Consider the following 142116-nt stretch of genomic DNA (forward strand, 5'->3'; position numbering starts at 1 on the left):
CAAAGACGGTGAAGTACTGACGAATGAAGACGTCGCCCAGGATCCAGAGCTCTCCGGAGGCGGTGGGGATGTCCATGCCCTGGAAGCCGCTGGTGCAGCCCTGCTGGCTCTGGAGAAAAGGAGAATCAAACCGGAAATGGGATGGAGACTCAGCAGTGACAGGCACCGGGGACTAAGCATCAAGGGCCGTGGTCAGCTGCAAGGCACGTGCAAGGAGGAGCTTCCTGGCTCGTGTCCGGGGACTTGGCTCTTCTTGGCCTGGCGTCTGCCTGCATAAGCTGTTCACTGCACTATTGGTTTCCAGGGATTACGAGACATTATCCAGCATTTCTGGCAGATGCACAAACCCTGACATCAGCATCGGAGCTAAGGGGTTTAGGGAGGACTCAGCTGCTGGGAAGGATTTTGGAAGCCCTGATGTCACAGCCTCTTGTCATTATTCTGATCCCATTCAGTGACAAACCAGGTCAGCTGTGAGCCCTTTTCAGGCACCGAGGCACCGGGCCACAGCCGTAGGGGCACAGTAGAATCACCTGGGGAGCTTTGCAAAGGCCCCATTGCTCCGGCCTCACGCTCACCCTTAATCAGCATCACGGGGGAGCAGCCCGGACATCAGTCCTTCCTGTCGAATAACATCGACCCACTGGGCGAAACTAGTTCCCCACCCGGCATTTCAGAGAAGACAAAGCATTTTCCTGGGCTTCATTGGACTGAAGACTTGTTACTTCATAGAGATAGTAGGTGCGTAGCAGCCCTCACTCTCTGCGAGTTATGATTCCCCTTTGCTCAACCCCGTAGCTTTGATGTGGTCGATCTCCCCTAAGCACACTGAGCAGCCACAGGCTAGTAATTAAGACGAGGGCTTGGACTAGAAATCCTCTTTTCATCCTCTTTGTTTTTTTTTGCCTCATTTTTTCTCCTAGGGGCGGGGGCTGCATCCAAATTCTCATTCATGCATTTATTTGTAATGTAGCCTTTCTCTCCGGAGGCTGTCCAGAGCAGATGTCAGCCGCAGCTTGTGGAAGTGGGCTTTCCCTTGGGTGAAGCGGGAGGGTGTGGTCACATTCTAGGCAAGCCCACCTAGGTGGAAGGCCCAGAGCCCCCTTACCTGTAGGACGTAGGCACTGGGGGGCAGAGGGTACTGGACGCCATTGATGGTGAACACGATGTTGGGCAGGTTGTTAATGGCGGAGCAGCTGACCACCATCTGGAAAGAGGAAGGGTCAGAAGGGCTGCATTCCTTCTGCATGGCAGACCCAGCACCTGGGTCTAGGACAGGGCCGTCAGCCCTGGGCTCACCTCGCCATTCTCGTTCTGTCTGGCTCCAATGTAGCTCTGGATTCTGGCAATGGCATTGGTGGGGCCAGACAGCAGAGAGGTGCCGGTGTCCACAATGGCCTGGCAGCTCCCACTGCAAGCGATGGCCTGTCCATTCATGGTGATGCTGAGAGCGAGATGAAACGAAGGGTCTCTTTAGCCCCCAGGGAGTACATCTCCCCAAGGAGGAACCGCGTGACCCCAGAGGGGCCCTCCTCTCCATCCATTGGCCAATACATCAAATTTCAGCTTCTCTCATTCACATACTCATTCCTTCATGCATTCATTTACTCCATAAATATTCACTGAGTGCCTACTCTGTACGAGGCATGGGAGATACAAGGCCCAACAAGACCAGCCACGCCGTAGCTGGAAAGATACGTTACAGTCGAGAAAGAGCAGGATGAGCAGGGCACATGGCAGGGGGACAGAGCCACGATCCGGGGGGGGGGGGGAACACCCAGGGGAGGCTTCTCCGGGAAGCAGACAACCACAGGTTGCCAAGGAGGTGAAGAGCTGGAGGAGGACATACAGGAAGATGGGATGCAGGTGGGGAGTGACGGAGACAAGGGGAGCGAGTGTGGGAGTTGGAGGAACGGATGAAGGTTTAGCACGGCTGGAGCAGACATAGCGACCGGCGCATGCTGGTCTGCCCAGGGCTGTCCTGGTTTTAGTTCAAAATTCTCACGTCCCAGGAAACTGCTCACTCCTGGGTAAACCCGGCTGCTTGGTCACCATAGCAGGCCAGCGAGGGGAAGAACAGCTGCGGAATGAGGCTGCATGGGGGATGGGCAAGCCCTGATGGGGAAGGTGGGAAGGAATGGCCTGAAACAACTTCTCAGCCATTTTGCCCTATCCCTAGACTAAAAGTGACATTTTTCCTAGAATGATAGGAGTGTGTGCCAGTTCACAGGTCCCCTAAATGCTAAGATATGTGGACAGCCGGGTCCTCCAGCTCTCCCCGGGGATGCTGGTAGATTGTCCTGCTTCGGTGACCAGATGGAAAGTGGCTGTCTTATCCTTGCAGAGGGTCTGGGGGTCTCAGACAGCTCTTATCCTCCAGTGAGGTGCCTTGCCCGGGTTCTCTCTGGCTTGGCCAACTTCCCCCTTCTCCTCCTGGGGCACATTTCCCTGAGCTGGCTGTTGCAGGGGGATTCTGGAAAACTAAGTTGACTATGAGTCTGTAAAGAAATGGGATCTGGGACTCATGCCAGGATGTTGCCCATCCACAGTGACCTCACCTATCCACGGTGATCTGCCAGTAAGTCTCAGAAGAAAGAGGCACCCAGTTCAGGTTTCCAGTGTAGTAAGAAGAATCGATGCCACCAAACATCACCACGCTGCCACCCTGGTCATTGCTATGGAAAGTGGGGCGAAAAGACAGGAATTCATTCCTTCATTCCTTCACGCATTCAGCGGAACGTAAGTATGTGCATTCTAAGAGCTGCCTTTTTCATTGTTTTGCCATGGAACGTTGGCCTCTGTTTTAAGGATTCACTTTGATTAGGCTCTTGCCAGTGCCAGGAGCTATGCCAAGTGTGTGACAGACAAGGTTTTTTTTAATCTTTACACCAAGGCCCATGCCATGGTCACTATGATTATTATTATTTCCACTTTACAGAGAAGAAACGAAGGCACAGAGAGGTGAGGCAACTTGCCCAAGGTCACACAGTCAAAGAGTGGCAAAACCCAGACAGAATCCGTGTCCTTCTACTTCCAAAGTGTGTAGTTTCCACCGCGTACTCTTGTTGCCGTGGGGACCTCAAGTGAAGTGAATACATGACAGTGTTTGCTCTTAAGGACTTGACTGTGTAGTTCTTGTTCATAGCCTGGGGCAGTTTTGCCCCCAGGGGACCTATGCCAATGGCTGGAGACGTTTTTTTGATTGTCACGTTGGGTGGGGGTAGGGGTGTCACTGGCATCGATTGGGTAGAGGCCAGGGAGGCTGTTAAACACCCTACGATGCACAGGATGGCCCCCAACAAAAAGGGATTATCTGGTCCAAAATGTTAACAGTGCCGATATCGAGAAATTCTGATCTAGTCTGAGAGATAAGAACCCTACACCAAATACCTAAGTACCTGTAAAGGTAGGTTATGTTTAATAGCTGACTTGAGTATTAAGTGGGCCATGAGGAGACAGGAGAAAGGGGCCTTCCTGTTGTAAATTGCAGGGGGCCTTGTTAACTGGAATATTGATTGTCTGAATCTCTGTAGACGTGGGTTACATAGGGAAGCACATGTAGATGATGGTAGGAATTCATCACCAAAGAACTGGCCACAGGTAAACCCCACCCTGCCTTTGCGGTAAACACCTGACAGTACCTGTGACACAATGAGATGACAGGGGAGGAGTTAACAGACGAAGAGAAACATCACACTGACAAATCCGTCAAAAAAGAAGGACGCGACTGTCTCGGGAAAGCTGATGACCCTCAGAGAGTCTTGCATAAACTTCTACTCAGCTAAAACGAATACTTGGCTTATTCTTTATTCATTCTATGAATGAACTCAGAGTCACAATGGGGACTTAGATTTTAACTAATAAAAGAAACTTTTCCCCATCATTTAAAAGTTTCACTGTTCAAGATATAAGTACGTCCCCGTCAACTCTTTTTCTTTTCTCATTTTTCGCTATGGAATTTTGGCTCCTATTTTAAGTGGATTCACTTTAAATGGTGGTCTTTTGGGGACATCCCCCCAGTGATGAGGGGACTAGTGCTGGAGAGCGAACGGTTAATGACAGCCGAGTTGTGTAAGTCAAGGTAACAAAGACCCAGGCTGCTCAAAATAAGATGAATGAAGACCGCTCTTGTCAGAGAGGAATTTAGTGCCGTTCTCTCCAAAGATACACCTCTCACGCCTTAGACACTGACCTTTCAAATCCCTTGCTTGCTGAGCCCCTCTCAACCCCCCCCCTGGACAGCACCCTGCTGGGCCAGGCGACTGTGACTGCCCCCCCCCCCCACTTACGAGCTCAAGTAGACAGAGAAGAGATCTTGGGAAACCAGACCCTGGTTCCAGATGTTGTCAAAGACAGGTGTGGCCCCCGAGGAGGAAATGCTGGGGTAGGCCAGACCCAGGATGCCATCGAAGGGCGCGTAGTACAGGAAGGAGCCGGGCTCTGTCTTGCTTAGGCCAAAGATCTGGTTGGTGTCCTTGATGCCTCCAACCTGGGTAGGGGGACCAAGTTGTTCAAGCTCAGCTTGTGTGGACAGAGCCCTGCAGGGCGCCAGCCTATGGTCCCGGAGCATTCTGGTTCATTTTGTGTAGGACTCGGCTTCTAGGGACTCAGGAGGGGGAAGGGATTGTCCCCAGGAATGCTTGTTATTCTGCTGGAGGTAACCATCACGGCGGACCTCCAGATGGCCACAGTCTGCAGCTTGGTGTGAGAATTTGCTGCAGAACAGATGGTCACCGTGTGTTTGTGTATCTGACGATGGGATGGAAAGCAGACCCCAGGCAAATCAGAGCCCTTGACCCCTGCTGTGCCCTGGACGGGGCAGCTGGTGCAACTTTTGTGACTGGGTAGGGGAAGCTGCAGAGGGGCTGCAGGGAAGGAAGAGGAGGAGGTGCTAAGAGAACTGAACCTTTTCTTACCTTCTCCACCCTGACCCCCACATAACACTCAGCTTGGGTGGCAGTGAGGTTGGCTTGTGGCTCCAGGCACCACCCCCTTACTCACTACTGCCATACCCAGAAATGTCTGTGACATCTGTGCTATTTCCCCCTTCCCATCTCCCAGTTGGCTTACTCTTATGATCACTGAGACCCGTATTGCTTGAACGAGCTGCTTCTGGGGGAGCTGGTTCTGGGTGGCACCCAAGGTCCCAGGAAGCTGGCCCGAGGGCTGGGCGGGATGAAATGGCCAGCCAACAAGTGTTTACCTGGACTGTGTCGTACCCGAGGATGCCTGTCATGCTGCCGGTGCCATAGGCAACCGAGAGCTTCTGGTTGGTGCCCTGGTAGGTGGAGGACTGCTGAGGGTTAAAGCGGTTGTGGTTGGCTGTGAGGACAAGAAGTGACATCGTCAACCTCCAAAAGCTGAGTGAGAATCTTGGGCTGTGGATGTCTTCCTGGGTGGGTGCCTGGGTCCAGGGGTGCGGGTGGGGCTTTGGAGGAGAAGGGTAACATTTACCCTAGACTTTGGAACCCTAGCATTCCCCGGTTTCATTCCGGTCTGGTTGGATCAAGCTGGGAGCATCTCACTGATGGAAGGTCCCCAACCGACCCCACAGTCCCCCTGAAGATGCCCCAGGAAAACACTGAAAGGTGCAGGCCCATGGCTACCCATGGTGAAGGGCACCATCACACTTCTTTCTGCCATTGGAATGAACTTCTTGAGGGCAGGGACTATGTGTGATTCACCCCTTCATTCCCCAGGGCACATAGTAGGCTTGGCACATAGTAGGTGCTCAGTGAATGCCTGTGGAATGAATTCTTGAATGGCTCCAGTGGACTTGCAATTGGACCGCTCTGAAGTGCCTGAGTGTTCAGGGCTCCCAGGTTAGTTGGTGCTGGGGGCCCGGGTACTCACAGCAGGCAGGACTGGAGCAGTAGACCGAGGGCACCCACAGGTTGGAAGAGCCTGTGTCAAAGATGACGGTGAACTCCTGAGGGGGGGTTCCGATGCCGATGGTGCCGAAGTACTCCAACTGCCGGGTGGGGACAGCAAGGTTCACGGACTGGGGACTCTCCCCCACCCCCCCATGGCCTCTCCAGGGACTGTCTCTGGGTGGGCGCCTCAGCCCGCTTCCTGCCTTTCTCTTCACTGTTCTTGTCTTTCTCTCCCTGTCTTATGCATCTGTCCTTCAAGACCCAGCCTGAACGCCCCCTCCTTGAAGTCTTCCCAGATTTCTCCCATTTCCCTCTGATTGTTCTCTGCTAAGCACCATTAATACCTAATGATAATCGTGTCTTGTTCGTTTTAGTTTTGCCATCCTAGAGAATGCATGTTCTTAGAGGACAGGGTGGAAACTTAAAGCACTCAGCAGAGGAAACTTTAAATGCTGGTTCATTGAATTGTCGATCAGGAGATAAACAAGTCTCCAAAAGATGGAAACCCCTAGAGATATCTTCTTGATAAATCTAGGTGTGTATAGCAGGTTTCAAGAAAGGGCATTGTCAGGATTTTTATTCTTAGTACCAGCACTTTCTCCCTTGCCAGCTGTTCCAGCTACGTTCGTCTTGCTATTCTTTGATGATGACAAGCTCATTCCCTTCCCAGGGCCTTTTCACTTGCTATTTCTTTTGCTTGGAAAATGTTTATTCTAGATCTTTCCTTGGCTCACTCCTTATCATCAGTCATTCAGAGCTCTAGTCAAATGTCACCTCCTCCAAGAGGCCCTCTCTGATCACATTATCTATATCTGCCCCCTACCCCATTGCTCTTCTTTCCCTTACTCTAATTAATTTTTCTCTGTTAATTTCTCTGAAATTATCTTACATATTTATTTGTCTCTTACTTGTCTTCTCCAGAATAAGCTCCAGGAACTTTGCTTATTCACTATTGTTTCCTCAGCTCCTTGCATAGCCCACAGCACATAGTAGGTGCTTCATAAATAGTTAAGTGAATAAATGGGCTAACTTTCCCAAGCTGTTACTAGGGGACAGACTCTGTGTTAAGTACTTCAAAAAACAGTATTGCACTAATTACTCGTAACAATCTTCTGATCGTAGATATTAGTGGTTCTGTTTCACAGAGGAGGAAACTCAGCATAAATGACTTGCCAAGGTCACACGGCTGGGAAGCATTAAAGCCTAGATTTGCACCAGGTCTGGTAGGTTTCATAGGCTGAGCTCTTAACGACAGGCAACACTGCTTTGTTTCCTTGGCCCTGTGACGTTCACCCAGGGGACAGAGTATTTACTGAAGGGCAAAGCATTGTCCTTGTGTCCCAAATAAAATAGTCAGAGTGATCTCCCGTAACTCCAATCTGATCATGTGAACCACCCTTAAGCTGATTCAGTAGCAGACAGGATACAGGTCCTTATCAGAGAATCTGTCTGGCTCCTCCCATTGACCCCTCAAGCCTCACTTGGCACCCACCTGCCTCCCTCACTCTGTCTCTGCTCTTCACACAGACTGGCTACCTTTCCTCAAATGTACGCTGCTCCCTGCTGCCACAGGATCTGGCACAAGCCCTCCTGTTCTCTGGGACTCTCTCCTGTCCTCTCGGAACACTGGCTCTTCCTTCACTGCCCCCGGGAGATGTCCCTGCCTGCCACATTGGCATAGTATGTCACCTTCACTGTAGCCCCCGCCCAGTTGTGCTTCTCATGGTTTGTGAGGTTCATGGATTATTGTCTGTCTCTCCCTACGAGACAGTGAGCTCCATGAGGGCAGGGGCTGTGCCCGGTTTTGTTCACTGCTACTTCCCCCAACACCCAGCGCAGAGCCTGACACATTACGGGGTGCTCCATACACAGAAACACTGGAGGAAAGGATGAACCAATGAGAGCAACAGTCTGACTATGAGTTTTCCTGCCCTCCTTGTGTCTCCGAGATCCAAGGAGCAGACCCATGGGTTACTGCCTGGGGGCTCAGAGTCCTGGCCCATCTTCTAAGACCCCCGGGACTCCCTTTCTCCTTCCGGCCAAGTCCTCGGAGCTGCCCCTGCCGCCTGCCCATGCACTCACATCCATGTAGTTCTCAAGGGGCTGGGTGGCCATCATGGAGGCGGCCTCCTTGATGTACTTGCTGGCTGGGTTAATGCTGTGTGTCTTCAGGTAGTCCTTCAGAAGGCCATGCTCGATCAGGTTCTGCCTCAAGGACTTCTTTCTGATGAGGGGGATCCTGGGGCGAGCATTTGCAAACAGGTGGTTTGGAGGAGGAAGAGTAATTAGGCAAGGAATCTGCTGATGGGGTGCTGTGGCAGCCCTGGAAGGAAAAGGAGGCTGGCCCAAGAGAGGACGGAGGAAGGCAGTCAAGAGGGAAGATGCTCCCATTTTGGGCACAATAATACAAAGAGGTTAAGTGGTTGTCCAAAGTCGCCTGGCCCCGGGACGGAGCTGGGAAGCAAACCCAGCTGCCCTTGAGGGCCTCGGCTATTCACCACGTCTACAGCGCTGGCTCCCTAAAAGGGCACAGAGAGAAATAAGGAAGGAGACTTGAGATGGTCAAGAAAGAGAGAGGGGGCGGCCGGATGGCTCAGTTGGTTAGAGTGCAAGCTCTCAACAAGGTTGCTGGTTCAATTCCCACATGGGATGGTGGGCTGCGCCCCCTGCAACTAAAGATTGAAAACGGCGACTGGACTTGGAGCGGAGCTGCGCCCTCCACAACTAGATTGAAGGACAATGACTTGGAGCTGATGGGCCCTGGAGAAACACACTGTTCCCCAATATTCCCCAATAAAAAGAAAAAGAAAAAGAAAAAAGAGAGAGGAGAAGTATGACGGAAGAAGAAGAATACGGAGGAAAGGCAGGCAATGTGACAGGCAGCAAAGGGAAGGAGCCCCTTGGGAGCTGCTTCCCGCGCTGCCTGTCCCCCAGACTCACTTGTAGATGTAACACTCAGAGAGTGCCACCAAGCTGAGCAGCAGCAGCCACTTCATGGTTCTTCCTGGGTCCCAAGTCTCCAGAGAAGGGAAGTTGGGTGGAAAGCGTACAGCAGCAGGCTGTTTCTGCTCTTATATACAGCCCAGGTGCTCCGGAGTCTATCTTATCAGCCTTCAAATGTCACCCATTTTCCTAACCCAAACAGGAACTTTCCTGATAAGATTGTCCCGGCTCCTGAACCATGTTCTGAGAAGTTTCCAGGTTGAGTAGCTTTCCATTGTAACCCTGTCCCACGATTGGGATGGACCTGCAGAGAGTGGGTGAAGGAGTGGAGGTTTATTTCTTAAATACTGAAATTCATTAAAACTTGACAAGCTGACGATTTTGACAAAGTTGGGCTAAAGTACACTTCATATGGAACAGATGTCAAAGGAGCTCAGTGTACCCTGATCTGTCCTGGTGGGACAGATGGCTGGGGTTCTTGAAGTGCAGCTCCCCACTTTGTGATGGGCCATGTTCCTGTTGTTGCAACTCCCAACCATATTCATAGGTCGATGGTTTGGGACTCAAGACACATTTCCCCATAGTAATGTCATTATATGGGGTTGTTGAGTATCTAACTAGCCTGTACGCTTTATTAGGCTCTGGTCACTCATGACAATTGGGTCGAGTCATCGGAAAGTGGTGCGTGCAGCACAGAGGAAGAGGAGGGAGGGAAGCAAGCGGAAGAATGCTGCCTTCCTTGAAACACATCGGGGTTGTCTTTGGCATCTGTGCCCCTCACTTCTGCCCCTCTTCTCTTCCTATTGTTTCTCTCCTAGCTTCTCAGGTTGCTCGAAGCCTCCATCTTTGAGATCCCACTGGGTCTGACTCTCCCACGTTCTCCATGCCTAAAACTCGGCTGAATCAGCTGCAGTGGAGCAAAGCAATCTTGGAAAATTCATACTAGTGTGTGAATGACTTAGAAAGTTCTCTTCTTAAAAGAGGATTCTTCCCAACCCAATGGATTCTCTACTTTGTGGGGTTTATTTGGTAGACAAAGTGGAATGAAGATTTTGATTCAGGGATTGTGAGGGAGGGGAATATCTGGGAGGAAGGTCACCAGTAGGCGGTGAGCCTTATCTGCAGGTCTTGTTCTGAAATCAGACTGCCTGGGCCATCCCTGGGTTTTCCAGCATCAGGAGACATGGATTCTGAAGAACAGTCCAAATTTCCCCCAATGCCTCTGGGTGAGTATGGAAGGGTGAGCAGTGCCGATCAAGCTCAGGGCCAGCGGTGGTTAGTACAAAGCACATTTGTATTTCAAAAACCACCTGTTAAGACACCTTCATGTCCCAACTGTGGATCCTTGACCCATTTTTTCCACTTTCTCATCTTTTGGTGCCTGCTTCCTCTCCTCTGTCTTTTCCTCCCCCTCAAGCCTTTCTCCTTTCATCTCCACTCTCACCTTTGGGCTGATCTCAGCATTTATCTGGCGGAACTGATGGTCCTGAGGTGCCTGCCTAAGTCCTGGGTGCACCAGACGAAGGTGCCACTGGGTGAAGGCGACACTAGGGAGGAAGAAAGGAGAGAGGAAGGGAGGGAGGGAAGGAGGGGGGAGGGGCATGTGCTGGGAGCTGGGGGGGGCTCATCAGGGTCTTCAAAGGAAATTGGTGTCTTGTGCTGGGCAGAGGGTACATGGGTACTCACCATTATTCTTTATACTTTATGTATATGTTTTACATATATAAAACTGTTCATACTAATTGTTTTTTATAAAAGAAAAAGAAAGAAGGACCGAGTCTTTCATGCACACTTTCAACTTGGAAATGAAGGGAACTGTGGTTGGGTGGTAGGAGGGTGAGTCGGGAGCTCTCAGGGTTGAGATGTGGGGAATGAACCGTGAAGAACATTGTGTGTGTTGTGTTTATCTTTCAGCTTCCCCAACAAATTATATGATGCATGGACGTGTTCACTACTTTTTAATGAATCCCATGTAATCATGGCCATTCAGGTAACTTTCACAGAGTGACATGGTTCGTGTTTCTCTTCCTTAGTGGTGACAGGACACAGGGGAGCTCAGGAATACTGACCTCTTACTCTTATCTCAGTGTGGTAAGCAATGCTATCATCCACATCTTATAGAAGAGGAAACTGAGGCACAGAGAAGTTGTGCCACTTGCCTGAGGTGACATAGGAGAAGTGACTGAGCAAGGATGAGAATCCAGGTCTCTCTGATCTAGTCCTGTGCCTGCTCCCTTGCTCCAATGACTGGGTTTCCTGCGGGCCACGGAAGAATCTTAGGAAGAGCCCTGGCTCCAGGGTCTGAATCCCAGCCCAGCCTCTGAATCGCTGTAAGACCTGGGGCTGGTGATCCAGTCTTTCTGAGACTCAGTTTCCTCATCTGTGAAATGGGTCTAATGGCACCACCCATTCCACAGGACAGTTGTGAGGATTAAATATTGAGTGTGAAGCAGCAGCACACTTAGAGCGGCTGAAATGGAAATAACTGTCAACACCCAGCACTGAGGAGGAGGCTGAGGAGTGGGATTTACCCACGTTGCAGGTGGGGATGCAAGTTGGTACAGCGGCTTGGGAAAGCAGTTTAGCCGTTCCTTAGAAAGTCAATGGGCACTTGACCCAGCAATCCCCCTCCTGGGTATTTACTCAAAAGAAATGAAAAACACATGTCCCCACAAAGTCCTGTGCACAATGTTTGCAACAGCTTTTTTCATAATTGCCAAAAACTGGAAACAACTCTAATATCCATCAGGTGGTCCCTGGATAACAAGAGTGATTTGTAGCCTCACGATGGAAGAGCACTAGGCAATGAACAATTGACCTATTGGCTGACTCTCCCAAGCGTTGTGCTGAGCGAAAGAGGCCAGACTCAAAGGGCTACATTTGTAAGATTCTAATTATGTGACATTCTGGAAAAGGCAAAATAACGGGGACAGAAAGCCGGACAAGGGCTGGGGGAGGAGATTAACTACAAAGGGGTATGGGGGATCTCTGGCGTGATGGAAACATTCTCTCTTTAGATCGTACACCTGAAAAGGCAAATTTCATTTTATGACAATTGACGTGAAACACCTGACTTTACAACAGGTGACGTGCTCGGCCAGTGACAGCCCCACAGTGGGAAGTGAAGGGAACACTGGGTACTAAGCTGTGCCTGGGGACACACCTTAGAGGGGACACATTGGATTCACTTCAGATAAGCTGTCGTAATACCACTAAAGGACATGAAAAAGACGAGGACAACCCACTCATCACCGCTGCTTCCGTTTTGGTCCTTTGGAACCATGAGTAGACCTGTCCACGGTCTGGTTTTCTCTGCCACATTGAAGGGTCAGAGTGGTAAAGTTGGCAGTGTGCTGTGAAGCTCCCAGAAGCTGAGTGTGAACATTTCTGAGACCACTCCCTACCACCCACACTGGGTGCTGGGCCCTCCACAACTAGATGGAAACAACTACTTGACTTGGAGCTGATGGGTCCTGGAAAAACACACTAGAGAGAGAGAGAGAGAGAGAGAGAGAGAGAGAGAGAGAGAGAGAGAGAGAGAGAGCAGGTGAGGAGACTTCTTTCCTTCCCACTTGGATGGGTCTTGGAATCACACTGAAGGGAAGCTCTTAAATTTGTAAAGATAATTAAATCTTCCCGTATTAGAGATTTTAACACCCTGGGGGAGGCTGACATGCTTCGTGGCACCAATTCCGGGCTTATGGCAGCCTCTGTGATGGCCTCCAATTATCCTTGTCTCCTGGTATTCATGCCCCTTGCAATCCTCTCTCCTTTAGCATGTAACTTGCCGCTAGCCAGTAGGTTATGGCAAAGCAGATGGGATGTCACTTTTGTGATTACATTATATGAGGTGGTCACGTTTGTCGTGCTAGCTGACTTTTTGTACAGACTCTCTTGCTTGCTGGCTCTGATGAAGCAACTGCCCCGTGGAGAGGCCTCCGTGACAAGGAACAGAGGGTAACTCCAGCCAACAGCCAGCAAGGAACTGCGGCCCCCAGTCTGACAACCCGCAAAGAACTGAGTTCTGCCACGTGAGCTTGGAAGTGGACCCTTCTCCAGCGGGGTCTCAGATGACATCACGTGCCTGGGTGACACCTTGACCACAGCCTGTGAGAGGCCGTGAAGCACAGGACCCAGCCAGATTGAGCCTGGATTCCTGAGCCACAGGAACTGTGAGATAATAAATGGGAGCTGCGGTAAGTTGCTACATTTGTGTTAATTTATCACCAGCAATAGAAAATGAGTATAGAAACCTCATAGAAAACTCCACAAAGATCCACCTGGCTGCCTCCATTTGGGGGCCTTCTGCTCAGGCAATGTCAGCGATTCGAGAAGGAGGGGGTCGACACCGTGACCTGCTTCCCGGCAAACCACCATTGATACGCAAGGCTTACATTTCCGGGGCTTTCATGCTTTTCGGAGTGCTTGGAGATACGTGAGTTTTAAAACAATTATGATTATTCCTGCGTATCCCTACTGACACAATGCAGAGGATTTCAGGATCAGCTCAGGTTCACACAACTAAGTAGTGAAATGGGCAAAACTTGCATTTGGGTCCCAGAAAGCTCTGGTCCTGGGAGGCTCTTGTTTCAGGCCAGGCTCTGCGCCCACACGTCCACCTGGTTTCTGTCCATTGGTTAGAGCGTAAGGTGGACACTCTGTGATGGCAGCAGCCTTCATGCCAGGGACACTCAGGGAAGCCATTCTACTCAGTCCCCAGAGGAACTCTTGGGAGGGAGAGTGGAATCCTAGGACGGCATGTTCTCCACGAGGGCAATCGTCAGGCAGGGCGGATGGGTGGCTGCCAGCAGGGGAGCCGCAGAATCTGATCGGGCCAGACCAGCCTGGCAGAAAGATTAGACAACGTTTACTTTGCCATTAGCCCTGCCTGGCACTCGGCTTTGAGGGCACCGGGAACTGCACCCCTCGCCAAGGGCACAGGTGTTCAGAAATGTTCTGTGAACATATCAAATGAAGCAATGGCATGAAATCTAAAGAACCCGATCGTGGCAAGACCGAATGAAGCATTTACGCATGATAAGTATTATCAAGCCGTCTGTCTGATAGGCCTCGGGACGGCGGGTCCCCTGGGGACGCTGCTTCCTTAGGAGCTTTCCATCAAGGTCTCACAATAGGCGAGCAGTCTTCCAACAACACCGAGAACACGTTTCCACTCCCCAGTGCCAGACCAGCAGAGTTTCTCTAGAGATGGGCACAGGTTTTTAAAAGGAAATTTATTGTAACATTTTTATTTTGGGCTGAAGTGTACCAATAATGCATGTTCACTGTAGATTATTTGCAGGTAAATAAAAATTTAAAAAGACTCACCTCCACTGCCCAGAACAATCCACTATTCATGTTGCGTGTGAATATATCTATTTACCTACAAAATTGGGGCCATACAGTACAGCACACACTGTTTTGCAACCGGCTTTGAAAAGGAAAATTAAGTGTTCATGTGTTTTCCAAGTGATTTCTTATGAGTCTACTTCATGAGAAAACTTTCCTTGAAATATAATATGAACACAGGAAGATGCATGTCGAAGGGAACAGCTTGATGAATTTTCACAAACCAAACATACCCGTGTAACCACTATCAGATCAAGAAACAACATTACAAGTACCCCAAAAGCTGCCTCAGGCTTCCTTCCAATTATGAATCCACACCCCAGACCAAGCGTAATCACTGCTCGGACTTCAAGCCGCAAAGATTCATTTGGCTTGTTTCTGCCCTTTAGATAAACGGCACCGCGTAATAAGCATGCTTCTGTGTCTAGCTGTTTTGTTCAAAATTTACGTTTGTGGGATACATGCCAGCATTGTGTGTAGTTGTGAATCGGTTATTTTCATTGCTGTGTATCATCCCATTGTGTAAGGAGACACTTTATTGCCCTCTTCTCTGGTCAATGGCATTTGGGGGGGCCCCTGGGGTGGGGTTCTTAGGATCAGTGCTGCTATGACTATTCTAGTCCGTGCCCTTTGCTGAACATGTGTATACATTTCTGAGGAGTGGAATTGCCGGGTCATAGGGCAGACACACAGTTGGTGTCAGTAGAAACGGCTGAGCACTTTTCCAGAGTGGTGGTGTCACCGTGTGCTCCCCCTGCAGCGTATGCCAGTGGTTCCACATCCTCGTCACACTCAGTCTGTCCGTCATTTCAATTTCAGCCGTCCTAGTGGGTGTGAGGAGGTATTCTCTGGCAGTTTTAATTTGCATTTCCTGATGAATAAGAACATCGAGCACTTTATCATGTGCATGGTGGCCATTTGTATGTCTTTTTGGAGGACGTGCCTGCTCAAACTTTTGCTCACTAAAAATATTAGGTTGTTTGTATTTTGTTACAATTTGGAGGAGTTTGCATTGGTCATTTAAATTTTTTAGGAGCAAAAACCATCTTTGCACGCATGCAATGCCGTTATAGAAAAGAACAGTGGAGTTGCTCAGGCAGCCAAGGGGATAAAGACCCACCAGCCCCACAAGGCATTTCTATGGAACCCCTGGGAATCAAAGGAACACGGTTTGAAAACCCCCTGAAATAGATGCTCTTCAAACCCTTCTTTCCTGTGTGTCTAATCTACATTGCAGTTTTGCGGTTTTGGGGCACAGAGGTCAAAGGTCTGACCTCCTCTCTCCAAGAAAATTTCCCCCCTCTAGCTGTCCCCAGCCAAATGAATGATAATAACTGCTTGCCAGTGTCCACCACGTACAGGGGCCATGCCAGGGATCTATGTGCTCCTTCCTCGTGAGATAGATACAGGACTATATGGCACCATTTTACAGGTGTATAGCTGGTAAACTGAGGCTCAGAGAGGTTCCTCAGCTTGTTTAGAGTGCAGAGCAGCGAGAGGCAGAGCGGGTGTCCTTCACTCCTCTGTCCTACGCCTCTGCTCAGAGGCTCATGGTGCTCACTGTGCCTGTTTTATGGGGCCCGAGGGATTCTTGGCAGAAATGGGGGTGAAATATCTCTTGAATGGAGACATGTGAGAGGCTTCCGGGGGCTGGCCTGGTTGGGGTTACTTGTGTGTTTTATGATAATATGTTAAATTGTATATTTATACTTTAAGCATATTTTTACATGTTTGTTATGCTTCACAACTGAAAAAAGAGAAGATAGTCCCTTCATTCTGGCTCTGGCTCCTGCTTCTTCACGAAGGCAAGTGAATTTCTGATTGGGCCTGGCTTCCAGACCTCCAAGGGCTGGCAAATGGCACATGGGTGAGAGGACGCTTGTCCCAGCACAGTCCATCTCCCTGGGGCAGGTGGGACCAAACCCCTTCTATCCAGACAAGTCACCAGAACAAGGAGGCAGATCAGAGCCAATGACAATAAGGCACAGAGGCCTGTGAGCAAGATAATGGCTCACATGTACAAGGCAGGTGTGTTATGTGAATTAAATCTCATTTCAACAATGCTGTGAGGTAGTTACTCCTCTTATTCATGTTTCACTGACGGGGTGCGGAGGGGTTCAGGAACTTGTTCAGGGTTACACCACTGGCAGGGGGCAGAGCTGGGGTTCCTGAGTCCCACAAGTGTGGACCCTGAGTCCACACTTGTCAGCGTTTACTGCCTTTTAGAATGTGGTGAAAGCTCAGGGCGCCCTTCCCAGGAAGATGCACATAGACACGTACCCCATCTCAGAGCTCCCCAAGTCCTTCCCTGGGGCCCAGAGAGGGGAAGAGGTTCTGCTCAAGAAAAGGAAGGTGTTGACTGTGGATAAGGTGACCTATGAGTAGTGAGCTCTGCTCCACGGCAGGTATGTAAGCAGAAGCTGGGATGCCATCTGGCAGCTGGTGCAGAATAGACATTCCATACAGATTAAGTGAATGAATAAATGAATGAATGAATGAGTTGCCCCAAGGGACAGGGGGAGCCCACTTGGCTTGGAGCATGGGGAGGAAGAACCATGTCGGACCCTGATAGCCCCAGCTCTGTGGGCCCTTGAGCAGGGAGGGCACTGGGTGCTGTGGGCCAAGCTCTTGAGGACAGTAGGAAGCAGGGATCAGGGAGGTGCTCGCGGGGAGTCCCTGGAAGGCAGAGCATGGCCCAGAGCCCCAACCCCAGGCCCCGGCCTCCCACGACCAGGCTGGTCAACCCTAAAAGGGTTCTCTGACTCCTGCTTTGGATAAAAGGCAAGAGAAGGGTTTGGGGGCGGCAGAAATTCAGAACAGGGCAGAGCAGGGGTTAACTGGAAGCAGACGAGGAAATGTCTGAAACCTGGGAGTGGCTGGCAGAGAACAGAGATATTAACCAGGGTATGAAAAATTCCCAGGAACTGGAGCGTAACCAAGGAATTGGCCCACAGTCCCACAGCAGGGACAAAGGGATTCTCAGAAGGCCCCCTCTGCCCCTCACAGCCTTGGTGGCAGCTCCCCTGAGCTGGGCCTGCCTTGGGGCCGCAGCATGAACCTACTGGAGCTGGTGGCCTGGGGTGAACCCCACTTGTGGACTAATGGAGGTCAAGGTCCCCCTGATAATGGGTCCTGCCCCAGTGGGTCCCAGCTCCTTTGTCCTCCATATCTCTAATGCCACATTACTCCCTGGGCCTGACCCTCTCTGCCTTTTCTGATCCAATCTGATCCAATCTAGGTCCTGTTCCTTCTGGCGGTGCCCTGGGTCCTGGCTTCTGACCTGCGACTTTATCATGTTTGGTTACAGCTGAGGGAGCTGGGATGTGTCTGGAAGGTATTTAAAACCCTGTCTTGGGGCCTCCTGCTCCAGATGGACAAAGCCATTTGAAAGCAGCTGCAGCACCCAGCCTTCCCTCTGCCCAAAGGAGCTGCAACAGCGCGGCTTCCGGGTCTTCCGCCTTGGCGTGGGGTGTGGGGGGGCAAGCCCGCAAATCCACATGAAAGGCTTTGCCCCCTTATGCCCTCTCCCTGCATTACACCACTCACCATGGCTGGGTTCCTGAGCACCCAGACTGGAGCAGGATATGGAAGGAGACCAAATACTTTGGGTCATTTAGAAAAGAGAGCTCAGGGTGGCCGGATGGCTTAGTTGGTTGGAGTGAGGGCTCTTGGCAACCGGGTCACCGGTTCGGTTCCCACGTGGGATAGTGGCCTGCGCCCCCTGTAGCTAGGATTGGGGATGGCAACGACTTGGAGCTGAGCTGCGCCGTCCACCGCTGGATTGGGGGGCAGCGACTTGGAGCTGGTGGGCCCTGGAGGGATGCGCTGTTCCCCAATATTGCCCCCCCCAAATAAATAAAACAAACAACAAATTGTCCCTATCTTAAGAAAAAAAGAAAAAGAAAGAAAAGACAGCTCACTTCCAGGGAACATCTGGGAGGCTGTCACGGAGGAAGAGGTATTTGAGCTGCCTTAATAATATTTAAATTGGAAGTTGAAATCAGCCTCGGAGTGTGATTTCCCCCTTCCCAGGGGGAATCACATTTTTACAGGGCTCAGAACCTGGCACAGAGTAGATGTTGAGCGAGTGGTTGAGCGCTGACCCTAGGGGTGAGTTTTTGATGCTAGGATAGGTAGAAGAGGCTTCTGAGCCTGACTGGGAGCTCTGAAATCACACTGCTGGTGAGGCAACACCAGCCATGCCCCCTGTCCTTCTCAGCAGGAGGCTGCCTGAGTTACGGGGGAGTAGAGCCCTGGGCCTGCCCCATCTGCCCCATCCACGGCCCCCATGCTGGCTCAGGGAAGGCTATAGGTAGCCCTCAGCTAGTGGATCGTACAGGTGGGATGGAAGGAGGGACAGAGGTCCCCCATTTCAATGCCGAGGGCTGTGACTTGGCTGACTGCTTGCTTCCTGTCCCCCAGCCACCCGGGACCGTTTGAATTCTCCCAGCGGGCCATGCCCTCCCTTGCCTCTGGGCTTTGGCTGTTCCCTCTGAATGAGCTTGTCTCTCATCACCTGGTGTATGAGTCAGAGTCCTTGCAAGAAACAAATGCAGAGGTTTGATTGAAGAGGCCCAGTGAAGGGGCTATGTGCAGAGAGTCACAGGAGTAAAGGACCTAAAGAGGGATATTGAGGCACAGGAGCCAGCAGCAGTGGGAAGTGGAGGGGACAGCACTGCCTGACCTGGCAAGAGCCAGGCTGAAGGCAGAGGGAGCCAGGAGCTGGGAGCAGGGTGAGCACGGGAGAGAGTGCCCCGTGCCCTCCCCGCCTTCGAATCCTCCCCACCTTCTGATCTCTGCTAGGGTTTCGTAGTTCACCCCAACTTGAGGGCAGAGGTCTGCGGTCAGCCTCCTGGGCTCCAAGCAGGCAGATCCTGAGAAAAGAATCTGGAGGAATGTGGAAGGCCGAGGAAGAAGGGAGCCCCCCTGGTAGGGCCCGTCTACCTTCACATCTCAGCACCATCCCCTCCTCTGCAGTCCAAGCAGATGAAGCATGACTGCCCGTGATGGGCTGTGAGCCCTGGACAGGGACAGAGTCTTACTCATTCTTTCAGTGCAGCGCCTATCCTGGCATGGCCCAGAGTACAGAGAACTCAGTCCGTAAAATTAGCGAGAAGAATTGGTAAACAGGAATCAGGCCTGGGTTCAACTCCTGCCTCCATATCAGTGACCTCGAATGACCTTTCTGTGAGCCTCAGTGTCCTCATTTATAAGACAGGGCATTAATACCTAACCTGTTGGGTCACTGATGGAATAAAATAGGTCCATAGTAGGCCATTGAAAAATGTAGGGCCTTTCTCTCCTCACTTTTGTTGTGGGAAGCAAAGAAAGGTGATCTTGTTTATTGTCAAAGCCCAATTGCAACATTATGAGAAATGAAATCATGCATAAATTCCCCTTCCTAGTATAGTTTCATTTTTGCATATTCCCTTACATATTTTTGTGGTCATGAAATGTTTAAAAACGTTTTAAACTTTTTATTTTGAAAGCATTTCAAATCTACAGAAAAATTGTAATAGTACAATAAGCTCCTATATGACATCGCCCAGATTCACCCGTTTGTAACATTTTACCATATTTACTATGTTTCCGTGTGCCTGCACACACTTACTAGTTTGGTTGAATAATTGGGGTCAGCTGCAGACACCATGACCCTTCACTCCTAAATCTTTAGTGTGTGTCTCCAAAGAACAAAGACATTCGCTTATATAACCACAGTACAATGAACATATTCAGGAAATTTAACATTGATACAATATTATTATCTACACAAAATATTCACATTTCACCAGTTATCGTAACACTGTCCCTTTTAGTGATTTTTTTTTCCGTCCAGGATCATGCATTATTTTTGGTCCTTTCAGTCTTGGATAGCCTCTCAGTCTGGCTTTGTTTGTCATGACATTGACCTTGGAAGAGTACAGGCCAGTTTTGCAGAATGTCTCTTGGTGGGTTTGTTTGATGTTTTCTTACGTTCAGATGCAGGTAATGTGTTATTTAGCAAGACTATCTTAGGAGCGATGCTGTGTCCTCCGTGCATCATATCAGGAGGCACATGGTGTTGATTTGTCCCATGACTGGTGACCTCAACTTTGATTCCTTGGTTGAAGTGGTGTCTGCTGCTGAGATTCTCCATTGCAGTCCTTGTGTTGTAATTATTAAGGTAGTCTGCAGGGAGATACTTTGAGACTGTGTAAATAACCTGTTTCCCATCAAATCTTCACCCCAAATTTAAGTATCCTTTGAAGATTCATGCCTGAATTAATTATTAAAATGATGGCTGCAGAGTGGTAATTTCCTAACCCTATCATTTTTTTCTTTTACATTTTTTACTTGGTGTTCTATGGTAAGGAAGAACTTTTCTTTTGTCCTATGTATTCATGTATCTGTTGGTATTTATTGGTCAGTATAGACTCATAGATTCTTGTTTTATTCAATGAGTTATAATCCCTTATCATCATTATTTCCATGTTTAAATTGTCCTGGACTTGGCCCCTTTAAGCTGACTCCTGTATTCTTTTGACATCTCCCAACATTCTTTGTGTTTATTGGTGTAATGGGCTGAATTATGTCCCCCGCCCCATTCATATGTTGAAGTCCTAACCCCCAGTACCTCTGAAGGTGACTATATTTGGAGATAGGGTCCTTAAAGAGATGGTTGAGATTAAATGAATAGGATGGGCCCTCATCCAATCTGACTGAGGTTCTTATAAGAAAAGGAGATTAAGATATAGATACACACAGAGGAAACACCATGTGAAGACACCGGAAGAAGACAGTCATCTACAAGCCCAGGAGAGAGACCTCAGAAGAAATGCCCTGCAGACACCTGGATCTCAGGCTTCCAGCCTCCCGAACTGTGAGGAATAAATTTCTGTTGTTTAGGCCGCCCCATCTGTGGCTCAGGTACGGTGGCCTGAGCACACTGATACCGTTGGCAATGGCCACATTTCTTGCTTTTGCAGAATTGTAGTCAGTGTGAAGCTACGACATGCTGTTTTCTTAACATTGATTTCACAAGACATTCATCCCCCAAACCTTTGCTGAGAATGTATTATGTTTCAGGCCCTAATTTAGACAGTGGAAATCCATTAAGGAACAAGACAGATCCCCACACTTGTACACTTCAGGGCAGGAGACAGGTAATCCCAGGATAAAGGACTAAATTCTATAGTGTGTGAAATGGTGATGCTGGAAGTGAAAGCAAGGCAGGGGACAGTTTGTGTCAGCGAGGGTTGACATTTTAGATAGAGGGACCAGAGAAGGCCCTCCGGAGGAGGAGTGATTAGAGTATCGATCTGAAGGAGGTAAGGGAGGAAGTGTGTATGCGTTTGGCCTTATGTCAGATGTCAGGCAGTCAGGATGACGGCTACCGGATGGTCCAGGAGATGGGTGCCGGGGGGCCAATGACAGCCAGTGATGGTGTCAGGTGATCGGGCTCCATGAGCCTTACACGGGTATTTGGAGGGTTATCTGGAGGGCTGGTATATGTCCAGAAGTATAGCCAGGCATTGACACAGGACTGCAACATCCAAAAAACTTTTATGTTTCCAGACTAGTTAGAATAAGAATGGAATATTTCCTCATGCCTCAGCCTTCATAATGTTAATAATTTTAGCAGCTTGGTTAAAGTGACTCCATTTTGTATATTCCCTATCTTCACTCTATGCTCAGCAGACATCATCCACATTTATCACTTTGAGAGCCAGGAGCAGATTCCTTACTGGTGATAATGCCCCTGCTGTTAGAAACTAGGGTTGTCTCCAACTTTTGCTAGTATAAATAGATTCCCTGGGAAAATATTTATAGCTAATATAATCATTTATAGATAAATGACTATTTGTCAAAGTGGAATTAGCAGGTCTAAAGGTGGGAGAGTAGATGTGACAGTGCTTTCATGTTGTCAAATAGCCCTAGCCCTTCAAGTACATGAAACCAATGGGCAACTCCACCATGGTAAGGCCTTGTGGCGTGTGCATGTAATACCCACCTTGGCCACTAGGTGTCAGACCTTTGCCGTCTATTCCCAGATGGATTTTTCTAGAGGACTCGATTTGCTCCAGCATGCAACCCCAGCCAAAGGTCCTCTTTCTGCAGGAAGCCTCTGTCTTTTATAGAATAATGCTTAGCTTTCCCTTGATCTTAAAAGCCATCACCGAAAAAAGTAAGAAAAATAAAATGAGTGTGGGGACAGAACCAGCAGAGCAGTTTCCAGGCTCTCGGCCTCTCGTGGAAAGGTGCTGGCTCAGGTAGTAGATGGCCATCATCTGTAACTAGTTGGCCATCGGCTGTAACCAGTGAGCCATTGGCCACTGATATAACTGCCGTGGCTGAGCAAGCAAGGGTGGATTGCAGGTAGCAAGTGAGGTTGGTTGGCAGAGAAGGGAACGGCAGGTTGCGGATTGTGTGGCTCTTGCTTCCTGTGTCTCCAACCCAGCCTCCAGTGAGAATATAATGGTATGACTCCCCTATCTATGGCTCCGTGGGTGTTCCTTTTTGGCCTCACCATATCCTGCATTCTTGTGCAGGGAGTGGGACCATAGACCCTCCATGACACCCTGCATGACAATGAGAGGAAAAATTGCCCATAGTGCTGCCTCCTGGGTATAACCACCATTATATACTTTTGGTCTTTTTCTGTTGTATGTGTAAAGTAGTAATAGCTCATACTACTCTGTGACAGATACTGTCCCAAAGGTTTCCTATAGATGAATTCATTTTCTCTTCACTACAGACCAAGAAGATAGGTACAATTCTTTCCTGTTATCATTTTAGTTATATATTTGTACAGCCTGATTGAGATATATTTCACATATCATAAATTTTACCATTTAAGGTGTACAGTTTAGTATTTTTTTAGCATACAGCCATCCCATAACTTAATTTTAGAACATTTTTGATATCCCCAAAAGAAATGCCAAACACATTAGCCATCAGTCCCCATTTCCAGCCCTGCCCTTTCCCCCATCTGGAAGGGATTATGTATCCTTTTTGATGATTAATTAATTAATTATATTGTTGTAAGAATATTTAACGTGAGATCTACCCTCTTAACAGAATTTTAAGTGCACAATACAGTATTGGTAACTAAGCACAATGTTGTTTAACAGATCTCTGTAACTTACTCATCTTGCATGACTGAAACTTTATACCCGTCGAATAGTGACACTCCAATCCTCCATTCCCCCTCTTCCCTGACAACCACCACTCTATTCTCTGCTTCTATGAATATGATTACTTTTAATACCTCAGATGCGTGGAGTCACACAGTACTCGTCTTTCTGTGACTGGCTTATTTCACTTACCATGCTGTTCTCGAGGTTCATTCACGTTGTTGCAAATGGTAGGATTTTCATCTCCTTTTTTTAAATGACTGAATAATATTCCATTGTGCATATAGACCACAAATTCTTTTTCTTCTGTCGATGGACATTTAGATTGTTTCCACATCTTGGCTGTTGTGAATAATGCGGTAGTGAGCATGACAGTACAGATATCTCTTCGAGATCCTAATTTTAATTTTTTTGTATAAATACCCAGAAGTGGGATGGCTGGGTCATGTAATAATTCTATTTTTAACGTTTTGAGGACCTCCATACTGTTTTCCACAGGGAGCTGCACCGTTTTACATTCCAGCTAACAGTGTATGGGCTTCCATATTCTCGCCAACACTTGCTACCTTTTTTTTTTTTGATAGTGACCATCCTAACAGGTGTGAGGTGATAGCTTATTGTCGTTTTAATTTGCTTTTCCCTGATGAAGGAGAAACTATTTTTATCTCAAAACTACAGAACAGAAAACTGACGTCCAGAGATGAACTTACCCAAGATCCCATGACCGGTATGTGTGTAGGAGCGAGCTGGGATTTGAACCCAGACGGAAAAGCTCCAGAACGTGCATGCCTGGCTAGTATGTGGCCCTGTCTTCCAGGTACTTAGAAATCCTGTAATCATGCTGTTTTGTATTCTGTTCTTTTCTCTTAATGTCACATTAGAATGATTTCTCATAACATTAAATATTATTTTAAAATAGGATTTTAGGCAGGATGGTCTAGCTATGCTGTGGACACTCTGTGTTCAGTGGGTACTGGGCCGTCCCAGGTTTTCCCTTTTGTAAGATACTCTATGGATTACATCCCTGCTTGTTCATGTTTGCGGACGTTTCTGATCATTGCCTTAGCATAAATCTTAGATGCAAAATTGCTGAGACAAAGGCCATACATATTTAAGGACAGGCCATCTCCAAAAAGATTGTATCAATTTACACTCTTACAAGAAGTGCTCAAAGCTATCTTTTCCCTTTTCTTCATATTCCCTCTCAACAAAGGCTATAAATCTCTTTGGTCTGCAATTGGTAAAGGATAAAAGTGGAGGGTGGGGGAGATTTTTTCTTTGACGATTGGAATTTAGCCTCATGTTGGTGGAACAGGCTACAAATATAGAGCCTCAGGAATAGTTTGGCTCATTAATAGACACAGCTTCAGTCCCGGCCATGGGCTTGTTTATGGGAGTAAAGTCTAACCTTTTACAGTTGATATAATAACAGTCAGCCATGCTGGCACTATGGATGTCTCCTGCCATAGATGCAGCAGTGTGCTCTAGTGGGAACACTTACTAATTCCTCCATTTATTTCTCCCACATGTACATTCAGTGCTGGAGCCGGAAGATGGGAGGAGACTTCCCTCATCTGTACGTGGTGGCAATGTTACCTGCCTTGCAGGGGGTCACAGGGAAGACAGTGAGATGGCATAGGTAATCAACTGGAGCTATTAATATTGCTCTTATTGTAATAGTAAGTGGGGTAAGTCTAGTTTCTGACCAAAAGAGATGCGGCTTATGGTTTCATGAAGACCTACTTGGAAAATGAGTTTTACAAACAGTTTACTTGAGTCTCCCTTAAGCCCAGTTCATGATATGTACTGTTTATTGAAAAACGATACCGATTCTGATCTCACCCTTTCCTTGCCCTTTATCAGCTCTGCTTCCAGCCGTCATTGCCTTCCCTTATGCTGATCACAATCCTATGCCACCCCAAAGGGATTGAGTACACATAACCATGGACATACAGCGGATTTGCACACAGATGGTGACTGCAGGGTTTGGGGGTGTGCTGGCAAGATCAAGGTCAATGTCACTGTCCCAACACCTTTGGAAACCTTTTTCCCTGGCTTTCTGAAGAGAAAGCCCATTATTCATTTGGCCTCCTATCCAATGTTGCTGTTATTGCCTCCATCTAGCACCCATTGTTATTGTTATAATTTATCTCTTTATATTTCTTCATAACTCAATGGTAGGTTCCTAATCCAGCCCTCTACCTCATGGGTCCATCACAGTGCCCGGCACATAGTAGGGGCTCAGTAAATACGTGTCGAGTGAAAATGTGATGAAGGAAGGAAGATGTCACTTTTGCTGATGTTTGTCTCACCTGAGTAAAGGGTAGCGCTATGCATTGAGATGGGGCACTGTTTTCCACCTTTATTCTTTCTTACTCTTTCTTCTGTCTGGGACCCCTCCCTCTGCCTTCTGACCCCTGCGGCTACCATCCTTGGCCTCTGCTTGCGTCTCCAGGTGGGAAGAAGTGATGCCCCCACTTCAAACTTGCCAAACCATGGCAGCTCAAACCAAATGGTTTTGGAGCTATCCCCCGGAGGAAACTTAGGATGGTGTTCTCTGGAAGGCTGAAGGCTTTGTGCACCCGGGGTCCCCCTTTATATGAGAGTCTACCTCCCCAAGGCAGGTAGAGGCCAAGGGAAGGGCCGTGCTGGGAGTCCGAGGAGTAGGAATGGTCCAGGCATCCACATGGGCCCATCATCGGGGGAGCAGGACTGGACAGGACGTTGCACGTATGGGTGGCAAAGAACTGATGACGGGGTCTTTGCCTGCCTTGTGTGTGTGTGGGGGAGACAGAGTGGAACCACCCCCGTTTGAAGGACCTCACCCAGAGCCCCCTGGAGCAGAAGGTCACTGCCAAACATCCTTTGAGACGGGAAGAATACCATCTGTCTTTATTATCCCTTACCATTCCTCTGAACGAGAGGGTGGTGGAGTCTGTGGAGTAGTCACAAACCCTTCTGTTGTCTAGAACATTCCTCTGCCACTTCTTCTGGAGACCGTTTCTCCCCAGCTCCAGCCAGTGGTTCTGGAGGAAATTGTCTATCACCATTCACAGCACAGGCAGGCCATGTGACCAAGCAGAGCCAATCATAGTAGCCCATGTTCCCGCCACAATGATTGGTCTAGGGCTGGACACATGACCTGGGGTGGACCAATCAGAGCCCTCCCTGGTACTGCGCTCTTTTCTGGGCTTCTCTCCTTCGCAGTCAGATACCTTAAGGATGTGAGAATCGGAGGCAGGCACGCGGCAGCAAAGTCCTTCACCCTGTACAGAAGCCTGACCGAAGAAAGCTGTTAAGTGAAGAGGATCAAGGATGAGAGGAGGAAAAGAGGGGGAGAGAGAGAGAGTGAGCTGATGGCTTTTGATTTCTTGGGTCCAATCACTGAGCTCTTTGCACCTGCTCCGGTGCCTGCATCCTGGACCCCAGTATCCTTCTAATACGTTTCCCTTTCTGATGAAGCCAGCTGGAGTCGGGCTCCTCTCATTTGTGGTCCAGACTAGATTTTAGAGTCCTGCCTGATTCTGATGTACCTCTCAGATCCAAAGAGAGGCACCCATTCATAGTAGCACCCTTGAAAATGAGATTCTTTATGTTCTACTGAAAATAGGGCTTTGCAGAGGACCGGACATAGTTCAAGCCAGCACACCTGGATGGGGACACCCTGCATGTATGTGTGCATGTGTTTGGGGTGGGTCTGGCTGCTTCCCGGAGCAGTGCTGGCACTTACACGGACGCCACAGGAGCCAGGCCAATCCTGTCATTGGCCCCATCGAAAAAGGTGAAATACAGCCTGAGGAAGACATCACGCAGCACCCAGAGATCCAGGTTGCTGTAGCAGATGTCAGAGTCAACCTGGAGGAGATGGAAACACACACCAGTCAGCCTGAGCCCTCACCTCCCACCCCCTTTAATATTCAGAGCCGGCAGCTTCTCAGGTCCTATGAGCCAACTGGCTCTTTCTGCAGTGGCAGAAATGGGGCGCCCACCCAGGAACTGAAACTGCCTGTAGTTCCCCTCACACTCTGCTGTGTCTTTCCTTGGGACCCATGCTCAGGCTGTTCCCTCTGCAGAGAGCGCCTGTCCTTCTCCCCTTCAGCCCCACTCATTCTTGAAGACTGAGCTCAGCCCCCTCTGAAGTCTTCTTGGACCCACGCCCGCCCTCCTTGGCCACTCCTGGCTGGGTGGGGTGTTTCCCTGGAGCTCCCTGTGTGTTTAGCCCTCGTCACGCCCAGGTGCCCCTTTGCATAGCTCTCTGGGGTGCCATTTGCATGAGCCTAGTGTAGACCTGCCTTGACCCAGCAGGCCTTCTCTGTGCCTCCAGGAGGCTGGGGGCTTACAATTATTTAAATCCCTGTCTTCCTCCAAGCCTTCTTGGAACCCATTCAAGCCTCCTCTGAACTCCCACAGGGAACTGACGTTTATTAAGCCCCAACTATGTGCCAGGTGCTGTGTGGTCACCTGTGTCCCTTATTCATGTCAGCATCTAACCAGCCCCACAAAGGGAAGGGCTGGTATCCCATCTCACAGAGGGGAAATCGGGCTTAGCCAAGGCAAGTTGTGACCGAGGAGTGGGGTGACTATATGATTTATCATCCAAACCACTTTCAAGATGGGAGGGGAAACACTGTTAATAACTGTGGTAGGACAACACCCTGGCACTGTCCCCAGCCAACCCCACCTCTCCCTAATTCCTTTGGCCTAGTCCCACGATTGCTTCAGCTGACTTCCCATGGTCATCTGAGTGCCCTGGTTGCACTGAAGCTCTTTGAGGTCAGAGGCGCTTAGTGTCCTCCTCCCCTTGTACCTAGCACCGTGCCAGCACAGGGTGGCTGCTCCGAGGATGATGGATGCCCCAGACTGCCCTTTGCTACCAAGACCCTTGTTTTGTGGGAGGTGCCAGCCCAGCCGGGGGGTGCTCCGCAGCGTCTGCAATGGCTCAGCTTGGCCTCCAGGGGGCCTCTTCCAGCCACAGCCCGGTGTGACCTGCGAGTCCCAGATTTGAGAACCAGCCTCCAGGGTTGGCCCCTCACCTCCTGGATGTAGGCTCTGGCTGGCACTGGGTACTCGGAGCCATTGATGGTGAAGACGATGTCAGGCAGGGTGTTGATGGTGTTATAGTCGATGATGTGCTGTTGGAGAAAGAGGGAGAGAGAAGTTTGGCCCAGCTGATCCTTCCGTGTGTGGAGAGCCCCAGAGGGACCCTGTGGCATGACCCTTCACCTCGCTAATGTTAGTGTCCTCTGCGTTGATCTTCACGATGTTGAGGATAGGGTCTTTTGGGACAATGAGTAATGTGGTCCCAGTATCGACAACAACCTGGCAGCCGCCATCACAAGTAATAACTTTCCTGTTCACAGAGATACTGTGAGATGGGAAGCAGGCACCAGGATCACCCTGCAGCCTCCACCCACCATTGCCCCTCCCTGGCTGTCTCTAGAACAGTCCTTCAGCTCATGCCCTCCTCTGTTTCCCTTTTTTCTGGTCACACTGACCTTTGACTTCCCTTCAGTTCTTGAATACACCAAGCTCTTTCATGCCTCAGGGCCTTTGCATGAACTAGAACCACCCCATGCGTTTTTCTGGCTAATTTCTCTTATGCTCCAGGTTCCAGCTGAATTGTCACTTTTTCAGGGAAGTCTTCCTAGGCTGGCTCAGGCTCCTCTCTTAATCACTCTCGGAATGCCCTTCCTCATTTCTAGCATGTATCAGAGCGGTAATTCATTATTTGTGTGACTCGATCTTTCATGTATGTTTGCCCCATAGCATGGTGGGTACCGCCTTCTCACGCAGCATGAGCCTCTCTTCCCAGAGTTCAGCCCCCAAGCCTGTCCTCTCTCACCCTGCTCCATGACGTAGGCCCGATCCAGCTTCTCAGCTCAGGACCCTGGTCAGGAGGCCTGGGGTGATTATGAACCCAGGTCGGTGTGTGTGTCAGTGTGTGGCTACGTGTGACTGTGGCTACGTGTGCATTTGCCTGTGCATGTCTATGTGTGTCTGTGTGTGTCTGTGTGTTCATGTCTGCTTGTGTGTGTCCGTCCGAGTCTGTGTGTGTCTGTATGTGCATCTGCATACACGTGCATGCGTGGGGACATCCTTGGGGTGGTCCTCAGAGGGAGGGGCTTCCCTGTCCATGGATACCTGCCAGCAGTCAGGTTTGGTCACGGCACCCACTTCAGGTCTCCCTCGTAGTAGGAGGAGTCCACCCCGACAAACATCACCACGCTGCCCTCCTCGTTGCTGAGCGGGGAGGTAGAGGGAGGTCTCACTGTGAGGGGAGAATACGGGTGGCTTTTCCCAAGCTCCGCACCGTGCCAGGAACTACGGGCTGCGTTTGTCAGTGATCACTTATCCACCCATCACCCAGCCCACCTACTCCCTCACCCAGTGGAGTAGCACTACTATGATTTCCATTTTCCAGATGGGAAAGTTGAGGCACAGAAGGGTTGAGCACTTGCCCAAGGTCGGTCACTCATTGCCTATGGCTCATGAGTGGCAAAGCTGAGGTTTGATCTTGGCTCCGACCAGCCCCCTCTTCTGAAGACAGCCAGGTCCCCTCCAGCGACCAGAGTGCTCAGAGACGCTGCTGGGAGAGGCCTTGCCGCTGGAGACCGGCCTCCCCCTCATCTAGTCTGTCATTTTTCAGAAAAGCTGAGGCCGGTGGGAAACCATGGGCTGTGGTACAAGTTCATGAGTGGCTGGCTTCACAGGCCTGCGACATGTGCCATCCACAGGGCCCACGCTCATCAGCTCCCCGCACCTTTGCTGTCCGTCTTGAAATTCCTAACATGTTTTGAACAAGAGGCCCCACATTTTCATTTTGTGCTGACTCCTGCAAATTATGTAGCTGATCCTGGGCTCACGGTAAAATGTTGGTGAGGGAGAAAACCTCCCTGCCCACCCTTCTTCCTGCTGCAGCAAACCTATCAGCAGATCCTGTTGCCTGTTCCTCCTATACAGTACATATATCCTGACTTCCTCTGCTCTCTTCCTCTTCCCTCCACTTCCCTGAACCAAGCTGCCACCTTCTCTTTCCTCCAGAGGCTGCAGAGCCTCTTCTCTGGGCCTCCTGCCTCCCCTTCTGTCCATTATTCTCCAGCACTCACACAGGGTGAGCTTTCAAACATGTAGATCGGAGCATGTGTTTTCCCTGCCTAAGCCCTCTACTCCCACCTAGAACACAACCCTGGGGTGGCCTCGCCCTGCCTCTCCTGCCCCAGAAGTTCTTCCCCTCCTCTCTCCCGGCCTCCCTCCCAGTGCTCCAGCCACACTGGCCCCTGGCTGGTCCTCTGATGCACCTTGGGACCTTTGCACTTGCTTCGTGCATCTCTCCCCTCACCCCTGCCCCCCCATCAGAACTCTGCCTCTCTCCCATCACAAGGTCTCAGTTCAGAGAGACCTTGGCCACTGCGCATCTAAAACCACATCCCATCACTGTCCACTATCACTGTTTTATTGCTTTCCCAGAATCGGTTACTATCTAGAGCTATCCTTTCCCTTTGTTTATTTACTTATTTCTTGTCTGCCTTTTCTCCCTCTTGTCTGTCTCCTTTGTGTGCACAGAGCTGGACCCAGCACACAGTAGGTGTTCAATAAATATTTGTTGACTGAGTCATGTTCTTTGATTCGGTACAAGTATCCCAGAGGCTTAGGGAGGCTAAATAATTTGCTTCAGTTCATGCTATAAAGCTGGGAACTCAGGTCCCCACAGAGCCCACAGCCTCATCCATACTCTCTGCCTCTTACTCAAATCTGTGAGGACAACCTCTACCTTTGGTGGGAAAACAATCTGTCAACAGGGTCCTCCTCTAGTCTGTGCTTCTCTCCACCACCACCCTCCCCACAGACCCTCAAGCAGCAGGGGTTTCAGCTTTTCCTGCTACCGAGCCCAGTGGCTGGAGACCTGCTGATGGCTTGACCACCCACTGTGGAGGATAGTTCCGTGGGCGGAGATTGAGTCCTCCCACTACCAGTACCTGACTGGGCAATTTTGTGCAAAGCTCTTCTCTGAGCCTCGATTCCCCCATCTATCAAAGGAAGGAACTGAACTACAGGGGTCGGCAAACTTTTTAAAAGGCTAGATGGTCATTATTTTAGGTTCTGTAGGCTGCGTGATCTGTGTTGCAACTTCACGATGCTGCCGTTGTAGAGCAAAAGCAGCCATAGACAGGATGTAACCGAATGAGCAGGGCTGCATTCCAATAAAACTTTATTTATAAACACAGGTGGTCGGGAGGCCAGATGGCTCAGCTGGTTAGAGCGCGAGCGCTCAACAAGGTTGCTGGTTCAATTCCCACATGGGATGGTGGGCTATGCCCCCTGCAACTAAGATCGAAAATAGTGACTGGACTTGGAGCTGAGCTGCGCCCTCCACAACTGAATTGAAGGACAACGACTTGGAGCTGATGGGCCCTGGAGAAACACACTGTTCTCCTACATTCCCCCAATAAAATTTAGAAAACAAAACAAAACAAACAAAACAAACAAACAAACTGTATGACGAAGGGTCACGGGGAAGTTCGTAATAGACAAATGAGGTTGGCAACGTCAGGACCCACAGATCAATCTCGGTGTCCATGCAAGTAGGGCAACTAGAAATTATGCGCTTCTTGAAATGATGTAATAAGAAATATATGGAACTACCTACAAAGTATACCAATACAAATTTTGAACTTGAGTCAAGATCTAACCACCAGTTTTCAGGAAATATGTAGATAAAGGAACCAGAAAGCAATCACCCAAACCCAATACTTGAGACATTCTGTAGGACAAAAGAACATATCTGCTTCCACTTTTTGAACAAATAAATGGCATAAAAAAGGAAGAGACTGTTATTTATTAAAAGTCTTAAGAAACAGCAACCAAATGCAACATATGTGTACATTCTCTAGATCCTGATTCTTGATTTGATTAAATAAACTGTTGAAAAGACATTTTTTTTCTTGAGAATCAGAGAAATTTGAACATGGACTGGATATTAAGTAATATTAAAGTTGTTAATTTTGTTTGGAATAAAATAGCATTGTGGTTGTATATATTTTGTGAAATGGTAATCTCTGCCTTAAAATGCTCCAGCAAAAATGAATAAATTATACAAGAATTTTAAATGAGGGTCTAGAGAAAACAAAGATTTTCGTAGTTACTGTGGATTTAATTGTGTCCACCTTCAAATTCATACGCTGAAGCCCTAAATCTCTGGTGTTTGGAGATGAGACCTTTGGGACGTAATCAGGTTTAGATGAGGTCATGAGGGTGCCTGCTCCCATCTCCACCAGCACTGCAATGTGAAGACACAGTGAGAAGACAGCTGTCTGTAAGCCAAGAAGAGGGTCCCCAAGAACCGAATTGGCTGGCACCGTGATCTTGGACTGCTAGCCTCCAGTCTATTGCAACTGGGCTGGCTGAGATAGTAATGTAATTCTTGATGCTGAATGATGGAATAAAACATTCATGATACTATTCTTTTTTTATTCTTGTTATGTTTGAATTTTTCTTTCTTTTTTTTTTTTGTAATAAGAAGTTTTAAACACTTCCATTTTGAAGTCAGCAGCGCTGCCCGGAGGGTCCCAAAAAAAGCAGGCCTGGGCAGGCCCCCACGGGCTGAGTCACAGGAGCCTAACCTGCTCATTATTCCAGCTCCTTTCTTTGCGAACTGCCACTCCCTCACCCCCACTCCCACCCCCAGGTCTGCTTTGTCCAGTTTGATAATTCAAGGAGCCACATCAGGGCCTGGAGGTGGAAGGAATGAGGAAATTTTTAGGAAAACAAACTGGGAACCCCCACGCTGGCTTCCTCTTGGGTGCCATCTGCAGGGTAAGAGAGAGGGCCTGGGTAGGAAGCGAGCCAAGGAGTGAGGCCATGGGATATTTTGAAGAGAAGGGAGGAGGAATTCACAACTGAGTGACAGAGAAGTGCAGCTTGTGCAGGACCCAGGAGGTACTGGGATAGGAAAGAAGGCCTGGGAAAGGAAGGGTACCTACCAGGGCACTGGTCTCACTTCAGTCTTCTGATACGCTGTACTGGAGGTCACAACCCTCCTGCCGGAATTCCTGCTCCGGATACGGGGGTGATAGAGTGATACTCGCTGCTAGTGAGCCACAGGAAAGAGGGATGGCCACATCCAGTGGCCTTTTTTTAAAAAAACAAAAAAACACACTTATTTATTTTAAGTGTGTTTTTCCAGGACCCATCAGCTCGAAGTCAAGTAGTTGTTTCAATCTAGTTGTGGAGGGCGCAGCTCACAGTGGCCCATGTGGGGATCGAACCGGCAACCTTGTTGTTAAGAGCACCGCGCTCTAACCAACTGAGCTAACCGGCTGCCCCCTCCAGTGGCCTTTTGTTGACTCTCTAGCTGTTGGCATCATTTAAAGCTGGACAACAAAAGGGCTGATCATTCAAAGCATTTAAAATAATGTCTCATTCATCGTACCTTCCTGGTATGTCTTTTACCCAGAGTTCCTTTATTTGTATTCATTCCTTTGGGAAAGATGATCCCCCCGCCTAGCGTGGGTTTCTGTTGAAGAATTCACAAACCCCCTGTCAGTAACCTCTGCCTTATAACTACTTGATCTCAGCCCACCAAATCCACACGGCAGAATGTTCCACTGGGCAGAGCCCAAAAGCCCTCCAGCTCATACATCGCAGTTACGTGGCACCTGGTCTGCCACACCCCATTCTGAGTCCAGGTCAGACATAGCCAGGCAATCAGAGAACCCCTGACCACTGGATGTGGCCTCAGCCACTTTTTCCACTAGTCATCATTGGTACTCAGTCTGGTACGACTACCGTGTTTCTCCGAAAATAAGACCTATCCCAAAAATAAGCCCCAATTAAGATTGCCAGCCAGATTGGCACATTTAAGATATTATGACAATGTTCCAGAAGAAGATGGCATAACCGTATTTGAATAAATGTAGATTGTTGTACACAAAAAAGTAAGACATCCCCTGAAAATGCACCCTAATGAGTGTTTTGGAGCAAAAATTAATATAAGATCCAGTCTTATTTTCGGGGAAACATGGTACTATTCCCAAACAATTCTAATCTCCTCATCCTAGAGATGAGGAAACTGAGGGCTGGGGTGTGTAACTAACCAAAAGGTTGCAAGGTAAGTTAGCAAAGTTCTGAACTCAGCTCTGGTTCTCAGGCTGGGAGAACTCTGAGAAGGAAAAGGTCAGAGAAGCCTCAGCCGAATCCACTGCTGCTCAGCTTCTGTGGGCAACTAACTCTCAGAGGTCTGCAGGTGGCAGAGCTGAAGTGCTTTCCCTTCCTCCTCAAGTCTGTATTGCCAGGCTTGCGGTCTCATAGCAGCAGGAAAGCAATATTGGGAGCTGGTTTTCCCAGGTGCCAGGCACAGTGGGGCAGCCACAGCTGGAGTGCTACCAGGAGGCAGGTGGCAGTCATACAGAGAGCAGCTGACTCGTGCCCAGCTTGGCAGTGCATGGCTCCCCCTCACCATTCATACAACACCAACCCTCCCAGGATTGCGTGGCACTGGCCTGCATTTAGAGCAATGAGCATTTTCTGCTCAGCCTTTGGCAGCTGAGAGCCAGTGTCTTACTTGTTCTTTGGGGAATGCTGGGTTGAGTCAGGAGACTCGGACAAGTGTGGATTCAAGGAACTTGTTGCCTCTTTGATGCTCATGAATGACCTTGAAGTTTCGAAGACAGTGGTCGGGGATGAAACCGCTCATGCTCTATGGGGAATTGGACTTGTGGTCTGGATGGAGAAAAAGGGCAGTCCAGGGCAGACGCATGGGGAAAGGCTGGCCATTACCTGGGTCCCAACTAATGGCAAGTTGAGTTCCAGCCACCAGGCCTCAGGGTCAGGTGCTGGTGGTGATACCCTGTGGCCACCTTTTGAGAAGGAATGGAGGAACCAGCTTCTGCCAAGGGAGTGACCACTTCTGGGGGTCCCATGATCACACAGGGAAGATTAGATAGGAGTGTTTACTTTTCTCTTGGCCCTATCGATGTATTGGAGGTTTCACCCAGGAGGACAAGCAAACAGAGAGGGTCAGTATTTAGTGGTGACCCATTGTGCCGGGCTGCCGAGAGCCAGGTATCCACACAGCCCCTGGGCCAGAGCAAACTTGGCTCTATTGACAGCTCTGGTCTTCATGCCTCAGGTTGCACACAACCCCAGAGGTTGCTATTCTGGGGAGGGGGGTGACGGCTCATTGCAGGTAACTCACTAGTCAAGTGTGTGATGAGGTCACGATGGGTGACTTGTGGCCTAGATGTTTCCTCATGGACAGTGGTGTGTCCAAGTGTGGAAGGAAGACTGGAGGTGGAACAGTAGCAATTTACTGAGCTTGGTTACCTTGGGCCTTTGCAATTGGTATTCCCCGTCTGGAATGTTCTTCTCCCAGCTCTTTGCACGGCTGGCTCCGTCTCCACATTCAGCTGTCAACTCCACTGCTCCCTCCTCAGTGAGGTCTTTCTTGACCTCTCCAGTCTCCCAGGCACAGAGCCTGATTCATTTGAGGAGCCTCATACACATTGAATGCATTTCCCCACGTGCTTTTCATGGGAGCCCTATGGACTTGAGAGTCTTCCCAATTTACAGGTGAGGAAACTGAGGCTGGGAGGTATTAAGAAACTCCCTTGAGGACCTATGGCTAGTGAGTGGTAGAATCAAGATTTGAACGCAGGTCTGTCTGACTGCAAATTTCATGCTCTGTCCGGGGCTGCTTTGTGGAAAGTGACTGTCCTTTCATTGTGACATCCAGCTGCTCCTAGGGGTTGAGGAGATTTGTTTGACTTCCTGGGGCCTTATCACAGTCAATGAGGCTGGAAGAGGGAGGAGCTACAATGAGACTTGAAAGGCTTAATGCTCCCGGGACCCGAGCTAGAGAGGATCCTGGCCTGTGTTGGCTGAGCACTCCATCGACAGTCACAGCACTTCCCGCATCTTGCTCTGGGTGTGGGTGTGGGGATTTAAATGCTTTGGGCACCACTGGGGTGGAATGCATTCCTGCTCCAGCTGCTGGCACCTCCCCGGTTCACCAGAAATGGCTTCCCCCCTATAATTAGGGGGGAATTACCATTCCATATTTCAACCAATTACCGGTGAGTGAAAGGCATGTTGAATATAAACTCAAGCTAACCTATCAATAATATTTTCTAATCTCCCCCCAGTTAATATATGTACAGGATAAAAAATTATACAGCACAAATGGGCTTAGGACAAAAAGTTAAGGTCATCTGCCTTGGTCCTCCCTACCCCACAGAAGCAGTTTCAATCCAGCTTGCTGACAGCTGCTGTTAACGCGAGACACGCTGACATTATGTCCAATGTGAAATGTTTGCAAAACCAGCCATGGCATCCCTCAAATGAGTCACTGGGGTCTCAGAAGGATCAGCAGCTGGGATTGCCTTCTTCACTGAGCTCTACTGCGCTCCAGGGGGTGACCACTGATTGGTGAAGGGTTATCACCTGACCCAAGGATCATTAATCCATAGGCTACCTGATAACCTATGAGGTGGAAAGAAAGGGAAAGCTCTGTCCAATAGGCGCAATGGTGATTATCTTAGCCAATCAGATACATTCTCTCTAGTATTTGAAATAGATACATTGTGACTCTCTGCCGAAAGGAAAGGGTGACAACACAAAAGAGGATGGAGGCCACTGCCCATCCTTCCAAAGAAAAATACTGATGACAGCCCTGGGCTTTATGTTTACGTGATCCAATAAGTCCCATTTTGCGGAAGCTGATTTGCCTTGGGTTTCTGTCACTAGCAACGATGGTCTTAATTCCGCACCTAAGAAGGTTTTGAATTGGAGGTGGCATGATTTCCTTGGTCTAAGAAACTCTCCCCCTGGGGTACCTATTTTTACAAAGCTGCTATTACGGACATTGCTAAGAGGCAAAACGGGGGATGAGATGCCCCCCTAGGCCTGGGCGTCCAACAGCAGCGCCTGGGGAAGACCGCGTCAGCATCAGGGCCCTGCTCCACCAGTCCTCAGCCTCATGGTGCTGGACAAGTGACGACACATAAGGACGTCTGTAATTTCTAAAGCACTACCCACCCAGAATGGACTAAACGTGTAATACAGGGCCTTGGGAAACAGGGTACTTTCGGGGAAACTACTCAGAGTTGTTTTCTGGAGCCTTCCAGTCAGTCCCAGACCGATGGACACTGCTCTTTGCCAGGGGGCAGGTTGGTCTGCTGTCACTCCATTCGTGGGGCCAAACGGTGTCACGGAAGAGAGCATTTGGTTGGCGTGGGGATGCCGCAGTCTGAGCTCGGCGCATCTACGTGTTGGGATTCCATTCGTTTCCTCTCGGGCTCCTTCTTTGGCGGCTTTGAGGAACCGCCCCTTAGCCGAGCCCGGCCTCATCACAGCAGCCCCCTCGCCCACCCAGGAAGCCGGGGGCGCCTTGCGCAGGCGCACTCGCCCAAGGCCGCCAGGTCTGGCCGCAAGGGCGGTGTCCCTCCTGGGGGCGGGGCCGGAGGCCCGCGGGGGCGGGGCCGGGAGTCCGCCGCGCGGGCGGGGTCTTTTGGGCCTGCGGGTGGAGAGGGCCGGTGTCGTAACTCAGAGGCCCACAGGGCGCCCCACGTGGTAGCGGGACGAGTAGCGTGAGCCGCGTTTCCAGACCCGGACGTTAGAAGGGGTGTCACATCCGGCAGGCGGGGGCGGGCCTCCCGGCCCCCGGAAGTGTCAGCGTGGGCTGTGGTTTAACCCGCGGCGGCTGTGGCGGCGGCGGCGGTGGCGGCCCCGGCAGGTGAGCGGGGCCCGGGGAGGGGCGAGGACGAGGATGGGGGTGGCGCTGCCATGGCCGCCGGCGCGCCCCCTCCTGCTTGCCTCGCTCTGGTGGACGCCGGTGATTGGGCGCGAGGGGCGCGTGACTGCCGCCGGGGGCCGGCGCCCCTGCCCTTCGCCGTGGGAGGGAGGGAGGGAGGAGGGGAGGGCGCGAGTGAGGGGAGGGCGCGAGGCGCTGCGGGGCCACCTCCGCAGGTCGCGCCTCCAGGCCCGCCCCACCCCTCCCCGCCACCCTTCCTTCTCCAGCTCATGTTGGAGCAGTTGGCTGCTCACAACTCGAGTGACGTTAGAGCCACTCTGCCCATTGTACAGGTGGGGAAACAGGCCTGAGAGTGGGGGCTCGCTTGCCAGAGGACACAAGGGGGGCGGTTGGCAGAGTGGGGTCGGGGGAACTGGTGTTTGGCTCCCCCGGTCTGTGCCCTTTCCCCAGGGCAGTGAGAGGACGAGGCGGTCAGCCTGGGCTCTGTTCGTATCCGTCTTCTGGACCCAGACCTGGACCGCCCAGCATCACTGACCTTCCCTATCCCTAGACCTGCTGGGTACGAAGGGCATTGGGTGTGTGCGCACGTGTGTGTGTGTGTGTGTGTGTGGGGGGGCGAGGCTAAAATATAGTGCTTGTCCCCTCACCTAAGTTCTAGCTGGGCTAAATCAAATTAACAGAGACAGATTAACAGGAGAAAGTCAAATTTTAATATGTGCACGTGGAGAATTCACGTAAGCCACGAAAACGCCAAAGACAGTGAGGTAACGTTTGAGATACACTGGGGGTGCCAAAAAATATATATACGCATGACTTGACTATATCTTTTGTTATCGGTATATATTATTACAATTTTAATACATTTTTTTCCTTTCTTAAAATGTGATACATTTTTTTTGGCACCCTCTGTATATCTCCAGAGGTGAGAAAAAAATGTGAATGCTGCTGCCGAGTGCCAGCCAACAGAAGAACAGGGATCTTCAATACTGGGGGCAGTGCCTCGAACCTTAGTAACAGTGTGTGACAAGTTTCATCTTGTTCCGGTGTAGTTAGTTGGGTGTGAGCTACGGTTGAGAGAAGGTGTGTTTTCAAGTGTGCCGTAAATCATGGCTCATGAACAACACATGAACGTGAAATGGGCGAACAGTTTTTACCTTCATCATGACAACATTCCCTGTCACACATCGCTTCTGGTACGGCAATTTCTGTCAAATAAAACACATTACGGTGTGTCCTCATCCCCCTTATTCACTGGATCTGGCACCGTGTGACTTCTGGCTCTTGCCCAAAGTCAAAATGACCTTGAAAAGTAAACGTTTTGAATCGTTTCATGACATCAAGGCAGCCATGACGGGAACTAAAGACACTCACGAAAGAGGACTTCCATTACTGCTTTAGAAAGTGGCAAGGACGATGGGATACGTATGTTTGAAACCAGGGGAGTATTTTGAGGGGGATTAATGGCAATGTGTCTTCTGTAATAAATTTTTTAGTTTAAACATTCACCGTAGTTTGTGATCACATCTCGTGTATGTATATATGATATATATGTGAGGTATAATTGGATATAATAGATATGGTATGAGGTAAAATTGGATATATGTATCATATATATAATAATAGTCATATATTATTTTGGACAAAGCAGAAGTTGGGGAATGGGATCTTAGATTTTAAAAGTGAGAACGGGCAATTTGCAGGTAAGTGAGGAATAATAGAACTCACTTGGCAGGTAAATTTTTTCTAGGCAACCCAGAAAACAATTTGGGGGAGGGATTTAGTCAACAAGCTCATGCTTGGAGTCTTCCTGTCTGATGCTAAGGTGATTATGTTAAGTTTCCTGTCCTAAGGCAGGTTTCTCCATCTGAATCTCTTAGGCAGAAAGGGGGGAAGGTCAGAGGGTCATTCTGAGTCTTTTGTTTCTTAACCAGTTTAAAATTGATATCCCAAAAGGCAAAACTTTGGTCCCCTTGTCAAAAAAACAGCCAGCCTAAGAGAAGGCTTGTAAGAATTTGTTTCAGCCAAACTGATGACATTTGCTGGGAAGCAAAATCTCAGTGGATTGAGAAAATGCTGTGCAAAATGGCGGTTTGCAGCCTATTTTATATATAGAATTAAAGGAGGAGGGTTGTATGAAATCCATTGGTGGTAGATTAAGGGGGTGAGAAAAAACAAAGCAGGAAATCTCTGGGATTGGATAAAAGAAAATTGGAAAGACAGGTACATCTTTCACATAGGTGGGTACAGGAGAGTTAATAGTTGACTTCTTACACCACGTAGAGATGGTAATCGGGACAAGAATAATTATGAGGGGTTCTGTAGTTTCCTGCTCTGGTCCGGAAAAAGGGATTACTGACATTCCAAGGGTATCTTATCCTAGATGCAAAAAGACAGTAGACAGGCTCACTTAAGGTAAAGATTGACCTTTGTCAAGGAAGCCACAGGCTAGATGTGACTTCCCACCATGGTTCACCTTAGGAATTTTTATGTTCATGCCATCTTACGTTGTTATTTTCAGACTCCTTAGCTTGTCAAGTTTAACCTCTGGCCCCTTTTCTGTCCACACCCTTCAGTGTGTATCCATCTCCGGTATGCACCTGGTTCCTCCAGAGTGCAAAGGGCAATGGTGTGTATGTGTGTGTGTTTGTGTGTATATATACACAGTATATATATATTTACAGATTCCCCTCAACTTACAATGGGGTTATGTCCAGATAAACCCATGGTAAATTGAAAATAACATAAATCGAAAATTTAGTACACCTAACCATATTGAACATCATAGCTTAGCTTACCTAAAACCTGCTCAGAACACTTACATTAGCCTACAGTTGGGTAAAATCATTTCATATAAAGCCTATTTTAGAATAGTACAGAATATCTCATGTAATTTATATGCATATCACTTTTACATCGTCATAAAGTCAGAAAATCGTGACTTTGAACCATCAGAAGCCAGAACTGTCTGTGTATCTTCAGTAGGTGCCTGGTTCCTCCTGTTTTCCTCTCCACAGCCAGTAATGCCCACCTTCAGCTCTGCAAACGTCACAGAGTCACTTCCCTTTGCTTCAGCAGTATCCCAGTAATTCTGTTGCTGACTCAGCCCTTTTCCACTCCCTTCATTGGTTCCGTGCCTCCGCTTCAGGAGTCCCGTTTCCTACTGGTTCATGCAAGATGCTGCCACCTGACTCTCGGGTCTGTGACTGTCAGCACTGGCGCTGGAGGTGATGGTGACAGAGGGATTTGGGAAGGAGTGCCTTTCTTTGGCTGTTGTCCAAAACTGCAACCCTGCACAGGCCTGAACTCTGGTTCTGGATGGGAATGAGGACTTGGGGCAGAATACTGGACCCTGCAATGAGAGTTGTTCTTGGCAGCCACAGTGCCCAGAAAAGCCTTTTTTGCTATATTACCTGGTTTGGTGCCTCTGTAATTTCCATTAGGTAGGAAATTTGCATTGTGTACTTCATTGGGGCAGTTTCTGGTGGCCGTTGTTTAGATAGCATCAGCTCTGATTTCTTGCTTGGCTGCCATGTGCTCTTCACACTGTTCGAGGGGCTTTGTGAACAGACTGAACTCAGAACATTTTAACGTAGATGGTGATCTCATTTTACAGATGAAAAGAGAGTCGTGGACATGGTAGATGATTTGGCTAGGATCACACAGCCAGTAAGTGGCTGAGTTGGGATTTTCAACCTGTTAGTCTCATCTCAAAGCTAATGTGTACTTCCTGCACCTAAAAATCATCTGTGGTGCTTGTTAAAAATCCACCTCTGGAGAATTTTGCTTAGACTGTCTGGCGGGGTCCCAGGAATCTGTATTTTTAATATGTGCACTGGGTGATTCTTCTCGTAAGGCAAGTTTGGGAAGCACTGCCTAAAGGAGTTTGTAGATTTGCTGAGCTTGGAAGTGATATTATTTCTAAGGAATCCTGTTTTCCTTTTGCTTATTGAAGTGAAATTGGCTATTCTGCCCTAATCTACCATTTAAAGGGCATTGGAATAACTAGCTGTGCCTTATGAATCATCTCCAGATGCTGTTGGCCAGTACTAGTAGGGTTTTTCTAGACTGACATAATCAGGTCATAGAAGACCTTGTTTTAATTTGATTAGATCTCTGTTGTTTGGAAATTCTGTTAGTTTCTGCTCAGGATCGGGAGTTTTTACAAGGTTCAGATTTGTTCCAGCATGGTTGCCCCCTGTCAGAGAAATCTCTGTAATGACAACAGCCTGAGGTTTGGGGAACTTTAAAGGCATGTTTGCTTAGCAGGTGCTTCTTCCACTGCATTCTCTCCCCTTTCACCACTCACAAGTTTTCCCTTTTCATAAGTTTATGTGAAAGACTTGAGCAAGTATTAAACAGGTTTGTCCTGAATTGGCTGGGGCTGACAAGTGGTGCCCCTGGGGCTTAGGATGGGCTTGAGAGGAGAGGAGAGAGGAGATACTCAACCTTGTGTGGTAAACAGGCAACCCATCAGGTATGCGTAACATTGAAGACATATGAGTACTTTTTGTCCCACTGCTAATTTAACTGCTCCCTCTGCAGGATTACAAGTAGTAAAAAAGTCAAAGTCAACATTATAGTATTACTTTATTCTCTTTCTGTCCAGTAAACGTTGATTTTTAATTTAATTTCTTTGTAAATGGGGGGTGTACTTTGTATGATTTGAAGTGATTTGATTTACTGTGATTGTTTTATGGCCCAGGCTGTGGTCTACTTTGGTGAATGTTCTATGAGCACTTGCGAACAATGTACTTTTTGCTGTCATTGAGTGGAGTGTTTTACGTATAAATGTCAATTAAGTTAAGTTGGTTGGTCGTTCTGGTTCTGTTCCAAGTCTTCTATGTTCTCATTGCTTTTCTATGTACTTATTCTATCAGTTATTGAAAGAGGGGCATTGAAACTAACAATTGTAATTGTGGATTTGTCCTTCTCTCTTTGTAGTTTTATCAGTTTTTGCTTCATGTTTTGAATCTCTGTTATTAAGTACATAAACATTTTGGAGTGTTATGCCCCTTTGATGAATTGATCTCCTTTGTCATGAAGTGACTCTTTTAATCCCTGGTAATGTTCTTTGCCCTGAAATCTATTTTGTCTCTATTAATATGTTTTTTTAAAAAATTGGTGTTAATGGGTTGATATCCAGAATATATAAAGAACTCCTACAGTTCAACAACAACCAAAAAAAAAAAAAACCTGATTAAAATGGGCAAAGGACTTGAATACACATTTCTCCAAGGAAGGTACACAAATGACCAATAAGCACGTGAAGATACACAACATCAGTAGTCATTAGGGAAATGCAAATAAAAATGACAGTGAGAGACCACGTTACACCATTTCGGATGGCTATTATCAAAAAAATCAGAAGTGTTGGCTAGGCAGTGGGGAAATTGGAACACTTATTTATTGCTGGTGGGAATGTAAAATATGCACCTGCTGTGGAAAACAGTATGGCAGTTCCTCAAAATATTAAATGTAGAATTGCCATATGATCCAGTAATTCCATTTCTGGGTACATGTCCTAAAGAAATATAAGCAGACACTCAGACATATGTTTACACCCACATCCATAGCAGCACTATTCACAATAGCCAAAAGGGGGAAGCAACCCAGCTGTCTACTGACAGAAGAATGGGTAAGCAGAATGTGGTATATGCACACAATAGAATATAATTCAACTTTAAAAAGAAAGAAAATTTTGACACATGCTACAGCATGGATGAAACTTGAAGAAATAATGCTAAGTAAAACAAGCCAGTCACAAAAGGAGAAATACTGGGTGATTCCTCTTATATAATGCTCCTAGAGTAGTTAAATTCATAGAGACAGAAAGAAGAACGATGGTTTCAGGGGCTGGGGGAAGGGCGGAATGGAGAGTTAATGTTTAATGGGTACAGAGTTTCATTTTGGGATAATGAAAAAGTTCTGGAGGTGGGTGGTGGTGATGGTTGTACAACAGTGTGAATGTACTTAATGTCACAAAACTGTACACTTAAAAATGGTTAAAATGGTAAATTTTATGTGTGTTTTACCACAATTAAAACAATGGATACGGCTTAAAAAAATTAGTGTTAGCATGATGTATTCCTTTACGTCCTTTTACTTTTAAACTATTTGTGTCTTTATATTCAAGGTAGGCAGCATATAGATGGGTTTTGCATTTATAAAAATCCAATTTTACAATCTCTGCCTTTTAATTGGGATGTTTAGACCATTTACATTTAATATTGTATTAGTATATTTGGGTTTAACTCTATCATCTTGCTGTACTTTTTTCTCAGTCTGTTCCTTATTCTTTCTTCCCATTTCCCTTTTTTTCCTGATCTCTCTGGGACTGAGTAATTTTTATGATTCCATTTTGTTTCCTTTGTTAGTTTATTAGTTATGACTCTTGTGTGTGTGGTGCTTTAAGACTCATAGTATGCGTCTTTAACTTGTCACAGTCTATCATCAAGTACAAGAACCTTCACATATAGTACAAGAACCTTACAATAGTATACTTTCATTTCCTCCCTTCTGGCCTTTATACTGTTGTTGTCACACATTTCATTCTACATTTTTTTTTGCCATTTTTTCATTGTTTTTTTTTTTAAAGTTTATTGAGATGACAATTATTCGTAAAGTTACATAGGTTTCAGGTGTACAATTCTGTATTACATCATCTATGTATCACATTGTGTGTTCACCACCCAGAGTCAGTTCTCCTTCCATCACCATATATTTGATCCTGTTTACCCTCATCAACAACCCTTCTCCCCCCTTACCCTCTGGTAACCACTAAACTGTTGTCTGTGTCTATGATTTTGTTTCTTCATTTGTTTGTCTTGTTCTTTTGTTGTTTTCAGTTTTATATACCACATATCAGTGAAATCATATGGTTCTCGACTTTTTCTGTCTGACTTATTTCGCTTAGCATAATAATCTCAAGATCCATCCATGTGGTTGCAAATGGCACTATTTCATCTTTTCTTATGGCAGAACAGTATTCCATTGTGTATATATACCACATCTTCTTCATTCATCTATTGAAGGGCACTTTGGTTGTTTCCATGTCTTGACCACTGTAAATAAAGCTGTAGAGCACATCGGAGCACATACATCTTTATAGATAAATGTTTTCAGATTGTTTTGGGTAGATAGCCAGGAGAGGGATTGCTGAGTCATATGGTAATTCTTTTCGTAATTTTTTGAGGAACCTCCACACTACCTTCCATAACGGCTGCACCAGTCTGCATTCCCACCAACAGTGTATGAGGGTTCCTTTTTCTCCACAGCCTCTCCAACACTGGTTATTATTTCTTTTGTTGATGATAGCCATTCTAACTGGTATCTCATTGTGGTTTTTATTTGCATTTCTCGGATGATTAGTGATGTTGAGCATTTTTTCTTATATCTATTGGCCATTTGTATGTCCTTTTGGAGAAATGTCCATTCAGGTCCTCTGTCCATTTTTTAATCGGATTGTTTATTTTGTTGTTGTTGAGTTGTATGAGTTCCTCATATATTTTGGATATTAGCCCCTTATTATAGGCGTTGTTTGCAAAAATCTTCTTGTGTTCGCTTGGCTGCCTCTTTATTTTGTCAATGGTTTCTTTTGCTGTACAGAAGCTTTTTAGTTTGATATAGTCCCATTCATTTATTTCAGCTTTTACTTCTCTTGCTTTTGAAATCAAATTCATAAAATCATCTTTGAACCCAAGGTCTGTAAGTTTAGTACCTATGTTTTCTCCTATGCAGTTTATTGTTTCAAGTCTTATGTTTAGTTCTTTGATCCATTTTGAGTTAATTTTGGTACATGGTGACAGATAGCAGTCTAGTTTCATTCTTTTGCATGTGGCTATCCAATTCTCCCAGCACCATTTATTGAAGAGGCTGTCTTTCCTCCATTGTATGTTTTCGGCTTCTTTGTCGAAAATTGAAGAAATGGACAAGTATTGAATTTGATGGCATACAGTCCTTCATAGTATTTTTGGATGATCCTTTGTATTTATGTGACATCTATGGTAACTTCTTCTCTTTCATTTCTGATTTTATTTGTATCTTTTCTCTTTTTATCTTAGTGCGTCTAGCCAAGGGTTTGTCAATTTTATTAATCTTTTCAAAGAACCAGCTCTTTGTTGCATTAATTTTTTTCTATTGTTTCTTTTTTCTCTCTTTCATTGAGTTCTGCTCTGATTTTTATTATTTCCTTCCTTCTGCTTACTTTGGATTTCATTTGTTCTTTTTCTAGTTGTTTAAGGTATAACGTGAGGATATTTATTTGGGATTTTTCTTCTTTCTTGAGATAGGCCTGTAGTGATATAAATTTCCCTCTTAAAACTGCTTTCGCTGCATCCCAAAAATTTTGGTAGGATGTCTTTTCATTCTCATTTGTTTCTATGTATCTTTTGATTTCTCCTTTTATTTCTTCTTTGACCCAGTCGTTCTTCAAAAGTATGTTGTTTAATCTCCACATATTTGTGGTGTTTTCCTGCTTTCTTTTTGCAGTTGATACCTAATTTCAAAGACTTGTGATCAGAGAATATGCTTGGTAGGATATCAATCTTCTTAAATTTGCTGAGGCTAGTTTTATGTCCCAATGTATATATGGTCTATCCTTAAAAATGTTCCATGTACACCAGAAAAAAATGTATAGTCTGATGTTCTAGGATGAAGTGCTCTATTAAATGTCAGTTATGTCAATTTCATCTCATGTGTCATTTAGGGCTGATATTTATTTATTTTCTGTTTGGATGATCTACCCATAGCTGTCAGTGATGTATTTAGGTTCCCTACTATAATTGTATTTTGGTCAATTTCTCCCTTTAGTTCTGTTAGTAGTTGCTTGGTATATTTCGGTGCTCCCTGATTGGGGGCATAAATATCGATGACTGTTATGTCTTCTTGTTGTATAGTCCCCTTTACCATTATGAAATGTCCATCTTTGTCTCTTGTTACCTTTTTTATCTTGAAGTCTGTTTCATCTGATATTACTATAGCTACACCTGATTTTCTCTGGGTACCATTTGCTTGGAGTGTGAATTTCCACCCTTTCACTTTGAGTCTATATTTGTCCTTGTTGCTGAGATGTGTCTCTTGGAGGCTGCATATGGTTGGGTTTAGTTTTTTGATCCAATCTGCTACTCTGCCTTTTTATTGGTGAGTTCTGTCCATTTACATTTAGGGTGATTATTGATATGTGAGGATTTCCTCTCATTCTGTCTCTGGTTTTTTGGTAAAACAGTGTCTCCATTGTTTTTTTGCCTTTTTGTTGCTATTATTTCAGTGTGGTGGTATTCTATGATTTTTCCCTCTGTTTCTTCTTTTTTTATATTATATATTGCAATTCTGTATTTTTTTGAGTGGTTACCATTAAGTTTATGTAAAAGAAAGTTTCATATTTAGAGTATTCCGGTTTTTTCAGCATGTTTTCTTTCTCCATTCCCTTGTGCTGGCTCAGATCTTTACTCTCTCCCCTTTTATGTTTTTGTTGTCACAAATTATCCCTATTTATGCTGTGAGTTGATATCTGTGCTGCAGTAGCAAGTTGTCTTTTTCCTCTCTTTCTCTCTTTTAAGTGTTTTATTTCCTTCTTTATCCTGTATGGTATGTTTAAGTGTATAGTGTCCTATTTGGTGTAGGCGTTGCCATTTCCTGTTTCTGTCTGTTGGAAATACTACTCATGGTTTTGTATTCTTTTGCTTTTTTGTTTCAGGTTGAATAGCCTCCTTCAGTATTTCTTGTAGTTCAGGTCGTGTGTTAGAAAATTCCCTCAGCTTCTGTATGTCTGGAAAGGTCTTCATTCCTCCTTCATATCTAAAGGAGATCTTTGCTGGATATATTATTCTTGGCTCATAATTTCTCTCTTTCAATAGTTTGAATATTTGGTTCCACTCCCTCCTAGCTTGTAAAGTTTCTGCTGAAAAATCTGATGATAATCTAATGGGCTTTCCTTTGTAAGTTACCGTCTTCTTTTCCCTGGCTGCCTTGAGGATTCTTTCTTTGTCATTGATTTTAGACAGCTTCAGTACAATGTGCCTTGGTGAAGGCCTGTTGGGATTGAGGTAATTAGGTGTTTTATTTGCTTCTTGGATTCGAGGGTCCAGTTCTTTCCACAGGTTTGGGAAGTTCTCATCAATGATTTGTTTGAATATACTCTCCATTCCCTTCTCCCTTTATTCTCCTCTTGTATGCCTATTATTCTTATATTGCTCTTTCTGATGGAGTCAGAAAGTTGTTGTAGAGTTCTTTCATTTCTTTTAAATCTCAAGTCTCTCTCTTCTTCCATCTCTGTCATTTCCAGATTTCTATCTTTGATATCACTGATTCTTTCCTCCATCTGGTCAACTCTGCTACCTAAGCAGGCTATTTCATTCTTCATTTCTTCTATTGAGTTCTTAATCTCCAGAAATTCTATTTGGTTCTTTTATAAAATTTCAATCTCTTTGGTAAAATGTTCATTTTGTTCTTTGATTGTGTTTCTGAGTTCATTAAACTGCCTATCTGCGTTTTCTTGTATCTCGTTGAGTTTTTTAAGAACTGCAGTCTTGAATTCTCTGTCATTTAAGTGACATATTTCCATGCCTTTAAGTTCATTTTCTGGAGACTTTTCATTTTCTTTCTGAGCTACCTTGTTACCTCAGTTATTCATGGCAATTAATGAATTATTATTTCTCTTCCTAGACATCTACAGGAGTGGGTTCTACAACAGGTTGATAGGATGAGGTCTTTCTTTGTTTCCCAATAGGTGCTGATAGAATGTTTTATTTTCTCTCTGACTGCAGCCTTTTATTTTCTCTCATGCTGTAGTGTTATATTTTATCTGCAGTGTTGCAGTTTCTCACACAATGGGAGTGAGGGCTTCCTGGAAGGTGGGCTTCTCCTCTGTGAGCAGGTCACCTGGGTCTCAGGGCACCGCCTCCATGAGGGGATGTGGAGAGACTCTGAAGTTCCAAAGCTCTTTCTGCACCAGATGCAGAGCCTATGTGTTTCAGCAGCTTTGTTTACTCCTGCAGGGATCTGTCCAGATAGGTGGGGATGGGCTAGGTGGGTTGTAAGAGGTGGCTCAGATCAATGGCTGTGACCACCAGTATAGCTAATCCTGCACCCAAGTTTCCCTCCCCTTTGCTGGAACTAGTTGGGCCGTGAATACGTGGCTATGGGCTGGCTTCAGTTCTCAGAACTGCAAATATTTTTTTCTTTTGATCTGACACTGCTACTGTTCCACTTCTAGCACCGGGAAGGTGGGGTTGAGCTGAGCTCTGGGAGGGTAGGGAGCGGTCAGCTAGGTTCTGTGCCTATGCCTTCTGTCCTCTGCTAGGCAGTAAGAGCTTAAACTACTGTTCTCACCCTTCTTCCCTCAGTCTTTCCTCGAGGTCTCTGCTGTGAGTGTTGGGTTCAGCTGTGTTGTATGCTGATCCCTCAGGTGGGACTATGGGCCATAAGGGGAGCACTAGCAGTCCAAATTCTTCCCTTTCCCATGGCTGCGGTATCTCTGGAATGCAGGGCGTCTGCAGCCCCAAGCTCCGGTCTGCGTCCTGCGTCCCGCGTCCCGCAGCTCCCACGTCTCCACATTTCCCCCTTCCCTTCTCCCCTGCTCACCCAATTTGCCCACCTGTAGATGATTTCAATCACGCGTCTCAGTCTTGCCTGTCCGCTGCGCAGGGAATCCTTTGTGGAGACATAGCTGTTCAATTTGTTGTATATTGCAGGGGAAGTTTCAAGAGGCTCACCTCACGCTGCCATTTCTATGATGTAATCCTCATATCTACATTTTTTACAAATCCCACAATACATTGTTGTTATTTTTGCTTTCTTACATGTTTATCATGGTTATCATTTCTGATGCTCTTCATTCCTCCATATAGATCCAGATTTTCATTTTGTTTCAGTTCTGATTTAAGGACTTTTTTTAGTATTTCTTGTAATGCTGGTCTGTTGGTGATGCATTCTTTCACGTTTTAGAGGTAGATGTCTGAGAAGGTCTTATTTTTAAAGCCTTTGTTTTTGAAAGTTATTTTCCCTGGATATAGAATTAATTCTAGGTTATATTTTTCTTTCAAGAGTTTAAGAAGTGGTTCCAGTGTCTTCTGGCTTACGTTGTTTCATATGAGTAACCCTCTGTCATTCTTATTTTTGTTCTGTTCATAATGTGTCTTTTTCTCTTCTGGCTGTTTTTCTTTTATCACTGATTTTAAACAACTTAATTATGCTATGCCTTGCATTGGTGTAGTTTCTTCATGTTTCTTGTTTTTGGGTTAATTGAGGTTTTTGGATCTGTGGGTTTTTAGCCTTTATGAAATTTGGATATTTTTCGTCCGTAATTCTTCAGATGTGTCCTCTACTTTCCTTTCTCTCTCTTCCTTGGGAACTCCAATTATATATATATTAGGGTGCTTGAAGATGTTTCACAGCTCTCTGATGCTCTATTCATGTTTTCCCCAGGTTTTTTTTTTTGTTTTTCTCTTTGTGGTTTGTTTTGGATAGTTTCTATCACTTTTTCTTCAAGTTCACTGATCTCTTCTTCTGCAGTGTGTAATCTGCTGTTATTTCCCTTTGGTATACTTTTTATCTGAGACATTTTAGTTTCCGTATCTAGAGATTTGATTTGGGTCTTTCTTGTATTTTCGATGTCTCTATTTAATGTGCTCCATCTTTCCTTCAGCTTCTTGAATATATAGAATATGATTGTAGTAACCATGTTAATGTCCTTGCTTGCTAATTTTGTTATCGATATTTCTGAGTCTGTTTCTACTGATTGATTTTTTCCCCTCATTATGGATCATTTTTCTTGCTTCTTTGTATGTCTGATAATTTTTGATTGGATGTCAAATGTTGTGAATTTTACCCTATCGGGTGCTGGATATTTTTGTATTTCTATAACTGTTCTTGGCATTGTTTTGGGACACTGTTAAGTTACTTGGAAACAGTTTGATCCTTTAAAGGCTTGCCCTTAAAGTTTTGTTAGCTGGGATCAAAGCAGCCTTTCGACCAGAGCTAATTTTTCTCACTAACAAGGCTATACCCTCTTCAGTGCTTTACCGATGTTCTGTGAATTATGAGGTTTTCCCACTCTGGCTAGTGGGGACACAAATTATTTTTGGCTCAATTTGAGGTCCAAGCATTGTTACCTGTAATCCTGATCTGTACTGTTTGTACTCAGGTGAAAACTGGAGGGGGATCCTCGGCAAATTTCCAGAGTTCTCTCTTTGTGTAGCTCTCTCCTTTCTGGTATTCAGCCCTGTGAACTCTGGCTCCTTGGGCTTCCCTGGACTCCCAGCTCCCTCTCCCCAACTTGGGGAGACTGTCAGGCTCCACTTGGGTACCTCCTCTCTGTGCCATGGCCTGGAAACTCTCTAGGCAGTAAGTTGGGGCAGTCATACGGGCTCATCTTGGAATCCCTCCTGCACTGCCTGATAGCCATTGTCTGAAACTGTTGTTTCATTTGTTTGTCTGGTTTTTAGTTGTTTGAAGAAGGAGAGTTAATCTGGCCCCTGTTCCTCTGTGTTTGCCGAAAGTGAAAATCTCTGTCTAATTAGCAGTCACTGAGCGCCTTGCATGTGCCAGGCATTGATCTCGGTGCTGGGACGCAGGCATGGTGAGACGTGGTTGTGCCCTAGAGGAGCTCACATTCTTGCTGGATCAACATGCTGACTCCTATGTCATAAGTGCTACATGGTGCTTACCATGGGAGGGCAGGATGAATTCTGTGGGAGAAGGAGCAAGCAACGCTTCTCAGAGGAGCTGACATTTGAAGGATGGGCAGGCATTTTTAAGCTGGAGAAGGCATAGGAAAGAAATCCCAAGAGGAGGGGACAGCAAGAGCAAAGGCAGACTGCAGAGCTGGGGACTCCGTGAGGGCCAGGCCTGTTTATATGGCTGTGGAATATTTGTCCACGGATTAGAAGCCTGTTGTTTATTCTGGGCAGCAGGTAGAACAGAAGGAGTTGGGGTGGGGTGAGCAGCCCACAGGGAGTGAAGGGAGATCTAACTGGAAAGGGTGGCTCGGGGTCAGCTGATTCAGGGCCTGTTTACCAAGCCAAGGAGCACAAGATTTTGAATATAATACCAGAGCCCTGGGGAGCTATGGAAGGCTATAAGCAGGGATGTAGTGATTGCTAGGGTGAGTGGGAGAGGGCTGGAGAGGGTTGAGACTGTTCGAACCAGGCGGACAGCTGTGGAGAGGCTGGCTCAGAGCGGACATTCTGCACGAAGATGAAAACGAGCCCAGACCTCAGTGCAGCCCTGGCGTTGCCACCTTTTGCATGTTTGATAATGGCCTTCGTGGATTCCTGCCTGAGTCCAGAGCAGATATGAGGAGACACTGACCTGGTTTCTCCTTTGCTGTGGCTACATGATTGCCCTCAGCACACCTGCCTGCCTCTGCTGGCCCCAGAAGTTCCCAGCGTCAGACACCCCGACAAGGGTAGGGCCTAAGCTGTCCCGCCTTACACCAGCCTAAGATGGCCCCACATGAGAACAGGGAGTCTCATCACCTTGGACTTAAAACAGGTACACCTTGAGTGACCTCGTACAGACTCCTAGATATTTGTCCTGAGTGTGCCTTTGCCTTGACCTTAATCTTGCTCCTTCCCAAAGGGATGGTTGAACCTGCTAGCCTCGCTTGCTCTGTGTGAGGTGGGCGCGGAGGACAAACAACTGCAGATGGAGAGCCTTTCCTCGTCATCTGAACAGGTGGCACAAAGGAGAAACGAAAGCAGTTTGGTGTGGAGTAGCTTAGGATGGTTTTCTTTTCAAGTCGGAGCCATGGACCAGAGAAGGAAGAGGTTTCGCCAAGTGGCTGGGTTCTGTTTCACGGTCAGGAAGTTTCCAGAATGGGCTCTTTATTAAATAACCTGTGTCTTGTCCATCATATTGACCGACACTGAATGCTAGTGATCTGTGTTACATCAGCCACTGGAGTTCTGTCCCTCTGTTGACTGATGCCGTCTCTGGAGGAATCTTAAGTTCTTTCTCCTTGGTGTTCAATTGGAAAGTGCTTGAGTTGCAGAGGTAGAAGTGAATAGTTTGAGTGTGTGGTGAAAATCATGACCATTTACTGAGCCCAGCCTGAGAGCTGGGCATTACTTCCAGGCACTAACTTGTTTCATCCCTATAAAAGCCCTGCCTTCTGGAAGAAACCGAGGTATGAAGAGATTGAAAACCTGCCCAAACTCCCCAGCCGGTAGTAACCCAGAGTACAGGCCTGTCTGCTTTCTAGGCTCTGAGCCTTTAATCATTGGGCTTCCCCTGCAGGCCCAGGGGGGCAGGAGGTGCTGTTCCTGGTGCCATCAGGAGATCTGGAGCTCCAGCACCCTGTGTGCCGGCCGAGGAGTTTGGCTGGGGAAGGAGAGTGGGTCCCACACTGGTATTTGTTGAGGACAGAGTTATTCTGAGTTCTGAACATCAACAGGCGCTATTCTTGAGGAGTTTAGTTGAAAGACAGAAGTAATATTGGCCTTTTATTAAGTTTGTACCCACAACTGGGCACTGTGTTTCATTGGCATGGATTTGACTGAGAGGCGGCACAGGGCTGTGGTGGAGTGTGGGCCCCGAAGCTAGACTGCCTTGGGTGAAATTCAGGCTCTTCGACTTCTCTTTGTCCCAGTTTTATCATCTGTCAAATGAGGAAAACCAAGGGAGAAACAGTGGCAAAGGCCTGTTGTGAGAATCACGTGAGTTGCTAGGTGTAGAGCACCTAGAACGGTGCTCCGTGTGTAGTAAAGTGCTCCACACGTTAGCTGTGGTGACTGGCACCTTTGCCCTTTTTACTGGTGGGACATTAAGGCTTGGAGAGGAGAACAGTAGGAGGTAACGTTCCACCCCTGCCCTCAAGGAGTCCCCAGCTCGGCCTCCCTCCTCTGCTCTTGCCTTCCCTCTGCCTGGAGGCCTCTTTCCTACTCCTCCCCCCCAAAAGTGCCTGTTCATCCTTGAGGCGTCAGCGCCTCCGTGATGCTTCCTTGCTCCTTCTCCCAAGACTTCATCCTGCCCTCCCACATGCTCTGGAAGTCCCAGGTAGCGTTTACTGTGCAGAGCCCTTCCTTTCTCTGTCCTGCCGGTGAGACATCACAGCTGACGGAGTGGAGGAGGGGGCTTAGGCAGGGGCCAGGCAGGGAGGGTTGGGATCAGCAGAGGTGAGGAGGTAGGGCATTATTCCCTCTCAGAACACTCGCCCTCGCTTTGAACACACTCATCCCATCGTCCTTGCCACTTTCCGAAGCAGTTCTGGAAGTCCTCTTTTGTGAGGACTTTAGTTGCGCTGTCATGGCTGCCTCGATGTCCTGAATCAATTCAAAACGTTTACCTTTCTTGGTCATTTCGATTTTGCAGAAGAGCCAGAAGTCGCACAGTGCCAGATCCGGTGAATAAGGTGGATGAGGACACACTGTAATGTTTTAATTTGTGTGACACGGAGCCTTTCTGTTGTGATCACAAAATACGGTGAATGCTGCAAAAGTGCCATCCAATGGAGAGGTAGGGATCTTCAATATGGGAAGAGATGTGTCGAACTTTAGTAACAACGTGTGACAACTTTCACCTTGTTCGGTGCAGTCAGTCGGGTGTGAGCTACGGCTGAGAGAAGATGTGTCTGAAAGTGTGCCATAAATCACCCTCCATCATGACAACGCTCCGTGCCACACATCGCTTCTGGTATGTGGCAATTTCTGTCAAATAAAAACATGACGGTGTGTCCTCATCCACCGTATTCACCGGATCCAGCAGCGCGCGACTGCTGGCTCTTCCCCAAAGTCAAAATGATTCAGGACATCGAGGCAGCCACGACAACACAGCTAAAGACACGAAAGAGGACTTGCAGAACTGCTTCAGAAAGTGGCAAGAACGATGGGATAAGCGTGCTCGAAGTGAGGGGGTATTCTGAGGAGGATTAATGGCAGTGTGACTTCTACTGTAATAAATTTTTAAAAATGTAAGCATTCATCATATTGTTTGATCAAACCTTGTTTGTACACCAGGCAAGTGGGAAAAGAGGATGGAGGCGCCATATCCTAACAGTATTGCCTAACCACTCCAGCCGGAGGCAGGGGTGGGTGGGAGGTAAAGGGAGGAGGGAGGGAAGAGATGACTAACTTTAGGAAAGGCAGAGGGAGCAGGAAAAAGAGTTTAGAAAAATGAATCCAGATAGTTGTAAGGAAGAGACACTGGAGGTGGGAGTTTGCAGAAGGATGGGGATGGATGCACTTAAAAGACTTTGGAGCAATGACTAGATAAAGCCTGGTGGCTGGATATCAGGGGGAGGCCTGTGCCTACGGGATGGCCTGGAGGATTGGAAGTGAGGGTACTGATGGAAACGGAGGTTGTTTGGGAGGGGAGTCTAATTTGGGGGAAAAAATAGGTGATGAGAGTAACCCCTGCATTTGGCATGGTGATTGAGCTCATCATTCCAGGGTCTTCTCATTTGGGGGCCTGACTTTGGGAAAAGAGGGCTCAGATGGAATTTTTCAGTGGACTGGAGAAGTATTCTGTCGGTCGTTACATAAATGTTTATGTACAGATGACAATTTTCTGCAAAAGCCTTGTCCTAAGAGACTGGATAATCCCGCCCTCCCACTCCCCCAGGTGTAGGGCCACGCTTATGTTTGAGGACCTGTGTTTAGATTGGTTTGGAGCCTGTTTCAGAAAGCCACACCTATGCTTTCCTCTGGGACCAGCTCTTTCAGAGCCCAGCCTCACTGGCTGCCTGGCAAGGCTGTCAGGCATTTTACACAATAAGGTGTGAGTGTGTGTGAGTTAACACTGCCTAACACCTGCTTGGTACTTTTGCTAGCACCTCCAAAGCTTCTCTTGTTTAATTCTCCTTAAATCCTTAAAACAACCCCATGACGTTGGTGAGATTAGCCTCATTTTACCAATGAGAAACAGAATAAGAAAGACTGAATAATTTGCCCAAGGTCAAATAGCTAGTAAAAGGTCAAGCTGGGATTTAAATCCAGGGACACTCACCTCTAAAGACCTGAACTCTTTCCTCTATCTTTCACACTACCTTAACTGATTAGCATTGGGGGTGGGGAGGGATCTCCAACTCTAACCCTAACTCCAGAAATTCCTTAGAAAGAGTGAAAACTGAAAAGGTGTCCCTTTTGGGGCTTTCACACCAACTTTTCAAATTGTGGGACCAATTCGATAATGTTTTGGGCCAGGTGAGAGGAGCATGGTGGTTTGATTTGTTATCACCTCCTGTGGGAAGTCAGGTGACCCAACAGTCTGATACGTGGGGCGTGGCTGGGCTCACTCTAGATCAGATTGGGTCAACATATATTTCCTCATTAAGTAGCAGTAGATTAGGAAGGTTTCTAAGCAGCCCTCTTGACATGAGGGGTGGGATGGGGCCAGTTTCCCGTAACACTTGCAGTTTGGACTGTGCAGGTTGCTGTGGTAACGACTTCTTGGTGTGTTACCATAGGTGGATATGGGAAATCTACGAGAATCTCCTTGCAGTGTGATTTCAGGCTTGAATTAGCTGGCAAGGAAGTGTTTTCTGTTAACGGTCAGGAGGATAGTGATTGCAGCCAGGGAAAACAGAAGTGCCTGCCCAGTTGCACTTCCGCGTTATGATTCAATAATAACAGTCATTTTGCTTGACTCTATATTGAGCCCCAGGGGTGTCAGGAGTAGCCCCTAATCATCAGATTACTCAGGAGAGGCAGAATAATTAATAGCTGTTGAGTGCTCAGTAGCCTGCAAAGCCCTGCTCATCCGAGGCACATAGCCCCCAAGGTGGGAATACCATCACAGTGCCCGTTTTCCAGAGAAGGAAACTGAGGTTAAGGGACTTGATCCAGGTCACACGGCTAAGCAGCTGTGGAGCCAAAGTGCAAACCCAGGGCATCTGCCCCCAGATTCTGTCCTTGTCTCCTCTGCATGGTGTCACTAACTGTTTTGACAGAAGAGGGGCACCACAGCCATCCCTGGGACTGGCGTCCTCACTCTGATCTGAGCACCGCATGCTTAGAAAATGCTGCATTTTGCTTTCTTTTTTTTTTTTTTACTTCCCCTTCCCCCCTGAGTTTATCCTTTCAAAGGGTCTGATATCAATTGAAACTGTTTTTGAGCTGAACAATCCTGGCAAAGATCCTCATTGAGCAAGATCCATCACTGCGTAGCTTTTTCCGCCATTAAGGGCAGATTTGGAAGGCTGCCCTGAATTTGAGCCCTTCCCAGCATCTCCTCTCCAGGGGGACATTTTGCAGCCCCGCCCCCACATACTGCCTCTCCCTCGCCCCCCAGTGGCCAGAAAGGACACCACCTCTGGCCTGAATCCACCGGGGTGTAGTGTGGTTGCCTGGGGCCTCCTGTCTGCCACTAGATCATGTTCTCTGTGTTCAGGGCACGTGAGATTGATTCAGTCAGGACACAAAGTAATGGAAAGAAGGTGAGACCCGGAGACACAAGCAGCAGGGGCCAGGGCCCAGAAACTTTGTTTTCCCCTCATCACAGTGTGTGGATTGCAAAGGCCCAGGGGCTCTGAGCCCCTGTGGAATCCAGGACTCCTGTAAAATGGGTCCCCCCACCCCGCTGTCCTCCCTCCTTTTCTGTGGACTCTGGCCCCCTAGCAGCTGTCTCTCCTGGAGGACATGTGGATTTGGGTTACAAACCACAGTCTACCCAGGATTTCTGACAACTCTGAATTGGTTACTGCAGTTTAAAAATGGAGAGGTGTCACATAGATCTGCATTTCTAGCTTCCTTTGGAGATCTGGCAGGTCTGGCAAAGCTGGACCTGCCCTCCTACCTGCAGGAGGCCCTGAGCTGGGCTGGAGCACGTGCTTTCTTTCTTTTTTTTTTTTTTTTAAAGATTTTATTGGGGAAGGGGAACAGGACTTCATTGGGGGACAGTGTGTACTTCCAGGCCTTTTTTCCAAGTCAAGATGTTGTCCTTTCAATTTTAGTTGTGGAGGGTGCTGTTTTCAGCGTCAAGTTGTTGTCCTTTCAATCTTAGTTGTGGAGGGCGCCCTTCAGCTTCAAGTTGTCCTTTCAGTCTTAGTTGTGGAGGGCGCAGCTCAGCTCCAGTTAATGTTTTCTAGTTGCAGGGAGTATAGCCCACCATCCCTTGCGGGACTCGAGGAATTGAACTGGCAACCTTGTGGTTGAGAGCCCACTGGCTCACGTGGGAATCGAACCAGCAGTCTTCAGAGTTAGGAGAATGGAGCTCTAACAGCCTGAGCACCGGGCCGGCCCCGAGCACGTGCTTTCCAGAGGGACACACTCCCCACCCAGTGGCTTGGCCTCTGATGTGCCTGCCTGTCCCTGTAGGCCGAGGGTTTGTGAATTTGTGATCTCTGGTGGAGGTGAAAACGGCAGAGGAGATAAAACAAAACCAAAAAAGGTGAGGGAAGGGCGGAGAGAGGGAGAAAAAAAGAAAGAGACAGAAAAGAAAGCTTTTTTTCCTTCTCTGGGGTTGTTAGTGAGGAAACTGACATTTTCCTCTCCTGGTGGAGGGAACACAGATTAGCCCTTGCGTTGCCATCCACCTTGTTCCCAGTCTGCTCTCCTTTGAGTTGATGGTATCGCCCCCCAAAGAGGTACTCGCTGTACCTGTGAATGCAACAGACCCTGCCTTCCTCACCCTGCTCTCCTCCCACCTCCCGGCCATGCGGACCCACAGTGGCTCCTACAAGGCCCTGCGGTCCCCTGCCCCGACCCTCTGACTGCTGTCCCAGCATAAGCAGGCCCCTTCATGGGGACCTGCAGGCTCCTCGCACCCCCACTCTTTAGCACTCTCCACCTCCCTAATCCTTACTCCCTGGTCCCCACCTCTGTCATGGCCCCTCTCACCTGTATTCACCGTGATTCATTGTGAACTTTTTTGCCTTTTAAAACCAAACTGAAAAGCTGGAGAATTAGCATCAGTTTTCACATTTTAAGGCTGTGTCTGGCACATAGTAAGAACTCCATAAAGATTTATTTACATCCCTCTGCCTCCACGTATCCTTCTTTCCTTTCTTTGGGTTCTCATATGGTAGTTGGCATGTATGAGTAGTCATGAATAAACACTAACGGTTTTTTCAGTAAAGGCATGAAGAAAGGAAGGCAGGAATGAAAAAGTGGGAGAAGCCCTGTTTTCACATCCCCTGTCTTGGATGACTCGTCCACCGTCCACCGGCTGACCGACTGGGTGGCTCCCTCCCTGCCTCTGTCCGTTTTTCTGCAGACATGAGAGCTGCCTGTGTGCCTCTGGGAATACAAAAGTGAACAAGACGTTCTCCTTCCCTTCAAGGGGCTTGCCTCTTCTCACCTCACTCTTCTGTCCTGTCCCCTTCCCCCAAAAAGCAGACTCCAGACACCGCCCCCCCGAAATACCCAGCATCCTCCTGGGTACCTTGGTAAGTGGAAGGGGGCTGGGTTAGGCCTGGGTGCCACGGGGGGAGGTAATTGGACTTTCAGGCCCTCCAGAAACAAAAGCCCAGGAACTCTGGGTCCCCAGATAACTTCTCAGTAACCCCCCAGTTCTCTGCTTTGTGACATCCCTGCTGGTTGTGGCCACTCTGAGAAGGCTGGTTTGGGTTTTTCTGCCACATTGGTTGACTGGGAGGCTGAACAGCAGGCACCAGCAGCAGGCACCGGGCTTCCGCAGCTCCTGCTTTGTGGGCCTTGTTCTTTCCTCTTTTTCCAAATTAAGGACCCAGAGAAGTGTTTGCCACTCTCGGTCTTACTGGGTGGCCCTTAGGACCAAGTGATGCCTCTCTGACTTTTGAAAGAAAGGCGCTAGTAGCTTCCACTGGCAGGTGATGCCATGATAAATCTCACAGGACAGGCATTTGCCTGCTGGGGCTTGAGATTTTGTCAGACAGCGAGGGTGGGGCAGTTGGCAGGGCTCAGGGGCCTGGGGCTTTTGTGCACCCGTAATCTGCCATCTGGGAGTGTCCTCCTGGCTCCCCTGGGAGGGGAGATGGAACATGGGGCAGAGGTGCTTGTGAAATTCAAATACCAACAGCTTGGCTTATGGGACCTTTGGAAATACCCTTGCTGTTTCTTTCTGGGCTTCCTTTCATCCCTGAGTTAGGGGTGATTAAGCCTTGTGTTCACTTGACTTACTAGAGTAAGTTAGTGGGAGACTTTGCAAAGGGCTTTGATCTCAGGAGAAAGGGCCATGTGACCATCACCGCTTCTTCACCCGTTTTATAGGTAAGGAAAAGGAGTCCCTAGAAAAGACATTGTTGGGCATATGTGGGTGGGAGTCTGAGCACCCCTCATTCCAGAGTGCCAGCAATCCTTTGTGAGGCGATGTGCGAGGAGGTGTCTGGGGGGGTGGGGTCTGGGGAGGAGCAGCAGGCCAGGGTCAGGGCTCCTAGGTCAGGTGTCCCCTCCTTTGTCACCACAGGCAAGTTACATCCCATTCTGCCTTAATTTCACCACCTGTGAAATGGGCATGGTAGATGTGAGAGGGATGTTGAATGAGAAACCAGAGAAGGTGGAATTAGAAGAAAGTGCTATAGCCCACACCCCACTGTGGCTGATTACATCTCAGCTGAAAACTTGCTGCATTCCCACCCGTGTCAAGAACACCAGAATATGCAGGCAGACTGTGAGGGGTCATTTTGATGGGGTGGACCTGTCTGTGAAATGGAGGCTTTTCGTACCTGAAACATACCTGGAGTCCTTGAGGCATTTAGGATGCATGGCCTGCAGGAGAGAGGCTTTTTATGGCCACGGGGCTGAGCTGTTTCTTTTCTGAATTTGGGGATGGTCATCTTTCCCAATCAGGGAGTTCCAGAGATAGTCATCACAGACAGGAGCTAGGAACCCCTGTTCTAGAAGACGCACCCCTGGAGCGTGAACAGCACATCCCCCACACAGAATGGAATCCTCTTCCCCAACAAGGGACCACACTCTGGGGGCCTGAAGCCAGGCAGAGGGTGGGCTACTTAGGAGAACTGTGTTTCAGTCATTGTCCACTTTGGGAAGACTTTTCGCTGTCTAAAAGACAATGTGATTCTTTGGAGCAGCAGGAAAATGTTACAGGGATATTTGCCACAGGAAGTTCAGGGCAATCAAACAGTCAGCTGTTGGAACATTAGATTTCAGGGGAAGATTATCATTAGGGATGGTGGTTGGAGGGGAACGGACCTAACGGGTCTGCGTGTAATGAATGGTGGGCTGCACACGTCAGCTCACCCCAGAATTGTCTGGGGTGCTCACTTGCTCACTTATTTCTTGATTGGCCTTTCTTTATTTAACCCAGGAAAGTCTCCTTTCTTGCTAAATATCTACAGTCACTTATTACCAAACTTTGGTGACAGTTACATCCTTAGCCCTGCTGCTGTCGTTTCTGTCCCTTGTACGAGCAGCAGCACCCTCACGCAGGTTTTAGCAGCATCGCCCTTTGGGCGACCTGGGACTTTCAAACCCATGGGTAGGGGATTTGGCAGCTTGGCCTTGACAGACTCGTCCATCGAATGCCCGCGTTGACTACAAGGTCAAGAAGGATGGACATACACACTAGGTCCACAGAGGTGTCATAATGTCAGCCCCCGTGGGAAAACAGTTCAGAATGCAGTGGAATACTTGAATGTTTTACAGATTTTGTTTTGGTGACATTCCTATAATGAAAACATACCCCTTTTCTGGGGATGGGGGGGCAGTGGCCAGGGTACTAAATGAGTGCCTCCTCTCAGGTAAGCTCCCACTGCCTGTGCGGTCCCACCTATGCGAGCCAAGACGTAGGCATTGAAGGGACATACGTTCAGGGTCCTGGCCGAGACTCACTCAGTAGAAACAACGCAGCGGTCGAGCCCCTGCTTTCCCATCCTGCCTCGCTGCAGGGACTGGTTGACAAGTCCCTTCCTTTCCCAGGTCTTTGCTTGTCCTCTGTCAGAGGAGGCCACACCCACCTGAGCTCCCTTCATTGCTGGAGGAGGGGGAAGTCAGACCACAGACAACTTCATTAAAATGACAACTTCATTAAAAATTAGATTAAGAACCCTGGAGATTCTCAAGTTCTGCATCTGGAGGAAGACTTAGGACTCGGGCTTTCTGTAAGGTCTCCAGGTGAATCTGACGCACGTGGTGAGAAAGTCCCCCGAGTGGTGAGGGCACTGCCACCCCCTAGCTGTGTGTCCTTGAGCGTCAGCCTCATCTGACGTTGGGTCCCAGCGATACTCACTGTGCAAGGTGGTTGTGAGGGTCCTGGCGACGGCAAATTGAAGCAGTGCTCACGGTGACAGGCGTGGCTGTTCTAACAGATGAGAAAGCAAGATGCTGGAGGTGAAACAGCAAGGCGGGTAAGGGGCAGGGAGGGCTTCAAAGCCAGGCAGTCTTGCTCCTGAATGGATTCTCCTAAGTGTGCTCCTCAAAATCGCTGGGGGTTCCCGGGCTGGCATGAGGTCAGAACGCTTTTCATAATCTAAGACATTATTTTCCGTTTTACTCTTCTTGCTTGCGTGAGGATACAGTGGACTTTTCAGAGACTACGTGGCACATGATCACGTCATCCTTCTGGCTGCCAGTGTGTGTGCTTGTGAATTCTTGTGTTTTGAAAATCTCACAGTTTTAATTTTGAATATAGTAAATACTGATAGCTAAAGTCCACATAAATGAAAACTCTTTGGGATCTTCAGTAGTGTTAGGAGTGAAAGGTGTCCTGAGACAAAGACTGTGCAGTCGACTGCTGCCTTAGGTGTGGTACTGGCTGAGCGAGGAGCGTGGCACCTCCTGTGTGTGGCAAGTGGTCGACGGGGAGAGCGGTGCCCACCCTAGGGAACTGCGGCTCTGCCTGGGGCTCTGCTGTGCTGTGTGTGTGTGGTTGGCCAGCTGCCCAGGCTGGGCCTTCCATTCTCTTCCCGGGGTATCTCGGTGCTCAGTCTGGCGTTCTGTGACAGGTCCCTCCCTGGGTGGAGTAGGGCTGGGCCCTGCTGCTTCAGAGGTCCCACAAGTTCTTGGCTGGGCCGTCGTGGAGGCCTTAGGAATAAATGAGTTCTGTGGTGTTGAATTCTTTCACCAGCGCTTGTTCTAGGCCAGGCCTCACGCTGAGCCAGTGCTCTGCCTGTTACCACATCGAACCTCGCACCGACCCATTGTACAGATGAAGAACCCGAGGCTCAGGAGGTTCCATTTAGGTGAGGTCCCGCAGCTGGTTAGTGGCAGGGCCCAGGACTCAGACCAGGCCTGTGACTGAGCCCAAGTCCCTGGTGTGTTTCAGATCTTCAGGACATTGCTCCGCTCGTCCAGTTCCTGGCAGATGGTGCAGTGTGCCGTGTACGCGCACCATGCCCGGAGTTTGGCTGCTGCCGCGGGCCTGTGTGGTCTGCTGTACCAGACCCCAGCTTTTAGACCACAGGTTCCGGAGCAGCAGGGTGAGCTGTGGCTAGAGTGCAGTGTTGAATTTTGACTGTGGCGTCTGGCAGTGGGATGGTTGTCGCCACTTTGCAGGATTAGGAATAGCACATGTAAAACTTGAGCTGCGGTGCTCAGTAACCAGGAGCCTCTGTGTCACACAACTAGCTAGGAGCTGTTGTCTTGCTCACAGTCTGGCCCGGGTCGGCTGCATCGGCATCTCCTGGAGAGGGGCTGGATTTCTGGGCCCCTCCCTGACATAACTGGCACAGAGCTTCGCGGGTAGGGCTGGGCACCTGTGTTTTCAGTGAGTGGCTCCTGGGGTTCCGGTGCACACCAAGGCTTGGCATTCCTTCCTGTGGGGTTGGGGGCTCCATGCATCCCTCAGTAGATGGCAGGCTGTGGAGGTGGCCCTGTGTGGATAGCTCTTATCGGTCAGGTGGCTGTGTACAGGCGTACCTCACCTGGCTGTGGGTCACCAGTGGGGGTGCGTGTTTTTTGCAAATTGAAGGCAAGACCCCCCACCAGCAAGATTACCATTCACTTTATTTGCAACACTAGCTTTTTCTGTGGCGGTCTGGAACCGAGCCACAGGATCTGAGGCATGCCTGTAAGTCGTTGTCTAAACTGGAACACTTTTGGACATGAAAGGGGGCACCATTCATAGCTATGTCGTGATGTGGGTAAGGCAGGACTTTCCTGGAAAATGCAGGCGTGTGGTCAGTATCCGTTTCTCTTTTCACCTTTCTGATGACTCTAGGAGATGCCTTTCCCTTTCTGTCACAGGTGGGGAAACAGAGACCCAGAGAAGGTTTCTTCTGGCTATAACCTTGTTCCTTGATTCCCAAACACCGCCCTGGCCAGGTAGTAGGTACTCTCACTGGGGCACGGGGGAGGGGGGCACTCCAGGTTGCCCATGGTGTTGGAAGTTTTAGAAAACGAACATAACCTTCGTCAATGAAAAAACCAACATTAAGGCTCTAGAACGCATGTCTAGAAAAGATAAAAACACAAATGCAGGATCCTGTCAGCAGAAGGAAGCCAGCACTTGGTGTGCATTCGTGTGTTTATGCTTCCTCTCCTTCGTGGTCCCTGGGGCTTGGCTGAGACCCCTTGTCACACAGACAATCTCTCAGTGTCCCTCTGGGCAGAATGACAGAGGGAGAGGACTGCTGAAACCAGCTTCTTCTCAAAGTAGACATTCTATTCGGGTCTGTCAGTTTTTTTCCTGCTGATTGCCTTAGAGGCCAATTGGTGATTGTTTTTTTTTTTTTTGCCTGTTAGGATGAGGATGCGAATATGACAGTTCATTTTTCTGGCATGGGGCTTGGACTGCAGTTGCAGAGAACACTCGAGGGGACCCAAGGTTGTTGGTCCCCTAAATATAACAAGCAGCGACGCACTTGAGCCTGTGATGCCAGCCCGCAAGGCCCCTGCGTGTGAAGGTTGGGTGTATTTCTGGTGCAGATGGAAATAGACACCTACCAGGGGGCCTGCTGGCATCAGGGCTCACAGGCGGCCTTGGGCCAATCTTGTCTCTGTCCCTGGCTGCCTGCTGTCTTCTGCCTTTTCCATCTGCTCCTTGTGGAGCTTCATCTGTGTTTTCTCTCTGGCTGCCGAGTGCTTTCACATACCCTGCTGTTCACGGTTTGGGTGGGAGCAGCGGCTCCTTGGTCTCTGGGGAGAGGGGCTGGGCAGGGCAGCAGGATACACTCAGTGGGACCTTCCCTTCCTTGAGTCTCCCTGTGGAGTGGAGGCACCCTCGGAAAGCCCACTCCACAGGTCAGCTGTGTGGGCTCAGGGATCGCTTCCCCGTGAGCTGCCTCCTTTGCACATCAGTGTTATCCTGTGTTCACAGGCAAAGATGGAGACGCTGAAAGACAAGACCCTGGAGGAGCTGGAGGAGATGCAGAATGACCCGGAGGCCATTGACCGGCTGGCCCAGGAGTCCCCTGAGGTAGAGGAGGCCATCCTGGGCCCAAAGAAAGGCCAGCAGAGGGGACTGAGGCCCTCCTTAAAGCCGCTGGCTTGTTGGGAGTTTGGGCCAAGTTCTTCTCCCTTTTCTGTGGCCTTCCCCCGGGTTGGGACCCAGCCAGAGACACTCCTGAGGTGTCAGCCCAGTTCCTGGGGACTCTGGGAGTTCTGGGGGGCAGAACTGGCGAGTGTAGGGTGCTTGCGTGAACCTGCACGCCCCAGGAGTCCCGCACTGTTGCTCTAGCCTGACTGCAGGCAGTTTCTAAAAGCACTGGTACCGTCCAGTAGCTGCCTCTCCCAGGGCTCCTGTGGCCCGCGTCTCAGGAGGAGCCCTTCTCCGGCTGGGGTGTGGGCTCACCTGTCAGATCCTGTTTCCTGACACTGGCAGCTACGCTCTCAGCCCCTCATCACGTTCCTCATGGGAACGAAAGCTCTTCTGTCAGTGCAGGGCTTTCCCTCCCTCTCTCCTTCCCTCCCGTCTCCACAACCCTGTGACTCCCCTGCAAGAGCAGGACACACACAGTTATACCTTGAGTGGCTGCAGCCTGTTCACTGCACCGGAAGCCACTGCCTGCTGCTCCTAATGCGAGGGAGGGACAAACAAATCTGCCAAACTCACTTGCTTAGCATTTGGAGAGTGTGTGTGTGTGTGTGTGTGTGTGTGTGTGTGTATTACTGCTTTCCCTGACGCACAGGTGTGGTGTGTCTCTTCTGTGAATTCCTATGTTCACCAAAACAAGGAAGCCACTCCATTCAGCTCCTCCTTGCGGCCGCTTCCCCAGAGCATGCACAGGGTGGACGTGCTGTGCTGTCACTGCCCCCCGCCCACCCACCCAAATGAGCAATCTTCGCTGGGGCTGGAGGGGCGGAGTTCTAGGCCGGGTGTGAGGAGAGGTCTGGGGACTTGGCGTGGCACACCATGCCGCCCTGAGCTCGTTCAGCGGGGACATGAAGCAAGGCTTGTCTTGGTGAAATGCCACGGGTGGCTCATGTGGTTCATTAGGCTGAGAGCGCTTCCAGGGCCTGGCTCTGAGCTGGCACGGCGCAGGTCACCACTCCTCCACATTCACTTCTTCGTCAGTCGCATATTAAGTACCAAGGGTACCTTGAATCTGCCATGAGCGCCGTGTTACGGGAATTCCAAGGCCTACTCTAAAGCGCACACTTCGTAGAAGCAAGCCTTTGCACAGTTAGAATTAACGGACGTCCAAGCTGGACAGGCCGATAGAATCTGTGGCAGAATCACGGAAAATGTAAGCAGAAACCCCTCTTGGGCGGACGGCAACTTGAATCCTGTGGCGTGCAACCATGCCTGACAATTGAATCAATTTGAATTCTCTGAGGGGAAGAACATTCACAGGATCAAGGGGAATGAAGGAGGGTGGGCTTCTTAGACTTCCAGAGCCCCTCGGACTAGCTTTCTGCCATGGACCATGGAACAGGAGTTGAGTCGTGTGGGCCTGTGAAGACGGAGATGGGAGCCGTTTAGTTTGGAATATGGACATTGGCGGAAAGGGAGTGAGTAGGGGACATTTCACGTAGAAGAGTGTGAAAGGGGGTTTGAACCATGGCAGGTGGGCTCCTTAGGGCAGGGTTAGAACTGTTTTGCTGGCCTCTTATAAATGACGGTGAGGGGACTTCATAGTTAACCCCAGTGGAGAAAGATCTGGGAATCTGTGGAGAGAGGACAGAAATGGGTAGGACAAGGTCTGGGGGAAATGAAGCAGCAGAGATTTACTGGTTAAGACCCAGGGAAAAGACAGTGGACATCCAGGGGGCCCCCTAAGGGGTGGCTGAGCAGAGGGCTTCACGCCACGTTAGTAAAGAAAGCTTTCATGGCTCATAGTAACAATGAGATTGAAACTCACTGGTGTCACTGTCCCTGAGTCAGTGTACTTGACGAGTGACTTAAGGCAGTATTTGTGGCAGCAAACCAGACTGCCTAGTTGTGGGCACTTGCCATCATGGGCAGACCCCACCCTCCCTGAGCCGCATCCTTGGAGGGAAGACCACTATGATGTCCCTCTTTCCAGTGTGTTCTCAGGGCCCTGTCATGGGATTGGCAGGAGGGCAGGCCTCCCAGAAGTCCCCTCTTCTAGGACACCCGTGACCTCCTGTGTCTGGTGGGCGATGAGCCAATCAGGTTTGGCTCTTCACGTGCTGCCTACGGCCAAGAAGCTGCCCTGATGGCACCTGTGTGGAGCTCGTCTTAACCCAGCTGCGTGCTGCGTCCTCTTTCCTGGTGCCACGTGGTGCTGTGGGTCCCCACTGTCTCAGGGGTGGTGCGTGTGACTCTCCACCCTCCTCTCAGTAAAGATGACTCCCTGGTAAATGGACGGGGCTTCAGGCCATAGCAGGTCTGGGAAGGGTTCCCATGGCTGCCACCGTCCCAGCTGGTGGCAACAAAGGACCTGGCTGAGGGACAAAGCACTGCTCCACTTGTGGAAGTGCTTTCAGGAGGCACATCCAGGTGCAAAGGTTGGCATTAGGGCCTCAGGTGGCTACAGGTCACCTTGTGTTGGTGGGAGTCCTCTGCTGGCTGTGGGGACTCTCCTCTAGTTCTCGGGGCCCCCCGATTAGCTCATCCGCACAGCTTCTCTGCAGAACACACGTGTGGCCTATAAGGCAGGGACAAGCCTCCTGAGTCAGTGTCACAGCCTGGCCTTGGCTTGCTCACTCCTCAGAGTAAGTTTGTTTTGGAGCCTTCCTGCATGTCTGGCTTGTGGTCTGGCCTGGGCCACCTCAGTCCCCCTCAGTAGGTCACTCGACTCTGAATCTTGTGGGTACATGGTTGGGACTTTGGGTCCCTCCCCCGCTAGAAAGTCTGTGACTTTCTCATATAAATTGGTCCACCTCCTCCCTGGAGCTCTGCACAGCCCGTGACGGGCCTGGCTCCTGCTCACCGTGTGGTCTTGGGCAAGCTGCTAACTTTCAGTGTCAGTTTTCCACGTGTATCTACCACATCGGTTGTTGGATAAAGATACAGTGAGGTGCCTGGGTCGGAGTGCTTGGTTGGGGTTTGAACGCAGGTCCATCTGACGCTAGCTGAGGGCTGAATGTTGTGGTTCCCCCACCATGGGCGATGAGTCCCAGAAGCCCCTGATCCAGCCTGCCACGAGGTGGGTGCTGTGCTGGTGGCGATTCTTGTGGTCAAGTGTCCTGTTCTTTTAGGTCCAGGACCTGCAGCTGGAACGGGAGATGGCACTGGCCACCAACCGGAGCCTGGCTGAGCAGAACCTGGAGTTCCAAGGTCCCCTGGAGATCAGCCGCTCAAACCTCTCGGACAGATACCAGGAGCTCCGGAAACTTGTGGACCGGTGCCAGGAGCAGAAGGCAAAACTGGGTAGGGGCGGCCGGCCCCTGGGAGTGTGCTCGGGGGGCCCTTCTGTTAACTCAGTCCCGTTCAAGTTGAACTGCTGGAAGAACATGGAAGACTAGATGCCCTCTCCCTTCCCCAGGACAGGCAAGGGCCAGCAATTACTGAGGGTCACCATGTCCCAGCCCTGTGCTCAGCGCTTTCCAAACATTTTGTCACAACAGCATCTAAGGGTAGGTCCTGCTGTTACTCTCATTTCATAGATGAGAAAAAGGAGGCTCAGCGAGATTCAAGAACTTGGCCAGTGTTATACAGCTAGTTAGCGGGGGACCTGGGCCTTAAATCAGAGCCTGCGCTGTGGCTGTCACCTCAGCCAGCTCAGCTCTACAGAGCTGGTCCCAGCTCGTCATCTCTGAAGTGGGGAGGGGCCGTCCCTGGCTGGATGGTGAAGAACTCGGTGCTCAGACAGGTGAAGTAACTCCCCTTGGAGGCAGAGCGGGGTTCGGGTTGGTCCCTGGGCTCCGAAGCCTGGGTCTTGGCTTCCCAGGCTGGTGTTGGGGAGGGTGGTTAGCCAAGGTCTGGGCTGGGCTCTGTTGAGCTCCTGTGCTCAGGAAGGTGACCTAAGGGAACTGGACCAAAAGGGGAGGTGGGGCTTCCCGCAGACAGGACGCTCTGCAAGCCTTTGCTAAAACCTCAGCCTCCAACACTAAATACATAGGCACTTTTGAACTGTTGAACTTTCTGCCCTCCCTTCCAGAGAAATTTTCTTCAGCACTGCAGCCAGGGACTTTGTTAGACCTTCTGCAAATTGAAGGCATGAAGATTGAAGAAGAGTCTGAGGTGAGATGGCCGTTGACACCCTCTCTCCCTTGAAGAGTGTCAGCACCTGGAGCGGGAGCCCTTCTATGAGTGCTGGATGTCTGCAGCGGGGGGTGGGGGGTGGACAGGGGTGCTTTAGTAGGTGGCAAAGATGAGTGACACCTTTAGTTCCATTGGAAGCCCTTTTGGATGCAGAGAGCAGGAACCCAGTCTCATGGCTGAAGCAGAAAAGGGCGACTGATCGCAAGGTCATGGGCAACTGGCCGGCCTGGATGGAAGGGCAGTGCTGCAGGAGCCCCAAGGACTGACACCAGGCCTGCAGCCCCTGTCGCCCAGGCTGCCTGCTCTCCTTTCTGCTGCCCTCCGAGCCTCTCTCAGTCTCTGGGCAGGCTGGCGCTCTCCACTTCTCCATGCACAGGGTGGGAGAAGCTGCCTGGGCCTCCCAGCCCCTGGGCTGGCCTGCACTAGGGACCGAGCAACTGGTATTCATCTAGTTATTCAACATATACATGCAGTAGCCACTGGGAGCCTGGCACAGGGCCAGAGGCAGGGGACAGTGGTGACCATGACAGCTAGCCCCTGCCCTCCAGGAGCTGACATTCTGGTGAGGGAGACAGAAAACAAGAGTTCCTTATGTCAGCAGTGACAAGGGCCAGAAGGAGAAATCCCTAAATGGGGGCCAGAGAAGGTAGGGAGTGCCTGAGGAGGCTGAACTGGGGGGGCGCGGCTGACCTTTGTCCTGGGGGTCAGGGGTGGCCTTGTTGCCAGGAGGCCGCTGTTGTCACCAGACCTTTGTCTTGCAGACCATGGCTGAGAAGTTCCTGGAGGGTGAGGTGCCCTTGGAAACGTTTCTGGAGAACTTTTCCGCCATGAGGATGCTGTCCCACCTGCGCCGGGTTCGTGTGGAGAAGCTCCAGGAGGTGGTGAGGAAGCCCAATGCTTCCCAGGAGCCAGCCAGCGATGCCCCTCCTCCCTGCCCGGTCCTCCCTCCTCGCCCGGTGCCCCAGGCCACGCCCCCTGTGGCTGAAGAGCAGCCCACACCCCCACTGCAGCCCTCAGCAGTGCCCCCCTACCCTTTGCCCTACAGCTCGTCTCCCGGCATGCCTATGGGCCCCAGCGCCCACGGCGAGCTCCAGCCGGCCCCGTTCGCCGTGGTGTCCCAGCCCTCCTTTCCTTACAGTGGGCCTGTGGGCTCCCCTTACCCGTCAGCCCAGCCAGGACCCAGGGCTGCTGCGGGCTACTCCTGGTCCCCACACAGGAGCATGCCGTCCCGGCCTGGCTATCCCGTGGCCCCCACTGGCACCCCTGGTCCTGGGTACCCCTTGGCGGGGAGCCGGACACCCAGTCCTGGTTATCCTCAGCAGCCCCCCTACCTCTCCACAGGAAGAAAACCTCCCTACCCAACACAGCCCCAACTGCCAAGCTTCCCAGGCCAGCCTCAGTCCTCAGGCCCCCCTCAGCCCCCCTACCCCACTGGGCCTGCCCCTCCCTATGGGTTTCCACCACCTCAGGGTCCCGCCTGGCCTGGGTATTAGACACCGTTCTGGCCCTTGGCCCTTCCCTGCTTCCACCTGTACCACAACCTTTGGCCCACCTACTGCTGAGATTCGAGGTGACATGGGAAGTGGAGTTAGCACTCCCCGTGGACTTGGGGGTACCCAGCAGGGAGCCTGCAGGCCCCTGCCAGGCACTGGGCAGTGGGACGGGCTTGGCACCAGCAGTCAGTCCCAGATCTTCCCCTCCCGGGGATGGGGTGCCTCCTTTCAGTGACTGGCTGTCACCTGCCTGGTGCTTCCAGGCTGGAGATGAGCACCTGTGTCAGCGAGCCACGTGTTTGTGAACGTCTTGTGCCCAGACTCCCAGACACCTGAAGCCAGTGCAGTTCCCTCCGTGACAGGCTGGCGCCTTCGGCCCCCGCTCAGCCCCCTCCCCTGGGATTTGGCCTATTCCACGTGGTGCCCACACCCAGGGGTGCAGCTCTGTGTGTTTCTTTGGTCCATTCAGGGATGGCCTGCCCCCCACACCACGGCTAGGGCTGGATCAGAGCGAGAGAAGAGTTAGGAAAACACACCATGATTTTTAAGTTCCATAAAGCCATAACTGAACTCTGATGTGCTGATGTCAGATAAGCTTGACCTATGTGCTGGTTTGAAGGACAGCAGCAGGGCCAGTGCAGCAAGAAGACAGGGTTGTGAAGGTGGACCCCACACCTTGCTTGCACTGGTTAGAAAGTCCAGGGGACTGCCTTGGACCTTCTGGCTGGAGGAGAGTGGGCAGCTCTGGCCCAGGAGATTGTGGTCACATTGGGGCTCGTGTAGGAGTGGAGGGCCCGCCACCTCCCCAGCCACCCTCTCTTCTCTGGGCCTTCCTCTGAGCCCTCCGCTTCCGGTTGACTTTTCCTGAGGCCCGCTCCTTCTGCCCACTCCTTTAGTGCCTTGAATCTCATTTGCAGCAGCCCCGTTCCTTCATCCTCTGGCTTCCCTGATGTAACTCCCCCTCCCGCCCCAATATCCCTCCTGAGACAGACATCAAAAGATGCCCTAACAGTAACCTCCCAAATGGTGCTTTCTAAAACACCATCACTCTGTCGGAGTCCATTTCTTTGCATCTCTCTTGTTTTCAGAATGTAAAGGGCAAGGATTGTGACTCCGTGCCACATGCAGCCCTCAACACATTGGGGGTTTTAAGCATATTCAGTCATGAAACTGACAATAGACCAAAGGGGGTGTGATGAGCAGAGCATTAATTTGGTTGTCCCAGATGTGAGCCAGGTCTCAAGGGCAGACCTTGGAGCTGCTATGGGTTAGGAAGTCATATGTGCCTTGAAATGTCCACTACACGAGTACCCAGCATCTGGTGGCCTGGGGTGCTGGGGGCCAATGAGGAAACTCGACCTTCTGGTGCCTGCCCCTGCCCGCCTGTGTGCCATAAGCGGGTGCGCAGACGAGATGCTCCATGGGCAATCGGTTCCTTGCCAATTGTGCTTGCTTCTCCTAAGTTATTTATAAAGAGAAATCACTAATGGACTCGACTAGTTTGTGTGCTTTGGAACTGGATGAACAACTGCCTGTATGTTGTATAAATAATTGCCATAATAAATGTTGAGGAGTTCCATGCAGTGTTGTGGCTCTCGTGGGTCTGAGAAGCAGAGAGGTGGCTGCTTGGGATGGCAGGGATGGGGCAGGCATTGATTTCTTCCACTGTCTGCAGGATCAGCTCTGCTGAAAGGCCTCTGATTCGCACCCACAGAGCCCCATCTACTTGGGTCTCATCATTTGGGCTGCTGCCCTCATGCGCCTTCACCCCCGGGCCTGTGTTACAGCATGTCCCTTTCCTGTTCTGGTTTTCCATCTTAGGCACTGTCATGCAGGAGCCTGCACGTTTGCAGGCTGTCTTCCTGGGCAGACAGCTTGGGCCCTGCGAGGCCAAGGCCCCTGCTAGAAGCTGTGCGGGGAGCACACTCCTGCCACCTGCTGGGTTGAGGAGCACCTCTGCTGCCAGCCTGTGCCTTCCCGTCCAGTTTCTGTACTGGGATGGAGGTGCAGCAGGCTCGTCAACTGGCTAAGGAGCCTAGCGGTCTCCCCTCTACCTCCCTTAGCCCAGCTGGGTATCATGAGGCCTGGGAGGCGCTTCTGCTTTCAGCAGGAAGGGCAGCTTTGGGGGAGTCAGCAGACCAGGTTTCTGATGGACCCTCAAGTCAGCCCTTGTGCTTTTTCTTCCCTGCAAGGTGACAAGGGTAGGCTGCCTGGACGATGCCCGGAGATGCCGAGTCACCAATATTGCAAATGGCCGCATGTGTGGTTCCTTGATCAGGGCACACACCCTAGGGGGATGGGGCTGGGTCTTCCACCTGGCTGTGTCTTGACCTGGCTGCAGGGGCTCCTCTTACGGCTTTGTGGTACCAGACGTCGTCAGGCTTCGAGAAGTCACAATCCTGAGAAAAGCTGGGGGCATCTCAGCCCACGGTTGAGAGCCCCTGGGCTCCGGCGAAATGTTTACTGCCCTTTGTCCCCTCCTGAACTCTGCCCTTACCGTGCATGTGCCCAGGACACCCAGGAGAACTAGAAGACAACCTGGCTTTGCAGGAAGAGAATGAAAATCTCACCCAGGGAGCACAATCCTGTCACTTGATTTGGGTTGGTCCCAGAGTGGTGGCAGGGTGCACGGAAGGGCTGAAGAGAGGGAGTGCCACCTTCTAAGAAAGGACTTGGTTCAGAGGCTTCAGCTGGTCACCCACTGCATGGCACCCCTGCTGGTTCTTGCTCTCCCTTCTGCCCAGGCCCTCCACACCTCAGATCTAGCACATCCTGGCTCTCGGACACTCCCCTTGTCCCCCTCCCCACCCAGCATTCACCTGGTGAAATCAGATCACCCGGCACCCTCTGCCAGACCACAATGGGCCTCTTGCTACAGAGCGTGCTGCATGGGGGACAGACCCGAAGTGTCAAAAGCCTCAGAGACCCCTAGCTCAGTGAGGACACTTTGCTGAGTGACCTGGCGGTAGGCCATCTGACGTATCCTTTCAGCTGTCAGGTTCATTTAGTTCCACGCAGTGCTCCCCGATCCAAATGCATGACCCCTCCGAAGCCACACTTGTTGCTGGGGAGTCACAGTGAGATTTCCTTTTGGGTCTTTACGGTCCTTGACTTAACGTGAGGAGAATGTGCTAGAATCAGGTTGCACACTCAACCTCTCAGGGTCAGGTGAGTAACAATTTAGGGGAATGGGCTGGGGTGGGAGACAGGTGAGCGCTGCCCTCTGGCTGAGGGGCAGCCCCTGCTCTGCTCTGGCAGGTTGCCGTGTGGCAGGAATGTGGACTAAGAGGTGGCCCGGGTCCCATCGTGGCATCTTGTAGGGCTGAGGGAGTGGCCCGGAGCACTCAGTGCAGGAGCCACACTAACCCGTTAGCCTGTGGGCTGGGTTTCCCCGCCAAGGCTGAGATCATTCCCATTCGGTTGCTTAACCAGATCTTTTGGGAATGCATCATCTGCCACGATTTAGAAAACAGTCTTCTAAAGAGACATTTGTGTGCACAGCGTGTTTTGTGGGAGAGTTGTCCTTAACGTTAGGCTATGGTTGCCCTGAGGCCCCTGTGTGGTGGCCAAGCTAGAGATGAAAGAGCTATTATGGAGAAAGGCTCCGGTAGGGCACTCCCGGTGCGTCACATTGTCTGCCCCCCCCCCCAGAAGCCTCTGAGCTCCCTTTTGAGGACCCCCTGCCAAGCACAGGACAGTAACTGGTGTCTCTGTTTCTGGGTCCCCGGCATGGTCACGGGCAGTTCCGTGCCCTGGGCTGGGCCATGGGCTCTCGCAGGACTTGAGTCCTGAGCTGGGGGAGAGCAGGGGCCAGGTTGGAAGGTGGTGGTGGGGGCTGACCAGGCTCTTCTGGCATGCTAGTGCCCCCAGCTCCCTGATTCTGAGAGCACCCCCTTCGCCCAGTATCCTTGTAGTAACCCCCCTGCTGCTCTCTCAGAGTGGCTTCTGTGGCTGGGACCATTGATGTCCCTTGCTCCTGGTGGATACAGTGACCAGTCATGTGGGAAAAGGCCCCAGACCCGAGACGTGATCTCACGCTGCTTCATCTTCTTAGGGAACCCTTGAGGCCCGGCACAGCCTCTCCCTTCACCAGACCCTCAGTTCTCACTAGACCTCCTCCTCTTGCATGTAGTTAGGGAAACCCGGGCACTGCAGGATTTGGTGTGTGTCTGGGCTCCCCGGCTAGTGGAGGAGACTGTTTCCATTGAGGGAGTTATTTAAGCCACAGGAACATTCAGCCCTTTTCTGTGACGCTCCAGTTGGTAGCTTAACTATGATCAATTGAAACCCCTTTAGCTTTGGACTTTTAACTGCCGTATGAAGCAAAATGCCTAAAAGTCGGCTAGGATGTACAAGCCCCCCCCCCCCGCCCCCTTTGTGGAGGGCCCTGAGGTGGCACTGGAACCCTGTGGCCTTGACAGCCAAAGGTCCTGCTCTCTGTTAGGGAATCTTGAAGTGAGAGGCTGTGGGGGGAGGGGTGGTGATGGGACTCTGGGTCAGGCGGCTCCGTGCAGCCTGGGCGCCCACACGAAACCCTTGCTAGCAGCTGCTGTGACGTGTTAAGCTGTCTTTGTGTCAGGTGTGCAGCCCTCATGGTCCCACAACAGGCATCCCTTCCCTTGGGCACTCCCAGGAGGATCCAGGGGGTGGACCCTAGACTGAGGAGGCTGGGCACTTAGTTCTCAGGAAGTAAAAAAAAGTGTTATTTACAAAGAACATATTAAAATACACTAGCAAACTCCGCCCCTACATTTCCCCCAGTTGTGAGCTTCCTCGCAGTGCTGGCTGGGATCTGAGTGGGGAGACAGCCCATTCTCCTCGGGTGCTGCTTCCCACACCTGGGGAGGGGGCCCTGCCTCTCCCCCACACGTCTCTGCTTGGGGGGTATTGTTTGTGGGTTCTGCCTTTTCACAGTTCCCCCACTTGAGGGGCCAGCCAAGCTGTTTGGGGGGCTTCACTGGGCCAGGCTCCCGCAGGAGGTGTCAGAGCTGGCCTGCAACTGTAGGGCAGTAGGACATGTTGGAAAGGCCTTTCCCTCCATCTTTGTTCTGGCAGGGACGTCATTTCCAAGCGGTGAAGGCAGTGTTCTCAGGACAAAAGGTCTGACTCTGGATGTTTGTTCCTGGCTCCCAGTTCTGTGGGGCAAGAGGGAAACGTCAGAGGAAGAAACCTCACACCTGGAGATGGTTCCAGGAGGTGGGGGATAGACCCCAATGTCAGGGACAGCTCTGGGTCAGGGGCTTCTTTTTCCTGCTGGCAGCTCTTTGGGGGTGTAAGTCCATCAGGAAACTCCTAGGGGCTGTTTTGGGTGATCTTCTGAGATGATGTTTAAAAGGTGGTGTTAAGGTTGTGATTCCTCTGCTTTAATTACCGAATCAGTTCCCATCCCCCAAATCATTGATGCTTATTCTTTCCCCTTCCGTGAGTTAAGATGCGTGGAATCCCCCATTCATGGACGGGTAGGGTGGGCAGGAGGTGAGGAGCCAGTGGCCGGTGCTCCTCCCCAGGGCTGTGTGGGAAGCCTGGGGTGCCCAGGGCCGGGCTCACCTTTCACAGTCTCTGAGTCCCGTGGAGGTCGTAGTCACTCTCAGAGGAGTTATCGGGCTGGGTGGAGACACGGTGCAGGGCCCCTTCCAGAGCTGCAGAGAGAAAGGAAAGAAACCACTTGCAGCGGGCTTATCCCACCAGGCTACGCAGAGACAGCCCCTGGGAGCCCAGAGCCCAGCAGGGGTCGGAGGTCAAAGGGGCTTTCGGAGCTGGTAACTTGACAGCCCTGGATCTGGATCAAATCAGCCACGTGTTCACGAATGATGCTGAACGCTAGGCTCCCTGGGCCTTACTTGTTAGTGCCAGTCAGGGAGCGTGATACTGGGTCCCTGTAGGCCACCGGGTGGCTCTGCTCTGCCTGGCTTACCGTCCAGCCTGCAAGGCCCTGCAGTGAAGCAGGCCTGTGAGGTCAGGGCCGTGCCGGGGTTAATGGCGTCCCAGTGCCTTTCCTCTCTAGTTGAGTGGCCTGTTAAGGCTGCATCCCCCCCACACCTTGCTGTGACAGTCGGTTTGATCCCCACTCTCCCTGGGGCCCCCATTCTCCCTTTGGGTGATCACATGAGCTCTGCTCCAGGCCTGCTGTCACTCCTAGGAGCGCCCGCCCGCTGGTGTTTACCTGGATAAGCTGAGACTTGGGAGTTCCTGGGAGGCTGACTGTACTCGTTCTCCATGTGTGAGGTTACGGGGTTCTCAACCTGGGACCGGCGGACAGTTGCTGTGTTGTTTCGATGGAAAGACACTGAGCAGATGGATGCAGGAGGCAGTGTCGTTAGACCTGCTGCTGTGACTTCTCTTCCCCCTTCCCAACAGGGGCCCAGAACTTTAATTTCCTGTTCCCACTGTGCAATGGGGAAGAGGGCAAGGGCACCCACAGCTCCTTTAATGTGTCCCTCTTTTCCTTTCTTCCGGGACAGGTTTATACCAGCAGGGGTCAGACTTAGAGCAGCTTTGGGTTGGTCAGCAAGCTGATTGGCTGGTGGGCCTCCAGGAGGTCAGTTAGTCAATCATCAAGCATTTATGAAGCAGGGGATTGAAACACAAGGGATAGAGCAGATGTACTCCCTGCCTTCCCAGAGCTGAGGGCCTTTATAAAAAAGACAACATAGAACCTTCTTGGAGGATTTGGCCCTTGATTTTGTAAAGGGGGTAAGAATGTGGAGTGGGAGGGAGAAGAAGGTCTGTGGTTCCATCCACGAGGGTGGCTTTAGCTGTGGCTAGGAGAGAGGAGGAAGGCTCGGGGGTGGGGTTAGGCTGGCTGCATGAAACTATTTCAAAACTGACCTTTTAAAGTTATTTCATTAAAAAGACATTCCATGATAAAACGACTTTGGACAACCCTTCTTAATGGGGACATTAAAAGATGGGGACAACCCATCTCTTAGGAGATGAACAGTGCAAAAATGCCCATTAAGGTTCTGATAAGTCCCGAAATAAAGAGCCCTGCCTAGCTTTCCTTAACTCGTGGATTTCCAAATTGATTTCACCGTGGAGTCCTCCTTTGTGAGTACCACCTGGTAACACCTGTTGGCACACTCACACCTTGGACGAGCATGGTGGAGCTCAGAGGCTTCAAGCTGCTTCCTGAGTCTGGTGGACACTGGCTGGGGCTGAGGGAGGACCCTGCCTCTGGGGAAACTTACTGTTCTGGTTCATTCCCGTCGGGCCAATCCACTGGCGCTGCTTCCTCTGGCGGACTGGGTGACAGAAAAGGCACATCAGAGTGGGGGCGGGTGGGGGAGGGGAGTGTGGGAGGAGGCGGCAGGTGCAGCTGAAGGGGGGCACTGTTGGATTGTGTCCCCTGAAGTCTTTGGGGGCCTCAGTTTTCTGACTCGCCTGGGCCAGAACTGGACCCATCCAGTGCTAAAGAAGCGAGTGTGCTGAAGAGGCTGGTCCTCCAGGAGAAATGACTGTTGAGAACCAGAATTAAGACCTAGGAGGACGCTAGGGACCCAGCCAACATTGTCCGCTTCCTGGCCTTCTCTTTTCAGCCCCTCTAATCTCACTTCCTTGTCTCTGAATAATTTTCTCCTGAGTTCTGCAAGATAAGGGTAACAACCTGCTCCAGGCAGTAGGTGACTAATCGTCCATTTGGTAGATGAGGAAACAGACTCAGAGAGTTAAGGGCTTAGGCAGCATCATGTGCAGCTGGTAAATGGTAGACCTGGGCCTGGGATGCGTGTCTCCTGAGGTCAGAGGCCGTGCTGATGACCCTCTGGGCCCATCACCGTCTAAAAACTGGCCCTGTCCTCCCTTTGGCCTGGAGTGGGTCTCAGCTGGGCCCAGGAGCGGGTGAGTCCGCGACTGTGAGGTACCTCACTTTCTGTTTCTGTTACTTTGGGCAGAACAAGGCCAGCGGGCAGGAGAGGGGTGGGGCTGGGAGGTGAAGCCGAGGTGCCGGAGGCAGAGCCCCTCCTCCAGGGGACCGGTGCAGCCCTCCCATCTTCCCACACAGGGGCTTGAAAGGAAGGTGGTTTGGGGCACCTGTACCTACATTTCTTCAGCAGCTTCTTGTAAGCGAGAGGGCCGCACATGACCAGCAGCACTGCCAGCAGCACGAGGGCCAGGATGATGCTGGCCACGGTGGCTGCACCCAGGCCCGCCGGGTTTGGGTCCTGGCCTGGGGGAGGCAGAGGAGTGGGGTCAGTCTCACCCCCTGGGTATCAGAACCACAAGCTGCTGGCTGGCATCCCCAGTAATTCACCAGCATGTGTGGAGGGCAGTTATCTCTCCGGCTGTCTCTCTACCCATCTGTAGAATTCTCTGCTGCACATTCACCCATCTACCATTTATCTTCTAACAATTCACCACCCCGCTATGACTTGCCACTCTTGTAATCAGCTATTTAACTTTCTACCATTTGCCATTTATAAGGGATTGCCTTGCCATCATATATGGCACCGATATATACCAATAGCTAGCCATCCATCCCTCCATTTCTGTCTTTACTGCGCTATTCAGTTCCCGTGAGTGTCGCAAACACGTAGCGTGTAGCCCTTGCTTTTCTATCCTCCATCCTGGAAGAGTAGATGATAGAATGGGGTTCTGTCACTTATTAGCTGCCTGACAGTTTTGAGCAGTCCCCTCTTTATGGCTCACACTCATCGCTGCCTGAGCACTCTTGCTCCCTTGTCCCCCATGTGCCATCTCTCCATCCTTTTTGGGGGGCCGTGAGGCTCTCTGTGTAGCTCCTGGGGCCTAGTCTTCAAAAACGTGCTCACTGACTGGGTCTTAGAGGGAAAATCCAGAACTGCCCTCCCCCCACCGTGGGCCGTGGCCAACTCACATGTGACAAACACCCTCTTGCAGGGTTTTTGCTCCTGAAGCTGGTGGCACTGAGACAGCTTCTCTTGTTTACAGATGAGCCCCTGGGAGGTCGTCTCACCAGTACCCAGCACCTGGTAGGAGCTGACATTGCCGCACTGCTGCTCCCGGCACACTTCCTCCCACCGCACTGCTCTCTTGGCCGAGCGGCTGTTACTGCACAGGGCTTTCCACTGCTCGCCCTGGCGCACCTCCACGGTGCCTGAACACATGCCACTGCCTTTCACCAGGCGGCTCTGCACCTTGGGCTGGAAATCTGGGGAGGGGAAGCAATGGAAGATGAGGTGACAGGCATGGAGGAACCTCCGTCAGCCCCGAGCCTGCATGCCTAGCCACTGGGGCCCCATGCCACTGGCAGAGTGTGGGCCACGGCAGGAGCCAGCTCGCAGGGGGTTAAGCACCATGTGGGACAACCTTCCTTTCTGTCCTTCCCTTCTTCTGGCATCCTCTCTGGCACTCCCCCTGTCTCTGGGCAGCTGTCAGCAGCTGTCCTGAGACACCACAGCATGGGTACTTTCAGTGAAGAACCTGGCAGCCACCAGCAGGGCGAGGCCCCTGCCCACGTGGAGCTAAGAGAAGAGCAATGGGAAATAGGCTCCACTTTCCTCTTAGAGCCATCCTGCCATTCCCTTGCTGCTCCTTGGGAGGCAAGAGGGCTTTTCAGAAAGGAAAACTGAGGCCCAGGGATGGGAAATTCCTCCGCTCCAAGACCTGCAGTTCACAGGTAGGACAGAAGGCAGGAATCCTGCTGCCCAGGCCCTGCGCCCTGAGAGGCAGGCTTTCGTGAAAGGGGCCTGGTCCCACAGAGACCAGACATGTCTGCTTGTCAGAATGGGGCCTGGGGTCCATCTCTGAGGCCTGCACACACTCAGTCTAGAGGGAGCTGTGATCTCATCAGCTTTGGCCAGTTTCCATAGCAACATTCACTTTTGAAGCCCTAGTAAATCTTCTATTTAGAACAAATATCAAAGGCCAACCCACCATGTATGGTTTGCAGGTTGCAGCCTGCTGGATGGCTCCTAGACATGGCTGGAGAGCCAGAGAGCCTGCTTGTTCTTCCTTCATCAGGCCAAGAGACCATGGGGGGCTGCTTCTGCCTGGAGGGGGCGGAGTTGACTAACTCACACCAGGGTCCAATGAGTGAGGGCCCTGCTTGCAGGAGAGCTCAGTGGTCAGAGCAATGCTTCCTAGCTTTGCGCATATGAAGCCGGACCTTGCTGAAATGCAGATCCTGTTCAGGAGGGCGGGGTGAGGCCTGAGAGTCTGCATTTCTACCCAACCCCCGATGGCGCCATTGCTGCTGGTCCAGGACTACACTGTGAGTAGCCAAAGCTTAGACAACAGGCTCTAGAGTGACGCCGCGAGAGTAGAAATCTCAGCTAGTGCTCTATGATATTGGGCAAGAAATGTAACCTCTCCAAGCCTCAACTTCCTCATCTGCAAAGTGGGGATAATAGTAATACCACCTCCGAAGGCATTTGTGAAAATGAAAGAACGTCCTGGATTGGTCCCTGGCAGGACGTATGACTTCTTAAAGTCTAGACTCCATCAGAACCCTCCGGTTGATAGGAGCCCACTCTGTCCCAAGACAGGCTATGATTATTCTTCTGCATTTTGAACTGTGGTCTCTTTCCCCTCATATTCTCCATTGATCCTGGTTTTGGGGCCCCACAGACCAGCCTCATCGGCCTCCTCCCCCCAACCACACCAGCATCGCCAGTCTCTTCCTGTGGCTGGGAAGCCTCTGCAGGAGGCCCTTTGGGGGACCTGCTCTGGTCTCCCTCTGCCTGCTGTGCCCCAGGGACCTCCCACCTCTCACCATCACTACAACCTCATCTGATTTATAAACTCCCCTCCTGCAAGGCTTGCCCCCCACAAGTGCTCCATCCTGCTCGGGTCCTTGGCACAAGCCACGATTCCCACCTGGAAACTTTCCGTCCTTTGCTCCACTGAACCCATGCCCCTCTCCTCCTTCAAAACCCAGTAGAAGACTTTGCCTTCTCCTGGAAGTCCTGCTGATCCCACGTCCCCATGTGGTAGCCCAGCCAGAGGTGCATTTGGGCTTGTTCAAGTTGCTTTGTAGAGATTCCCGAGGAACGAGGTGTGAGTGCACCTCCTCACCCCACCCTGCCCTCCGCTTAGAGGCCAATGATCAGCCCTCTACGTTCCTCCTCTCGCATTCTCCATAGTGCCTGCCCCCCCCCCCCCTGCTACACAGGGGTTTTGCAGTGACTGCCCACTGGGGGCGCCCGTGGGTCTTGGTCCGTCTCACTCACCAGAACAGACGAGGGCGAGAGTTTGGCCGCCCTCCAAGGGCTGGACTTTTCTGAAGCACTCCTCCAGGGAGGCACAGCTTGCATTCTGGATTTTCCATCGAGTTGGCAAGGGGTTGCTCTCCCCTGGGGCTTGTGGCCTGGTTGCCTCGGCCTCCGTCACGTGCTCTAGAAAGGTGCCACACTGGAGGGCCGCACAGATGCGGTTCCCCAGGTCCTGGGTCCAGTCCTCGTCCTTGTAGCGAATGGTGCCAGCCAGTCTGCCGTGGTGGAACAGCAGGGTGCCCGCACAGCGCAGGCCCCCGGGCCCTGGCAGCAGCTGCAGCCTGGGAGGAGCTGGGGGGAGAGAGGGGACCGGGGTGTGAGTCTGAGCGCAGACAGCCTGCAGCGGGGCCCTCCGTGCTCCGGGCTCTTTGGCCCCCACATACGGGCAAATGAACGACTGGCTGATGGCCCTGGGAAGTGGTGAGGTTCCAAACATTGCATGGGATAAATCTTCCACTAAAACTTTTCATGTTTACCTGAAATTCAAATGTAACTGAGCGTCCTGTGTTTTGTTTTTCTTTTTTTCCCTCCTTCTTCCGCCTCCCCCCTCGTTCAAGCCCTTGTTTCTCAGTCTAGTTGTGTAGGACGCAGCTCCCTGGCCCATGCTGGTGTTATGAGCCTTGCGCTCCCCCCAGCTGAGGCGGTCGGTCGCCGGTCATCAGTCGGCCACTCAAAGCAGCTCCTGGCAGCTCTTGCTGGTGGCCGGCCACTCACATTGGCCACTGGCTGCTCATGGTGGCACACGGTAGCCCATGTGCCAAACTCTGGCTGCTCACGGCAGCCCAGCTCCAGGGAGAGCTGTTGTTCACAATCTTAGCTGTAGAGGGCACAGCTCACTGGCCCAAGGGGGAACGGAACCGGCTCCCTCGGCACCATGCTCCAACGGTCTGAGCCACCAGCCCAGCCCGCATCCTGTGTTTTGAATCGCTAAATCTGACACCCTACCCTCAGGAGGCCTCAGAATCCTCTTACCTGTGGGCTCCATCGTGGTTGTGGGCAATGGGCTTGTGGGAGGAGGGGTCGTCTTCGGGGGCTCTGCAATGAGACGCTCTGGTGAGGAAGGAGCAAGGGCCCCCGCCGAGGGAGAAGGAGTGGGGAGAAGGGAAGAATGGAGGGTGTGGAGAGGGCTGGGGCAACCAGCAGTGTTGAGAAGGACCTGGAACTCATGATGAAAGTACCACTTGCCCCTGAAACCCACTTTACCCACACATTGTCCCTAAGCCTCCTGTGAGGTGGGCAGGACCAGCCATTTTACAGCTGGGGCAATGAGGTGAAGAGGAGACAATGAAGTTAGCAGCTGGCAGAACCAGGTCTGTGACCCTTTCCAGGCTGCCAGACAATACCAGCACCCTCTCAGCCTTCCCCTCCAGTTCCGCACTGGTGTATGTTTTGGGGAGATGTAGTTGTAAATCAGGGAACCCCTTCTGTTTGCCCGCTCATGCACCAGCTCACAGGCCGTGGGCAGCCTCCTCGGGGCTGGTGTCCAGGCCAGGGGACCCGTGTGGCCGGCTGGCTACCCACCTAGGCAGATCAGGCCCAGAGGTTTTGTGTTCCGGTTTGCCTTGCTGGCGTTGCAGTGGTGGAAGGTCTCCAGTTGTCCGTAGCAGGTGATCTGGTTCTGGGGACTGTTGAAGGAAGGGAAGTGGGCGAGGGCCAAGGCCTCCCCACAGTTCAGCTTCCGGCAGAGAGCAGAGGCCTGCTTGAGATGCCCCTGGCTGTCCTGGCTCTGGCTGTCAACCGTGTGCCACACGCCACGGAAGTAGATCTCCAGCTGGCCTTGACATGGCGAGTGGGAGCCTCCTAGTCTCACCTGGAACACTAGGGGTCAAAGAGGTGGTGGAGGCGGGGTCAGGCTGGGAAGGGCCGTCCATGAGGGCCCCCCACTACACCCCATCTCTGTGTGGGTCCCCACACCCAGCCAGGTTCCCTGCGGCCCCACAGGCTGCCTGCCTTGACCTTGCTCCTGGGAGTTCCTCCTTTGGGACACTGCACGGACATCTCAGAAACTCAAGGTGGGGCTGCTCCTGACCCCGGCAGCCCCCTGAAGCTGGGCTGGGAGGATGGGGCTCAGACCTCAGAGCCCACGGGAACGTGGAGCAGAGGGCAGGGCTCATCAGCAACCACTGTATGGCAGAATCTCTCCACTCCTGCAAATTCTGTCTCAATGGATCCAAGATAGGGCCTGGCGCCTGTTTCTTTCTCTCTCTCTAACTTTTAAAATCAATTTTATTGAGGAACAATTTACATACAGTGAGATGCACTCTTTTTAAGGTTATTTGTTCAATGGAATTGGGCAAATGTCTATACGCCTGTAATCACCAACACACTCTAGATACGGAATATTTCCATCACCCGGAAAGTTCCCTGAATCCAGCCTCAGGCAGCCATTGATCCACTTTATGTCATTAAACATTAGCTTTGCCTGTTCTAAAATGTCACAGACGTGGACTCATTCAGCAATTACATTTGGGTTTTTTTTTAGTGTTTTTTTTTTGTCTGGCTTCTTTGGCTCAGCATTTGAGGTTTTTTCTGTTGCTGGACATAGCAGCAGTTCATTCCTTTTGATTGCTGAATAAGGTTTCATTGTGTGGATAGGCTACAATTGGTTCATCCATTCACTATTTGGATGTTTCCAGGGTTTGGTTACTATGAACATTCATGTACTTTGTCTTGGTGTGGGTGCCATGTTCCCATTTCTCTTGGGAGAATACCTAGAAGAGGAATTGCGGGATCACAGGTAGAGACACAACTTGTGTGATTTCCTAAAGCTCCAAGAAGGATAAACTAAGCATATGTATTTGTATTTGCATAAAGAGATTCTGGAAGGATATGCAAGAAACGAATAAACGTGGTTATTACCTGGGGTGTTAGGGTGGAGGAAGGACTGAGCAGACGGGGGATAGAGATGAAAATGAGATTCTTCATTGTAGATCTTTTCGTATGTTTCTTTTCGTATGTTTAAGGTTTTAAGCCAGGCAACTGTGTTACTTATTCAAGAAAAAAAATTGTTCTGAATGTGAAAAAGTCTTCCAAGTGATTCTGAGGTGGAGGTTTTCCCTGACTGGGAATTTGCTGGTCGGGCTGCTTTTTTTCTTCCCACAGATAAGGGCATTTGGGGACCAGTGCACAGGGCTGAGCTGGCCAAGGTCACTTGGCCAGCTAGAGGCAAAGGCGGGGGGGCTAGTTCCCACACCTGACATTGGCAAAACATTTTGCAGCTTTCCTTCCAGCAAGCTGATTCACTGAATTCTCACCAGGGAAGAGATTTTCTCCCCATTCTGCAGGTGGAGGAAATTGGGGCTCAGAGGCCAAGCCACCTGCTAGAGCCCAGATGTCATTGCAGGGTTCCAGGGCCCGGTTCAGGGCCTTCCAAGGTCTTTGTGGCTCTGTGTTTGCACAGTGACTTCATGAGAGCCTCCAGCCACGTTTCTCCCCAAATGCACTCAGCCTGATATTATCTCAGGAAATAGGAAAAAGAGAGGTCTTTGGTGAAATGAGTCTGGGAACCGCTGAGCTAAATATTTAACAGGTTTCTTTGCTGCAGGACTTCTCAGAGCCTTTACTAGGCCAGTATACACTGTCAGTCTCCAGTGGGTGATGTGTTAGTGCCTACACTTTGTCCAACGTGTTCCATGGAACCCCGTTTGGGAAACATTAGCCTCTAGGATTAAAGTCCAACTTTAAAGGCAGGACATTCAAGACATTTTGCAATTTGGTACAGCCTCTCTCTGCAGCCTCAGCTGCGAACATCTTTGACCAGGGAGCATCGGGCAGGACTAGGTAGGAAATAGGACTTTGCAAGGTGCATTTATAGGCCAGTATGTTTTCTGTGCATGATGAGCGAGTCATAATGATAATTATCATGAGAACTAGCATTTGTGAGCCTCCACATGCACACGGGCATTGTAAATGTGTGTGTGTGTGTGTGTGTGTGTGTGTGTGTGTTCACGTGCACATATGGGGTAGGGTTCTGTCTCTCTGTTGGGTGGGGTTCACTCTGGTGGAGGAGCCGGTTTCTTAATGGTAGGAATCCCTACAGCCTGATGGAATCACAGCCCTGTTCCCTCTCTCCCCACCTCCACCCCAGGCCTCTGTGTGATTCTTCCTTACCTGAGTCCTCCTGCTTGGACCTTCTGAAGCAGGAAGTGACTGTGGAAAGGAGAGAGCAGTGTCAGGAAGTGAAGTCTCTCTCCCGCTCCCTTCACCCACAGGCTGAGCAATGGCCTTTTCTGCCTCCCCCTGCCCCACAATTGTGGGGTTCAGGGGTAGGGGTTTTCATACCACCTGTCGTAACCCCTACGTGGATCATGAAATCAATTTAGTGGGCTGCAACCATCAATTTTTTTTTCTTGTTTTAAAAGTTTACTTTTTAAATGAACATGCAGGTAAAAGGATTTTCCTTTAGTGCACAATTCTGCAACTGTGAATGAACACGTAGGTCTGTGTAATCACCATCCCAATCAAGGCATACAACAATTCCATCACCCCCAAATTTCTTCCTGCTATCCCTTTGTAGTAATATGCAATATTGCAACCATTGACTTTTTAAAAAATATGTGGTGATGCAACCATCAGTTTTTTAAAAAATGAAATGGTCTAGAATAGGGGATGCCAGAATGCACCATGAGTTGTAAGGCCAAGGGTTACTTTTTATGTGTTAGGTTGCAAAGTGAAAATGTCCTGTATGTTGCTTCCAATCAAAAACGTTTGAACTCCATAGTTCTAGAGAATCAGAAAATGAGCCAGCAAGGGAATCCAAGATGACTTGCTACTTTTTAGCGTTCGCGTTCCCGAGGCAGGACAAGAACGACAGCAATTTATCTTTCACAGCTCTCAGTTTCCAGAGGAGGATACGGAAGGTCAAAGAGATTTTGATTCAAAGCAATGTCAAAGGTAGCACAGCCAGTTGGCAAAGGAGCCAAGGTCACAGCGCCAGCGAACACGGTCTGTAGAGAACTGGCCTTCTGACTGGCATGACTCCTGCTTGGGCCCAACCAATAGGAATGTGGGTGATTTGGCAAGTCCCGCCTCCTCCCAGCCCCACTGTGGGAAGAGGGGGGTCTTTCAGCAGAGCAGCCTGTGGCTACCCTATCTGTGATGGGGTGGAGGTGTGATCTGGGTGGGAATGGGATGGGGTGGCACGCCTGTGTGTCCTCAGAGCCGACCCTCCGCATTCATCACCCAGCTTTACCAGTCACGAAACAGGTGTTTTGACTGCCATCTGTCTGACGCCTTGACTGACTTCTCAGTTGGGAGCCGGGGACAGCACTGGGTCAGGTTGACTACTTTATGTAGTAAATGGCTGGTTTAAGTTGCTTTTGAGAAAATGTTGCTGGGTGTTAACAAAAAACAACAAAGTGTGTTTTAAAAAGCCTGTTCTTGCCTGAGTGTTCTGAACTGGTAGTAGAATTTTAAGGGGAGGACTGCCCCTGCCAGCTCACCTTCTTCTCCAAACCAAGACTCCTGGTAATGAAGTCGTCATTGCCCTGTAATATTTCCCCTGTCTTGGCAAGAGACCTTCATGCTTGTCCTGGGAGCCATGGGCCTCAGAAGGGGAAGGTATTTCTCACACAGACGAAGTGTGGGGCCCAGAGCATGACCAGAGCTCTGGTCTGGGTCGGGAGGGGTTTACCAGCTGTCAATCATCTGATCCACGCAGTGGTCAGCAGACTCAGGAGGTCATGGTGGAGATGTCCAAGCTGGCATGGTGAGAGAGGAGGCAGGAAGCCCTTTGCCTTGCTTTTACTTCTCTCTCCTGTCCTCACTCCCACCTCCCTCTGGACCACGTTTCCCATTGTGAATGGAGCTGTCTACTTTTAGGGAGTCATTTCTTTGGCTACGCCACGAAGACTGAGGCAACTTCAAATGGCACTTATGGGGAGAGGGAACCCAAAGATCCACCCTTGAGTGCTGTATGACATAGCATGGGTTTTCAAGCACTGATGCCTTTCTCTGCTCCCAGCTCTGCCACTTCCTGCTTCTGGGCCCTGAGGAGCAAGTCTCTTAGTCCCTCTGAGCCATGGTTTCCTCATCCACAGCATGGAGACAAAAATAGGAGCAGCTCTATAGTGATGCTGTGAGGATAAGATGACATAATCTATGTAACGCACTTAGCACGGTGCCTTCCTGGCCCATGTTCAGTGGTCAGAGCTGCTGCTACTGATTGTGGCACCGGTTGGGCCTGGGACAGGTGTGGGTAGGACGGACGCCTGCCGGGAGCTTTCCTATTGGGAGGAATCCCTGTCCAGGACGCTTGGAGAGCCAGCTCATAGGGCTCACGCTTCCCTTTCCCACTTGAGACCTTTGTATTCCCAAAGTCAGCTCGGTCAACATTCATTATGAGCAGAAGCTACCAATTATTGAGCACCTACTGTGTACGCGGTGCCAGGGGTGGTTCTTTACAGACGTCATTGTCAATCTCCCACATAGCACCACAATATGAGTTGAATATGTTCTAGGAATAGATGCTGGGAGAAGACAAATGTCCCATCCGGGGCGATGCTGCCAGCAACTGGCTAGGCCTGGGTTTGCGCCATAAGCCTGCCTCCTAAACCCATGCTCTTTACTTTCTGCCACCCAATCACGCCTTCAAAGTGCCAAGTTTGGGGATGCAGAGGTGAACGTGACCTAGAGCCTGACCCTGAGGTGCTTGGGTTCCGAGACCCTGACGCCCCTGGGGGTAAGGACTGGGCCTGATCGTCCTGGCGGATGTCACACAGAACGGCTCCAGCCCTGCTCAGAGAGCACTCTCAGGAAAGACTGAGCAAGCTGAAGAACCAAGGACAATTCTAGAAAAGAAAATACCCTGCTGAGAACGCCATCTATGTGTTCTGGGGCTCCGCTATCTCCTGGGTGCCCTCCGTCCTCTGGAACAGCACTTCCTGTCTTGTCCCTCCAACACCATCATGACCATTCCCACTGTCAACACTTTCATAGTTTGTACCAGGCATGTCCATACGAGACCTTTGTCTTCCCCCAGCTCGACGAAGTGGGTGCTATTATTCGGATCCCCGCATTATAGATGAGGACTGAGCGAGATTCACTAACTACCCTAAGCAGCTGGTGAGTGCTGGGGTCGGGATCCGAAGTCGGGCCATCTGGCACAGATTTTGTGCTTTTTGACCTCTGGGCCAAGCGACTCTGTTTCACCAATTCTTCAATGTTCTTGGTGTGTAAACCTAATGAAAAGGAATGAACCCGTGATTCTGTTCAGTCAGTGAAACACGCCATGGAGAAGACTTTCCCACGAACTTGCTGTGTGATGTTGGCAAATCATTCAACCTCTCTGGGCTCAGTTTCCTCATCTGTAAAATGAGGAAGTTAGAGTCCACGATCCCTCACCTTCCTCCCGGTTCAAACACCTATGACCTCGAATCTTTAGTTTCTGAGGTATCTCAGGGAATGGCAGGGGGTGGGCAGAGGTGGACAGTGACATGCGTGCCTGGCTGGTATCCTGGGTGCTTATTCATTCTGTCTGTTCAGGGAGGCAGTCAGCTTTTGATTGTCCTCAGTTTATTTTCATTCTTTTAACTGCTTTGCTCAGGGTTCGAACCAATGCCGCCCTGCCCCTGAACATGGCAGACTGTGATTGGGGTCCCTCTGACCCCCTTCCTGCTACAACTTACCCCTCTGCCCCCTGCCTGCAGCCTGAGGCCCGAGGACCTGCTGCGGCAGAACCTGCAGATAGAAGCCTGGAGACCCTGGACACCATGAGGCACACGAGACATACAAGCACTCTGCCATTTCCTAACCTGCCATCCACAAGGACACTCCAGCAGCTGGGGCTGGGAACAAGAATTCTCCGAAGACCGCTTCCTTCCCCCTCCAAGCGCCCCTGGAAGCCCCGTAGTGTAGGACTTAGACTGGCCACGTCCAGGTGAAGCTCAGGGCCAGAAAGCCAGAGAGGGTTAGAAGGCCTCTCCACGAGCACCTCTGTTATTTCTGCATTTGTAGAAATTTAAGCCTTTAGACCTGCCTGAAGTCTGTGTCAGGAGTAGATGGATTCTTGAAGGCAGCTGAGACATTTATATGTCTCATCCCTACCTCCCCTCTCCTCTTCCCCCCCACATGCCGGGTGATTCTCACCCTGACTCTCTGTACGGCAACCCTGCAGGCCTCGATAGGATATGGGTGAGTTTATTTGCTCTGACCAGTGTTTAAAATTTGAGGGGCCATTTTTAAAAAAAAGATTTTTGTTTTGTTTTGTCTTGTTTTGCTTGATGTAAAAAAATCCCAAGATCCAGATGTTTTTGAAAAATAGGTCATTCTGTCATCCTAGGCCTGTCACCGCCAGCCCCAGGCAATGGCCTGTCCTCTGTGGTTTGCCAGCGCCCGGAGGCAGCCTCCTGTCGCCCTGCCCTGCTTCTGGAGAGCCCCAGCTTCAAACACAGGATAGTCTCTGCAGCAAAACGTAGGAATTTTCACACTGAGCTGGATGTGTCAAGATTATAAATAGCCTTCTAGTCACAGGTCAGGATTTGCACCAAATGCGCTTGCCATTTACATATAGTTTTGGGTTTTGGAATTGCAGATGAGCGTTTGCGGACCTGTGTGATCGGTCCCACTTTACAGTCCCACTTTACTCAGCAGAGCCAGGATTTGTAAAGCCCAGCTGGCCTGCCTGCCTGGACCCAAGGGAGCCATCGTTGGCAGCCCCTACACACTGGGACGGAGGCCAGGATGTGGTCTGCTGAGGGTCCAGTGGGTACCCAGGTCTGGGAGGGCGGGGGCAGATGGGGCATTACTGATGATGACACTAGAGACAGTGAACGTGGCTTGAACTCTTACCCTCCACGGACCCCAGGACAAGCAGAGGTTTGTCACAGAAGATCCCACTTCAACCCCAACAGCCTCATAGGAGGGGGCTGTCATCACGCTGTTTCCCAGAAAAAACAATGGACTGAGTTTGTGTGGGTTGAAGGCAGATGGTCTGTTTGTCAACGATAAAACAACAATCCGCCTAGTCGTCCGTGAATTTCTCATAGATTTACAGCAAACTCCATATGTCTGCCGATCTTTGGGGGCATTCTGGGTTCTCCTTTCTCATCCGATGACAGGCTGCCCCTGCAGGCCAGAATCCCCTCTTTCCTGAACTGACACTAGTCAGGGCGCTGTGTCTAACCAGCATCTGTATCAGGGCGGCTGGGAAACGAAGATCACAAGGGCCCAAATTCTGTTTCTCAGCCAGAGCCCCAGATGAAGTGGTCGGTTTATGATTAGGAGGCTTTTTATGTGCAAAATACTCAGAAAATCATGCTGGGCTAATGCCAGGAGAGCCCTCAGCATGGAGTCCCAAGAAGGAGCCTCTAATTTGGCTCACCCAGGAAAGCGCTCACCCAGGATAACGAGCAGATCTCGGAAGGAATGACCTTCACGATTTAGCTGGCTGTTGCTCTCTCTCCCTGGTGGCCTGATGTGTCTAATTGAATTTGCATGCGTTTCATGCGACATGTGTGAACTACATGTGTGGCTCACAGTAGCAAGCCTTTTGTGTTCAGAGCTTCACATATCCCAAAGCTGTCACACACAGGGGCTCATTCTTTCCATCCACAGCCCTGTGTAGAAGGGACCACACTCACCTCCATTTTCAGATTAGGAATCTGAGGTTCAGAGAGGCTGAGTGATTTGCCCAAGGTCACACAGCTCGCTGGTGGTAGAGTCAGGGCAGAAACCCCATCCCAATCACTTGACAGGGCCCCATGGGAGTCTACCACTGGGAGACCCCAGAGCCTGCTCATCCTGTGGTACAGATAGGGGAAACTGAGGCAGAGGAGAAGGAGGGCAAACTCTGGAAGCCTCTATGGGAGTCTAGTGGCTCATAGGACCCTTGTGATCTCTGCAAACTGCCACCAGTTTCCTATCCTGTTCCCACCACATCCCTACCAGGTGTGTCTCCCAGGGAGGAGAGAGAATTAGGGTCCCTGTGGGAGCCGTGAGAGCCCAGCCCTGTAAGGGTACAGACTGATGATGATGACAGTAGTGGTGATAATAGAAGTTACAGAGGAAGTGGCACAGGGCCACCATCCCTTATTTGGAATTCAAAACCCAAATCAAAAGTCTTTCTAACGCATTTGGCCAGAGGGTATTTGTACCCTTGAGGGGTCCCTCTGAGTGTGTGAATTCGTGCTTCATTGCAGAAGTTGGAATGGGTTTCATTAGGGGGTGTTCCCTGAGACCCCATTGGTGTGTTATGAGCTCAGCACATGCACAATTTACATTCTACAATCTGAGAAATTCTGAATTCCGGAACTCATCTGGCCCGAGGGTCAAGATAAGGGCTTGTGGACCTGGAGAGGTGAGAGTTACTATTTCTCTCGAGGACACTCCGCACACTTTCTCCTTTGCTCAGTTCAACGGAGAAAAAGCCCCAGTCCTCACAGATGCGCCACAGCCCCCTCCCCACCAGCCTGTGGCCCTCTGCCAGGAGTCCTCCCCAGGACCACACAGCGTGCTCACTCCCTCACGACTAGTATTAGCTCAAACATTATCTTCTCGTGTGGCCCACTATCCCCCCAGGTACAGCACGGCCTCCCAGCACTCCCAAACCCCCAGCCCATACCAATCTTGACTCCAAACACCCATACAATCACTGACCTACTATGTCTCTTATCTGTCTGCCCACCACACCTCGACTATTATGTCGGACCCACCAGGCAGGGGTTTTCATTGTTCACTGCAGTGCCCCCGGCACTTTAGAACGGTGCCTGGCACATAGTGGGTACCCAATAAATACTTGCTATATGAATAAACAAATGACTGAATTAGATTTAATGACTGCATTGAATGCTATTACCCTTTGAGGCGGGCACAGTGGTTATCCCCATTTTATAGATGGGAAGGCTGAGACTCACAGAGGTGTCCTTGTCATTTCTGAGTGGCCAAGTAGAAATCAGACCCAGATTCGTGCTGCTCCAAACCCCACAGGCCTTCTCGCATGTGCACACAACACACGTGCACACAACACACACAGCATGAATGCACACAGCACACACACATGCTCACACATACACTCACACGCACGTACGCACACACAGTAGGTGTTCAGTCAGTTTTGTCAGGTAGCTTTCAAGTTCTTCCCTGGTTGCTGTGCGGAAAACACCTCTGAACTGCTGGAGCAGAGTAACCAGAAGGGCCAGTGTCGGTCCCTTAGGCCCCTGGTCCCTCCGTTCCTCACTGGAGCTGCTGAGGCCTGCCCAGAGCCAGCAAGGGCCTCAGCCTCTGCAGTCAGGGACAGCGGGCTGGGCGGCCTGCTTGCAGAGGGAGCCCCCCGCCCCTTGGTCTGAGACAGCCCCTCAGTGAGCTCGGTCACTTATCTCAACCATTGCTGTTTCTTTGGTTGCACTTATCACAATATTTGTGAATATTTTGGGCGCTCATTTACTTGTGTTCTGTAATGGGTCTCCTCTGTTAGCCTGTTGCACGTAGTACCAGATCCATGATGGGAGGGACTCCTGTCCTGTTCACTGCTGTAGCCCCAGTGCTGTGCACGGAGCTGGACACATATTAGATGCTCAACAAATACTTGTGGATGACTACACGAAGGAAGGAACAGCCTATGCAAGAGTGTTGGGGAACAGGAAGACTGATGGCTAGGCCAACGTCTGGTAAGACGCTCCTCCCTACCAGGCCCTACCTCCCCTTGTTTCTTGCCGACTCTGATAGTAATTATTATTATTATTAATGCTTATTAAGCACTTACTCTACTATGTGCCAACATTCTTACTAAAGCTCTACATGCACTGGTTCATTTAATCGTTATAAATCTCTGTGAGGCAGGTACCATTCCTATTATTCCCATTTTGCAGAGGAGAAAACTGAAGCTTACAGATAGGTCCAAGGTCACCCAGCTGGCAAGTGGCAGACTGGAATTGAAACTGCAGAGTCCATGACTTTCTCACATCCCAGGGCTGGCTTCTGGAGTCCCAGTGGCTGGGCTCGCCCCAGCCATGCAGTGGTCTGTGCCGCCTCCCCACCCTACCCCTAGCAGGTGAGCTCTGGGCAGGTTGAGGCTCAGGGCGATGGCAGAGGGACGCAGCTATGGGAAGCCGTGATCACTGTGACCGCAGGCATGCCCTGGACATCTTCTGCCCACAAAGGTCCCCAAGTCACGGGTACAGCCGGAGGCCAGCCAGGAGGCCGCAGAATCCCCAGGGCTGTGTCGGCGAGGCATCTCTTCTTGCAATGGCTGGAAGGGTGCCTGTGCTGTTTGCCTCCATTCCCAGCCCTGGCCCTTGATGTCCCCCAGCCCTTGGTGGCTGCATATCTGCTTGTAGCGGTTGTGTCTGGAGGCCATTTTCCTGCTTGTGGGAGTGGCTTTGGTGGGTCTTTGCTCTTAGCTAAGGGTACAGAGGGGCCTCCATGAGAGCAGGAGTTCTGGGCTGGTGTCGACTCTGCTGCTCACTAGCTGCTGCGCCCGGGGCTTGCTACTAGACTATTCTGGATCTCAGTTTTTCCCACTGTAAAATGGGGACAATGGGCCTCCCCTACTTCATAGGATATTGTGGAGCTTACAGAAGAAAATGGCTTTAAAGGCATTTTGTAAGCTGTGGCCCACTGAGCAGTAGGAATGTTTATTACACACTTAAACACACACACACACACACACACACAATGGGAACCACATGCTCCTGGGGTTCCAGATCGTTCCCGTTGTGCTCAGGGCGAAGGCTCTGTCTCTAAGTCTTCCTGACTCTGGGCTCTGTTGGGCAAAAGGGCCTGCACGGTCTGGCCAGGAACCTCACCCATGATGGGATTCAGGTCTCCCATGGAGCAGGACCTGCACTTCCATACCCAGCTGGGAGTGTGGCCAGCCCCCTGACCCAGTGGGGCCAGAGGCCACAGATGAGTGGTAGGAGGGTGGGGGCAGGTGGAGGTGTTAAGGGCCTGGTCCTAGGACTCCCCAGGGCCAAAGAGGTCACAGCAGCTCCTCAGGAGGGTCCCTGAAGGCGGCCAGGGACCCATTTCTAGGCCTCTGCCCTGGGGACAGAAGGCATTTTGTACCTCCTATCGTTCCACGTAAGAATAGCCATATAAATGTGTGCACATGTGCCAATATCACATATATGGGGGACGGTAAGTCTACAGCTGGAGGCATGCCCAGCCCATGAACACACACACACACATACACACACACACATAACTATTTACACACACATTCACATCTACTCACACCTGCACACCAACTTCTCCGCGAGGGACGGAGGGTCCCCGCTGCAACCTTTCCTTCCAAACTGGGAAGCCTCAAGCTCCCTCCTGTCCTGGAGTCAAGCACCTCTCTCCCCCGCCACACCTTCCAAACCCTTGAGAGGTGGTCAGATCTCATCCAGTTCACCCCTGCATATTATAAATGGGAGATGGAGGCCCAGAGAGGCTTGGGGACGTATCTGAGGTCACACATGGCCAGGCTTAGAACCCAGGGCTCAGGCCGGAGCACGTACCCTGCCATTCCCTGCCCCCACCCGTCTTCCTCACTGGCCAGTGTCAGTGACGGCCCCAGCAGCAGGGCTCCGGGCCTGAGCTAGTGTCCCAAGTCCTTGGGGATGGAGGACTGCCAACTTCCACCATCCCACCTCCAGACCCCAGCAAGCAGAAGGCCCAGATTGTTTCCACAGTGGTCTATGGGGGACAGGTTCGGAAGTCTCTCCTCTGGACCAAGTGTGTGCTCACACCGTGGCTGGCAGGCCTGGCTGGGGCACCGAGACAGAACTAGAGGGCTAGGGACTAAGATGTGCTTCTTTGACATCTGCTTAGGGGCGTCCTCAGAGGCCGTCCCCACCCTGCCTCAGCCATTCTGCCCAGAGCATCATCGGAACTGCCCAGGAGATGGTGATTTTCTGGTCTCCAGAGGCATCCAAGTAAAGGCTGGACGCTCATGGGGCATGGGGAGCTGCAGGGGGAAGCCCGCCTGAGTGGGGGCTGGACGACTTGATTTCTAGGCTGAGTCTGATTTATCATGGATCTCGCCTGGAACGGTACAGTAGGCCCTCAGCAGGGAAAGAGAGAAGCAGAGTTGGGGTACTGGGGGTGGGACAAGTGGGGCTGAGAGCTGAGCAGGGACTGTTGGCCCCAACCCTCCGGGACGCTCCAGAGAGGTGACGGTGCGGACCCAAGAGACAGACCAAAGAACTGGCATTTCCTCCTTGCACCCTTAGCCCAGGTACCCTGGCAGACGCCCCAGCGGGGTACTCACCCAGCACCCCCAGCAGGAACAGGGCAGCCAGCGGCGGTCGCTGAGACCCCATGGGTGCAGCCTCCTCCTGCCTCAGTTTCAGCAAGCTTGGCACCCGTGGGTGAGGCTCTCTGGCCCCTGGCCCTGTGTCTCCGTCTCAGGGAGGAGGGGAGGAGCAGACAGTGTGGGGCCTGCGTCACCCACGTTTGAAGTTGAACTGTCAACTTCCTCCTGGTAAAACCACCTGTCCCAGTTTGAATGGCAGGCCTGGCTTCTGCCAGCTTCCTGCCCGAGGTGCCCAGGGCTGGGGCAGTGTCCTGACCATGCCACACTGGCACAAGGCTCCTGGGATGGAGGCAGCCTGGCCCCACTGAGGGCAGGCCTGAGGGGATTGAGGGGTGGGGGTCCCACCAAGATGGTGCTGAGCTGTGCTGGGGTGGTGGGAGGTGGAAAGTGGGAGCAAATGGTACCCTCCTCGCCCCTTACGGGGATGGGGTGGGAGTTTGAGGTGAATGCCCACAAGTGGTATTTAACCAGCTAGCAGAGGAGAGGGCTCCTCTAGGAATGCTGGGCCTTTGTCAGTGTGTGTGTGTGTGTGTGAGGTCTCTGTGCTGATGTTGCTCCCAGAATGGCTGGAATCAACCTCTGGCCTATTGAGAAAGGGGCAAAGTAGATGGGGGGAGCCTGGGATGGAGGAAGGGCTCCTGCCCCCCAGGGCCTGGGCACAACCTGGCAAGGTAGACTGAGGCCCAGACCCAGGCTCCTTTGGGCTTCTCGTAGTCTGGGCCATTCATGGCAGGCAAGGGGACATGAGTATGAAGGTTGGAGGGCAGGGGTCTGAGCCAGCTCCCAGTGGCACCTCCCACATCCGCCCTCTTCCCATCAGCTCCAGGTGCTCCACGGCTGGTGGGGGATGGTGCTCTCCTTCCGCGGGTCAATCAGATCGTCTCAGCGGCTGCCCAAGATGTCATTTAGCTCCCCAGCGTTCAACATTTCCCGGGCTCCCTTACTTGAGGCCTGGAGGATTTCAGGTGCTTGAATCATCTCACCAGAGGGAAGAATTGAGGCCTGGGATCAAGAAGGAGGACTCCCCCAATAGGTGTGATTGGGGGGTCACACCCACCATCTCAGGCAGGATTGTGAGGGATCTCTTCATCTCCTCAGAAGCACTATTGCCTCAGCCCTTCCAAGCCCTGCCCCCGCCCTCACAGCCATCCCTCCTGTCCTGTGACTCTGGAATTCCCATACTTTTCATTCATTTGTTCCTTCTTTCATTCATTTATTCATTCATTCAACAAATCTTTGCTCCAAGCCAAGCACCAGGGACACAGAGAGGAATGCTCCCTGCCCTGCATACACTCCAAAAACCCCTTTGGGTAATTTTTTCCCTCAAGACTGGGTGTTTAGGAAACTTTCATTGGTCATACTAGCTGAGTGTGTTCATTGGCCTTCATCGCCTGTTTCATCACGCTCACAGTTCTAAAAGAAGAAAAGATTTCATTGAGCACCTACTTGAGGCAGGGGCGTGGCCTCTTTTCATTTTCCCAATCATCATGGGAAGTGAGTGGAGTTTTCCATCTAACAGATGAGGAAACTGAGGCTCAGAAAGAACCACACTTGACCTCTGGAGGTCAAAACTGAGATTTGAACCCACGTTTCTCTCACTTTACAACCCTTGCCACAACCCCCACCCCCACTTAACAAAAGCAAAGAAAACAAACAAAAAACTTGGCTTTCTATTTGATCTCAAAGTCTTCATCATAGGCAAGGTTATGGTTTCTAATCTTTTTTGTTTGTTTTTGGAAAATGGAAAGCAGCTCAAGGCTGCCATCCAGCCCTTTGGGGTGGGCACCTGCCCCCCATCCCAGTGTAAGGGGTCTCTGCACTCCCAAAGCCTTCCCCCACTTCCCAGCTGCTGTCCCTAGGCTCCCTCCTCTGCCTCCTGGCCCCCCTACCTCCCTGTCCCCACCTCCCATTAGTTACCCCTCTCTTCACCCCTCCCAACCTCCAAGCCCACTGTCCCCCTCGCAGACCCCAGATCCCTGGCGGTAGTTTCCTGTCCTCATCACTCTCATTTTCCATGACACAAGAGGAAGTCAGCTGAGCCTGGGCTGGGTTTTCCAGGCCGCCCAGTGGGGTGGAGGCCAAAGGTGGGGGCGGAGGAGGGGTTAGCAGCCCCTAGGGCCAGGCATCAGTACCTCCTCGGCCTTCCCTGGAGAGGCACCTGCCTGTTGCTCTGGCCACACCAGGTAACCATGGGGGGTGTGTGCTCTGTCAGTAAGTCAGCCCTACGCCGCCTCAGCCTCTCTGGGCTCTTTGACTCCCCAGCACCCCCAGGATTTGCCCTCTTCACCAGGGCAAAGGGGGCACAGCATTCACTAGGGGAAGGGGGAGGAGCTGAGGGCTGGGAGGGAGGGAGGGGCATCAGGAGAAGAGGAGGGAGGACTGGGAAATGTGACTTGTGCTTAGTAGGACTTCAGTGTTGAATGAATAAATGAATGAGTATAAGGATGATTCCCAAAGACCAGAGGATGGCTTGCTGGTCAGAGGAGGTGCCTCAGCTCTGAGATGGGCGCCAAGAGCCCTGCTAGTATTTGTTTGTTGAATGACTCAGTGACCTGAATCTTTTGAAACCTGTATTTGGTAGCCTGGAAGGGGGGACCGTTGAGGAGAGCAGGCTTTGCAGCACCCCCACCCTAGCTCAGAAAATGCATCCCCTCCCCCAGCTTTGTTCCTGCTCAATCATATCATGGGTGGGGGGGGTGAGAAGGGAGAAGGGAGAAGGAGGGACACAAGAATGGGGGCTGGCCCAGGCAGGTACCTGTTTTCAGGTTCCACCTCTGCCCCAAATTGCCATGTGGCCACTCAAGACCTCAGCTGACTTATCCGTAAAATATGGGGTTGGATGATCCCAAGGCCAGGTCTCTTATTTTAGGAATCCCAGAGTTGGTAGGGGGATTTCTCTGCTCTGGGACATGGAGGGTTTGACTCTTTCTCTTGAGCGAGAGGGTGCCAAGTGCTGGGGCTTTTGGGGAAGGGCAGAGGGCAGAGCATTGGGGGGTGCACTGGATGGGGGCGTGCTGGCTCTGTACAGTGGCTCAGTGTGTGCACATTTCCAGTCCCAGGTGGGAGTGGGGCCCAGATAGTGCCACCAGACAATACTGGCCTTGCTTCCCTGTGGTGAAACCTTGAGTCAGTGACTCACGTGAGTCACCTAAACTCATCTGGAAACTGATGGTTTGAAGATGAAGCAGACTAACCCATGCAAAGAGTTCAGCATAATCCCAGCTCCAGGCACCATGGTTGCCAGCATAACCGTAACCGTGTTAGGAAGATCATTTCAGGGTGGGGAGGATAGGGTTTGGGGGTCCAGAAGCCTCCTTTCCATTCTGACTAGGTGGGCAACCTCGGGCAAGTCATTTCCCCTTTCTGAGTCTGATTATCTTCCTCTGTAAGAATGGAGTAAGGCTCGATCCCTGTATTGCAGGGCTTCTGGAAGGTTGCATTCTAATGGTATGAAGGGCTTGTAAACCCGATTGCTGTCCTGTGAGGGTGAGGGCTGGTCCACCCTAGCCTCCTTGCAGGGGCTGTGCGCATGGAGGCCTGGCAAATGTCCTGGAATGAGCTGACCTGCCATTCTCACTCCCACCCCCACCGGGCCTGCTGCAGGCCTCCTCGTGGAGAGTGTGCAGGAAACACATCCCACAGCCCGTGGCCCCACGGTGTGTATGAATCACATGTCTCAAGGACTCAGCGTTCATGGTTTCTCTTCTCCTGCTTCTGTAAGTAATTTTGGACTTACTCAACCATGGAGCCTGTTTGATTGAGAAAATAAAGCCACCTAGTAGATACAGTAGGACAATTGTTAACCGAGCCCATTTTTCAGATGTAACTGAGGGCCAGAGAGGTTGTGTGAATTCCCCAAGGTACACGCCTAACCGACAGTGAGGTTTGGCTGGACCCCCAGGTCTCCTGGCCTGCGGACGATCCTTTCCCAACACAGCCTCTCTCTCTCTCTTCTCAGGCTGGTGCTTCCCCTGCCTTTTCGGGGCCTAGGAGGCCCACAGACCCAGCTGTGTGTCCTTGGCTCATTGGTAACGCTCTTGGAGCCTCAGATCCCTTCTGTGAAATGGGCAGAACAGAGCCTGTTTTGAGGGTTTAGCATTTCTAAAGGCCCTGGTGCTGTTGGAATCTCTCTTTTTTTTTAATCCAACCCAAGACTTCTCCCTCCAGTACCCAGCACCTACCACAAAGCTATTTCTAGAACAAATGAATGAACAAATGACAAGGAGGCTTTCAGCATGGATACAAGAAACAGACTGACAAGCACTGCCTCCCCCCACCCACCCCCAGCCCGAGCTTTCAGTCTACTGGGAGACTACCCGATAGGCAGCTGGGATGGCAGCTGGGATGGCAGCTGGGATGGCAGCTGGGACAGCCCATGAGAAGGGCTGGGCCTAAGGGAGATGCAGGAGGAAGTGGGTCTAATCCATCCTCTGGGAAAGTCCAGGAAGGATTCTGGAGGGGGCAACATCCAGGCTGAGATCCAAAGGGTGAGTAGGAGTTTGCCAGTTTGGCAGCAGGATTGATGTTCCAGGCTGAAGGCAAAGCCTTCTGGGTTCTATTAGTGCAGTTACTACTACACTACTATTACTTACTACAGGTGAGAAGGGTCTAGAAGTTGGGGGACCCGGGCATCATTCTTGACTCAGCCCCTCATCCGCTCTGTGCCCAGGGGAAGCACCTGTCTGAGAAGAGAGGGAGAGGCTGTGCCTAGGGGTATGTGTCTCCCCCAGGCCTCGGTTTAACTAAGAAATAAAGGAGCTACACCAAATGGTCTGCGATTCCTCAAACTGGGAGTAGAGACTTGGGATCTTATTTTAAAAATACCATTTTCCAGAAGCTGAAAAATCAAGACAGCCTTATTTTTGAAAGACAAAATGGCCAAAGCCACATTTTCAAAAGCTCATGCAGTGTTACATTTAAAGAGCTCTCCTATACTCCCCAGGGTGCAAGGGAATATACATGAGGGTGTTTAGACCACCTAGGAACAATGAAAAATGGGAAGAAAGGGCTCAGGGCAAATCAGTCCCATGCCCCAACTCCACTCTGGAGTACGATACAACCTTCAAGGAAGAGGACAGAACCGCAATGTACTGACATGGAGAGGCGGCCATTCTGTTCAGGGGAAAAACAGAAATTTCAGGACAGTTTGTGTACTGCAATCTTATTTCCATTAAATATAAAAATATGAGTGAATTGAAAAGTCAGATACAATGTTTCTACATTCACAGAAAAAGGTTTTGCAGAATAGTCTTCAAAATAATGATAGCACTAATTGTGGGGGATAGGGTTCAGTAGAGAAGGTAGATTGAGGTTCATTTGGGCTTTTGTTTTCATTTTATGCACGTCTGTATTTAGTTCTTTTCAAAGAATGTATATTATGATTTTATGATAAAGTAAAACAATATAAAAGAGATCTGCAGAAAATCTTTTAAAGAAAAACGTTCCATGTATTTATTTGTATAATTATAATATTTTAAGGAAAATTATATTATAAAAATATTATACATTATATATTATATATGATTATATATAATTATACATTATATATTATATAATTATGCATTATATATTATATGTTACATTATATATAATGATATGTACAATTATATATTATATAATATATATTATATAATTATATAAATATTTACATATTTATAAACATTTATATAATTTTTAATATAATTACATAATTTTATAATTATATTTATATATAATTTTTAATATAATTTATATATATTTATAAATTATATAAATATATAATTATATAATTATTTATTGTATATTATTATATATAATATATTATATAATGTATAATATTTTATGATATAATTTTCCTTAATAATAAAAAGAATGCATGTTTACTGAGAAAAATCAGCAAATACAGAAGAGTATAACAAAAAAATAAACCACCCACAATTTTACTGTTCAATCAGACCTGTTCAATAGGACCTTATATGTGTTAACATATAAGGGCATATATTTTCATTCTTTTTTCTATTTATACTTACAATTATACTTTGTTTCAAAATTAGTATCATATATATCTTTATATATAAAAGATATATATGTATATATAATATATAAAGATATATATACACACAGATGTTTTTCTACAGAAATACATATATTTATAACTTGCTTTTTCTCTTAAAATATGTCTTGAGTGTCTTCCCATGCTATAGACTTGTATAACATGATTTTTTACATGACTGTACAATAGCTAACATATAAAAGTCCTGATGTTTGTTTAACTTATTACTGGACATTTGTGTTATTTATTCTCTCTGTCTCTCTGTCTCTCTCTCCCTCTGCTGTTAAAAGTAACTCTATGGTAAATAATTTTGCACAAGCGTCTTTTTTCATATCTTTATTTCCTTTAAGTAGAATTATTTGATCACCCCAAATTAGTTCTGGTAAATCTGAATTCTGATTGGCTGAATTTACTTAAAAGGAGGCAGACTGAACAGGTTTACAAACATTTTCAGGGTCTAGTATTTTTAATTCTGTGAGTGCGTACTCTGGGACCCGCTGAAAGTTAGTAAGGGAGGGGTCCAGGTACACCCTAGAGGGCACATTTGAGATATTATTAAGGCATTGTTCATGATTTATTGAGTGTCCAGGGCTCTCCCATGATGATGTCTGTTTGTCTAGTGATCTGGACCCCTGCGTGGGAGGTCCTGAAGAGCTGAGGCCATTGGCCCTGTTTTAGAGATGAGGAGACTGAACTGAGAGAGGAATGGAAGAGCCCAAGTGTCGTCAGTTTGGCCTGGGAAAAGAGGCTGGTCAACAGAGGCAGCTCTCGTCTGGTGTGGAGTGTGGGAACGTGTGGTTCAGAGCCTTTCATCCAATCCATACCCACATGGAGCCCTCACCTGGATGTGCACCCCAGTAGGCCCCAAAACCACCAAATGGGTTCCATGTCCTTAATTTCTTTAGCCTTACTGAGGGCAGGGCCATGTTTGCTGACCCTATGAAATGGTCTGGAAGCAAGTATTTATTGGCTCTGTACGTGTTGATAATGGCAATGGAGATGAGCATGGTGGCGAAGGTGGTGGTGTGATGATGTCAATAATGGTGATGATGACGATAGGATGATGAGGTCGATAATGAAGATGAAGATGATGGTGCTGATGATGTCAGTAACGATGGTGACAGTGAGATTTGTGATGATGATGGTGATAACGGTTACCATTAACTAAGGGCCTTCGCAGAGCTAGGGCCTCTGAGTAACTCAGTATCTTGTCTTTTTCCAGCGTGAGTATGCCACCATCACTGAGATGGAGAATGATTGGAGGTGGCTCACAGATGAACATCTTTATCTTAATAGCCATGTGTTTTAATTTATATTAATTTAATATACTAGTGTGGGGAGGAAGACACTTTCCTCTATCTTTCTAGGTCCTTTCATCTGGTTGAATAATTAATCAGACATGAGACAGACTAACAAAAGAAAAGGACCAAATAAATTACATACATATGTAGGGGAACTCCACATATATGAGAGAGTCAGAGACCCCACACACAACAAATTCAGAGACAGACACTTAAAATTAGGTATTTATGGTATTCCAAGCTAAGGACGAGGTAAGGCACCTTGAACTTGAGAGGGAAGGAAGGTCATTTGCAGGATAAGAAGAGCAGATGTTCAGTGATTATACATTCACCCTGTCCTACAGATATGTCCTACAGATATGTCATTATTTCTGGTAATAACTTATTACGGGCAAGCCCCCAATTTAAATTCTTTGAGGGAGAGGTGAAAGTTTCTCTTAGGCTCACAGGGTCTCAATTGACTCAGTTTAAAATAATCCATGTGCCAAAGTGGCACATCCTGGGGAGGCCTGTTCTGAACGTCTTCTCTAGAAAATAGGTAATTAACACACCAAACACATGATTTATGAGTGACACAAAGTTTTGTTTTTAGATTATGTAGGTAAAACTACTGAGTTGATTTAAAAGAAAAATATTAATACTTTGTACTTGGAAAAGCCCTATATCGTGATGGTGGAATTAAAATGGTTGACATTCGGTACCGTTAGGGGCATATACCATGGTCATCCCTATTTTGCAGAGGAGAGAGTGTAGACTGAGAGTTTAATTAGCATGAGATCACCCAATATGCAAGTGGCAGAGCTGGGACTTCAACCAAGCTGTTAAATTACAAAAACATTTTATATAAATATAGGATACACACAGAAAAGTGCTTATATCATACATGCATAGCTTCAGCAACTTCACAGACTGAACACACCAGTGTCACCAGCAACCGGGTCAAAAACCAGAAACTGACCAGCACCCAGAAGACCCCCTCAGGTGCTTCCTGCCAACACTCCCCACTCCCTGCCCAGGTATCCACTCTCCTGGCTTCTCTCACCATACATTGCTTTTGCCTGTCCTTATTCTTTATCTAAATGGTATCACACAGGTTGTACTTTTTTGTGTCTGGCTTTTTCTTCACTCAACATTACACTCGGGAGATTCATCCACGTTACTGTGCTTAGTAAGACCTTGTTCTTTTTTGTGGCCGTGTAGTATTCCATTGTGTGATGATCGCACAATGTATTTACCCATTCTACTGTAATGGGCACTTGGGTCGTACAAAGTCCATGTTTTTTTAACCTTGAGGCTCTGCGGCCACCCACAAATACCTACACGTCACATTGTAAACTGGACTTGCTCTAAAGAGCTAGAGATCAAGTCGGGGTGTGAACACACAAACCCACAATTGCAGAGGCAGGTGCTTTCCTAAGTGCAGGGCTGCCTTGAGGTGGCCTGGGTGGTGAGTGGTTCGGACAACCTTAATGCTCTCTTGTGGCATTGCACTTTACAAAGCACTTTTCCCAGCAGCATCTCCCCACCCCAGTCAGGGGAGAGGGTACATTGTCCCCTTGCTAGAAACGAGGAAACTGAGGTAGAAGGAAGTGACTTCAGCACCACATGGTGAAAAAGAAACAGAACCAGGATCTGAAGTTGGATCTCATGATACTACTTCTTTGGCTATTGGCACCTGCTTACAGCTGCCTGGTAAAGCTGGGGGGCTTGTCAGGCCATGCAGATCCTCTTAGTCTGGAGATTTGAGCAGCCTTCTGAGAAGGATTTAAAGCTCAAACAAGCCCCTGGCTTTTTGGAGTGAGAAGCTGACTTCCTTTGAGCCTCACTTTATTTCATTTGCAAAACAGGGGTGGTCTGTGCTCCCCTGCAGGGGGAGGACTGAGGTCCCTTGTGGTCATTGACAGGGCCTGACTGGTCCTCACTGCGCCCTGAACTTTCACATTCATTGTGGTAGTCAATTTCATAACCACGCTGGAAGGAAGGCAGCGCGGATAACATTTGCCCCCGTTTTTCCGAGAGGTGCATTAACCTGCCCATAGTAACAGGGTGCGTTAAGTGACCAACAGGGACCCAGCCCTCCCCGCGACACTGGGTCTTGTCCACCAGGCAAGCCTGCTTTTAGGACATGGCCAGCACTGGGGTCTTAGAGCCTGAAACACGGGATATGGAGAGCCAGAGATGTCAGGGGCATCCGCAGGACGCACAGCAAGAAGGGTCAGGCTGGGTGGGAGCCCATGGCTTCTGCGTGCCACTATCTGCAGGATGGGGCCAGTGCGGGGAGGCTGGAGGATGTGTCACAGAGAACCGCAAGGCAGACTAGTTCTAGGACAGACTCCCTGGTGGCTGGGGGTTAAAACAGGCTCCTAGAGCCCCCTTTTTATTATCTGCAAAGCGCTGGCATTCACCAGCAGCGCGACCTCTGCAGGAAGGGAGTCATGATCGCATCTGCCGCATTGGGTCGTCATAAGGATCAAATGAGGGAAAGCAGGCAGAGCCTTGAGAGGGGCTCCTGGCCTGGACCCCCGGCCCCAACTCTGCTAACGAGGGCAGTGCACATGGGCATTCACGTGGTGTGGGGGACAGGGGAACCAACACATACCCCTTCCCAGATATTCCAGGCAGGAAGGTGTTGTGAATGAGAAACATGATCCAACTGTCAGAGCAGATGGAACCAGCACATAAACTGTGACCATCAAGAGCCGTCCTACTGATTCTGTGACGAGCCTACTCGGCCAGGTTTTCACCAGGCTGCAAAGGAAAATGTGCCCCACGGCGTATAAGCCACACCCACCTGTGGGCCTGCACAGAGGGGCGGGGGCTGCAGAGAAGCCCCTTGTCTGGACGGTGTGTGTCTGTGGGGGCTGCCTGCCCTCTGTGCTCCTGTGAGGTTGTTCTGATCCGCGTGCAGGCCCGTGATGAATCAGGCACTGCGGAGGAAGGCCCCGGCCTCATGCGGGGGCAGTGCACCCACAGGTGAGGTCTGGGTGGGGCGTGGGAAGGAGTGTCAGGGGCGGAAGGAAGCTGGAACTGGTCCTGCCCCCACTCTCACCCTCAGCCAGGCCCTGGCCTGGGGCTCCCTCCCCCAGGAAGGCCTCCATAGTTCCCACTCTGCAGTGAGGTGTGGCCTGCCACGTCTCCCTCCATCGTCTTTTCTCCTTTAAGCACGCCTCCGACTTCCCTTTCCGACAGAAGGGATGGACAGAAAATTCTGTAATTCAGAGAGCTCCGTTCTCCAGGCTCTGTTAAAAAAGTATAGCCGGTGTGGCCAACAGGTTGTACTGCGAAGTTCCGGTCAAATCCAGATAGTAGGATTTGTGGAGGACATAGGATACTTAAATATTTAATATCCCAGGGGCAGCCAGAATGACGCCAACCAGGACGGATGTTCAGGAGGAGAGCTGCTGGGCCTCCAGCCTGCTTCCTGCTTTCTCCTTTCTCCCGGGGCTGCCCCTGACCGGGAAAGTTGTCTAGGGCATCTGAGTTGTGATGGGGCAAGGGTCCGGACCTCCTGGCCCAGGTTTGCACATCAGGGCTCTATGAGCTGTCCGGTGTCATGTGTGTGCATTTGTGCATTTTTCTGGGGAGAAGACCCCCCCAGCCTTGGTCAGAGTGTCTGAGCCTCCCCCGCGCCTAGAAGGCTATACCACCGCGGTGCAGGACGAGGCCATGCAGTGTGGAAGCTTGGTTTCGTGCTTTGTTGATTTGCTGGGCTTTGCTGCAGAGACGCACCTTCTCCCCACTTAGGAAACCGCCGCTTGAGGACCGGGGCTTTGTGCTGTTTGTCTGTATTGCTGGGCTCCGTGTGCAATCGATTGTTCTGCCCGAGGTTACAGCTTGCTTTCATTTGCGTCAGCAACCTGGGTCCTAGGATGAGGAGCCTCTGACATGTTCTGGCTGCTGGGGTTCCCAGGTGAAATGATGAAATGAACCCCCTTGTACAGAGAAGGGAACTGAGGCCCCCGAGGTCAAGTGGCCGGCACAGTTCCAACACGGCCAGGCCAGAATGGCACCTGGGACTTGTGATTCTGGCTCTCCGGTCTTTTCATCCCATTATTTCCTAACCTCAAGGTCTTCCCTGTTGCCGCGGCAACAACAGAATAGGGGCTAGAGGGCGTTGGTTACTATGTATTAGACTGTCCCCTGCATGGCGGGTTTATCGACTGCTCACCATGATCCCGCAAGCCTGGGATCTTGTCGCCATGGGCTCCTCACACTCCAGTCCACAGCCCACTCATTTCAAGCAAAATCTAAATTCAGCGCTTCAGAAGTAAGCCTCTCTGAGCCCCTGTGACACCAAGCACCTGACAGAGAGCCTTCCCATGCTTTATCTGAGGCCTTGGGGGCATTAGGGGAGTGTGAGGATCAAGAGAGGGAATCAGACCCAGCAACGCTTGGTCTGAGAGAAGAATGGCTGAACCTCCTGAGGGGAGAAGGTGTCGTGGCCCTTTCTGAGGGTAAACGTTTCCTTTTTGTTCCTTTTTTGTTAGGTGTGTGGCCTAGGAGCTGTGGGTTTGGAAGCACTTGGAATAACTGGGTGGGGTGGGGGGCGGTGGTGGGGCGACGACTCATGGGGGCAGGGTGGGGGCGGCCACTCCCACGTTCTCAGGGGAAAAAAAACAAAACCTCTAAGTGACAGAAATGTGATAGATCTGTTATCAGCTACAGGAACTGTGAAACGCCAGTTCCTTTCCTATATGCTCCGACACTGATACAATTCAGACATTTTATGAGAAGCTTAGAAAATAAGTAGGTACTACTTGCCAATCCAGGTGACCTGCTGCCCTCACCTGGATTGGTTTGCAGTGTGTGCGACCTGCGTGCCAAGGTGGACCAGAGGAGCTGGCCTTCTCAATCCAGCCCCCACCCAGAGGCCCACAGGGTGGGCCCCTCTCAAGGTGTCCACGGTCCCTGCGTCTCCTTCCTAACACTCACCCCCACCCCTCAGGACTGGTCTCTGTCTGACTCAGTTTCCCTCCCCAATCTGAGATCAGGGAGCCGGGTTTTCTTTTCTTTTAACTACTTTTTTCCTGATTAGAAAAAATAATACCCATTCACCTACCTCTTGCACAAAGATTGGAAAATACATAAAATATATAGAAAAAAAATTCTACCATCTCCAGAATCCCACCACTCAAGAGATCCCACAGTCCCCTCTAGCTGTGGCCATCTAGCTATGGCTGTCACTTCTGTTCCCCTGACCATCCAGCTTAAATCTAACCTTTTCAGCACAACCAGTTAAATTTATTTGTTCACTTCAGCTTTGCTTTTTGTTTGTAAAGCATTTTTATTATTGTAATGGTTGCATGATCACTGGAGAAAATTTGGAAAGCAGAGAAAAGCATTTTCTTCTTTAAGTAAAGAAAGGAAACTCAAATCATCTACCTTTCCGAGGTGATCCCTGTGAACAGTTCAGAATAGCTCATTCTTGTCCTTGTGGACGTTTTTTAAAGCCTGTGTTTCCACAGTTGAGAGCATGTTACAGAGAGGATTCTGGTCCTGGTTTGCCCTGCAGCAGTTTAAGTAAGCAATAACCCTGTTAATAGAAACAGTGGCTCTCATGGATGGCCTTTTGTGTGCTCAGGCTCTGTGGGCGCCATCTCTTAATTTTCTCACGACCTTACAAGACAGCCGCTATTGTTAATTTCACAGATGGCGAAACTAAGGTGACCTTGTCTGAGGTCTGGAAGCCTGCCTGGGTCTGAGTCCAGACTCTTAATCACTATGTTACATCTCCTCTGAATTTTTAATAACTTTTCTAGTTCTATAGAAAAGTAGCAAATGACGATTGTTACCTGTTTAGAAATTACTGGACCACGTAAAGAGTATCATCCCATCATCCCCGATGTTTCTGACATTCGACAGCTTTTTGTGCATGTATAGTCCTCATGTTTTTACAGTTGATGTTATCCCGACTGTTCAGTTTTGAATGATTTTTTAAAATTTAATCTTATGTTATAGATATTTCCCAAGTCATTAGACCCTCGAGGAAAAACATAATTTTTGTTGATGGTTTATCAGTCCATGGAGTGAAGGATGTTTAGTGAGTGTGTTCCCTTTCCAGAGGCTGGAATTTCAGGCTGGGATTTCTTTCTGAATCTATAAATAACTCAGGGATTAACAACTTCCTGTGTTAAATCTGTGTCTGTATTTCTGGCAATTTCTTTAGGATGCAATGCCAGAAACTGAATTACTGGGCCAAGGGTTTTTATAGCTCTTAATTTCTATTGCCAAATTATTTCACAGATGTTTATTGTTCAGTGAAGCAGCATCCATTTTATTCCTAATTAGATGTCTGTAAGTATTGCTTTGGTTTAATTTGCTTTGCTTTTATTCCTAATGAAGTTGAAAATTTTAATGTGTTTCTTAGTCACTTTGTGTCTTCTTTTGTGAATTGTCTAACCTTTTGCCAATCCAACTTTCTGAAATGATAGCGGTGGTCTCCATCTGCCCTGTCCAATAGGGTCGGTACCAGCTAAATGTGGCAGTCGAGCACTTGAAATGTGGGTAGCTTGAGAAACGGAATTTTAAATTTTATTTAAATATAGATTTAATTTAATTTCTTTAAGGTTTTCATTTAAACCTAAATAAATTTCAATCTAAATTTAAACAGACACACGTGGCGCATGGCCACCATCTTGGCTATCATAGATCTAAGCCTGTCCCCAGTTATGGATCAGAGTCTCTCTGGGTGTTTTGTGTTGATTTGTATGAGCTCTTTCTGTATTACAGCTATTAATCTTTTGTCAAAGACATTTTCCCCAGCTTGCAATTTGACCTTTAATTTTTTGTTCACTTTGTGTACGGAGTGTCAGAATGTTAGGTCGCCAAATCTCGTGATCTTTACTTTTGTGGTTTCTCCCATAGCTTTAGGCTTAGAAAGTCCTCCCCCTCACAGAGGTTTGATAAATACTCTCTCTCAGCAACTTTATTCGAGGCTTTCTGTGATTTTTTCCCCCCTTTAGTCCTTTAATCCACCCAGAATTAATTCTGCTGTGTGGTATGGGGTACAGCGTATCTTAGTCATCTCTGCGCCATTGCCTGGCGCAGAATATATCCTCAATATCTTTTTATCTCAAAGGGACACTTTGGTGCCTGCTGAGGTTGGGTGGTAGGTGGGTAAGCAGGGTGAAATTAAATAGTAGATAAACTATCACTACTTGAAACGTTGGCATATTTTTAAATTTGTATGTTTATGAGAGGTTTTAAGAACATAAGAAAATGACTATGATGTAATGTTGTGTTCAAGGAAAGACACAAAAATCATACGTACAATGTAATAGCCCCTGTTTTAAAAATGCAGTGAAAATATTGGAAAAATGTTCCAAACTATTAATAACGTCGGGGAGGAGGAGAATTTCCCCGTTGGTCATTCTGTAGTTCTCATAGCTGGACTAGTAATAAAATACTAACATTAACACATGACTAGATTAGCAGGAGAAAAACCAGTTTAATACCGTATGTGCGCACAGGAGAATTACAGCGTGTTCAGACCATAAAATGGGCCCTAAAGAAATGACTGAACCGCACCTTTTTGTATTTTTTAGAGAAAGAAACAATAAATTTGTGAGGCATGGACAGGACAATGAAAATTATTGCTCATTAGAAATGAATCTAAGCAAGGCTTGGTGTTCATTAATGAGGAATTTAAACAAAGGAATAAATTAGAAAAGAGACAATAAGATTTGATTAGATAGAATTTTGGGCTGTGAGTTATTTCACTTTAGCAGTCAGGAGCGTCTGCCAAGTGCCCAGAGAGCACCTTTCACACAGGACATTTATTTCCTGCATTCAAGGAGAGAGAGATTCAACACGCCCTTTTGGCACTGGCTGCTGGTCAAGTATCTTTAATTCAAAGTAATCAAGATGCCATTGTGGGATATTTTGGGGCGACACGCTTTGGGCCCCAACGTTAGTAATTATCTCTGCGTGGTTGGTATTTTTTCCCCTGCTTCTTAACATTTCTATACTTCCCCAGCTCACTATAGTACTTTGATGATCTGAAATATTAGATACAGCACTTGGAGAAACAATGCATGCCCTTGCCGGCTCTAGCTCCCTAAGCCGTCACCTGCCAAATCAGCAATTCACACAGCCCACCTCTGCGTGTAGGGCGGGTGGGCTGTCGTGGGGAGGGTCTTCCTGGCTTTCAGGCCAGACCAGCGGAGACTGAATTTTTGTCAGCACTCTCAGCATACGAGGGCCTTAGGCAAGTGATAGAACCCAAGACTGTTTTCTCATCTGTAATATAGAAATAATAGTGACTTTGTGTGGGGCCTGTGAGGACATACTGTTTTGTTTTTAGTTACACACACACACACACACTGCACAATGTGCAACATTACATGTATCATAGAAACATATTCAAAGAACACCCACATAAATTTTTAGAAAGTGACATTCCCTCATCTCTGTCATTCACCACGAAGCCCACTCCCCACATGTAACCTCGGCTACAAGCTTGGTCTGAACCTTCATTTATTTATTTGCTTTCTCACAAAATGGGATTATGTTCTAGTTAGTACTAATAATTGCTTCCTCTTTTTTTTTTTTCACTTCCCAATAATTTGTCTGTGACTTTCCATGGCAGTACATGCAGATTTATGTCATTCTCTTTAAAGGCTGCACAGTTGTCCAAAATAGAAATGTGCCATGACTTATTTTCTCTCTCTCTTCTTTAACATTTAGCCTGCTCTCCCTGTTACAGAGAGGCACAGCAAACATATCTTCAGGCACATGTGTTTAGTATCTTTTAGGATGGATTTCCAGAAGTGGTATCTTTGTGCGTCTGAGCGTTCAAAATTTTGAAAGATAATGCCGAGCTTGTTCTTTTAAGAAAGATGTGATTACCAGTGGATGTGATTACTGTCCAGGTAGGAACACTGCTCATTCGCCACCTCTTCAATTCTGCTTATTATTAATAGTTTTGATTTTTACCAATATGATAGGAAAAAAGTGTCTAGTTTTGTTTTAAATTTTTATTTCTTTAATTGTTGGTGAAGGTTAACATTTTTTTCATGTGTTTTTCATGTGTTTTGTATTTCTTCATTGGTTAATTATCTATTCATATTCTTTGCCTCTTTTTCTTTTGGGTTGTCTGTCCCTTCCTGGTTGATTTACGGAAGCTCTTTATATATGATGGATATTAATTTTTGTATATTGCATGTGTTGCAAATATTTTATCCCAGGCTGCCATTTTGTTTGCAACGACTTCTTTTTAGGGTGTCTTTCACTGTTTATAAGTTTTACATTTTTATGTGGTCAAACTTCTTTTTGTTTCTCTTTATGGTTTCTAGTTTTTATGTCATACTTAGAAAGGCCCTTTCCACATTAAAGTTATAAAAAACTTTATAGTTTCTTCCAGTATTTTTATTGTTTTATTTTATTATACAGACATCTTTACTCCACCTGTATTTTTTTGAGTATGGTGTGAGATGTGACTTGTTTTAATTAATTAAAATCATCTTTAAAGTTTTTATTGAAAAATTTTTTTATTCTCCAAAAGGAGAGCATTTGCTTCAAAACCACTATTTGGAAACCCCACATTAGAAACACCACCATATTATTGAATTTCCTTATAAATCTTAGTCTTTTTTGTGGATTTTCTCTTCTTTTCCATTAATTAATCTATTCCCAAAATGGCACACCCAGTTTTAATTTCTGTAAATCTGTAGATTTAACTATACTCTCAATATATGGATGGACATTATTCTGCTTTCTCAAACATTTCTTAGTTATTCTCACTCATTTTCAAATCAATTCGTCAAATCTCCCACCCCCGGAAATTCCCATTAGATTTAAATTTCAATGACTGCATGGATTGATTTGAAGTAGAATTCACACGATTATAATATTGAAACTTGCCATCAAGGATCTGGTGTTAGACTAAATAAAATTTGTGCTCTGGGCCTCAGTTTCCCCATTTGTAGAGAGGAGGTTGGATCAGATGTGAACTTCCCTTCAGGGTCTATAATTGAAAACAGCAACACCGTCAACAGTAATAGTCATTGTCGGACCACCATGCTGAGCACTAGGGCAACAAAGATGCAGACGACAAAATCTTGATCCTCCAGAACCCCTTCATCTAAGGGGACATTCACCTGTGCAAGAAATTATGGCCAGAATGCCCGACTAATGTGTTCTAGATTCATGGACAAAAGTAGATAAAAGAAAAAGAATAAACCAGTGGACGGCGGGAGCCGTGGCTGTCAGCCGGGCCAGCATCTCCGGGAATGCTTTGCAGATGGCACAAATGTTCACCATTGTTAGTGAAATTTCAGGACAACAAAATGAGTAGTGGTGCCTGTATCTAAATCCCTAGACAACTCCCCACTTTGGGGGTACTTTTCTGTTTTTTAGTAACCAGCTAGTTGTGATTGGTTGTTTTCCTCTTACACGGAAGGCTGTGTCCAGGCTTAGACACTCACAGCTTCTTAAGGTCAGATGGAACCTCAGAGGCAAACTCTTTATCATGTAGATGAGGAAAATGTGTCCCAGAGAGGGGGAGAGACTTGCCCAAAGTCACACAGCGAATTGGAGCCAGGAGAACTCCAGAAGGCTGTGTGGGAGCCTTGCTGTTTATCCTATTTCCCTCTGGACCTCTGGGGTTTGAGGGCACAACTCTCCTCAGTGGGGGGCAGTTGCAACCCTGCCATCCAGCTCCATGCTAGGTTGTCCAAGGGTCTGTCGTATGAATGGATAGGGAGTAGTGGGGGCTGGAGAGTGGGGACCGCCCCCCATGGGGCAAACAGATACCACATCCTGCTGATTCAGGCCTCTTGGGACTTTTACCTAGAAAACTCCCCATGGTGCACCACACATGGGTCAGGGGCCCTGGCTTCTGGATCAGGTTCTGACCAGCAAGCCTCTGCTCTGGCCGGGCCTGCAGCAGAGGACTGAGCAGATGGTTCCTAAGCCCCCACTGCGGTCTGAGTCACCAGAGCTGGCATTTCTGTGTTCTTTAGCCTCTTGGCTGAGTGTGATCACAGTCAGGGTATGTGCATGGGGGGGGGGTGACAGTGATCAGCGACTGAAGTCGGCCCAGCGTGGGGGCAGAAGATCAGGGAGGAGTCGGTGTAAGAGCCCAATGCTCACACTCTGGAAGCCATCTTGATTCACCAAGTAGCCTGTCTCCCTGCCAGGACCAAGCTCTCTGGTATTGGCGTCTCTGATTCCCCCACACGAGGCGAAACCACTTGTGGTCCATCCGTGTCCCCTCTGCTTCAGGCAAGGCCCACAGAGAGCTCAACGCCCCTCCCCCATGTCACTCAGTCTAAGCAGAGGGGCCCCCCCACCTCCACTAGTGTCTTCATCTGGTAGGTGACACCTACAGAGAGTGAGACTTGGGCCTAATTAACCTGAACCGTGTGGACTGGCCCTCACCCTCCGAAGGCAGGAAACTGAAGCCCTGTACTGTCACCATCACCTCCCTCCTCTGGGACTGCCCCAGGTGAGGCCCACTTCTTCCCAGAAACTGACTCCCCTTCACCCTGCATGGTTGGGGGGGGTCTTCTGGCCCCATTCCTGTAACTGGGCCCCAGCTCGAGCTCATCAACTGAGATGTTTATTTTCAAGGCAGTGATGTTGGTCATCTTCGTGGAGGCCTCATTCATGCTTTCATCCCTTCATTGAATAAGCACCTGGCCTATGCTGGGTACGCTGCGTACAAAGATGAATGGACCACAGTCAAATTAGCAGATTCTGATCCTACCTGGATGAGTGCCTTCCCCTTGGTGCTGGCAGTGGGAAATTTGGTAAACTTCCCCCAGCCTACCGGGGAGAAGTGTTTCTTGGAGAGGGACGGGGTCCCATCTGGAGGCTTGACATGGGGCTGGCTCTGTGGACCAGCGAGAGCTTTGGGCTCCCTCTTGCTTCATACCATATTCCCTAAATCGGGGCACCGCTTGGCGATTCCACAGGGCCTGGTGTGTCGCTGGGCACATCTCTTCTATGACTTGGTCGGCCTGTGGTCTGCTCTGGCCACACTGAGGGCCACACTGTCTCGTGAATCAGGGTGGCCCCCAGAATTGCATTTGCTGAGCCTCTGGTTCTCACCTCGGGTGGGCGACTTTCCTCCCCCAGAGCCACCAGCACCACCAGCTCTGCAGGAAGTGGTTCATCTCTCTGTTTTGCCCTCTTCAATCACACACAGAGACTTGACACCATGGAGAGGAAAGGCCGGGCCAGAGGGCCAGGGCCTCAGCTTAGACTGTTGTAGACGGTTGTTGCCAGGGTCGGGCTGCTGGGATGGCCCTGGAGCCCTGGGACGTTTTATGTCTTTTTCTAAAAGGGATGCACTTTTTTTTGTTTTAGTTACTAAGAATATGGATCTATGCTAGTTGTAAAATTACTCATAGGATACGGAAAAGAATGAAAAAACGAGAGTAGGTTACTTACAGGCTCACTAGCTAGAGACCAGCCCTGCTGACGTTTTCGGTGTTGTCTTTCTAGATGCTTTTCTGTGCAAACATATGCAGCTTTTTAAAAAACAGAATGGGCTCATGGAACACATGGTTTTATGCTTCACACTCTAGTGTTACGCATCGTTCCCAGTTAGAAAATGTGGCTCCCGCTCGTGATTTTCACGGAAGTCGTGGTTTATTCATCCCATTCCCATTGTGGACACTCAGTTGGTTCCCATGGTTTTCTTACCAGCTCTACTCTGATGGGAATCCCTTAAGGTTACGTGGCTAGGGTATTGGTTCCTATGTTCTGATCAGGATCTATCTGCGTTAGGCTGGGGGGAACAAAAACGAATTTCCTGCTGTCCCCCTCCCCAGCCCCAGGCTTCCAGTTTCTGGGGCAAGAGCCTTGAGGGTTTGTCCTCTGTCCAACACAGTCACTGTCAACACTGTGTCTGCCTGTGCTGCTCTGCGGGAAGTTGGCGGTAGAGACAGGGCGGAACTGAGCGAGGGCCAAGCTTGGTGTCAGATGGTGGGGGTTCTCCTCCCTTCTCCGACCTGTGTTATTGGGCCTTAGCCTGGCTCTCAAGGAAGCAGAAAGCATGCTCAGGGCTTACATGAGAGTTACACTGAGATGTTGATGGAAGAGTTCTTTGTAAATTGTAAAAGGCAGGATAGATGTGAGAAGTACGAGGAGGCCAGGGACATCTTAGAGGTTGAACAAGGGGAGTGGGGAGAGCTGTGGGAACCGAGGGGTCCCTTGTCCCTACCTCTGATGGGACAAGGGGACCTGCTGGAGACACACTGTGGACCCGCGATCCTGCTCTGAGTGTGGCATTGAGGGGCCAGGAGGAAATGGAAGAGCTTTGCTGCCGAGGCTGTGAATCCAGCGGGAGTTCCCTGAGCGCGGGCTCATTCATTTATTCAACAACTTATTAAGTGCCTACTATGCGCCAGACACTCACTGTTCCTGGTGTTGGAGATATGGCAGTGAAAAAAACAAACCCCAACACCCCTGCCTTCATGCTTCTTATTTTCTTCATTTGGGAAGACAGACAATAAACAAAATAAATAAGTAAACATGTATTGCGCACCAGATGGTGATAAATGCTATGGAGGGGAGTTGGGAGAGAGGAATGGAAATTTTGAATAGGTTGTCAAGGGAGGCCCCACCAAAGATGAGGGAGGAAGCCATGCAGATATTTGGGGGCAGAGCTTTCCAGGAAGAGGGACCAGGCAGTGCAGAGGCCCTGAGGGGGAAGCAGGGTAAGCAGGGTAGAACGGTAGGGCATGAGATTGGTGAGCTGTCTGGCCTTTTTACAGGATCCCGTGTGCAGTGCAGAGAATGCAGTGAAGCGAACTAGGGCAGAAAGCAGGCCGATCAGCGAGGAGGCAAGCAGTGACAGTGGCTTGGACCAGGGAGGTCGCGACGGAGGTGGTGGAAGTAGTCAGAGTCTGGTTACACGTTGACGGTGGAACCAGCAGAAGTTCTGAATGGATTGCATGGGAGATGTGAGAGAAAGAGGAGTCTGGGTGTCTCTGTGGTTTTGGGGACAGAACACTTGGAATGATCAAGGAGCCCTGCTCCAAGTTGGTTTTTGACCCCGTTGCACTAGAGATGTCATAGGGCATCCCAGTGGGGATGCTGAGTGGGCAGTGGGCAGTGGGAGATAAGAGTCTGGGGCCCAAGAGAGAGGTCCAAGCTGAGAACGTGCCGGCGTCCTCACTGTGGACACGGGAGGGACTGTGGTGGTGGCAGCAGGGTGTGTGAAGTCACTGCGCTCCCTTTCTATGCCCCTCGACTGTGCCTCACAGGAGAGAGCCAGACAGTCCTACTCTGGAGACCACCCCACTTCGCCTGTCAGCCACCCCCACTGCACCCCCCTCCTGCCTTCCCTTTTCAGTCACCTGTTGTCTCTGTGTGGGTTGCGGGAGGGGGTTGCTATTTTGGGCTCCCTCTGCCGCACACTGAGCAGAGGAAAGCACAGGCCATCAACGCCAGCCCCAGCTCGCTCCAAAGAAACTGGGTCACACTGAGCCTGGGGCCTGCACACCCCAGGTCTGGCCACTTCTGTCATTGATCCAAGATTTTGTTTGTCCCTGTTCCCAGCGGGTGCCATCTGGGCCGCATGCAGCTCTGGTCACCCCTCTGCTTCTCTGTTGAGTTCAGAATATGAAACGACCCACTCTCTGTGGGTTCTAAGCATGGGCCATGGAAGGGGTCTTGTGTTCATTGTATTTCCTTTGATGGACTTGTTTCCCAGGCTGAGCCGCGATCTGTTCATTGTGATAACTAGGAAATACAAATGGGTTTGCAGAGCCCCCCCCCACCTCGTGTTTCACAGGAAGGATTCAGACTCAGGCAAAACTGCCTTTGACTGAGCCTTTCATCTTTTGATTGAGCAGGTTAGCTCTGAAACAGATGCGTAAACATACCGTTAATGATTACAAAAAATAACTTTGAGTTATAACAAATGCACACATAACCACTGCCCAGCACGAGATTTAGAACATTTCTGTCCCCCAATAGGCTCCCTTGTGCCGCTTCTCATCAACAGCCCCCGCTCCCACCCTGAGCTAAGCCGTACTCTGACTTCTATCACGATCGATTAGTTTTACCCCTCTGGAGCGTCAGATAAATGGAATCAGAAAGTGTACTCTCTTGTGTCTGGTTTCTTTCACTCATCATTATGTTTGTGAAATTGATCTGCATTTTTGAGTGGAACAGTGGTTTGTGCTTTTTTTTGTTTGTTTATTGCTGTCAGATTCCATTCTATGAATACTACATTTGTTTAGTGTTCACGATTTTGCTCTAAGCAACACGGGAATCTGGGCACCATGTCTTTCTCAGCATTGGATCCACAGAACCTGGCATGAGCCTGGCACAGAGTTTGTCCCTTAAGTGAATGACTCTTTATTCTTCCTTCAGGGGACGTTAGCCAGGACTGGATCCGAGCCACACAGTGTGTGGTCACCATGTTTGTGGACCGCCTCTAGGTCGCGCTGGGATTATCTGTCCAGGACCAAGTAATTGCTCATGAAAACCTTTGGGCAGGACCTGGAGTCCAGTCCTGTCCCCCCATCCTGCTCCACGCAGGGCGTGTTCCCTCCACCATCAGGCCACCACCTTGTTACAATCCTGGTTCTGGAGTTGCTTGAGCCCCTGATGTGACCCCTCGGTCCTCACCTTGGGGAAAAGGATGAAGACACCCCTACATTATGTAGTCTGATGTAGTGCATGCTACAGAGATGACGTGCATAAGCCAGAGTGGAGAGACTAGATGCTAGAGCTTTGCTGTGTGACCGCGGCCGCACCGCTACCCTCTCTGGGCCTTGCTCCCCCTTCTGTACAAACTGTCTGGCTCTGTCCCATTTTGGGTTCTCTCAGGGCTTATGCCCACTGTTGCCACAGTTGGCTGTGGGAGCCTGCAGGATTGACAAATGGGGGACTTTTCAGCATGTCCCTTCTCTGTTGGCTCCTGGGATGGGCTGATGGGGTCCACAGCTGCCATCCCCGAATCACCTCTCCAGGCAGAAGGCTGCTGCTCAGACAGGCGTGTTGCCGATAAGACCGCTCCCCGCAGCCCTGCCCTAGCCCTTGTCTTTGATGGTGAAATGTGAAATCAGGAAGCGGCTGGCTCTTGAGTGAACTTGTATCGAAATGAATCCTTCAGGGCAAATGGGATCTTGATTTTTCTCTGTTGCGTGGTTGCTGCTTCCTGGGTGGAAATGTAAAAGATGACAGGGTGCTTTTAATAGAAAACCAAGTGAGTCAGACGATGGAGTACACACAGGGTGGGAATGTTAACACTGGACTCTCGGTGGGGAGAAGGGCTCCTCCAACAGGCCCTGGGTCTTCTGCCTTCATGCACTGAGGCTGGGCCTACACAGTCTAGACATCTGGGTGAATCCAAATGAAAAGAGGCTAGCTATTCAGTCTACTCTAGTAGCAAATGCAGGACACACATCTGACCACTCCGTTCCTGTGTTTATAACACACCTCACTAATCACTAGCAGCATTCGCTTCTGCTGAATTCAGACGCAGCTCAGATTCATTCCATCATAAATAGTGTTTCATACCATCAGATCTGGTACATGAATTGAAATCTGTTTGTTAACTCTGGTCTGTACAGAGCCAAGCAATATGAAAATTTGGAAACTTGTGTTGACTGAGCTTATTTTTGTTTTTTTCACACTTTTATCCAGGTCTTTGGCGCAACTTAATCTAGATGCTCAGTAGGTAGAATCTGAGAGCTCTAGAAAGGGCCACCCAATGCCTCCTGAAGTGCCACTGTCAGCGAGCCACTGCATGTGATACCTTTTAAAAGCAGGCAGTGGGAGGATCTTGCGGAGTCTGCAGTATGGGTTTTGTAGCTTGAGGAAGGGTCTTGAGACACCGTCAGAGCTGGAGAACTTTGGGAGGGGAGAAAAGGAATGATGGAGGGCTTGGCCCTCTTGGCTGACTTCTCCTATTGGGTTGGAGCCAGCCCTGGATTCAAAAACAAACAAATCACAAAATGACAACAACACAACAGCAACGTGCCTCTCACATCTGTCGGTCACTTTACAGTTTACAAAGTGCTCTCACAGACACTAACTTCTTTAATCCGCTCAACCTGAGAAGTAACATTATCCTCATTTTAAAGATGAGGAAACAGTTACAGAGAAGTTCAGTCATGTACGCAGTGCCACACAGCCAAGAATGGCCCAAATTGTTCTGTGTGACCCCAGGGCGCATGACCTTTCCACGGCTGGGTGAGGTGTCCTCATTGATCCCCCAGTTCTCGAGTTCCTTTTCTACTTCTTACCTGACCACACCGTCAGTGTGTCATTGCCTGTTGCCCCGTCTGCTGACTGCATCCCAGAATTGAGCACGGTAATGGCCTATGTAAGAGGGAGACGTAATCGGTCTTTCTCCCTGGTAGTGCCGTGGGGCTCAGCCCCATCACCTCCCCTTTTGAGAGATGGCCTTCTCCCTTGCGTTCACCCCAGCCGTCCTCACAGTGCTGCTTCAGTTGAGTACAGAGCAGGAGGGGTTGGGGGCTTGGCAGTGAAGTGAGTCTGTGGAACAAGTTATGGATTCGGCCTCTGAGACTGGATTGCTTTTGCCCTGAAGTGGAATCAACTTATTAAATGCCTCAGGGCCTTAAAGTTAATTCCGAAGGGTATCTCCCTTATTTTTCCACTGGCACTCTCTAAGTTATTTTTGAGGTTCTCTGTGGACCTCAGGCTTCCATATGAAAATAGACTGCTTTTTAAGTGAGACTTATATCCTGAGCTCCCAGGGAGAAAATAGAGAAAAGATTTGCTGCAAAACCAACCCCAATTCGGGTCGTGCATGGACAGCCCTAATCGGACTTACGTCTCCTAATCGGTTCCCGCCTCCAAGCTTATGCTCCATCCAGTTCTCCTTCCACACAGATGCCAGAGTGGTCTCTGTCTAACAGAAATCTCGCCACGTTGCCGTTGCCCCTCACCCCCCACTCAAAACCCTGTATTCCAAGCTCTTCAGGCCGTCATGCCCCCCAGGCAGATAATTTCAGTGAACTAATTGGACCAGAGAGGGGAGGCATCAGGGAGTGGTGGGGACTGCAGGAAAATGGGGGCAGGGGCTGGCTACACTCCATCTGAAGAGAACCATCCTACCTCTGATGACTGCCACAAAAGAGAACAGCTCCATGTTCCCGCACCCTGAGTTTTCAACCCAACCCAAGAAATCTGGGTTTTTATATGAAATCTCCCAATTTTCAAATGTTGGTTTATCTTTTTTTACAAAGCACCATGTGGGCCACCAACAAAGTATTTCTGTGGGCTGGATGCCCACATGTCGTGACCTTTGCTTATGCTATTTGCCCGCAAGATGCTGGCAGATCTCTGTAAATGCCAGGCTCTTTCATCTCTGTGACTCCTCACGTCCTGATCCCTACACTGTCTTGGTAGGTCACCTGGTCCTCATGCTGTACTCACACCAGCTGTGTGACTCGGGGCCAAATGAGGGAACACGTTGGTGATTCCATTCTCTCCTCCTTAAGGGGAAAATAATAATGGCACCTACCTCCAACGGTGAGGAGGAAGAGGACATGAGTTAATCAACTGTTACACTGTAAGTGTTAGGATGTGCTTGGCGTAAAGGTAGTGCTAAGACAGGGTTAGCTGGCTTCGTCATCGTCATTGCTGTCATTATCATCCTTCTTCTCTTGGTTGTCACCTCCTCTGAGAAGCCTTCCTAGACTCGTTGAGGACGGACCTTCCCCCTTCCTTGATCCTGCATCACCCATGCACCCACATCTCAGCACCCATCTCACTGTATTAATGGCTGTTTGCTTCTCAGTCTCCCCTGGACTGCGAGCACCTCAAAAAAAAAAAAAAAAAAAAGCACTGTATCTTTGTTTCCATATAAGGTCTGACAATTAAGTTCCCGAACTCATCCTAGAAAAAGTGCTGCATACCTCATTGCTGAATGTCACTATGGTCACCTCTGAAGTGCTCCCCTTGGGAAGCTATGCTCCGATGCCAGCGCCTAGTCCGCCCTTCAAAGCCATGTTGCAACTCTTTTTCTGGAATGGCCCTCAGAGCTGTCGTCTTATTACCCTTGATGTCCTGGATGTCATCAAACTGTCTTCCTTTCAATATTTCCTTTATCTTCAGCTAAAGAAAGAAGTCAATGGGGGCCAGATGAGTAGGGAGGGTGTTCCAATACAGTTATTTGTTTGCTGGCTAAAAACTCCCTCACAGACAGTGCCGTGGGAGCTGGTGCATTGTCGTGATGCAAGCGCCATGAATTGTTGGCGAAAAGTTCAGGTCGTTTTCGTCTAACTTTCTCACGCAGCCTTTTCAGCACTTCCCAATCGTAAACTTGGTTAACTGTTTGTCCAGTTGGTACAAATTCATAACGAATAATCCCTCTGATATCAAAGAAGGTTAGCAACGTCGTTGCAACAAGTTTGCAAACTTAATTGTCAGACTTAATTGTCAGACGGTGTATACCACACCCAACTGCACTCGCCCGGAAGAGGCCTTCATAGAGGCTGACTGAGTGGAGGGACCTTGAATGAATGGTGGGCTGGAGGTCTGATCAATTGTATATTTCAAGTCAGGCCAGAGATGTGCTTCTTCTGGAGGCACAACAGAGTGGTCGGGCCATGGTGTGACGTCCATCGCTCCCCCAGCTACCTTTGCCAATGGAACCCAGGAAACAAGAAGGGAAATTGACAGACACTGACCAACCCGTTTTCACTTCAGGTGTGAATGAAAGGGACTGAGCCCCTTGAAGGTGGTGGTGGTGGTGCGGAGGGGAGAGAGGTTGGCGTGAGCCATGGTGTGTCATCGAGATTTTTTTGGATGTATCTTTCAGTTTCAAAAGCATAAAGCACTATTACTATGGGTTGAGAACCTGGAGAGCCAAATGACTGTGTCCCACATGGGACACTGCTAATCTTGTCTGGTAAAGTACCTGGGAGTTTTCTTTGCTCCAAGTGAGCGTGATGGCTGAGCTGTGGGGCCTTACAGTGATGTTATGGTTCCATACAGTAGTGTTCATGAACCTCTGAGCCCTGACTAATTCTTCTGCCATTGAGCTGGTGTTTAAAAAAAATAAAAAAGAACACAAAAACCCTCTGTGGTCACAACCAAGATGTGATGATAGACTTTGAGCCCCGAGAGTCTCACCCAGCCCACTCCGGCACGTTTCGGGGATGCTGTGAAACTCAGTTGAGCTGCTTGTCATCATAAGAGAACCAAGCGAGTGGGGGTAATACATTCAGATCAGCATGAGTTCTGTTTCTCACTGGCTGTACAAACAGGCTCTTGCCGGAAACTGCCTCGGTGGGAACGAGGTGGAGCTTAGTGGGGGCATTGTCAAGTTTTAGCTGGGAATGATGGAGGTTTTTTCCATTTTCTCATTTTCCATTACTTGAATACAGTTATGACCTGGGACTTTTTTTGTGTGGGGTCCTGGCTGCATGTTTATGATTTTCAGGAGTTTTGGTGGGAGTCAGATGGGGTGTGGATGGGGTGAACCTGAAACTTGCCCCAAATTTGTGTTCCATTCATCATTACCAATTACCCACATCATGTGGTTAATGTGTTCAAGAGAAGCATGGCCTGGTTGACAGGATATGGGATTTGGAATCAATTGGGCCTGGTTCCTCCTGGACAACTTGGTTAGGCAAGTTCCTTTACCTCTTCTGAGCCCCAAGCCCTCAGTTTTAATAATGCATTTGTGACATAGGATTAAAGGGACAGTGTACACATGAGTCCTGGGACAGAGTGGGCGAAATGTGATTGCTATCCTTAGTGCCCCCGCGCCCATCCCCACGCTCCAGGCAGATTGACCTTAAAGCTGAAGAAGGTCATCCTCAGGGCCGTTCACTTGCATGGATCGTTTCATGGCCCTTTATTTAATTTTAGTTGTATATTGTTGGATCCTTTTTAAAGAGGGCCCCCCCAAATTGTATGAGCTTCAGGCCCAACAAAACCTGGACCCATCCTTGGTTGGGCATCACCAGCTGTGAAGAACGGGTTCTGCTGATCCAGTGTCAGGATCTTGGCTTTGTTTGTAGCTGGGGTCCAGCTCTTGACATTCTTGTTCATCTTGTTTGTAGCTATTGTGAAAAGTATTTATTTAATACTCCAAATGAGGATCATACCCCTGGGCCAGTCGCCCTGTGTAGATAACAAGTAGATACTCCTTGCTAGAAAATAAAATGTCCAATGTGATATTCATGTGAGTTATCTTCAGCGGCAGAGAGCGTGAAAGTGTGAAGGGCTTGGTCCTACGTGGGGAGTTTCTCAGCCGACTTTGAAAATACATACACGGTGCTACACGATCTCTCAGGTGGGGTTTCAATGGGCCGACAAATACATGTGAGGTGGGCAGAACAGGGGTCACTATTCCCCCCATTAGCAAGTGCACAAACAGACCCAGAGAGACCAAGGAGCTCTTTCAAGTTCACGCTGTCACTAAAGAGGCACAGCCAGGATTCACCTCCAAATCACTGAAACTCCAAATTTAGTGCTCTTTCAACTGCCATCACGTCGCTTCTCCAACAGGCTGCACACCGGAAAGACCAGGGTGGATTTGCTGATAAGTGTTTGCTCTTTATGGAGCGTGACCCCCTTTAACTCTACCTACTGTGGGCCGGCGAGAACTGAAGTGACTGGAGGGGTCTGTGGGCGGGGCTCTGTGCCACTGAGTCACCAAGTCCTGTCAGCCCACCTAGGTGCACATTGCTCTTCTGAGCTTATAGACGAGGCTCTTACCCTTCCCCGCCCTCTGTCCTTGATTGTCAGGTTCAAGGTTAACCTGAAGAAGTTGGCAATGGTTCAACAAGTGGAAAACCAAATGCCCACTTGAGATGTCATGACCCTTTGATTTTGTGACTATTTTTCCTGGTTAACTGTAAACTTAAACATTTGGTATGCTCTGAGGGAGATTTTCTTGTGTTTTGATTAATGCTGACTGTTACCCAACTAACGGGTTAACGTTGGACATTAGCTGCAACTAACCTACCAATAGGGCTTTGGTTGGGGTATGTCGGTGCTAGAGACCCAGGCTGGGAAGACCCCTAGAATGTCAGGACTAGAGGAGCTTCTGGATATGTCTAGTCCAAGGGTTGGCAACTCAGATGCCCACAGGGGACAGGCAGGTGACCATGCCATGTGAATCATTTCAGGGATAAGCCAACAGAGAGTGGCAGGGCTGTGACATTCAAATAAAACTTGCAGACTCTCTGCTGACCAAACAAAACTTGCCATACTGGGCAAAAGTGGCCCATGTGCTCTCCGTCTGGGACTTAGCTGTGGTGAAACCTCTTCATTACAGCAGCAGGAGAACCGAGGTCCTGGGTGGCAGAGTGGCTTGCCCAGGGTCCAGTTAGACCATGAATAAATTCATGAGTCTCAGTGTTGTTTGTTGTTGTAAAATTTACCAAAAAACCCACAAAACACCTTGATTTGCATATAAGGTTTTTATTAAGTGTAGCCACACAAATTATTTGGGTGGGTCCTAATAACATCTTCACTGTAAATATGAGGAGACTGAGGTTCAGAGAGTTTAGCCAACCTCAACTCCATGTTGGGTGACCTGAAGCTCTGCTTGCCCAGGACAGTCCTGATTTACACTGTTGCCCTGCCATCATTATTAATTGCCCCTTTACTCCTCAGAGTGCCCTGGCTCGGGGTATAAGTCACAGGCCACGATAGCTGTAAGGTCTCTATGGGCTCTGGGCTGCGCCGTTTTCCCTGACCTGCGGCAACCAGCCAGCACCTGGCCGAGCGCTTCTGATCCCTGTCTGTGCTCTTCCCTCTGCCATCTCCTGGTGAGAAGGACAGCAATGTGGGCGCCTAAGAGAACCTCAGGAGGGTGGAGCAGTCGCTGTTAGGAAGAGCACAGGCTCTGCTGTCTGTCTGCCCCGGGTTCAATCCAGATGCTACCACCTACCCGCGTATGTGAATTCAGCTCTCTGGGCCTGTTCTCATAGCTGTATCTGTGTAATGCAAGTAACGATCACAGCTGCCTAGGGACTAACCGAGAAGATTCACGGAGACCACTTAGCACACACACGTGCACTGACACTAGTAACACCACAGGGCTGAGGCTGAGTGTTTGGAATCGGCTCACCTGGGCCCACGGGGAGAATGTCACGTTCTAAGATGCTCAGCACCATTGGCAGCGGCCATCACCGGCCGGTGGTGATGGGTGATGGCTTCACCTGTTTCGTGCATGAAGCCCGGCGCTGGCCCACATCTCAGGAGTGCTGGTACCACGTGCTCGAGCCATGTGGGAGCTCGGGGGCTGGGGTGGGGGTGGGCCGGGGCCCTCTGAGGGGCCCACTGTGATCTTTGACTCTGCACTTGTCTCACTGAGGAGGTGGGTTTAGAACTGAGTGGCCAGAGTGGGAGGGTGGCGGGTTAGCAAGGGTGCACTTTGGGATCCAGCTAAGTCGTGTTTTCCCACGAACTGCCCTGGCTGTCAGAATACAGACGGGACTGCAGGCAAGGAAGGCTCAAAGCAGGTGAGCTAGCGAGGGCCACGGGGCCCACGGGACATGTGGGTTTGAGGGCGTTCTGCCGGCAATCCCGGGAAAAGCACCCAGAACGTACCAAGCTACGGAGGAACCCCAAATCCAGCCTGGCTCCCTTCAGGGTCCAGTGGCTGTGCTTGGCTGTGCTTTCAAATTCCCTGGGGAGCTTTAAAAAAAAATCCCTCTGTCCAGGCTGCCCCCAGACCAGTTAATTCAGTATTCTCGGGGTGGCCACAGACATCTGTGTGCTCTGAGCTCAGCCCTCATGCTGCTAATTATGATCAGACCCATTTGTTACTGTGACTACTAATTCTTATTGTGAGCAAATGGGGATAATGCCGGAAAAGCACTTTGTAAGCCACCAGGGGCCAGGCAGACCTGAGGGCGTAACCATCAATCCACCCTCTGGTACCTGAGGGCAGCCCTCTGCTGATACATGACTCTCATCAGACGCCCGCCCTGCTATTTACTCTTGGGGTAGTTGGTGCCCCTATGTCTGGTCACTCAATGACGAGATGAGGAAAAGCATCTTTGGGGTCTTCACGGTGCTGACGTGGAGTCTGCACTGACCAGAACTTGCCCGCTGTGGCGTGGCGACTGACCTTGAGTAGTGTAGTCCACAGCTCTAGCTTGATGGGCCAGCTCTGTCAGCCGTCGGCCACACGACTTCCCCTCCCTAGGCCTCAGTTTCCTCCTGTGTGCTTGGGGATCCAAGTACCTGTGAGCACAGGGTTGTTGTGAGAAGTCAGTGCAAGGCTTCTGCTCAGCGGTGTGCTTTGCAGCATGTGAGCTGTGCGCCTCTGAAGCCCCAGCGTCCGGCTGGGGGCTTCTCATTTTTTGTATTGCCTCTGACTCAGCAAACTAATGATCTGCTCTGACACCTGGATCTTTCTCTAGTTTCATTGCAATTTCCCTGCTTTATTTAGGGCCGGTGGTTCTCAAACTTCTTAAGTACCTGAGTATCCTTTTAAAACGCCGCTTCTCTGTTTCAGTCAGTCTGGGGGGTAGGCCCAAGGATTTTCATTTTCACAAGGGTCCTGACTTGTTATTTGAATAATTTCCACAGCCCAGTGTGTGTGTGTGTGTGTGTGTGTGTGTGTGTGTAAAGGGAAAAGAGCCCGTTCCCTCCCTCTGAGCTTTCATCCCTCCCAACCCTTCACTCCATCACTTAATTATCCCCTTTGGGCATGTGAACTTCAGCTGCGGCATAAATAGACCAGGTTTGACTCCTGTCCTGCTGCTTACAGCTGTGAGACACAGGACAAGGTGGCCCGTCCCTTTGAGCCTCAGTGTCCTTGACTATAAAGCAGGGTGATAATAATGAGTCAGGCAGTGTTGTTACATTTCTTTGTCCTGACTGGGCCTGTGGGGAACAGCAGTGTACTGTGATGGGCAGAGCCCGGCTCTGGGCTGGTGTGGAGTGTGAGAGGAAGATCAGAGCCAATGGTAGAGTCTAATCTGACACTCACAGCACTGTGACAAATGGCTGTGAGTCGCAGTAGGGACAATGTGATGAACAGGACATGTCTCCAGCCCTGTTTCTTCTTGGGGGCCTCCTCTGAGCTGCTGGAATAGTAACAGTGAGGATGAGGGTGACGGTGAGAGCTGCCGGTTACTGAGCTCGTGGCCGTTTGCAAGGCAGTTAAGTGAGTCTTTCACTTATTTAATCTTTACATCAGCCAACGTGTGACTGTTACTATCTCCATTTGGCTCAGCCAGCGAATGCTAGAGTTGATTCCAGGTCTGTTGGTGTGGCTACACCCAGCTCTGCCATAGCCTTTAACAGTGAGGCGGGTGTCTCCATAGCACATGACAATTTTCAAAAGCACTTTTGTACACAGTATCTGAATTGATCCTTACAATTGACGCTATTTGCCAGGTACTTTTTAAAAAACAGCTTTATTCAAATATTATTTACACACCATAAAATGTACTCGTTTAAACTGTACAATTTAATAATCTTTAGTAAATTTACAAAGCTGTGCAACCATCATCACAATCCCATTTTGTGACGTTTCTGTCACTCCAGAAAGATCCCTTGCGCCCACTTGAATTCTCTCTCCATTCCTACCCCAGATCCAGGCAACCACCAATCTACTTGTGTCCCTCTAGTTTTGCCTGTTCGGGACATTTCGTATAACTGGAACCGTACACTCTATGGTCTTTGTGCCTGGCCTCTCTCACTTCAAATATTGTTGAGGTTCGCCCAGCCTGCCGCTGCTGTCAGTGCTTCCTTCTTTTTACTGCGGTAGTATTCCATTTTGCTTATCCACTCACCGGCGGACGGACGTGCGGCTTGTTTTCTCTCTTGCCACTAGGTTCTCATACTGTTCCTGTGACCTTTTACAGCAGAAGAAACTGAGTGCTGACAGTGTTACCAAGGAAGGGCTTGCAGCCCGATGGGCAAAGAAGCCAGTACTGTGCCCCTGCTTTTGAGTAAAGAAAGGTTGACTGGCAAGGAGACAGGAGGCAAGGTTCAAATCTGTCTCCCCGATCCAGGGTTCAAGGCGGGATTTTTTTTGTGTGTGTGTGTGAGAAATTTCATATTTGATTAAATTTATTACAGATTGAGGAATAAAATTACTGATGATTTTACTATATAGACATAGTCACTTCTACTTTTTTTTTTTATTAGTTTCAGGTGTACAAGACAAGGTAATACTTAGACGTTCATCATTTATATCCCTCCCACTGTGAACCCCCCTCCCCCATCCATTATCCCTCCGACCTCACACCGAGCCATCACATTATATATATAAAATTATAGTTGGCATTCATTAATGTTTAGCTTCTGGTGTACAATGCCATGGTCAGGCATCCACATTATCTCTGAGGTGGTCTCCCAAATAGGACGCATGTCCATCGGATACCCAACAAAATCTTTACAACATTATTGAATAAGTTCCCCAAATTAATTTTCAGAAAACCCTGAGGCCATCTTGTGGTTACCAGCTGCTTCCTAATCCTCAAGGCGGGATTTTAAGGGCTTTTGACACTGGACATTCCCGGACAATGGACCTTTCTCTTCTGCAAGAGGCCGGCGCTGAAGTTCTAGTCATGTCCCCAGTCTTTTGGTCCCTTAGAGGGGAGCAGTTAAGGGTTCACAAGTGTTACTCGTAAGTGGTGTATTCAAGGTTTAAACTTTGGTTCTGGGTCTTGTTAGAAACAGGATAGGGCCAGTTTGAGCTGGTTCTATGGTTACAGAGGTTATTGCTGTCCCCATCTTATAGCTGCAATGTCTCGCCTAGTTAATATGTTAGGAAGTGTCAGAACCAGCCTCAAGCCCTGTCAGCCCAATTCCAAACCCAGTCCACGGTCCCCTAAAGCTGTGGCTTCAGCTATGAGCCCAGCCAGGACAGCTGATTTCCCATTTGATTTTGAAAGGCCCTCCCGCTCCCCCTCCCCCTTTCCCCGGGAGAGGCACTCAACACCAGCCAGCCAGCCAGCCACAGCCAGCTGTTCCCGAGGTTGCTGAGGCCTGGAAATCAATTTCAGTTGAGTAGTGGCTCCCTCCCTCCCAGGAGACAGGGGCTAGTTTCCTGCAGTGGGAAGGAGGACTTGCAGTTTGGGCTAGCCCCCCCAGGTAGAAAAGCTGGGAGTGCACTGAACAATGCTTAGGCACAAACTGCCCCAAAGGACACAGGCGGCACGTGTGACCTCTGTTTCCCCTTCCACGGTGTTGGGGAGATGGTGCTGGCCATTCTGGGGACTGATTGTCCATAGTGCTGCCCCTGGGACATCACCTCCCCAGGTCTTCTCTGGTCCCCAGGGCAGGACCCTGCCAGTGTCCAGGGGTCAGGCCATGGCTAGGGAGATGGGGGCATGGCAGGGTGGCCCCCTCTGTGGGTCCACCACCCAGCCCACCTGCTGTGGTCATGGGGGGACAAAGCCTGGGCTCACCTTGTTTCCCCAGGTACGGCAGGTCTGCTCCAGGAAGGCAGGGCCAGGTGGGAGCAAGGGCCTGCCCAGAGCCACCCCAGGATGAGGTATGATCCAGTGTGGGGTTCAGGTTAGTATGTGTGAGTGCTGGGCTCTGCAGCCTGAGGGGTCCTGGTCAGGAATGGAAGTGTGGGTGTGATGGGGCTCTCCATGCATTGGCTCTGCTGAGCTCCTGTCTCAAAACTGTTCTCTTGAGAAGACACTCATCTCTTTGAGGGGGGGCAACAAGGGTTGGGGGGAGAGCACCGGACAGGGGGTTGGTCAGACCAGCTGGGACACTGGACATGTCACTGTCCGTGTGACTCTGGTCCAGGCACATCACCTTTCTGAACCTCAGTGTCCGCACCTGTAGGATGGGCGGCGGGACACCTGCCCTGCCTCCTGCTGAGTGTGTTCCCAGCATCTGTAGGGAAGACAACACAGCCTGTGAGTTGAGCAAGAGAGGGCTGTGGTCTCCGTGGGGCCTGCTCAGCCCTCTCATTTTGCGGACTCCTTCCCAGGAAATAGTACCTGTGGAAACCTGCAGGGCCTGAAGGACGAGAGTTCTATCCAAACACTTGGAGTCGAAATGCGCGCTTTTTAACTTCCTCCAGACATGATCTGTTTGTTTCCGCTGGTGATTACGACTCAAAGGCCCAAATATGTAGAAAGCCACATTCATAGAGGTTTTAATGAAGCCAAAGGGAGCTGCGGTACGAAATGGCCTTTTTAGGGACTGGAATGGGGAATCACAGTGATTCTTCTACCTTGGCTGTGCCCTTATGGCATGGAGATGAGCAGTTAGTTCTGTTTGAAATAAAACATACCGTGGAGTGAGGGTAATGCAGCCATTGAAACCCCCAGACAGTTTGTAACGACGGGAAATACTATTGGTACAGCGTGAGGTGATGCTTCCAAGCTAATCGTGTGGATTTACAGTGTAATTGCAGCTATATCATGTATTTTATGTTGTAAGTTATAACTTTGCATTTTTAGTTTGTAGAATACTAAATATATAATGTAGGAGTATAATTTCAATTTAAAAATATTAGTTACTCATTATTTACTAAAATGAATGTTTATACACTTAGTGGGCACTCACCGTGGGCCAGGGGCTGTCGCAGTGTCTTATCTTATAGAATCCTCACAACACCCTCGGAGGCAAATTCTCTTTTTCTCCCCATTTCACAGATGAGGAAGTGAGGCTGAGGACACTTAAACGATACGCCAAGGTCACATGGCTTGGAGGTAAAGTAACCAGAACAGTACCCTGGTTTCCGCATCTCCAGTTCTCTTATACTTTATGTTCTACAGAAACACAGTTCATCTGTGTCAGTGGAGGGGGGTTGGGGGGTGGGAAGACTTGAAAAAAAAGATGCCTAAGTGGGAGCATTGATTGTCTCAGGGGTGGATAGCTTGCTTGTGGGCAATTAAAATTTCTTTTAGGTGTTTGCACATTTCTAAAATGTCAACATACGCTGTGTAGGGAAGATTAAAAAAAACCAAAAACTTTATCTTAGGTTCATTGGCTGGTGCCTGTGAATCAAACTGATAAAAGACAGATTAATAGGACAAAAATGTTTATTTAGCTTGAATGTGAGGGCTTCACAGGAAAGAAGTGAAAAACCAAAGAGGAGGTTAACCCGGGAGCTTATATACCATTTTAACAAAGAGTGATAAACTGTGGAAAAGTAACTAGACAAAGGAAGGAGGGGTGAGTTTCTAGGAACGGGTAAATTATGGGAAAGTAAACATGTGGGGGGAACAAATGGAAGATAAGGGTAATTTAGTAACATTTGTTTTGCAGATTCACGTTGGTGCCTTTTCCATCCATAAGGGTCATCCTCCTCTTCCTGGTATGGGAAGGGAAGGTAAATTTACAAATGGGATTTGATGTTACTCTGACAAAGGGAAAATATGTGTCAAGCTTTTAGATAGGAAAGAGGAGAAGACAGCTACTTGCTTTCAGCTCAAAACAATTTTTAAGCCTCAGTGGCATATTTTGGGATGGCATATGAGGTCTGACAATTAAGTTCACGAACTTGTTGCAACAATGTCGCTAACCTTTTTTGATATCAGAGGGATTATTCATTATGAATTTGTACCAACTGGACAAACAGTTAACCAAGTTTACTATTTGGACGTGCTGAAAATGCTGCATGAAAAAGTTCGATGACCTGAACTTTTCTCCAACAATTCATGGCTCTTGCATCACAACAATGCACCAGCTCACACGGCACTGTCTGTGGGGGAGTTTTTAGACAGTAAACAAATAACTACTGGAAAATCCTCCCTACTCACCTGATCTGTCCCCCAACGAATTCTTTCTTTACCTGAAGATAAAGGAAATATTGAAAGGAAGACATTTTGATGACATTCAGGACATCAAAGGTAATATAACAACAGCTCTGATGGCCATTCCAGAAAAAGAGTTCCAAAATTGCTTTGAAGGGTGGACTAGGTGCTGGCATCGGTACCTACTTCCCAAGGGGAGTACTTTGAAGGTGACCATAGTGATATTCAGCAATGAGGTATGTAGCACTTTTTCTAGGTTGAGTTTGTGAACTTAATTGTCACACCTGGTACTCTGATTTTTTTCAACTGTATATTGCATTTAAACAGGAAAACTGTGATTACACTTCCTGTTTCAAATGTACTAACTTTCAGGATACAATCTAAAGGAGAAAGATCTTTGTATTTTAATCTCCACTGTAGACTTAATTATCGGATAAGAAAGCAAAGTGCCACTGAAGTCGTGATTAAAGGAAGGACTGAAAAGCCACTTAGATCAAGCAGTCATTAACAATGACAGGCCAGGAGATGGTAGAGCAGCCCAGGATAGTGCTGGGATGTGACACGCTGTGACACAAGGCAGAAACTGGTGAGGCCACATCGGGAAACAGTCACATAGAGCAGCGCTGGAGGGAGCCAGGCTCAGGGCACATTGGTCAGTGGGGGACAAAGTGTGGGGCTGCAGGTGACTTCTCTCGGCTTTGGGCTCCAGCTGTGGATGTTTCATTCATGCTGTTGTAAAACTTGGTGGGTTCAAGGGGGGGGAAATCAGTCAATTCATATAAAAAAGGAAAACAAAGAAAATCACACTCAACAAGTGATTTTTCTATCACAAAGCATCATTTCTTTACAAAATAAGAAAGAATGAAAAAGAAAAGGGTCCTCTTCCCACAGTGATGAAACTGCGGTGGTTGGTTTTACAAAGAAAACAGAATTCAGCTGAACGTGCTGTGATGGAGTGTGAAAGATACATGTCAACGTCTTTGAAAACTCAGATATAATAATAACCACAGAGCATCGACAGCTAGGGTTTACTGAGCACGTACTGTATGCCAGACACAGAGCTGGGAGCGCCTACAGAGCTTACCACACTGTCACAAAAATGTGATGGTGATCGCAATGATAATTGTGTCACTATTAGCAGCTGTCATTTGCACTGTGCAAAAACTGGTTGGAGCGCGTTTGTGTTCACTAAGCATTCACTTAGCATTGCAACAACCCAGGGAGACAAGGAAACTGAGACACAGAGAAAGGAAGCAAAGAGCTGCCTCATAGTGTGAGGTGGGTGCCATGATTTGCTCCAGCTCCCAGGAGAAGAAATTAGAGGCTGAGTGAGGTGAAGTGACTAACTCAGGGTCAGAGGTACATGTGCAGTAAATATTGGCGGAAGGACTAAATAAATATGTTGCTGGGTGCACATGGCTCTTAAGAGTGTTTCTTTAGAAATCCCGGGGCTGCCAAAAAAAATGGATGCACATGACTTGTATTCATCCTTTGTTATCAGTATATATTATTGCGATTTTAATACAGTTTTTTTTCCTTTCTCAAAATGTGTATACACTTTTTTGGCACCCTCTGTATTGTCTTGTGATGCTGGGCTGGGCATTGAGCCTTATCTTAATTTAAATCACTTGTAAACACTGCACAGTGAGAATGTACCAGCACTCTTGGCCAAGGCCAGGTCTTAATGACAGCTTTGGCTGAAACTGAGTCAAAAAGAGAAGGTTGCCTGCAGCCAGGCAGGTAGCTCTCTCTGTGATCTCCCTTGAAACCACGCTAGCCCCGAGGTTCCGATGGAAGGCCCACTTGGCTTGCAGGTGGGAGTGGGGATTGGAAGTGATGCTAGAGATAGGTGGAAACGGAGAGGAGGAAAGAGTGCCCACCAGGGCCTGGATGGGTCAGGAAGGCTTCATGGAAGAGGAGGAGCTCACTGAGGCCATACCTGGCGGATGGACCCAGGGGACGGCATGCCAGGTGTGTGTAGGGGGACAGCAGGCACAGAAGCTTAATGACCAGAGAAGGAAGATGATTATGCGTCTGGAGCAGGTGTGCACCTGAGGTGATTTCTTGCTTGTGTCTGTGTAGGAGCGTGGGAACTTTAGACAGTGGGAGGTTTTTGTTTCTTTTGCTTTGTTTTTGAATTCAGACTTTCTCTCAGTCAGTCACCTTACCTGGTAAGCCACTCATGTGGCGTTCTGGCTCCACAGGAGATGGCCTTTCAAGGGCAATTTTAATTTATTGACTTTGTCACCTTTCCCTAGTGGGCAAGAAAGAGAACAGGTCTGTTTTGATGGTTAAGAACAAAACATGGAGTGGCTGAAGGTGCCATGGAAACGGCCGTGACACACTTTGAAGTTACAGGGATTGGGGTGACTCGGATCGGCTCCTCTCCTCAAGGTGTTGCCTCCTCCTCAGGTGACCCAATCATCCAATGTGGGGAAGGGGCTGGGAGTCAGGAGACCAGGCCTTTGTCCTGTCTCTGACTTCTAACATTTACTTATTACTCATTCCCTTTCCCATTCCACCAAGAAGGTGAGGCAGCAGTGCATAAAAGGGAACAGGACAAAAAAATAAGAAGAAAAATCTAGGTGATAGGAAAATAAGGAGAGAAAATATGGTGAATTTGGTGGGAGGATTGGCTATCTGATGCATTATACCAACAGATGTGTCCATGTGATAAATGGTGGGGCGTTGGTTTTCTTCTGAGCTTCCTGGTGGCCAAAGCAAAGAAGTAAACTCAGCAGCCTGAGGACCCTTTCTACTATCTTGAAAGACATTCTCATTATCTCAATGAGCTATCAACAACAAGTTTCATGGAACTGTTTCTTATGAAAAATCCCTCAATGCCTGAAGGTCTGGCCCAAAGCACAACTCAGTGAAAGCAATTCTTCAGGGGCCAAAGCAAATTAGTGCCTGTGAAAGAGGTATTAATGATTGTCGTAGCAGAGATTTATGGATAAGAGGATTCGGCCTTTCTCAGCCTGGTTTCTAGAGTCAGAGATATTGTTTAAAGCTGGGAATTTTGACAAGGGTTTTCCCTAAGTGCCTTCAGGAACTGCTGAGTGCTCAGAAATGACGAGATGCATGAAATGTGCTTAGTAGAACAGTGCCTGGCACATAATAGGTGCTCAATGAAATTCATTTTTGCTGCTGTGGGGTTAGAGCTAAGGTGCCCAGTTGAAGCCCACTCATCTGCTTGCCACACAACATCAAAATCTCTTTGCTAAGAGACCCATTTTAGGAGCTTTTGCAGGGGATATAGTGTTGCTAGCAGGTGGATTGAGAACACAGAACTCAAGGCATCTTAATGTGTGCATGTCTGAGGTTCAAGGAAAGACGCCGGAAAGAGAGAGAGCAGGCCTCTGGGAGCAGTCTGCAGAAAAGAGAGGCAGGTGACTATGTAGCCATTCTTCCAGTGACGCTGGCCTGGCTGACGACAGAGTGCATTCCAACAGGTGTAGGGCCCAATGTGGCATTGGAAGTTGCCTTCTAGTCAGTCACCTCCAGATTGGAAAATAGGTACCGAGTAAGTCTGGCAGGTATTTGAGGGCTTTCCCAGTATCATTTTGGAGAGGAACCCTATTCTTAGCTGTACCATTTATTCTAAATAACACTGAACATGTCATATTCTTGAAAAATTGGCAACCACCTCAAGAAATCAAGGAGTGCTGCAGCTGGAGTCATCTCAGGGTTCACCTATGTCCCCCATGTCTTCATCTTACAAAGGGGAAACCTCGGCTCTGATGGGATATGACAGTAGATATGACAATTAGCCTACAGGCTGACTCCCAGTCCAGCTCACTTACTGGTACGTTAATTACTAAGTGAAATATTGCAAACAACCTCATGGGCATCAGTCGGGGGCTGGTTAAATAAACAATGGTACACCCATACAACAAGATGTAAGGGAGGAAATGTTTTCCTGCAGACCATTAAAAAGAATGAGGTGGATGGACTTTTATTGATGTGGAAGGATATACATGACATATTGATGAGTGAAAGAAGCGGTTTGCAAAACAGCATTTTTTGCTGTGTGTGTATGTGTTATTGTACAACAAGATGTTAGCTGTAACTCGCTCCAGGCAGTAGGATTTTCAGATTATTTTTACTTTCTTTTGTATGTTTGGTGTAGCATTTAGCCTTTCTTCTTTCAATGAGTATGGATTTGTAATGATAAGCTATATTAATTTTGACAACTGTTAATTGCTCATTTAAAATAGGTTTTAAAAAACATCAAAGAACTACATGTTTATAGTGGAAAACTATTTTTTAAAACTAGAAATTAAAAAAAAAATCCCATTCGGGGCAGCTGGATGGCTCAGTTGGTTAGAACGGGAGCTCTGAACAACAGGGTTGCCGGTTTGATTTCCACATGGGCCAGTGAGCTGGGCCTTCTACAACTAGCCAGACGGGCAGCCAGATGGGTCAGTTGGTTGGAGGGGCAGCCGGATGGCTCAAACCGTGAGCTCTCAACAAGTTTGCCTGTTCAATTCCCGCATGGGATGGTGTGCTGTGCCCACGGCAACTAAAGATTGAAAACGGCAACTGGACTTGGAGCTGAGCTGCGCCCTCCACAACTAGATTGAAGGACAACAACTTGGAGCTGATGGGCCCTGGAAAAACACACTGTTCCCCAATATTCCCCAATAAAATAAATAAATAAAATAAAAACAAATAAAATTTAAAAAAAGAAAGAAATTCTACTTCCTTTAAAAAAAAAAAATCTCATTCAACTCCATCATTCAGAGTCTGACGGGCAACCGTCAGGTTGTTTACTGTACACCTTGCTGGGGTTTATAAAAAGAACCACTTCTGAAAACTGCATAGAATCCTATCTGGTCTACATATCAGAATTTACTAAGTGGTTTTCCTGGATGTTGGACATCTAGTTCTAGTTTTTCCTTATGATACATACAGTGACATAAAAATATTTACTAAAAACTTGGTTTCCTAAGAATATTTAATGACATATTGCTAGGTTGAAAAAATGTAGGATGTGAAACTCAATGAATTTTTAAGCTACACATGTATTTAAAAACACACAGTGTTTCTGTGTGTGTGTTTATTCAAAGAGCTGAACAGATATGAAAAAGTTCAGAAAGATGTTTACAACCAATATTTTGTTTTTAAATGTTTGCAATGAGGAAGTAATGCTTTTATAAATAAGGAGATATTTTAGGAAGTTTCTGTAATGTTAAAAAGTACAATGAAATCATTAAATACACACAACCACCCAGCAAAGCACACAGGGAATACTAGCGTTATGATCATTAGGATTTTGAACTTTTTTTTTGCTCTTGTCTGTATTTTCTAAATTTTCTACAACAAATACCTGTAGCTTTTATAGCCAGGAAGTAACCCACTCCATTATTATAAAATGCCTAAAATGTCTAGCTGACCCCTCTTGTTATTTTCACATCAAGGTGTCCCAAAACCTGGAAACAGGACAAACTTACTTTAAACCATTGTTAGTTACATTTCCACTCTGTTTTCTTCTACCTCTAGACACTTTTTCACTTGAAGTACCTCTAAGTTTGCAGCAATGGGTCCAACTGTTAATCTGAAAAGGATGCAATAAGTAATTGCTATTTTACGTGTATCTCCAGACATTTTGGACACTCTGCAGTGTACTTGTTGCACTGCGGGGTGAAGAAAAACATATTGAACATCGTATTTGAAATTTGCATATGCTGTATAAAAATAAGTTTAGCTGATGGGGATAGAAACATGGTGCAACCACTTTGGAAAATGGATTGATGGTTACTTATACAGTTAAATATGCACCTCCCATACATGAAAATTCTACTTCTAGTTGTTTACTCAAGAGAAGTGAAAGTGTATGTCCAGGCACAGCTTGTAGATGAATGTTCACAGCAACGCTGTTCATAAAAGCCCCAAACGGGTCGCCACCCAAATCTCTGTCCACAGGACACATGGTGGTATATCCATATTTCAAAACAACAAAAAAAGACAAACAACCAATAATGTGACACCAGGATGAATCTCTGAATATGGCATTAAGGGAAGAAGGCAGAAACAAGGGTGCTTACTATACAATTCTATTTTTGCAGGATTCTGGAAATGGCAAAAATAAGCTATAATGACAGGAAGCTGATCAGTGCTTGCCTGGGGCTGGGATGGAGGGGGTGTGAGTGCGCAGGGCATGAGGGAATTCTCTGGGGATCTCTATCGTGATTGTGGTGATGGTTACATGGATATATACATTTGTCAAAACTCATTCAATGGTCCACTTAAAATGGGTACATTTTGTTGTATGTAAATTATACCTCTACCAAGTTGATTTTTTTTAAGTGTTTTTTTTTTCTATACAGAGCCAACTAGACAACTAAGGATTTAGATGGAGGCAGCAGAGTAATAAAACAGACCCAGGGCCCTTCTGAGGGTGGGGCCCTGCACCAGTCCTACACCCACAAACGTGGCCCTAATGCTGTTTCCTGACTTTCCAGATACCTTCTGATACTCGTGTGTGTGTGTGTGAGATGCTACATAAATGGGATCTCACTACAAATGCTGTTTTTAAATTCATTTTTTAACTCAATAATATACTGAGGTGGTCGCCTCAAGCCTAGCTCAACAGCATTCCACTCTGTTTGTGTGGGGGGCTGTTAATCGGTGTGCCATGACTGATACACCACTTTCCTTTTGATAGTGTTTAGGGTGCTTCCCATTTTTCACAAGTCTCAGCACCCAGCCCGCACACGATATTGTAGGGCTCTGTGCAACAGAAATTTCTAGGCTGTTTCGCAACAGCCTGCCTCACCCTACCATCTCTGTGCGTAAAGGTTATTTGCCTTTCGCATTTCCCTTCCCACTTTCTTTTTTTCTTGAGCTCTAAATAGAGTAGGTAGGTCTCTATAATCTGTCTTCCGTTCAGAGGCTTCTGCCACCCTCCTCCTCTAGGGTCCGTGGGACCTGACCCCTGACCTCTGAATTATGCCTTTTGGCTACAGAGGCCTTGAAGGAAGTCCACAAGGCTGGACCGGGGTTCCTGAGGGCCAAGCAGTCCATGCTTCTGCCCCGGGGAGGATGGTCATGGACCATTCCCAGCATTTCCCTCAGCCCTGCCACACCCTATAGAGGTTTTGGAGTCTTAGGATTTCCAGAATCTACCATGAGACAGTCCCACAGGGGAGGGACACCTGCACAATTGGGAAACAAAAGGAAGTCTCAACTTATATTTTTACCATATACAGCTTGATGTTAGCTTTCCACGCCAGTAAGTCTCTCGGGCCTCCTGCTGCTGGCTTCACAGTCGGCCGAGGTGAACGGATGTGAGCGGCGTGAGGGAACTGGGGTCACCCTCTGTCCTTTAGGCAAACGTTCATTCAGCACATATCATGTATCTAACTATGCAGCCCATTTATAATGGCCAGGGCGTTTTGAAATGGAAGTGAATGATGGCTTCTGACTAGCTTCACGACCTCAGGAAAGTCCCCTGATCCCCTCGGCTTCCACTTTTGCTGTACGATGAGCTCTTTGCATTAGCTGATCTTTAGCGTCTTTAAGGTTTTGTCCAGACCCCCAGTGTCAGGGTTGTGACTCTCCCGCTCCACAACAGGAGGCGTTTTCCTCAGCTTAGAAGGACTTCAGTGTGTCCTGCCAGTCTGTCTGCCCTGAGCTCCCAGAGTACCAGCAAATACCTCCTCTGCAAAGAGAAGACCGGCTAAGGGGGTGGGATCCCGTGGAGGGGGGGTTCCCTGGGAGCAGTGGCGGCCGACCAGTGAAACCTGTCGTTGTATCTTGGCGGCATGTGGTAGCGTGTGCCTCGAGCAGTCTGGAGGAGGGCCCTCAGACCCCATCTGGACTTGGGTATTGGGAAAGAGCGCTGTAGTGGCCCCGTAGTTCTGCCAGGGGAGGGGATTTGGACACTGTCAACCATCAGCAAAGCTGGCACTAAAAGTTGTGCAGACAGATTTTATTCAGTGATAACTGCTGCACGAGGTGGGAGAGTACAGTGACAACTGAGCTCAGCTTTGACTCGTACGGGGGAGGGGGCAGGTGATTTAAAAAAAGAATGAGGGAGTAGTGAGGGGCACTGGCGGGGGCTCGAGCAGTCAGTAGCGTGAAGGTCATGCGTGTCTGCTCACCAGCATTTACCAGTCAGCCTCTACCTTCCCACAGAGACAGGGAGACAGAGACCCGCCATTCCCAATGATTTCATTCAAAGGAACGGTTGCTAGGTCCTTGAGAGAGACACTCCTGGGTGGTGGGAGATTCAGGTACATCTCAGAAGGACAGAGAAAGGATTGACAATGGTCAGTTGTTTAAATAAATGCTTTGTGGAGAGGAAGATCACAGGGCTTTCTCAGGTGCTGGCTGAAACAAAAGATAAATTGTTTGGGCCGCCTTGAGCTCTTCCAGATAGGAACTCAAGGGGTCTGGTCATCCAGGATGTGACTTTAGGCTACTAGAAGCCACACTGGGGCTCCGTCAGGTCTAGAGCAGGGATTTGGACCGAATAGTTCATGCCAAGAGTCCTTGCAGTTCTCAACACAGAGGGTTTGCCTTTCTTCACCCTTGCGCTGGGCTGCTGGCCTGCTGTTGGGAAGGAGCCCGGGTAGCCCTAGAGGAATTGATTTCCAGACGCTTGACGTCCTTCTGTGGGCCTCTCAGCCCACCTGGTTCCTGTCCCCTTGCACAATCGCTCTTCTCCCACTTCACTAAAATGAGGCAGACCTAACCCACCCCCAATCTTACTGGGTGGAAAAACTACTGGGGCACCGACAAAGGGACAATTTGAAGTCTCAATGCTGGTGATGAGGAAGTAAATGACTC

At 49.2% G+C, this 142116-nt stretch overlaps 3 protein-coding genes across 7 annotated transcripts in view; 1 reads left to right on the forward strand and 2 right to left on the reverse strand.

Annotated features, from left to right (window-relative positions):
* The window catches only part of LOC308503732 (pepsin A), a gene marked incomplete at both ends in the record, with an annotated part of 8910 nt that extends 41 nt beyond the window's left edge, over positions 1-8869 (reverse strand). The window contains 9 exons of the mRNA XM_081063365.1: positions 1-109; positions 1109-1207; positions 1300-1444; positions 2559-2675; positions 4290-4489; positions 5204-5322; positions 5854-5971; positions 7956-8112; positions 8814-8869. The exon at positions 1-109 is cut by the window's left edge and continues 41 nt beyond it. Coding sequence (XP_080919491.1) covers positions 1-109; positions 1109-1207; positions 1300-1444; positions 2559-2675; positions 4290-4489; positions 5204-5322; positions 5854-5971; positions 7956-8112; positions 8814-8869 — 1120 coding nt within the window. The remainder of the gene's footprint in view (positions 110-1108; positions 1208-1299; positions 1445-2558; positions 2676-4289; positions 4490-5203; positions 5323-5853; positions 5972-7955; positions 8113-8813) is intronic.
* A 28900-nt stretch (positions 8870-37769) lies between these two features.
* Positions 37770-72518, forward strand: VPS37C (VPS37C subunit of ESCRT-I). 5 transcript variants are annotated; one of them, XM_081063101.1, is made up of 8 exons: positions 37929-38006; positions 64079-64156; positions 64577-64737; positions 65151-65249; positions 68438-68609; positions 68725-68815; positions 69340-69422; positions 70205-72512. In XM_081063101.1, exons 4-8 carry the CDS (start codon positions 65206-65208, stop codon positions 70934-70936), a joined length of 1122 nt encoding a protein of 373 aa, XP_080919227.1. In that variant the 5' UTR covers positions 37929-38006; positions 64079-64156; positions 64577-64737; positions 65151-65205; the 3' UTR covers positions 70937-72512. The 5 variants fall into 5 exon arrangements, with proteins under 5 accessions (XP_080919228.1, XP_080919229.1, XP_080919226.1 ...); XM_081063104.1 differs by lacking the exon at positions 68725-68815 and having other exon boundaries at positions 37924-38006; positions 70205-72518; XM_081063103.1 differs by lacking the exons at positions 64079-64156; positions 68725-68815 and having other exon boundaries at positions 37784-38006; positions 70205-72518.
* Positions 72519-75617: 3099 nt separating this feature from the next.
* CD5 (CD5 molecule) lies at positions 75618-96434 on the reverse strand. The gene is made up of 11 exons (XM_081063384.1): positions 96311-96434; positions 86233-86271; positions 83644-83940; positions 83095-83157; positions 82081-82413; positions 79767-80060; positions 78975-79100; positions 78124-78177; positions 77100-77222; positions 76484-76575; positions 75618-76071 (listed from the first exon to the last, which is right to left on the reverse strand). The coding sequence occupies exons 1-10, from the start codon at positions 96360-96362 to the stop codon at positions 76487-76489; spliced, it is 1470 nt and encodes a 489-aa protein (XP_080919510.1). The 5' UTR covers positions 96363-96434; the 3' UTR covers positions 75618-76071; positions 76484-76486.
* Between the last annotated feature and the right edge of the window lie 45682 nt (positions 96435-142116).

This window comes from Rhinolophus hipposideros, assembly GCF_964194185.1.
Source record: "Rhinolophus hipposideros genome assembly, chromosome: 10".
NCBI lineage: Eukaryota > Metazoa > Chordata > Mammalia > Chiroptera > Rhinolophidae > Rhinolophus > Rhinolophus hipposideros.

Coding starts and splice junctions, on each gene's coding strand:
- VPS37C (XM_081063100.1), top strand. CDS start 65,206: ATGACCCGGAGGCCATTGACCGGCTGGCCCAGGAGTCCCCTGAG. Junction 68,610..68,724: donor GGAGCAGAAGGCAAAACTGG/GTAGGGGCGGCC, acceptor TCCCTTCCCCAG/GACAGGCAAGGGCCAGCAAT. Junction 69,423..70,204: donor AGATTGAAGAAGAGTCTGAG/GTGAGATGGCCG, acceptor TTTGTCTTGCAG/ACCATGGCTGAGAAGTTCCT.
- CD5 (XM_081063384.1), bottom strand. CDS start 96,362: ATGGGGTCTCAGCGACCGCCGCTGGCTGCCCTGTTCCTGCTGGGGGTG. Junction 78,178..78,974: donor CAAGAAGCTGCTGAAGAAAT/GTAGGTACAGGT, acceptor TCTGTCACCCAG/TCCGCCAGAGGAAGCAGCGC. Junction 76,576..77,099: donor CCAAGTCTCAGCTTATCCAG/GTAAACACCAGC, acceptor TTCTCTCTGCAG/CTCTGGAAGGGGCCCTGCAC.